The 114173-nt window shown below is 45.1% G+C and overlaps 1 protein-coding gene across 4 annotated transcripts; it reads right to left on the bottom strand.

The window, feature by feature from the left end:
- Positions 1-13353: 13353 nt before the first annotated feature.
- On the bottom strand, positions 13354-94759 carry ARFGEF2 (ARF guanine nucleotide exchange factor 2). 4 transcript variants are annotated; one of them, XM_020906206.2, is made up of 39 exons: positions 94448-94757; positions 81758-81788; positions 80637-80760; positions 72796-72942; positions 71654-71833; positions 71079-71310; positions 65729-65797; positions 63806-63957; positions 61425-61555; positions 59999-60233; positions 58840-58939; positions 57987-58126; positions 56717-56825; positions 55868-56036; positions 53780-53891; positions 53053-53258; positions 52136-52220; positions 51857-52028; positions 51093-51244; positions 49788-49916; positions 48628-48786; positions 45098-45245; positions 43866-43965; positions 41542-41582; positions 41271-41440; positions 37826-37977; positions 35831-36003; positions 33225-33385; positions 31512-31642; positions 31249-31378; positions 29869-30004; positions 29294-29432; positions 29131-29185; positions 27492-27606; positions 24728-24858; positions 21459-21627; positions 20165-20303; positions 17588-17705; positions 13354-17048 (listed from the first exon to the last, which is right to left on the bottom strand). In XM_020906206.2, exons 1-39 carry the CDS (start codon positions 94566-94568, stop codon positions 16872-16874), a joined length of 5340 nt encoding a protein of 1779 aa, XP_020761865.2. In that variant the 5' UTR covers positions 94569-94757; the 3' UTR covers positions 13354-16871. The 4 variants fall into 4 exon arrangements, with proteins under 4 accessions (XP_020761865.2, XP_070328840.1, XP_070328841.1 ...); XM_070472738.1 differs by lacking the exons at positions 13354-17048; positions 17588-17705; positions 24728-24858 and having other exon boundaries at positions 20233-20303; positions 94448-94759; XM_070472739.1 differs by lacking the exons at positions 71654-71833; positions 72796-72942; positions 80637-80760; positions 81758-81788; positions 94448-94757 and having other exon boundaries at positions 65662-65797; positions 71079-71168.
- Positions 94760-114173: the final 19414 nt, after the last annotated feature.

Genomic DNA, 114173 nt, shown 5'->3' with positions numbered 1-114173 from the left:
ACGTACTTACACTAAAAAACAAAAAAGAACAGTATCTATCTGAAATTCACATAGAACCGGGTGTCCAATATTTTATTTGGTGGCCCTGAAAAGTGAAAGTAAAGTCTCTCAGTCGTGTCCGACTCTTTGCGACCCCCATGGACTGTAGCCCACTAGGATCCTCGCCGTCCATGGGATTCTCCAGGCAAGAATACTGGAGTGGGTTGCCATTTCCTTCTCCAGGGGACCTTCCCAAACCAGGGATCAAACCCAGGTCTCCCACATTGCAGGCAGACGCTTTAACCTCTGAGCCACTAGGGAAGCCCTTGGTGGCCCTAGCTCCATAATATTTTCATCACAGCATTTATCACTCCTTGCAATTGTTTCTTTTTTTAATTGTCCCCTGACTGCATACCTAAGGACTCTGTTCAAACAAGGGCATTCTCTTATTTACAGCTGTACCCCAGCACCTAACACAAGGTAACTGTTCAATAAATATTTGCTGAATGTTGAATTAAATGCCATATATAAATAGGTGAAGTCCATTGCGAAAGGTGTACTTTATTAGAACACTGGTGGAAAAGATGTATTTCTACAATTGCAGCAATAGTACAAGCAATCATCTTGGTCATATTAGTCTGCTTTTCTGGACATTTTCCTCTAGTACAGGTGAGAGCAACCCTGATGACTTAACAGTTTTTCATCCCTGAAAGCCAATCAGGAAGGAAGCTGGCTGGTGTCTTGTGTCTGTCTAGCATGAGTACCAGGTTTTGTAGGAAGCCCCAGGCTTCCCAGGTGGTGCCAATGGTAAAGAACCCGCCTGCCAATGCTGGAGACTCAGGTTCAATCCCTGGGTCAGGAAGATCTCCTGGAGAAGGGCATGGCAACCCACTCCAGTATTCTTCCTAGAGAATCCCATGGTCAGAGGAGCCTGGTGGGCTACAGTCCATGGGGGTCACAAAGAGTCGGTCACAGCTGAGGAGACTTAGCACAGAAGCAGGAAGCCCACAGGCTGTGCCACTTTTATCATGTCTGTGGACGTGGCTCCGGCGGGGCCACCTCCCTTTGCCCTTAGCAGCCCGAGGAACCATGCAGTTGAGGGCCATGGAAAGGCTTCATGTCCTCCCTCTCCACTCCCCGTGGGGCCTGGGTGACCCAGGAAGATTCCCTGGAAATTCCCATCCTGCTCGCTGACCACATGCACACACTCTTAGGCTTGCTACAACTGCTGCTGTGTTGAAAACCAAAGAAAACAATTCAGCCATTTTCAGGAGCAGGAAGTCAGTATGCATGTAGTCTTCTTTCTTTCCAAATCCTGATAAAATAGTGTATATATATAATACATATATATATATATTATATATACTGTATGGAAAGACTTTCTGAAAGTGGAAGACACTTACATTTGATTTCGATTCAGAAAGGCATGGACACATCTGACTGTGCTTGGAAAACAAGTCTAAGTTTGGTTTTGTCTCACTTTTAAAAGTCCAGCTGAGATCCAGAAGAGTGTTGATATCTAAATTTGAGACAGGTCTGATTGCTTCTTACCTTTTATTTTATTGATTCTATTTTTAAGGTTGGCGTCTTTTTTCTTTTGGTGTGCTGCATGGCATGTGGGATCTTAGTTCCCCCACCAGGGACTGAACCTGTGCCCTCTGCAGTGGAAGAGGGGAGTCAACCACTGTGCCACCAGGGAAGTCTCTCCCACTTTTTTTTTTAATGAAGGCAACTTTCTTTCTTGGGCACATGGTGGAAAATTCACATGGTACAAACAGCCTTTGGTCTTTCACTACTTAGGACATTGTTGTTTAGTTGCTAAGTCATGTCCGACTCTTTTGCGACCCCATGGACTACAGTCCTCCGGGCTCCTCTGTCCATGGGATTTTCCTGACAAGAATACTGGAGTGAGTTGCCATTTCCTTCTCCAGGGGAGCTTCCTGACCCAGGGATGGAACCCGCATATCCTGCATTGCAGGTGAATTCTTTACCACTGAGGCACCAGGGAAGCCCAGGTATGATGTTCAGTTCAGTTCAGCCACTGAGTAGTGTCTGAATCTTTGCAACCCCATGGACTACAGCACGCCAGGCCTCCCTGTCCATCACCAACTCTCGGAGCTTGCTCAAACCCATGTCCTTTAAGTTGGTGATACCATCCAACCATCTCATCCTCTGTCATCCCCTTCTCCTCTTGCCTTCAATCTTTCCCAGCATCAGGGTCTTTTCCAGTGAGTCAGTTCTTCACATCAGGTGGCCAAAGTATTGGAGTTTCAGCTTCAACATCAGTCCTTCCAATGAACACCCAGGACTGATCTCCTTTAGGATGGACTGGTTGGATCTCCTTGCAGTCCAAGGGACTCTCAAGAGTCTTCTCCAACACCACAGTTCAAAAGCATCAATTCTTCAGTGCTCAGCTTTCTTTATAGTCCAACTGTCACATCCATACATGACTACTGGAAAAACCATAGCTTGAACTAGACCGACCTTTGTTGGCAAAGTCATGTGTCAGCTTTTTAATATGCTGTCTAGGTTGGTCATAGCTTTTCTTCCAAGGAGCAAGCATCTTTTAATTTCATGGCTGCATTCACCATCTGCAGTGATTTTGGAGCCCAGAAAAATAGTCAGCCAGTTTCCACTGTTTCCCATATATTTGCTATGAAGTGTTGGACCAGATGCCATGATCTTAGTTTTCTGAATGTTGAGTTTTAAGTCAACTTTTTCACTCTCCTTTTTCACTTTCATCAAGAGGCTCTTTAGTTCTTCTTTGTTTTCTGCCATAAGGATGGTATGATCTGCATAACTGAAGTTATTGATATCTCTCCCGGCAATCTTGATTCCAGCTTGTGCTTCATCCAGCCCAGCCTTTCTCATGATGTACTCTGAATAAAAGTTAAATGAGCAAGGTGACAACATACAGCCTTGACGTACTCCTTTTCCTATTTTGAACCAGTCTGTTGTTCCATGTCCAGTACTAACTGTTGTTTCCTGACCTGCAAACAGATTTCTCAAGAGGCAGGTCAGATGGTCTGATATTCTCATCTCTAAGAATTTTCCAGAGTTTGTTGTAGTCCACACAATCAAAGGCTTTGGCATAGTCAATAAAGCAAAGTAGATGTTTCTCCGGAACTCTCTTGCTTTTTCAATGATCCAATGGCTGTTTGCAATTTGATCTCTGGTTCCTCTACCTTTTCTAAATCCAGCTTGAACATCTGTAAGTTCACGGTTCACATACTGTTGAAGCCTGGCTTGGAGAATGTTGAGCATCACTTTACTAACGTGTGAGATGATTGTAATTGTGCGGTAGTTTGAGTATTCTTTGGCATTGCCTTTCTTTGGGATTGGAAAGAAAACTGACCTTTTACAGTCCTGTGGCCATGGTAGGACATTAGCTGCAGGTAATTTATTGAATATTTAAGTTCTTTATGTTCTTATTTTTAAAATATTCTTTATTAATGTTCTCTGAGAGGCATATGAGTCTCCTATCGTGATTCTGATTTTGTCATTGTTAAAGGGTACTTCAGTCAGCTTCTGATTTATATTTTGAAGCTATTAGGTCAATAAAGGGTTCCTACTGTTTCTTCTTGATGATGTTTATCATCTTATAATGTGAAAGAGTCCTCTTTGGCCCTTTCAAAGCTTTCCTCTTCCAATTCAATCTTGTCTGATATCAATACTGTTGGACCTGCTTTCTTTCTGTAACAATTTCCTGGGTCTTCTCCTCTCCCAGTTTTACTGAGATATAATGGACATACTTTCCAGCATCTCTTTATTGCCAGAATTCTTTCATCCTTTTGTATATCATACTAGTTAAGAGCATGAATTTGAGCCAGACTACCCAGGTTAAGACCCCAATGCCACCTGTGTAACACTGAGTAAGTTACTTATAACTTGGTTGCCTAATCTCTAAAATAAGGGTAATAATATGATTCTTCCTCTTAGGGTGGTTGTAAAGATAAAGAATGATATGTATGAAGAAATGATATGTATGAAGCCCATGAAAAAGCAACTGGGAAACAGTACCCGACAGTGTTAACTGTTACGACCATTTCTTATGACCAATTCAGTTCAATTCAGTTGCTCAGTTGTGTCCGACTCTTTGCGACCCCATGAACCGCAGCACGCCACGCCTCCCTGTCCATCACCAACTCCCAGAGTCCACCCAAATCCATGTCCATCGAGTCGGTGATGCCATCCAACTATCTCATCCTCTGTCGTCCCCTTCTGCTCCTGCCCTCAATCTTTCCCAGCATCAGGGTCTTTTCCAATGAGTCAGCTCTTTGCATCAGGTGGCCAGAGTATTGGAGTTTCAGCTTCAACATCAGTCCTTCCAATGAACACCCAGGACTGATCTCCTTTAGGATGGACTGGTTGGATCTCCTTGCAGTCCAAGGGACTCTCAAGAGTCTTCTCCAACACCACAGTTCAAAAGCACCAATTCTTCTGTGCTCAGCTTTCTTTATAGTCCAACTCTCACATCCATACATGACCACTGGAAAAACCATAGCCTTGACTAGATGGACCTTTGTTGGCAAAGTCATGTGTCAGCTTTTTAATATGCTGTCTAGGTTGGTCATAACTTTCCTTCCAAGGAGTAAGCATCTTTTAATTTCATGTCTGCAATCACCATCTGCGGTGATTTTGGATCCCAAAAAAATAGTCAGCCACTGTGTCCACTGTTTCCCCATCTATTTGATGTGAAGTGATGGGACCAGATGCCATGATCTTAGTTTTCTTAATGTTGAGCCTAAAGCCAACTTTTTCACTCTCCTCTTTCACTTTCATCAAGAGGCTCTTTAGTTCCTCACTTTCTGCCATAAAGGTGGTGTCATCTGCATATCTGAGGTTATTGATATTTCTCCCGGCAATCATGATTCTAGCTTGTGCCTCATCCAACCCAGCATTTCTCATGCTGTACTCTGCATATAAGTTAAATAAGCAGGGTGACAATATACAGCCTTGACGTACTCCTTTTCCTATTTTGAACCAGTCTGTTGTTCCATGTCCAGTTCTAACTGTTGCTTCCTGATCTGCATACAGGTTTCTCAAGAGGCAAGTCAGGTAGTCTGGTATTCCCACCTCTTTCAGAATTTTCCACAGTTTATTGCGATCAACACAGTCAAAGGCTTTGGCATACAAGCAGAAATAGATGTTTTTCTGGAACTCTCTTGCTTTTTTGATGATCCAATGGATGTTGGCAATTTGATCTCTGGTTCCTCTCCCTTTTCTAAAACCAGCTTGAACAACTGGAAGTTCACGGTTCATGTATTGCTGAAGCCTGGCTTGGAGAATTTTAAGCATTACTTTACTAGCGTGTGAGATGAGTGCAATTGTGCGGTAGTTTGAACATTCTTTGGCATTGCCTTTATTTGGGATTGGAATGAAAATGACCTTTTCCAGTCCTGTGGCCACTGCTGAGTTTTCCAAATTTGCTAGCATACTGAGTGCATACTTTCACAGTGTCATCTTTCAGGATTTGAAATAGCTCAACTGGAATTCCATGACCTTTGTAGTGATGCTTCCTAAGGCCCACTTGACTTTACATTCCAGGATGATTGGCTCTAGGTGAGTGATCACACCATCGTGATTATCTGGGTTGTGAAGATCTTTTTTGTACAGTTCTTCTGTGTATTCTTGCCACCTCTTCTTAATATCCTCTGCTTCTGTTAGGTCCATACCATTTCTGTCCTTTATTGAGCCCATCTTTGCATGAAATGTTCCCTTGGCATCTCTAATTTTCTTGAAGAGACCTCTAGCCTTTCCCATTCTATTGTTTTCCTCTATTTCTTTGCATTGACAGCTGAGGAAGGCCTTCTTATCTCTCCTTGCTATTCTTTGGAACTCTGCATTCAAATGGGAATATCTTTCCTTTTCTCCTTTGTTTTTTGCTTCCTATCTTTTCACAGATATTTATAAGGCCTCCTCAGACAGCCATTTTGCTTTTTTGCATTTCTTTTTCTTGGGGATGGTCTTGATTCCTGTCTCCTGTACAATGTCACAAACCTCCATCCATAGTTTATCAGGCACTCTGTCTATCAGATCTAGTCCCTTAAATCTATTTCTCACTTCCACTGTATAGTCATAAGGGATTTGATTTAGGTCATACCTGAATGGTCTAGTGGTTTTCTCCATTTTCTTCAACTTCAGTCTGAATTTGGCAATAAGGATTTCATGATCTGAGCCACAGTCAGCTTCCAGTCTTGTTTTTGCTGACTGTATAGAGCTTCTCCATCTTTGACTGCAAAGAATATAATCAATCTGATTTCGGTGTCGACCATCTATCTGGTGATGTCCATGTGTAGAGTCTTCTGTGTTGTTGGAAGAGGGTGTTTGCTATGACCAGTGCATTCTCTTGGCAGAACTCTATTAGCCTTTGCGCAGTTGAAGTATGTTTTTTTTTTTCAAATATCATACCACATGCCTTGGCATGCTGCAGTCCATGGGGTCGTGAAGAGTCCAACATGACTTGATGACTGAAAGACAACAGCAACCACATCCCTTATATGTGGAATCTAAAAAGAAATGATACAAATGAACTTACTTAGAAAATAGAGAGTCACAGATTTAGAAAATGAATTTTTGGTTGCCAGGGGTACGGTAGGGATATTAATAGTTAGGGAGTTTGGGAAGGTCATGTACACCCTGCTATATTCAAAACAGATACCATCAACAAGGACCTATTGTATAGCACAGGGAACTCTACTAGATGTTATATGGCAGCTTGGATGGGTGGGGGTTTGGGGGAGAATGGATACATACACATGTATGGCTGAGTCCCTTCACTGTTCACCTCAAACTATCACAACATTGTTAATCGGCTATACCCCAATACAAAATAAAGTTTAAAGTTTGAAAAAAAAGAGATGTTTTTTGATGTGGACCATTTTTTGTAGTATTTATGGAATTTATTACAATATTGCTTCTGTTTTATGTTTTGACTGAGAGGCATGTGGGATCTTAGTTTCCTGACCAGGGATTGAACCTGCACTCCCTGCATTGGAAGGTAAAGTCTTAACCACTGGATGCCAGGGAAGTCCCAGAGGAGTATTCTTGATGGCCTCCCATTGTCCCAGCCCTCAGTTTTTCTCGGGTGGTGCTGCTTTAGACCTGGGCAAGCCTTCGGACCCTTGTCTTGGCCCCTGTATTTTAGAGGGCTCCACACTGGCCCTCCTCCAACCACTCCCTGTCCACGGACCAAATGGCGGAGTTTCTGTGCTCACCCAGAACCTGTGCCATCCCTGTTCGGATCATGTTCCAGTCGCCCAGCACCCTGGAAGTCCCCACCCCTCGGCCCTGAGTCCTTCTCCAAGATCTGTAGAAATCTCTTGCCTGGGTCAGTTCTGAGAGCAAATGTACAGCCAATGGGAGCGCCCCAAAGCTGGAAGTGTGATGGAGGCAAATGAGTTTGCAGTGGGTTTGGAGGCTGAGTATCCACACACACGTTCAAAGCCCTGTGGTGCTGCCTGTGGCTTGAGGAGGCAGGGTGCAGGACACAGGCCAGTTCTCCCCGCGCTGCTCTGTTCTGGCATGGAACGCTGGGGAGCCTGAAAATGCAACCTTTGAACCAAGACTTGCAGGTACTGTGAAAGTATTTATCGAGGAAGGAGGGTCAGTTCAGTTCAGTTCATTTCTCAGTCATGTCCGACTCTTTGTGACTCCATGGACTGCAGCACGCCAGGCTTCCCTGCCCATCACCAACTCCCAGAGCCTACTCAAACTCCTGTCCATCTAGTCGGTGATGCCATCCAACCATCTCATCCTTGCTCGTCCCCTTCTCCTCCTGCCTTCAACCTTTCCCAGCATCAGGGAAGGAGGTTAGGATGAGTTTTATTCAAATGCTCATAGCTTGATATTTAACTTTGAAATATTTAGACTTACTGGATGCGTATAGTCAAAGCTATGGTTTTTCCAACAGTCATGTACAGATGTGAGTGTTGGACCATAAAGAAGGCTGATCGCCCAAGAATTGATGCTTTCAAACTGTGATGCTGGAGAAGACTCTTGAGAATCCCTTGGACAGCAAGGAGATCAAATCAGTCAATCTTAAAGGAAATCAACCCCAAATATTCATTGGAAAGACTGATGCTAAAGCTGAAGCTCCAATAATTTGGCCACCTAATGTGAAGAGCCGACTCATTGGAAAAGGAAAATACCCTGATGCTGGGAAACATGGAGGGCAATAGGGGGCAACAGAGGATGAGATGGTTGGCTGGCATCACCAACTCAATAGACATGAGTTTGAGCAAACTCCAGGAGAAAATGAAGGACAGGGAAGCCTGGCGTGTGGTGGTTCATGGGGTTGCGAAGAGTGGGAAACGACTTAGGGACAACTGTGGGTCCATGGCGGTTGCATTTCTGTCCCGGAGCCACCAGATGTCAGCAGTGGGCTCTGGTGGCCCTCTGGAACCAGCGCCCCAGTGAGCTATATCCATTTGTCTGCTCTCCAGCCCTGGGTTGGGAAGATCGCCTGGAGAAGGGAAAGGCTACCCTACCCACGCCAGTACTCTGGCCTGGAGAATTCCATGGACTGTACGGTCCATGGGGGTCGCAAAGAGTCGGACACGACTGAGTGACTTTCATGTCACTTTCCAGCGCATTAAACAGCCCTTCCCTTGTGTGAGATCCCTGCTCAGGGAGGGACTGAAGGGAACATCAAGGCTGCAGGTGGAGGGAATTCCCTGCTATGCAGTAAGGCCAAAAAAGAGGGAGGGGGGGAGATGCAGCGGAGGTGAGGGATGCAGACAGGAACTAGGGAGTCAAACAGGAGGTGAGCTTCTATTTTTTTCAAGAAGTTAGCTTTTGAGTTGGAATCCAGGAGGAGGAACTAGCCATGAAGCAGTCCAGAGAAAACACATCCAGGAAGGGAAATAACAGGAGCAAAGGCTCTGAGGTAGGAGCAAGTGTGGAACTCCAAATTAGTCACAAATTTGTGCGTTAAAAAAAAAAAGAAAGAAACAATTGAAGTATAGAGGCTTTCCTGGTGGCTCAGCTGGCAAAGAATCCACCTGCAATGTGGGAGACCAGGGTTCGATCCCTGGGTTGGGAAGATCCCCTGGAGAAGGGAATGACTACCCACTCCAGTACTCTGGCCTGGAGAATTCCACGGACTGTACTACAGTCCACGGAGTCACAAAGAGTTGGACACGACTGAGTGACTCTCACTTTCACTTTCACAGTTGATTTACAATGTAGTGTGAGTCTCACATGTACAGCAAAGTGATTCATGTATATATATATATATTTTTCAGATTCTTTTCCATTATAAGTAATTAAAAGATCCTGAATATAGTTCCATGTGCTATAGAGTAGGTCCTTGTTGTTTTGTTTTATATACAGTAGTGTATATCTGTTAATCCCAAACTCCTAAATTATCCCTTCTTCCCCTTTCCTTTCCCTTTTGATAACTGTTAAGTTTATTACTTCACTTGGTATGATAATCTCTAGGCTCATCCATGTTGCTGCAAATGGCATTATTTCTTTTTTTAATGGCTGAGTAATATTCCCGTGTGTGTGTCTGTGTGTGTGTGCGTGCCACACCTTCTTTACCCAGCTCCCCCAGGGGCTCATCTGGGGAAGAATCCATCTGCAGGAGACACCCAGGAGACCCAGGTTCAATCCCTGGATTGGGAAGAACTGGAGAAGGAAATGGCAACCTGCTCCAGTATGCTTGCTTGGGAAATCTCGTGGACAGGGGCACCTGGTGGGCTACAGTCCATGGGGTTGCAAAGAGTCGGACACGACTGAGTGATTAAACAACAAACAGCATACCACATCTTCTTTATCCATTCAACTGTTGATAGACACATAGGTTGCTTCCATGTCTTGGCTATTAGAGATTGTGCTGCTATCATCACTGGGGTGCAAGTATCTTCTCGAATTAGAATTTTTGTCTTTTCTGGATATATGCCCAGGAGTGGGACTGCTGGATCGTGTGGTAATTCTATCTTTAGTTTTTTAAAGGAACCTCCATATCATTCTCCACACCCTCTCCAGCATTTACAAACTGGTGACTTTTAAAGGTGTGCACTGAAGTGGAAAAATGAAGGCACAAACCATGAAGGCTTACTGGCCCAGCCTCGGCATCTGCTCGCTTCCTATTTTCTCTGCTAGTCGCTGTTTCTTTCCTTGACTTCTGAATGTCTGTGATGGTCAGGAAAGAGTCTGAGGGTCCAGCCCTACGAAGGCAGTGTAAGACATCTGACAACAGTGGTTTCTAACGCAGGCGTTTGTGATACCCAAGCGTTCAACTTACGCGCAGGGTCCTCGGCAAATAAGCCCCTGAGAGACCAGGACTGTGTTCTGTTGGTGCCCTGCTGGGCTTCCCACCTCGCCCCTCAGAACGGGCACAGAGGGTAGCGTGTGTGTGCTCTGAAGACGGAGTCTGGGCCAGAGTCCCAGCCCCGCCGCTTTCCTGCTGTGCGATCCAGCCTCACGCGGCCTGTGTCCTCATCTAATGCTGCCACCCTCTCAGGGTAGAAAGTTCACACAACAAATCCTTCTGTACAAAAAGTTCTTCCTTCCAGCTTCCATGATCTGACCACTGGCCTCTCCTACACAGCTTGGTTTTTTCAGAAACCCATGGACTCTGGAGAAGGAATTCAATGCCATTATTTAAGCCCAAATTTACTCAAGCTAAGAAGTTTTATTAGAACACATGAGTATTTCCTGGACATAACAAGATAAATTCTTTAAGCAAATCTGAATTAGGTTAAAGGAGAGGAAGCTATAGAAGCTTCATGTGAAGATTAGGAGTCTCTGGGAAACATGGAAATTGACTATTATATAAAATTATCCTCAAAAGCTCAGTCTTCAGTTGAATACCAGATAAGGTTGGCTTGTGTCTGGAAAGAGGCATTAAGAAAAAATACTAAAATCATTTTTTTCCAGAATCCTTACAGAGTCCTCATCACTTCTCCTCTTGCTGTCGGTATGCAACTGCATTTACTAAGCTGGACGTTCCTAAGATGTGACACAAATCACTAACCCAAGGACAATTTAGATTTCATTTTCTTGGGCTCCAAAATCACTGCAGATGGTGACTGCAGCTTGGAAGAAAAGCTATAACCAACCTAGACAGTGTATTAAAAAACAGAGACATCACTTTGCCAACAACGGTCCGCAGAGTCAAAGATATGGTTTTTCTAGTAGTAATGTATGGGTGTGAGAGTTGGACTATAAAGAAAGCTGAGCACCAAAGAATTGATGCTTTTGAACTGTGGTCTTGGAGGAGACTCTTCAGAATCCCTTGGACTGCAAGGAGATCAAACCAGTTAACCTTAAAGGAAATCAACCCCGAATACTCACTGGAATGACTGATCCTGAAGCTCTAATACTTTGGCCATCTGACATGAAGAGCTGTCTAATTGGAAAAGACCCTGATGTTGGGAAAGATTGAAGATGGAAGAAGGGGATGACAGAGGATGAGATGGTTGGGTGGCATCATCAACTCAGTGGACGAGAGTTTGAGCAAGCTCTGGCAGATAGGAAGGACAAGAAGTCTAGTGTATTGCAGTCCATGGGGTCACAAGGAGTCAGACACGACTTAGTGATTGAACAGCAACAAAACCTAGACAATGGGCATGTTACACAGGTTTGCAAAAATTCCAGGGAAGGCAACCACTCTGGTCCTCTGAAAAAGGAAATGTACTTTTGCCTAAAATGTGCACCAGTCTGTTAGGGTACAAAATGCAGTATAATGCTAAAATTACCTTTCAAAATGCTTAAATTAGTAACCTGAAATAAGCCAGTGACCTTAGCATGCCCTCCACATGGGGGCGAGCAAAAGAGACTTCAACGGGAAGGCCAAAACAAGCTGAAAGTATCTGCCACAGGGGGACTTTCAGGTCCTACAGTACAAGCTGAAGGAGCCTTGTTACTCAGAGGAAGTCACTTTAGTTCAGGGTATTTAAACCTTGGCACCACTGACACTACAGCCCCCACTCCAGACCCCAACTTGTGGGTCGGAGTGGGGGGCTGTTAAGCAGCATCCCTGGCCTCTACTCACTAGATACCAGGAGCATAGCCACCCCCACCCAAACGGGACAACCCAACACGTCTGCAGACATTACCAAGTGTTGGGGGCAGAACTGAAAACCACTGGTTGGCAGCAGGTTGAAAACCAGTGCTCTAGATAAAACTCAGGCAGTATCTGCTCTGAAGAGATGAAAGACTCTTCAGAAACCTTTTCCAAAAGAAAAGAAAGTGAAAAGTGAAAGTGAAGTCGCTCAGTCATGTCCAACCTGTAGCCTACGAGGTTCCTCTGTCCATGGAATTCTCCAGGCAACAATACTGGAGTGGGTTGCCATTTCCTTCTCCAGAGGATCTTCCTGACCCAGGGATCAAACCCGGGTATCCCACATTGCAAGCAGATGTGGGAGACAGAGGGGGAGCTCTTCCAAAAGGGCTTTGTTCTTCCCTGGAAGCATCTGAAATGTGGTACCAGAGAAAGATGTTTTATACCAATGAATTAATAAAGACAACCATGTGTTAAGTCAATTTCAGCAGTGGAATATTTTAATTACAGTCATGATTTACAACGTGAGATATTTCAGAATGGATTCTGCAGGGGAATTCCTTGGCGATCCAGTGGTTAAGACTCTGTGCTTTCATGGTAGAGGGTGTGGGTTTGCTCCCCGGCTGGGGAAATAAGATCCTGCATACAGTGAGGTGAAACCAGAAAAGAAAAACGGATTCTGCATTTGGAAGCAGGAAAGGCGAGCCTTCTAGATTGGCTCCCCGTGTGAACCTTAGGATGGCCGCCCACTCACGCCCAGTTGGCTTCCCTGGGAGTCCTCCTCTGCAGTCTTGCCCTCAATGCCAGCAAGAGGAGATTTCTCTCTTCTCTTGGAAACTAAGCCACAGGTCAAACTAATTAATGAGATGAAATCATCTTCTCATGATCTCATAACTGGATGTTTTCCCCTTTCATGAGGAGGGGGATGAAAGGGGAATTTTACTTAAAAAAATTAAAACTCACAATTAATATTTTCCCATTAATAATTATATGAGTTAAACATAAAGGCCACATTTTACCAACAACTGATATAAGTACAAGCATATATCTGCCACAAGAACAAACCCAAAACTTGATGTGCTCTGCTGGGCTTAGTCGTTCAGTCATGTCCGACTCTTTGCGACCCTGTGGACTCGCTGCAACCCACCAGGCTCCTCTGTCCATGGGGATTCTCCAGGCAGGAATACTGGAGTGGGTTGCCATGCCCTCCTCCAGGAGGATTTTCCCAACCTACGGATCGAACCCAGGTCTCCCGCATTGCAGGCAGATTCTTTACCAGTTGGGCTATCAGGGAAGCCCCATACATGATCAAGTCTGATATGCATAATGGCTTGATATACATTAATTACTACATTAAAAGCAGCTTTACTTTTTAAAACTTTATTGATTTACCACTTGATTAAAGCATGGAATATTTATTTTAACAGTATTATACATAATATTTTTACATAGAAAACTTTACATAGCATTTCATATTATATAATTCTGCTTATTCTTTCAAAAATGTATACATCCATTGGGCAAGGAATGCTTTTCATTAAATTACCAATATTAAATGCACTTAATCATCATGTATAGATTAAACCAAAGTAGCTATTAACTAATTTTTAGGCATTTTTAAGGAGGTAAAACATACATTTGCACATAAAGAAATATTGAGGCAAATATGCAAGATAAAATTTTTTAAAAATCAGAACACTGAGAAAAACTACACTTTTGATGAGTGTCTTTTTTTGAGAGCAAGGACTTCCACGTAGAGTCATTCTTTTAAATACTCAGCTTTGGTTTCTTTGTTTCCCAAAATACAAAGCTGCGGATCACAAACTCCAGGATTTCGCATGAGTTCAAGCTATGCCTACTTTTAACACAAAAATTAGAACAGAATTCAGAAAATGCAGTTGAGGATCCAGTTTCTATTTAAACCAACATCCATTTGCATCATAACAACAAACGTCTGAATGCGAAGGTCATACTTGCATTTATCAGCAGGTTCCTGTAATAACTATTCAGTGTATAGCCATAATCACAAAAGAATGATGAGAAATTTTAGTTTTTTTAGTTTCTTTCTTTGCATTTTGTACAAAAGTCACCTCTCAGAGGAAATGCTGTTTCCAGATATTATTAAACAATTCCCATTATGTATGTTCTTTGGTTGTACGTGAGGAGTGACAGGAAAAAGTTGCATTTGACTAAAGATGCATTATTAGAAATAAAATTTCCCATCCACCGTTTGTTGTTAAGATGCCAAAGCTGGTGATCTCCCTAAAGGACAACAAAGAAAAACAAAATTGCTCAAAGCAGCAGTATTGTAACAAACAGAAGTTTCTCTAGAGACCCAGCACAAATAATCAACACTTAAAGCAATTGAGAAAGAAATAAGGCCTTGGAAACGCGTTGCTCTCCTCCATAACCTTGTGAATGAATGGCCGCTGGCCCAGGGCTGCAGGGTCACCCCCTTCAAGGGTGTTTGCGGGTGGCATGCACCACGTTCACCGTGAGCTGGGATAGATTTATTCACAAAAGAGAATTTAGGCTGAATGGCTTATTACTGGAGGTAAGGGATTTTCATCTGTATGTCACGGTCCACTGACAAGAAAAAAAAAAATCACCCTAAATGGTTTAACATCCAGTTTTTAAAAGGTCCATGCTGGTACAATTCAAATGCCTCACTCAGAAAATCGCATCTCTTAAAAAACGCAGCTGAAAAGAAATTCAAACCTGAATGTTTCGGCAAGGAACAAAATGCACTTACACATTTCCTATGCTGTGAGCAGAGGGAGAAATGAAAGAGGCAGGAATACATGGGCAGAGTCTTGCCGTCCCATTCAGTGAAGAAAATGTCCCCTGAGACCCTCAGAGGGGAAGCAAACACCTCCACGCAGGGACGCAGCTGGACAGAAAATGTACAAGTGGGCCCGCGTGTGCCCCACTTACACCCTTAGTGCAGGCGTCGATGGGGACGGCCGACTTGCTGAGGCTGCGACGAACCACAGAATCAGCGAGGGAGTCAGTGTGTGGCTTCCACGCTGCAGGGTGAGGATGTAACGGAGTCCAGGACTAGCATGTCGTATGTGCTGACGTTTCACTCACAGTAAAACACTCTCCCCCTGCCCCTTCCTGCTGAGTGTCAGAGCCCCTCTTCTCATGGAAGTAAATAACGTAAAAATCTAAACATCTCTTTTTCTCTTTGGTACAGAAATTAAAACAGTTTTGGGGGGGGGGGGGGGGGAGTAGAGTACTGCTGGCCAAAACCAAACATTTCTCAAGGCTGGTAGAACACACACACAAAATGTGAGAAATCAGTCTCTTAGTAAACAAAAGCACCAGAAATCTTTCTCTGTAAAGAAAAACTATCTGATTTTTTTTTTTTTTAGATTAGGTTCCCAACTGACTAACTTCTAAGGCACCAGAGTTGACCTCAACACAACCCAGTTTATAGGACTACAGGGCGTCGGTGGCCGTCTGCATGTTTTAATACCTCTCTAACGGTTCTGACGCTGAGGGCTGCTCTTGGCGAGCAAAAGGTGGGGGCAGAGATGAAGCTTGTGTTCTTTCTCACCAACTCCGATCAAGTCAGCTCGCGAACCGACTGCTTGCAGGCCTTGGGCCGTATGCAGAGACTGCCCACTCCACAGCTGCACAATTCAGTTCTATGGCAGCTAAGAGTATTGCACCATCATCAACATCATAAGGACCCCAGAATCTGACCCTTCCAGAGAACTCAGCTCCTCGGCTCTAATGAACGGAAGCACTGAACATCTGCCACCTCCTGCCAAGGTCACAGTCAGCTGTGCTGGCCTCACAACGGCACATGTCTGCTCGGGTTCAACCTGCGACACGTGGCCGTGGAGGCTCGCAGGAGCCCCCTCCTCACGCAGAGTGCCCAGCACCCGCCCCCCATCTCTCTCTCTCTCTCTCTCTCTTTCAAGGGCTGGCCCAAGCTGGGGACTGTGCCAAGCAGAGATACTGTTGGTATGTTCACTATTCCGAGGTAAAAATAAAAGGTTTACTCAAATATAAATTAACTCTCTTAAATTACTACTTCATTTTTGTTGCTACTTCATATATTAGATGGACAATGTATTCTGGAAAATTTAATACCCCCTCCACAAATACTTCAAGGAAGACTAGTCATTTTCATTCAATTGTTTCCTTTTTCCTATAGACTTTTCCTCCCCAAGTTACTAAAACAGGGAGAGCCAGAAGCACTACATTTGTTTTTTAAACCTTGCAAGCTCTTAATTCTAACTTAATTACTAAGCTCTGCTTTCAGTCAAATCCTCAGTAATATCTCTTTTTAAAAAAATGCTTTAAAAATCACCCAGACATTAACAAAACAGGGGAAAAAGAACAAAGAACTCTTTTTTCCCTGTACCTTTCCCCAAACTATCCTAACTACAGTTGACTCACAACTGACAAAAACACTCAAACTTCTCTAGCACACTCAAACAACAAAAAACCCAGCGTATTTTAAGTGGCACTTAGCCGTTACAAGAAATTTTATTAACGTACTCTCTAGTAATCACGAACCTATACAGCTATGTTCAGTATTTTCAAGGAGAGTGGCTTCCTCTGACGGGAGTGAACAGCCAGTGGCGGGACTCTGCAGGATAGTGACGGCGAGTGCAATGACAGGTGACACGCAGTTCGATGGGAAACGAGGAATGACTGACGGAGATGAGACAGACTCCCCACCTACTGTGTCAACTGGGGCAACACCGCAACGCCCGAGTCCCAGGGCTCTGATGAAACCATCTTTACCCAGGCCACTCTAGCTTCAGGATGTCCACTTTCTGCAGTCTGACCCTTCCCGAGATGGGCCGGGCAGGGGCAGCATGGGGACAGTTCTGCAGAGAGGCAGCGGTGCCCACAGGGGCCAGGGCTACCAGACTGGTGACAGGCCCCCTGGGACTTGTGATGGCTCTTCTGGAATCCATATCTTATACACAACGCCTATCCTCAAGAAGAACTTCCGCAGAACGGCTCGGAGCTCAGGAATCAGGTCAAACTGCATAATTTCACACAGGTAGGGGTAGTACATGGAAGCATGTGCTTTAAACTTGAGATGGGAGAGAAGGAGAGAGAGAAAATTAGACGTGGAACTATTTTTCTGACCCTGGTTTTCTGAAAGTATTCATCTCACCCTGGAACTTCTAGCAAATAATATTGGCACCTTTTCCCTCACTGTTGGAAAGTAGGTGCAAAAAACTGCAAATTAATACTTCTTTTAGTTATATTTAATGCCAAACACAAACTGGGGACAGCTTTGCTACCAAAGTCAGTTTTCATTTCAGTAAATCAAGATTTCAGTTCTAATTCAGGCTTTCACAACCTCAACCCTCTCTTCCAACAAAGCAACAGTGAAAATCAGGTAGTTGTTTAACAGCAACCTGCCTTTCTCCACTGGGGTTCTTTGACAGAAAAAGCCCAATAACCTCAGACACCCATTGTCCATAATGAATCAACTTCTTGCCAATGCTCCTAGAATGGTGCTAGTTATGTAACCATCCTTGAAGAACGAGGGAAGTCATTACTTCAAAGTCTTGGTATAAAGCCAACCCAAACCCAAATTCTGGTGAAGACATTACTTGTTTATACCTTTTCGTCGTTTATTTTGAGGGTTTTTGTTAGAAGTAACAACAGGAGGCTTGTCCAGGCTTCCCGGTGGCTTTCAGAATTCACCGTGATGAAATAGGCCAGGGCCTCGGAGCACACACTGGAAGAACCAGTGGAGGGCAAGTGAGTCAGACGGAAGAGGAATGTCACACATTTCACTGGAGCGGAGAACGCTTTCATCTTTTTTTTAGACTTCTTATTTTGTATTGGGAGTATAACTGATTAACAATACTGTGGTATTAACAGCTTCAGGGGGACAGCAAAGGGCCTCAGCCATACATACACATGTATCCGTTCTCCCCCAAAGTCCCCTCGCCTCCAGGCTGCCGCATAACGCTGAGCAGAGTCCCCTGTGCTGGACAGCAGGCCCTTGCTGGTCATCCATTTTAAACACAGCAGAGTACACGTCCATCCCCAACTCCCTAACGATCCCTTTCCCCCACTCTCCCCATCGGCAACCACAGAGAGGACTCTCTAATCGTGCAGTGAGGATCCCACGAGCACCGTCTGGCTGGGCCATCTTGAGCACACCCCTGAGCTTCAGTTTGCTCAGCTATAAAATGGTAATAAACAGCTGCACCAAACCCGAGGGGCTGCTGTGATGATGAAACTAACAAGGACATTCAGCGTAAGGCCCGTGCAGGCCCGGCCGGGGGCTGGGGCTCGGTCAGGCAGGGTCTGCAACACAGCCAGCACGAGCGCCTGTCACCCACAGTTAACTGTGAACCCCCATTCTCTTCTCACACAACACACAACAGCTAGTTTTTAAAACATGTTGTGTTAAAAACTTAACACTTATGTATGTCCTTCAGAGAAACTGTATGAGACCATGTAGGTAGTTTCTCTTTTGGATTTGATGTTAAAGGAGCTGCTAGTGTCCCCTTTAATTAATGAATTCATTTTTCAGTTTATGACTTGTCATATATTCTCTTTGTAAGATGACTGAAAAGGGCAAAAAAATCACTGAAGAGAAAAAAATTCCCACAATCCCATCACTCTAAGGAACGTGTGTGCGTACTATGTCACTTTAGTCGTGTCCATCTCTCTGTGACCCCACTGACTGTAGCCCACCAGGCTCCTCTGTCCTTCGGGATTCTCCAGGCAGGAACACTGGAGTGGGTTGCCATGCCCTCCTCCAGGGGGTCTTCCCCAACCAGGGATGGAACCTGCGTCTCCTGCACTGCAGGTGGATTTCTTACGGCTGAGTCACCGGAGAAGCCCACTCTAAGGGACACATGACACTATTCTGGCATATTTCCTTCCAGGTATTTTTGGTGACTTTTAAAAAGCAATGCTTAAATATTACAAGTATATATGGCTTTACTTCCTGCTTTTTTGTGGTGAAACTTGTGTTATGAGCATGTTTCCACATCAAGGAAAAAAAAATTTTTTTAATTGTTTTTATTTTTTGGCCACACTGTGTGGCATACAGGATCTTAGTTCCCTGACCAGGGAGCAAATCTGTGCCCTTTGCATCGGAAGCTTGGAGTCTCATCTGCGCTGGACTGCCAGGGAAGTCCCAGAAAATCACTATTATTTTTTTTCCAGAAAATTATTTTTTAAACACTTAATTTACAAAATTTCATTTATTTTTTGGCTATGCTATGTGGCTTGCGAGATCTCAGTTCCCTCACCAAGGATCGAACCCAGGCCATGGCAGTGAAAGCCTGCAATCCTAACCACTAGGCCACCAGGGAATTTCCCCAAACTTCATTTTTAAATTCTAAATTCTGCCTAATATTCTATCATAGGATATACCATAATGTATATCCCATAATATACACTGATACACAGCTGATCTGCTTTAAATTTTTTCTCTTTATATCTGCAATGAACGTTCTGTGTAAAAATCGTGATTCCCTAACAGTGGAATTACTGAGTCAAAGAAAGATGGAATTCTTTAAGGCTCTTGAGATACATATACACACATATATACATATATATATAAAATGCCCTGTGATATCTAGGAAGATCCAGTGGTGCAGCAAGAGTTCGTGTCTTATCACATGGTTGTCAGCACTCCATGTTCATGTTTTCAAATCTTAAAGGAGTGAAAAGAGGCATAGACACAGCATGTTGCTCATAGGTGCCCAAGAAACTGGGTGGCAAAGATCTACTCCTCTGCAGAGGGCTCTCTCCATGGAATCCACTGCCTGCCCACTGCTCCATTTCTGCACCAAGTAAGTGGATCCTGGTGCCCACGTGACTCTAGTATGTTTCTCTTGGGAAGCAGGGATGGCGGGACGTTGGAGCTGACAGTGCTCTAGAGGGGACCTAGCCAGGACTAGGGCCTGATGATTCTGAGCTTCAGGGCACTTTCCCCTGCTGAGGTTTCTGTGCTTTAAGAAACGATACACGGAAGAAGTGAGGCCCTGTCCTCTTTAGGGCATTAAGAAAACGAATAGCAGAGCCACCCAACAGAAAAAACAAAAAGGAGAACAGTTTCTAGGGCAGTCAACATGTAGCTATTTTTCTTCTACTCTTTTCAAAGCACAGTACTGTCATAAAGCATTTGGTGTATTACAGATAAGAGATCTAATCAGAAATCATTCTTCTTACCTTAAAAGGCGCTGCTGAATTTCTTCCCAGGAATCCTTGCGGTTCTCATCGACATACATTCGAAACAGGATCCTCAAACAACAGGCCAGGCTGCTGGTTTCTTGCTTTAGAAGATTGGGTTTAGACTTGCCCTTAAAACCTAGGGATCAGATAGTCATGTAAACTGTGCATGCTCCCAGGGTAATGCTAAGAAATCATGTGGGAACCTAATATAGTTACTTTAGGAAATATCCAAACATCTCACATTAAAAAAAAAAATTATTATTTATTTGGCTGCACAGGATCTTAGTTGCAGCATGTGGGATCTAGTTCCCTGACCAGGGATGGAACCCAGGCCCCCTGCACTGGGAACATGGAGTCTTAGCCCCTGGACCACCAGCGAAGTCTCCATCTCACATTCTTAACAGGGCTCAACTGTGATGTTGAACAAAGGCAGCCCTGACATCGCACCCTCCGTATAGGACATACTTTGCTCTTTAACATCCTAAACTGTTCTCCATTCAGATTCTGCTCACTGGTGGGTGAAGCCATTCATTTCATTTTCTCAAGTGTATGGCTCTTTAAAATTCTAGCATGTTTCTGAGTTGTTAGATTTTTTTTCTCACAAAGCACATATAAGAACACATTTTCTTAAACAAAGCAATACCAATCAGCCACTGGGATGTGTAAAATACTCTAATAAGCAGAATTTTATTATTGGCAAAGATGTAAAACACCTAGATACGTTAAAGCTAAAAAGAAAAATGGCATTTTAAAATTATGGGCGAAAACAGGCATCTGGGGAGAAAATTAATGGTAACAATACACAAATTATAAAGTACCACTTTCATACAAAGTTCACAAGATGAGACTCCTACTGTCTTCACCCTACACAAACACACGTGTGTGTACACACACACACACCACTCACGTCCAGGACTTACATACTTACATATGGAGGTGGGAGAGAAAAACCCCTAAAAGCCCCAGAAAATGTACCAATGCGTCCGTTTCTCTATAGACTTCCACAGTTTGTACACCATCATATTTAACTCTACAATTATAACCTAATGTAAAATTTCCTGACTTGCTAGGCTAAACTCTAAACCAATTTGTTTTTCCATCAATACTGAGAATCTCCTGTGTGCCAGGCAACATTCCTGGTCCTGGGATGAAATTTGCCTTCTTTCTCCCTCAAGCGTGAAAACACCTGTTAAGTCATTCCAGCTGTGTGTACCAGACCAGTGACTTTCCAAAGATGGTTTAGGACGGTGACCAGGGCGACCACCTGTCCTATCTGTGTAGCCTGCCTTACCTGCTCGCCACAGGACAGTCCGCTGCTCGTAATTGGAGTTGAAGGCCTTTGAGAATGAATGGGACTCCTGCAAGCAGTCCAGGAGCTTGAAGAGGTGCTGGGATGACATGTGCTTGTACATGCCCTGGTCCTCCGTCTCGATGTGGATATCTGCGTCTAGCGTGTCTTGCTAGAGAGGGGAGGAGAACAGAGCTGAGTAAAGAAGACAGAATGGCTTTGGACACGCTGGTATCAGAGCTCTCCAGAAGTCCTCCTCTCTATAAGGCACTTCCTTCCTCAACAGCCTCAGCAGTTTTCCGCTCAGACTCTGCTCAATGGCTGGTGGAAGGAAGTGCTCAGCTCCTGCGCGACGGCAGGCTCTGCAGGCCAGAGTTTCCGTCGCTTCAGAACTGCCTTCACTGCATGAACACGAGCGTGTGTTTCTCCAATTATTTCATTACACGATTGCACTGTCCTTTTCTTATTTTATAAAGAAAGTGGAAAATGAGAAAATCAAACTGTAGTACCTGTGACAGAAGGGTTGAGTCTCAAAACATACTGAAAGAAATTTTGAGGCTTTCAAAGCTCACATGGCCATCTCATCTCAAGCTTCATCACGTGATCAATGAACTTTAGTAGGTTTGACAATTGTGTTTTTAAATGTGAAGGGAAAAACCATACAAATAGGTATTAAATGCTAGAAATTTTTATTGAACATGTTGCCTGAAATGTGGGACATAATTAGGGATTTTGTATTTGTTGAGACCTCAAGGAAAATGGACCACAACCCTCCCTATAAACCAGAGGTTACAAAAGGGCAGAGTTCGCAATACTCCTGAAATAAAGCTATAAATTCAGAGTAATCTCTATCAAAATTCCAGCTGACACCTTTGCAGGAATTGACAAGCTGATCCTAAAATTCACAGGTAAATGTTGTAAGTGACACAGAAGAACCAAAACACTCTTGGGAAAAAAAAAGAGGCATAAAGCTGGAAGACACATACTTCCCTATTTAAAAAAAACTTATTAAAAAAAACTAATCAAGACCGTGTGAAACTAGCATAAAGACAGACATACAGATCCAATGGAATATACTGAGAATCCAGGAATAAAACCTCATACTTATGATCAAGAGATTTCCAGCATGTATGTCAAAATAATTCAACAGGGAAAAAATAGTCTTTATAGTGAATGGTACTGGGATGAATGAATTACATGCAAAAGAATGAAAGTAGACTCCCTATCTCCCATCGTATACAAAAGTAAACTTAAAAAGTGGATCAAAGATCTAAATATAAGAGTTAAAACTGTAAAATTCTTAAAAGAAAATGTAGGCCTAAATCTCTGTGACCTTGAATTAGGCAATGCTTTTAGAAATAACTTTAAAAGTACAAGTAACTAGAGAAAAACAGTAGCTTGGACTTTTATCAAAATTAAAAACTTTTGTTCTTCAAAGGATACCACCAAGACATTGAAAAGATAATGCACAGAACAGTACAGATTGTATATCTATCTGCTAAGAGACTAGTATCTAGAAAATACAAAAACTCTTTCAATGATAAAAAGATAAACAATTCAACAAAAAGGATCTGAATAGGTGTTTCTCCAAAGATGAGAATAAATCCACAATGAGCTACTACTTTGCACCCACGAGGATGGCTATAATAATATTTTTTAATAGTAATTTAAATAAAACCAGCAACACAATGATAACCACTGGTGAGGAGGTGAAGACACTGGAATTGTCAAACACTGTTGGTGGGAATGGAGAACAGTCTAGCTGTTTTGGAAAACAGCCTGGCAATTCCTCAAAAAGGCAAACACAAAGCAACCATATCACCCAGCAATTCTACTCCTAGGTTTATACTCAAAGAGATTTAAAAATGTATGCGCACATTAAAATTTGTACAAAAATGTTCACAGCAGGATTATTCGTAACAGCCAGACTGGATACAACTCCAAAGTCCACCCGCTGATGAACAGATAAACAAACGTGGCACGGGCATGCACTAGAATGTCCCTCAGCCACAGACGAGAACAACGGAGTCAGGACACATGCCCCAACACGGTGAGCCTGGGAAGCACCAGCGAAGTGAAAGAAGCCAGACACAAAGGCTCACAAAACATGTGACTGGTAATAAGGTGTGATATCTGGGTTAGACAAACCCAGAGACAGAAAGGAGATCAGTGGTTGCCGAGGGCTGGGGCAAGAAGGGAATGGGGAGTGATGCTGATGGTTAGGGTCATTTTGCAATGATTAAAATGTTCTAGAATTAGTGGGGAGGTTTGCATAGCTTTCTGAATATACTCTTGGGGTCACAAAGAGTGGGACATGACTGAGCGACTTCACTTCACTTCGCATAGCTTTGTGAATATACTAAAACCACTGAACTGTATACTTAAATAATATAAACAAAAACCAAAAAAGGACAGCCTTTGTGCTGAATCTATCACACAGGTATAATTATAGTATTTAATAAACAAGAGATTTCCATTTTTCAGGGGGGTGTCTGCTGCACAGCTTTGGAGATCTTAGTTCCCTGACCAGGGACTGAACCTGCATCCTCAGTGTGTAAGCGCCAAGTCCTAGCCACTGGACTGCCAGGAACATCCCCCGAAATGTTGATTTCCGACTCTTCTTGAAAAACTGGAGAACTGTCACAGCTTCACCCACCTGACAGCAACTGAGCCCTGGAGCTGGGAGGTGGCGGGCTCGAGCTCAGCGGTCTCCCACTGCTCCCCCCAGCCTGCTGCCCCTTCGCACAGCATCTCCCAGGCCATGAAGCACCCAGGTCTGCAATCTGTGCTGGAAGGTGACTGTCCCGCTTTTGGACACTGAGTTCTGTTTCCAAGCATACTGTATATATAAAAGGTTGCATATACAAAACAAAAAGGTATACTTTCTGAAGGAAAAATTGGGACCTTTAGCCACATAACTTTTCCTTCTCAGTTACTTATGGGTTAACTGTGTATCAATGATAAGGAACAGGCCCTATGATTAACAACACATTTTTTTTGAAGCACCAAGGCAAGGGGTGGAATCTCAGCAGTAGAGTGCTGGTAAACTGGCTCTCTGGGAAAGGCTGATTTTTAGTGCTTGGTGATTTCTGTGGGGTAAACACTCCCATTACAGCCAATATTAAGTGACCAGTACTCTTTTTGCTGAACACAGGGCTGGGGGGAATGAGCGTGAGGGGCTCTTGTGGCCAACCCAAGGTGGCTCCAGCACATCACCACACCCGGGCAACCTCCCCACCGACAGGGATGCTCTTCTCCAGGCCCGCCCTCACCTGGGCGGCAACCATGTGCTCTGCGTCTTCCTTCTTGCTCGTAGCAGGGTAGAACACGATGTTGTCAATGGTCTGTATCAATTCCAACTGGACCACACACTTGATGAGGAGGCTGGCAAACAGTTTCTGATCTATATTAGATGATAAAGATTAACCCTAATAATGATTCAGCCAGTACTGAGTTCACTGAGCTCTTACTGTGTCCCAGCAGATCTTGATGCTGCGGCATAACAATGAATAAGCTGGACAAAAATCCCTGCCCCCCCATGGCAGAGATGGGACAGCAAACAAGCTATTTAAGTATAAGATACAGTATGTCACACAATGAGGACATAAGGTGGGGACTGGGAGGTGGAAGGGGTGCTGTCAAGGTGGGGTTGTGAGCTGGTCAGAAAAGGTTCTCTCTGAAAATGTGCTTTCTGAGCAAACACCTGAAGAGGTGAATGGGGTCAGTGACGCAGGTCCCATGTTCTCCAGCATGTTTCTCTGCTGCCCAAAGGGTCACTTCTACAGACTGGTTCTGGACTGTGCTCTGTCCACAAGAGGCTACAGGTTCCTGTGGTAGCTGGCCTTGCCAAAGGGCTGAATCTCAGCCGTGAGGGTTGGGGGGAGGGGTGCAGCTCGTATGAATTCTTAGCTCCTGGATCGCTGGATGCAGCAGCCACTGCCCACATTTCCTGCTTCTGTATCCCTCAGAATCTTGTCCTGCCTCCTTCAGTGGCTAGCTCTCTTTGATCAGTAAATAATTCTTTGTGAAGAATTTTCCCTGCTTAGATTATTGGTGTGGCTTCTGCCTATGGGCCAGACTCTGACTAATGTCTCAAATGTCTCATCTTCTTAATCCCTGGGCTCTGGGACAGTCCATGGCTGATCTGACTCCAATCCAAGTAGAGCTTCCTTTCCAACTTATTGTTAAAGAACCAGAATGTTGAAAGTATTAGATAAATGTTAACAGGGAGTTGGGTCATCTTCAAGCTTTTGAAAATGGCTATGAAATTGTACATATAAAGATTCTCCACACAGAATTAGTTTTAACTTAAAAAATATACAGTGGAATTGCAACAGATGTACACTTAACTTATACTTGTTCAATGACACCACCACCTTGGGCCAAAAATAAAAAGAAAGAAAGAAAACAATGCAAGTGTGTAAAGGATTATGCCTGCTCTATGCGCTGAGCTCACCCCTGAAAAGGAGGCTGAGATGGAAAACTGGGGGAAACAGTTCTGTTCCCTGCAGAAACGGCAGGGCCTCAAGTCCCAGGCATCTCTCAGAATGTAAGCATCTTGCTGCACCCAGTGGTTCCACTGAAAGAAACGTCCACTTGTTGCTTTATCTGGGGCTGATGAGGACTCAGCTCATCCTTTGCCTGGACCCTGGAGACACCCTGGCTGTACCACTGACAAGGAGGAGTGGCCTGCCATCTCCAAGGTGGCGCCTCTCGACTGAATTCCTAGGGTGGTTATTTTCTAACCTTCAAAAGATTATGGTGAACAGATAGGGCTTTTTCTAATGTGCTGCCTCAGAAGTTCATGCCAATGTGGACACCTACGGACTGGTGGGTTAAGAAGAGGGTGAAACCACTACGAAGAAAAATAATGTCAACTACAACTTTAAAAAAAGACCAGACTAACACCAGAAATGGTTCAATTTCTCAGTCAAAAGTGTCTGAATCCTGACTCTACCACATATTAGCAGGTCATGTCATCTAAGACCTAGTTCGTTCAAATGTAAAATGGTAACCCCTCAAAGGGCGAGGATAAGAATCACGTGAGACTATACATACATGGGACACATAATGCCTGGCTCACAGCAACTGGAAAACCTATTTTTTAAATGACAGACAGGAAAACACACCATAAGCAACATTAACGGATAAATCAGTAAAAGTAATTTGAAACTCATATCCAGCAAAGGGATCTCTAACACACAGAACCCCCTCACACCAATAAAAAGACCAACAATCAGTACAAAATGAGCAAAGATTACGAACAGATAGCTCATAGAAAAGAAAATAGAAATGGTTCTTAAACACAGGAAAAACTGCTCAGTTTCACTCATAAATAAAAAACTGCATATTAAGACTACTCAAAAGATATCAAGTATAACCTAGGTGTTTTCAAAGGTCACGTTAACAGGTGTAACCTTAATAGGCAGCAACCTGGAATTATCCATCAAAATAGCAAAGGCACTTCCCTTTTAACCTAACAATTCTGTTTCTGGGGATTTACTGTACAGATAAACTCACAAATAACACATGTATTATGCGATTCAATGCAGTGTTGTTTATAACAGAAAAAGACTAGGAATAACATAAATATCCACTGGTAGGAACCCAATTAAGCAAATAATAGCACAGCTACAGTGTGGGGCAACATACGATAGTATAAAAGAGTGTGAGAGCACTTCAGGTACGGATTTTGAATGATCCCTAAGTTACATTAAGAGACTAAAGAACAGTGAACGGTATTCTATAATGTGTATAAAAATGAGTGGAAGAGAATTCATACATAAACATAAACATGCATTAAATGCTTGTGTAGATGGACATGCATTTGCTTACTTATGAGTCTCAAGAAAGTACTCTAAGCAGCTGGTGATATGGGCTGCCACAGAGGAGGGGAGCGGCAGACTGAGGCCCGGGGGGAAGGCAGGCTCACAGCCTCTCCACCTCTCTGCACCTGCCGGATATTTGAATCATGTACACGTGTTACCTACTTAAAATAACAAACAAAAACAAAAACAGTAAGAAAAGGGGTCTTACTTGCATACGGTCTGGCTTTCCAGCCATCATCGGTCGGGTTAGAGAGTTGGCTCTGACCCCTCTCAGAGGCATTTTTATCAACACTGCTTAAAGACTGGCGGTCCAGATCCACATCCTGGAAGTTAACCAGAGAGAAACACAACGCTCACTCCTCCGTTCACAAGTCAGGACCTGGGCAGAGTGTGCCTGGTTTTAACATTGCTGGCCCAACTTGAATGTATAAGTGTCTTGCTGAGCTTGAAGTACAATGTAGCACTTTTCAGAGGCTGCATGGGAAAGATTATGAATTTCAACAATTTCTTTCTCCCATTAAAATTTTACATTTTCTGATTCCAACTTAGGTGGCATTTCTCTACATACTATGATTTCATGATGAGTGTGACAATGTTTAATGAGATTAAGTTCAAAAATAAATGAATACGTTAGGAGCTTTTTTTAAAGCTGACCGCAGAAAGTTAAACAGACAATGTTTACATACTGTGCTTTATTTTTATTTTTTTTTTATTTTTTTTTTTTTTTTTTTTTTGTGCTTTATTTTTAAATGGCTATATCCCAAAAGCCTTTCAAAATCTAATGCCTTCAATAGTTGTTTGGAAACAAACGTTAGTTAAGACTAAAGGTTTACCCTGTAAGCCACAGTATTCTAAAGGGACGCTTGAGTTAAAACTTCTTTATGGGGTCTTACACAAAAAATAAAAACTGCATTTCATTGGTGAAGAGAAAAGCATTCTTTTTAAGATTTCTTTTTTTGGATGTGGACCATTTTTTAGTCTCTTATTAAATTTGTTGTAATATTGCTTTCCGCTCTGGTTCTTTTTTTGGCCATGAGGCATGTGAGATCTTAGTTTTCTGGCCAGGGACTGAACCTACAGCTCCGGCATTAGAAAACAAAGTCTTAAACCACTGGACCACCAAGGAAGTCCCAGGAAAGCAATCTTTATGTAAGAGGGCAATAAATAATAATAATTATACCAAAGCAATATTTACAACAGTGAAAGGCCAGAGCTGACATGACAGTCCAACAAGAGAAAATCCATTAACTAAATCATAATAATGTGCAGCACAGAAAAGGCTGTCCTCAAAGACTATTTAAGAATACAGAAAAATGCCCACAATGGTATTAAGTAATACATTATGTATAAAGTGAGCCCAAATTGCAAATGTAGGTTGCATGTGCTCAGTCACAGAAACAAAATCTAGAAGTATTCTGTAGCTTTTATTGAGTGAAGTGACTTATTTTCTTAATACTTCTTTGTACTTTCAAAAGAATACATTAATGAATATATATAGTGTTTAGCTCTTATAGGGCTTCCCTGGTAGCTCAGATGGTAAAGAATTGGCCTGCAATGCAGAAGACCCAAGTCTGATCCCTGGGTCGGGAAGATTTCCTGGAGAAGGAAATGGCAACCCACTCCAGTATTCTTGCCTGGAAAATTCCACAGACAGAGAAGCCTGGTGGGCTACAGTTCATGAGCTTGCAAAGAGTTGGACATGACTGAGGACTAACACTTTCACTTTCAGCTCTTATAACCTTCTTTACCCACTTCCCATCAGAAAAGCCTAAACTCCTTAGGCTGCTTAACTTTTTACTATGGTATGTGATCAGAGAAAAGACAACTGAAAAAAAAAAAAATCCTACCAAATGTTTTTCTGCTGGGTCATCCTCCATTCCTACAGGTCTCCATGTCAGCAGACTTCAGGGAATGCAAGAGAAGGAAAATAATCAATGTGACGGGCAGCCTGGAGCTTTAAAACAACTACTGAACATAGAAATAAAGAGCAGTCATCACATTAACGCTTACACGTGGGGGATGGTTGTCTTGAAGATATCCAACATACAACTGCACGTTTCGGCCCAGACATCAGGACTGAACTTTTCTCCATTGGATATCACTAAGTTTTCTAAGCAATTTGTACCTGATCGAGCCAACTGCTCGTTATCTGCAAAATAAAACATCTATCATTAAACTTCAAATGCTGTTCTGATTCCAGCCTGATCACTGATGCTGCATATTGTGATGTGGGGAGACAATGCAACTGGCAGGCTAGCAGGCTTCTAATTGATGAAGCACTGCTAGGGATGGTATTAAAGTTTTTAGTGTTTAAGTAGGCTATAAAGAGGTAAAATTATTTTTTATACTTTTATTGTTAGGAATGGAAGAAGGTCAACATTTTGGTACTTAATTAATTGGCTCCTTGAATGAGAAATGCTGACTTGGAGGAGAAATTGTTTCTATGTTCTAATTTAATTAAAAAATATTCATTTTTACCAATTATAAATGCACTCTTCAGCCTTCACATTTCTATATGTTGAAAAAATTAATCTCTCCCTAAAGACTATGTCAAGAAAAACAATGCCTAGCTACATGAAGAGTACCTTGTTTTACACACCACTGCAACTGTGCAAATACATCAGAAAGAAGAACTTCATTCAAAGCTTCATAGAACTGGGTAAACACATCACAAATAGCATAAAGTGCATGATTGCAAGTTGTTGTCATCCACTCGGATTTCTGGAAAAAAAAATTAAAAGATAATGTTTAAAGGCCACTCTCCTTGTGGTGAGATGGGAGTGCTCACATATCACCAGCAAAATATTCTGAAATGAAATTTGGCAATAGGGGTCAACTGTCTTAAATGTGTACACATCCACTCATGCAGTTAACACTACTTCCAGGAATGAACCCTGAAGAAATAAAGATCTGTGGCTGAAGGTTTATGAATAAAGATGTTTACCACATGGGTATTTATCTACTGTAAACACAGACATAAACTAATGCTCGGTACTGTGGCAATTAAGTTGGGACCATCCATATGACAGAATTTAAACAGTCATTCAAAGTGATACTTCTGGGAACTCCCTGAAGGTCCAGTGGTTACAATTCTGCGCTTTCATTGCTGGGGCCCAGGTTCAATCCCTGGTCAGGGAACCAAGATCCTTGCAAGCTGTGTGGCACAGACAAAACAAAAATCAACCCCCCCCCCCCCGCCCCGAAAATGATACATCCAGAAGTTTTAGTTATGTTAATATACCTTACACAAAAATGTAAATATTGAAAATGATGTTGGACAGACAGGTTTTTCCAAAGATATACATGGCCAACAGATACATGACAAGGTGCTTAAAACCACTCATCATCAGAGAAATGCAAATCAAAGTCACAACGAGATAACACCTCGGGCCTGTCAGAATGGCCGTCATCAAAAAGACAAGAGATAACAGATGCTTGAGAGGATGTGAAGAAAAGGGAACCCTTGGGCGCTGTTGATGGAAATATACATTATGCAGCTGCTATGGAAAACAGTATGGAGGTTCCTCAAAAAATTAAAAATAGAACTACCGTATGATTCGAGAAATTCTACTTTGGGGTATATACCTACAGGAAATGAAAACATGATGCTGAAGAAACATATGCAACCTTTCATTCTCCCAACTCTTCAGAAGCTGACATGAACCGAACAGTAAGAGGCCCTCGAGGTGCCTGCTGCGCCGGCAGCTTGGTGCTCAAGGGCCGTGTGGGCACACAGCGGAGACTTATCCCCCCAGGCGTCCCCAGGTGGGAAGCTCCCCACACCACTTGATGACTGGGGGAAGAGGGCCAGGAAGGGTGACTTCCTTTTCAAAACACGCCCGAAACGGCTCGCTGTGTAAGACTTCTGTGGGCGGCGGATGCTGACGACGCAACCCTGGGCACAGACGAGGGCCAGAGCGGCTCTTCTCCCATCTCCCTGCGGCAGCGCCTTCGTCATCACCCACCTCTGACTGTTGCTCAGGGAGTTTCATGTTGTCAAAAATCCTGAACACGATTCTGAACAGGTCCTGCCACCAGTGCTTTTCAAAGGTGTGGCCATAGCTCTTCATGATCTCGAACATGACTGTGAGCCCTCTGGGGGAGACAAAGCCGGGCACGGAGGAGGGGGTGAGTGGGGGAAGAGGGAAGGGGCCGGGGGAGGCGGGGACTGAGACCCAGGCAGGGAGCGGGGAAGGGGCGCCTGGGAGGGAAGCCGGGATGCTATTACCTGGTCCGGACATCTAGCTTGCATCTGTTAATGATGCAGGAGAGCTCAAAGAGGATGGGGAACCAGCCTCGGACCCAGACTCTGTCACCAGGAGCCACGTTCATGTCGTCGCTTGTGTATTCCTGCAGCACCTATAATGAGACCATCCCTCAGAGGCAGACCCAGCAGGTGAAAGGAAGAAGTCTAAACAGAACTACAAGAAGATGAAAGCCCCTCATTTCCCCTCCTAAAAACCTCAGTTCAGCAAGGGTCTGTTGGGGAATCCTGCAGAGATGGAGACCAGTCTTTCCCAAAGGCATATGTGCAGCTTCTCCCTATGATCCTATGGACCTTTGTGGGTTTTAGAGTAAGTCGAGTGAGGCAGACCACAAGAATCCTGACGGCAGGAGGTGTTACATTAAGAAAAGCAATAAAGGTCAAATGGTGATAGCAAAATATCCAGGATGATTCAGTATCTCAGACCATTCCCAAATGTTACTCCCAAAGGGCAAGGGGGCGGCAGAGGATGAGATGATTAGATAGCATCACGGAGTCAATGGACATGAATTTGAGCAAATTCTGGTCGACAGTGGTGGACAGATGAGCCTGGTGTGCTTGCAGTCGCAAAGAGTCAGACACGGCTTGGGAACTGAACAAAAACTGTAATCTATTACTTAAAATAGGAGTGGCAGCAGCTACTATTGGCTAAGCACTTGAAATGGGCCGGGAGCTGTCAAGGTGTTTTAAATTAATTAACACTTCTCACAATTCCCTGAAGCAGGCAGAAATAATGGTCCCGCTTTGTAGATGAGTTAACTGAGGCATTAAGGCCCAAAGTCATGTGTGTAGGTGCTGGCCATCTTGACACAGTCCAGATGTGAAGCCCTATTTCCTCCGCAGCCCTTTGATCCTTAACCACTCTTGAAGAAGTGCGCTGTTGCAATGGAGTTTATCAACTCTGGTTATTTAACATTAGGCGATTTCTTCCTGTGCTTCAATTACTGCCCTTGTATAATGGGAATATAATTACCCCTCCTATAGGCCTGATGTGGGGGTTAAAGGAATCTACACACAGAACATGCCTCGAATGCTGCCTGACTTGTACTGAGTGCTCAACCAACAGTGGTTCTCATTGCCATCTCATCTCATTGAGCTGTTGCCGGAACGCGCTGTATCACCTTGGGGGCATGCACTTCTGTAAAGAATGCTCCTAAAGAGACCTGTACAGGCCGTTGGGTTAGTCGCGCTTGTTTTCACCCAAATGCAGTGTTTCGAGGCTGTCAGCTGAAGCACTTTAGGAAAGTGAGATGCAACAGAAAAACCCTCAGCATTTGTGGGAGAAAACAAAAGGTGATCTCTAAATGTGATTTCTTGGCTATATCACAGTGGCATAATGTAATTTCCTAAAAGAGAGGTTTGGTTTCTCTCAAATACAATGTCTAGCTTCTTCAGCTTTGCCAAAATTCACAGCTAAACTATTACCTTCTACAAAAACAATCTGTAGGATACTATATGAAAGTTCAGCCTAAATAGAATACTTTCACACATACAAAAGGACCAGAAAGGTAAAACCCCTGCATGCAATGGCAATATGTGGAAATAAACATCTAGTTTAGGGCAAGCACCCATTTGTAAGAGAGCAGCTGGAAAAGCTCTTTCCCAGGAAAGCAAGAGTTTCTGCCCACACCTTCTTCCCCGCCATGGCTCAAACGAGCGAGAAGAGGAACACTGTACCCGAGGTCTCTCGGAGACGTATTTCCCACAGAAGCGGATGAGCCGGATGGCTTCCATGCTCGTGTCGGGGAAAGCAGCGTTGCAGGCGAACTCTGATAAGCACTTCACAGCATCTTGAAAGGAATCGATGGCTGCAGGGAAATGGTGCTGGAAAATGGTTGCTGGGGGAACAAAGGCACATTTTAAAATAAGACCAGGATTTAGAAACGAGGATTAAACACACACACACACACACACACACACACACAGACACAGACACAGGAGATGATTACTTAAGTGAAAATCTACGGAAAGCATGTCAGTGGTCTCTGGAAGACAGGATTTCTGATGAAACTATTCAGGAACGAATGCACTGAGTACAACTAAGGCTAAACTGCACTGCTTCCTGAGCTCAAGCAATGAGGTAAAGGCCCAAATATTCATTCATTTAATGGACATTTACTGAGTGCCAACCACATGTAAAGTATGTAAAGCAACTATACTGCAATAAAAATTAATTAATAAAATATAAAATTATGGATAAGCTGGGGGAAAAAAAGCCCACAAAGTGTGGTTGTGGGCCCCAGGGACAGAGACAAGCAACTGAACTTCCCGCCTTCGCTCCAATGGGTAAGGAGGACAACAGTCACCTAGATCAGTAGACATGTAAAATAATCCCAGGTGGGGTGCTGGGTGAGGGGACAGAAGACAGGAAAGGCTGCTGGTGGCGGAAGGACTCTGGGAAGAGCTCCTTTCTGAGATGCGGCCCTAAAGAAGTGAGATAGGACTGCCAAGAGGAGACCAAGCTCCACCAGGATGACAAGATGTCCGTTTTAGGATGGAGTCAGCAGAACTGGGAGAGATATATAAACGTGGATGTATGTGAGGCTGGCCCAGAGGGTCTGCCTGACAGAAGCTGAACACTGAGGGAAGCGCCGGCCCCAGTTCTGTGACCCTGAGCACATCCCTTCATTCCCTGGCTGCTTCCGCCCTAAGATCACACCTACTGCTGCCTTGCTGGGACCTTGTGAAGACAAAGGGAGACAAGGAAGGTCAGTGAGCCAAAGCTGACAGGCAGTTTAGAAATTGAAAGTTTTCAAAATCTTACAAGTACCAAGAATATGAGTGACAAGAATTTTAAAAAATTTAAAAGACCTAAAAAAAAAAATCAAAGCTGACCCAATGTCTTACAATGTCCACAAACAGCAAGACCGGAAAACAGGCAGGCCCAGGGACTGAGGTCAGGGCAGGGTGCAGGGGCATGGCACCAGTTCCGGGCTGGGCTGCAGGTGGCAGTCCTCCTCCACCACCTCCCGGCTGGGTGACCTCAGACAAGCTCTCCTATCTATCTCACTTTCCTGTGTCTGTCTCCTCTCCAATAAAACAGGGGGAAATACTGGTATCCACATCAGTGGGTTCAAACAACCCCAGACCAAAACTATCCTGGAAAAAAAAATCTCTGAAAGTTCTAAAACACAAAACTTGAATTGCTGCATGCCGGCAACTAGGTACACAGCCTTATGTTGTATCATGTATTATGAGTAACCTACATATGATTAAAGGAAACAGGAGGATGTGCAATGGTTTGATGCTATTTCATCTTAGGGACTTGAGCATCCATGGATTTGGTACCTGAGGAGGGTCTTGGAACCAGTTTCTGACAGATATGAAGGGATGACTATGTAGTTAGTCCTTGTAACTCATGGTACTCGTGTTCTTCAAAGGTGCTGTGAGCAATGCATTAGCAAACACTGAACCATCACTCCTTGGCGGAATGGAGTTAGGTTCCTGTGAGCTATGCTCACAATCCTTTCATCAACCTATCAACACACAAACTTGCTTTGTGTGTATTCCTGTCTAAAGACAACTTACTTAAGACTATTTTGTTGGCTCACTGACACTGAACTTGCAGCCAACAGCAAGGCAGCTCATGCCTGAGCAAAGCTAAGACATGTATTTTCTCCATAAAGTACCACACAGATGTCCTGCCCTGAGGACACTGGCCAGCACATCAGCACTATGCTAGGGACTCATGTAAAAGTGGAGTCACAAACTAAGACAAGGATGCCAAAAACATGGGAGTTTTTTTTTTAACCACAGAAAGGATACTTATTTTTTATTTGGCTGTGCCACTCAGCACGCAGGATCTTAGTTTCCTGACCAGGGTCCAAACCCACGGGCCCTATGCTGGAAGTGCAGAATCTTAACCACTGGACCACCAGGGAAGGCCCCGCTTGTTTATTTACAGTAAAAAAGCTGAAATGTGAAGGCCTTGTTCAGTCTCAGCTGGGAACAGGCACCCTGGGCGACAAGCATTTTGCTGCTCTGTGTGTGTTCATGTCAGCAAGTGACCACCAAAAGGCCAGCAATTTTGGTTCTGGGGTTACATATAAATTTTGGTGAGTAGGTGAATTCACAAAAGTAGAGTCTGTGAATGAGGGTCGACTGTGCTTCCTTTCATGGCTAAGCACATGTTAAGAGCCCAGCATACCACGTGACACATGAGTACATCACAGTGTAGCTGAAACAAGGAAGCCCCTTTTGGGAGTAAACTAGACGGGAGTTAAGTGGTCACCCTCCTAGACTTGCATGTGGGGCATCAGTCAGGAGGGAATGGAGACACTCACTGACGATGTGGCCCGTAGTCTGGAAGGCCAGCTCCACGATGTTCCCGTCGTGATCCGAGGCCGCCTGGTGGAAGACGGCGAAGATGTTCTTCCAGCCTGAGCGGATGTTGGCCGCCTGGGAGTTCACCATCTGGGCAACGCAGCGGATCACCATGTCCCGGATGGTTGGAGACCTGAGGAAGGAGCAGGCAGCCATGTCATCTGCACTTTGGACGGTGGGAAGATAAACGATACGGCTCAATCCTTAGAAGCAGTACTTAAAAAAAACTTTCTTTAAGCATATAGTAGTCCAGATTCATTAAAAAGAAAAAAATTAGAGACAAAAAGAAAATAATAACAGGATAGTCAATGGGGCAGTTAGTTGCCTAGTCAGCGGTCATCCTCCCATCTCCTTAATAACAGAAATCTGATTTCACCTGGGCAGCCACATGCTTGATCTCAGGCAACCAGCATAAATAGTGTAAGCAAGGTGACAAAATTGTTTCATGTGCCAGATCCTCAATTTCCCAGTCTCCCTTGCAGCTAGGGAAGCCACATGATCTGTTCAGACCAATTAGATGTAAGAGAAAAATCTATGCGCATGGGAGGGGAGGGGTTTCTGGGAAGGTCCTGCTTTTGTCTTAAAAGGAATACACTTGTGAGGTGCTGCCCTCTTTCCTCTTGTTCCCATTCTGATGGTGGGCTCTGTCCCTTAAAATTACTCCCACTGTGAACACGGCATGATGTCTGGAGCTGAAGTCTCCATCCAGAAATCATGCAACAATAAGCTCAAGCAAGAAAAGCACCCTGTTTGAGGTCAAACAAGGGACAGAAAGAACCTGGTTCCTTGGCCGCAATGTGGGCTACGGGACCAGTGCTGGGACTGTCTGCCTCTGACTTGTTAAGCAAACAGTCCACAGCCTTGTGGTCAATTCTTCTGGCCCCAAACATTTAGAGTAACATACTCATAATTCTTCCATCCAGAGATAACCATTCCTAAAAGTGCATATCCTCTCAGATTTTTGGGCAGAGATATTTGTATATGGTAAATATATATACTTGGATGGGAATATACATACTTAACTTAAGACGAATATTTAAAATTATTACAAAATAAAACCTGAAGACAGAAGAAATGGTCCATTTCCTGAAGCAGCTGCAAGGTTCAACATGGTGTTTCCCTAGATACTTACAACAGATAAGAATGTATGTCTCTAAACACACCTCAGCTGACGGCCCCCACACAGGAGTGCTCCCCTTACCCTGACACTGTTTTTCAGAGTGGTTGTTACCACTGACTAAACATTTTGTGTTTATTTTATCTATCTTATTAGAATATAAACAGGAATTAAACATTTTTTATTATGGAGAATTTAATTTACATAAAAGAGAAGATGGGGTAATAAACACACATAGACCCATCACTTAGCTGCAATGATCACCAAATCAGGGCCAAACAAAGCAGGAACTTTTGCCTGTTTTCTGTATTGTTGTATGGTTGGCAGCAAGAATATTATGTAGTGGATGGCAGGCCTCAAAAAATATAGGCCGAGTGAGTGAATGAACAGAGTGACTACTTCAGAGGGACAGCTGTCCTGACCTCTCTTATCACCTCCCTGGGGCATAAATGCTGGGTCAGACAATTTCTCACCCTGTTCAAGGATACTTTGGCAGTGGCCCTTTCTCTGAATTTCCCTGGCACCAGCCCAGGTAAGGATGCATGACATATTTCTACTAGCTGCAGTGGTGTGATCTGCCCTCTGTAGAAGGTGAGGAAGAGATCTCAGTGGGATTTACTTAGAAAAAATAGGTGTGAAGCTCATTTCATCTGCTTCCACCAACGAGAGAGGAAAAAAGACCAACTGTGTGGTTATTTCAGCGCAAAATGCAAGTGAGCTCCGCAAGGACTGAGACTTCACCTGTCTACTACCTGGTACAAGATACTCAGACAGTTTGTTAGGAGACCTTTTTAGATCCCAGCAGGGGTCTAAGGGTCTTCCAGAATAATGCACATACCTGTTTTTCTTCATAATATGCTCAAAAGGCCTCAGAAAATCTTTCTGGAAACGAAAGTTGGCTAATTCTCCCTTCTCAAGGAACTTCATGGAGAGTTGCCTTAATGAGTCAACAGCAAAGATAGCCACATCCTCATTGGGGTTACAGCCAACCTAAGCAGGAACAGGAGGAGAGGTGAAGCAGGCTCAGTGGAACAACTGTGGATGTGGGGTTCTGAACCTCAAACATGGCAGCCCACCTCCAAAATAAATGCTCTCGGAAAATAGACCTCAGGAGGAAGAAAAAGGTCTTTCTTGGCTAGTACCTCTACAATTTAAAGTTTCACAACAAAATACATTAAACATGCTTTTAAAATATGCTCACTTTGTGTTTCTGTGTCACGTTTTGATAATTCATACACTATTTCAGATCTTTTCATCATTATTACATTTGCTACGATGATCTGTGATCAGTGATCTTTGATGTTACTATCTGCAAAAAGATTACAACTTGCTGAAGGCTCAGGTGATGGTTTACATTTTTTTAGCAATAAACTATTTTAAAATTAAGCTATGTACATTTTTTTATTATTATATAGTTAATAGACTACAGTATAGAGTAAGCATAACTTGTTTGAAAGTGTTATTCGCTCAGTCATGTCTGACTCTTTGCAAGCCCATGGACTGTAGCTTGCCAGGTTCCCGTCCATAGAATTCTCCAGGTGAGAATACTGGAGTGGGTAGCCATTCCTTTCTCCAGGGGATCTTCTCAACCCAGGGACTGAACCCAGGTCTCCTTCATTGCAGGAAGATTTTTTTACCATCTGAGCCACCAATCAAAAAGTTCACATGACTCACTTCACTGTGGTATTCACTTTACTGCTTTGGTCTGGAATTGAACCTGTAGCATCTCTGAGGTTAGCCTGTATATCGAATGGATTAAAAAAATAATTAGCTTTGATGAGGGTCTGGCTGAGGGTTGCTGATGGTCAAAGGTGCTGTTAACTGTATGTAATATTTTATAGTGTTCATGTAATGTTTTAAAACGTTCATGTAATGTTCATGTGATATTTTAAAATGTTCATGTCATGGTGATGTAATTAGAGACTAGTAACAATATTATTCCCTAGCTAAAAATCCCTGGTAGCTTCAGCAATACACTCTGCAGCTTTGCGCACCCCTGGACACACTTGTGCCCTAATCTGCAAGAGAAACACGTGACTGTCCCAGTGACTGCGGGAATCCCGAGAGCTCTACTCCACCACCCGCCTGTTCAAACCCAGGCTTCTCACGTGCCCCGGCTCCCATGGGAAACAGAACATCCTGTGGTGGTGGAAAGAGTGAAGAGCCCCAGACTGAGCAACTGAGCATGCCACAACCTTGCACTTCACAGCACTGATGAGCTGGAACGGGCATAAGTAATGAGGCTGACAAGCAGGAAATGTCTAACTACTCCCTGCCAGCCTAGGTCTCAAGCGTGTCACAGGCTTGGACAAGATACAAGGTGCAGTCATGCTAATGATTCACATTTTCTCTCTCAAACAAGTTCCTATCAATGATGTCCACTAGGAATTTATTGACCCAGAATGGTGGGAAAGATGGGCACCGAGTAGTTTGATTACTTTAGGTGACAATGTTACCCTTCACTCAACAGACATTTACTTTGGGTCATCTACAAGCTCTGGTGGCTCCCGCCTCACTGAGGGTTCAGAAAGGTCACTTCCAGAGAGGCTGGACACAGTGCACTGCCTGAGCCTTTACCATCAACTATTTTATCATGAGGCCTTCGCAGGTGGCTCAGTGGTAAAGAATCCGTCTGCTGATGCAGGAAAAGCAAGTTCAATCCCTGGGTTGGGAAGATCCCCTGGAGAGGGAAGTGGCAAACCACTGCAGTATTCTTGCCTGGAAAATCCCAGGATAGAGGAGCCTGGCAGGCTATAGTCCATGGGGTTGCAAAAGAACTGGGTATGACTTCGTGACTAAACAATTTTATCACAGAATGCAAGTGAGTTCCATGAGGGCAGGGACCTCATCTGTCTACTACTTGGTACAAGGCACTCAGCTAGTTTGGTAAACAGATGGTGTGCTCAGAAGTACCTCATTTAGAGCTGATAAGGAAGCAAAGTAACAACAAACTCTAATTAGCTGATGGGCCAAGTCAGAAGCAAGGCTGCATGTGGTAGTGCCTCCTTCCCAAAGTGGGGTCCCACGGCTGCCCGGGACAGCCAGCACTACGCCCAGTCTGCATGCAGAGACGTCACACTGAGAGCTGGCCACTGACCGCTGTGCGCTATTTACACTACGAAATCGGCAAACGCTACAAATGATTCACCACTGCTCAACTGTTTGTTCTAAATCCCAATGGCAGATTACTTCTTATGATTTTCTTCTATTCAATGTAGAGAGAACAGTTCTCTTTTGGATAAGCTGTCTTTTATTAACAGTATTTCTAAGCATCTGTGTTACAATTCTTTATCTCCAGGCCTGAGAAAACTGTTTTGAAATCATGAAATGCGTTTTGGTAGGAAACAGTATTATTAAGCTGTTGGTTTTTCCTTAAAAAGCAAATGACATTACAGATACATACATTTATGTATGTAATATATATTTTGATTTCATTTGTTCAGTACACACGTGCATGTGTCTGTATGTATACAATGAAACCTCTCATGGACAGCAATCTGGCTTTCTCTCCGTAGTTTTCAGTTTAGAACACAGAAGCCTCTGGCTTGTTTCTGGTTTAAATAAATGTTAAGTTTCCTCAAAAAGATTTCAGATGAGGGGTGGTGATAGAAGCCAGAATATAAGAAGCAGTGACATTTATAATGCAACTATAAGGAACGTAACTTAATCTTTGGTCATTCAGAAGGTGCTTCAGGATTTCACAATGCTTTCAAGCATCAATATGTTTGTCCAGTGATTGTAATGCTTTTTATGGTGTGAGCCTACATCCTGAATATGGGATATTAAAGTATTTTATACACAAATGGATTTTTAACTCATTCTCCATAAGTTCTATCAATATGTAAGTATGCTATCAGTTGTTCTTGACTCCACAGGGAAAGTGAATTTTGGCACCTAAACACTCAATCGCTTGTGTTTTGAATTTAGTCGCCTGCCTTTATAATGCAACTATAAGGAACGTAACTTAATCTTTGGTCATTCAGAAGGTGCTTCAGGATTTCACAATGCTTTCAAGCATCAATATGTTTGTCCAGTGATTGTAATGCTTTTTATGGTGTGAGCCTACATCCTGAATATGGGATATTAAAGTATTTTATACACAAATGGATTTTTAACTCATTCTCCATAAGTTCTATCAATATGTAAGTATGCTATCAGTTGTTCTTGACTCCACAGGGAAAGTGAATTTTGGCACCTAAACACTCAATCGCTTGTGTTTTGAATTTAGTCGCCTGCCTTTTCTTTGGACATCAATAGAGAGGTTGTTGAATCTGAAGAGTTACCTTATTGAAGTGATCTCCGATCACGTGCCATATTCGGGACCACTGCAGTCGGATCCGATTCATGTTGTAGTAAGAGATCTCCACGATCTTCTGCAAGCTGAACATGCGGGGATGGTGGGGGGAAGCCAGCTCGTCCATGGACACGGCACACAGCCAGCGGACAAAGTCAACTACAGGCCAGACCCAACAACACACGCGAGACCGCGTTAGTAATGGTCAGACAGTTATAACAGGAGGCTCTGCAGTTGTCACAGGTGAGTCACATACTTACCTATTGCATTTCCATCCAGCCTGGTAGAGCCAGTAAAAATTCTAGGAAGAAGATTCCAGATATAATAAAATAAAAATTAGATTTGAAAGATGAAGGTTCAATTTCAAACACTCAGAAAAGGCAAAAAGGACATTTCAGGTTTGGTACTTCCACTAAAATAAACTATGAGGCATCAGAGGCACAGAACTGGTCAACGAGGTGCACTGAGAGCAGAAATGCTTATACTGGTAGGAAGAGAAAAGCAACATCAAAAGGCCGGGGAAAGTCAAAATATGATAGTGTGGAACATGGCATTCCACGGCAGTGGGAATGCAAACTGAGGACCTTTAAAAAGTTGTTCCTCCATAAGAGCAACCAAAAAAACTGACAAAAATTTAACAAATTTTTCAGATCTGAACTCTGGAAATTACCAAAGGCTTGGGACAATATTTATTCAAGAAAAATGGCTGAATCTTTAGGCAGCATATAGTAGACCATGTTTATTTTAATCCATCCTGCCAATCTCTCTTTAGATTTAGATCCGAATAGGCTGAAAGTAAAAGTATGAAAAAAGTACCACATGCAAACAGTGAACAAAAAGAAAACAAGAGTAGCCGTACTGATATCAGACAATACAGACTTAAAACTGGAGTCATTACTAGAAACAAAGAGTACTTTACAATAATAAATGACTTAATATGTGAAGAAGACCCAATAACTGTACATATATGTTTACCAACAGAGGGGCGCTCTGGTGGCTCAGTGGTAAAGAGTCCCCCTGCAATGCAAGAGACCTGGTTTGATCCCTGGGCTGGAAATATCTCCTGGAGAAGGAAGTGGCAACCCACTCCAGTATTCGTCAGGAGAATGCTTATGGACAGAGGATGCTACAGCCCATGGGGTCTTGAAGAGTTGGACAGGACTTAGCAATGAACAAAAGAGCCCCAAAATCATGGGGGAAAAAGATATACTTGAAAGGGGAAAATAAAACAATTCAAACAATGTCCAGATTCAGCAGATCTACACAGGCAGGAAGTGTACTAGTGTTTACAGAACTGGGGAGTGACTTCTAAAAAATGTGGGGCTTCTTAATGGGATGACGAAAAAGCTCTGAAATCAGATGGCTGCACAACTCTGCATATACTAAAAACCACTGACTGTATGTACATTTTAGAAGAGTAAGTCTTAAGATATATGAATTATGTCTCAATTTAAGAAATGTAACAGCACACAGGTGCTAGACAAGCTTCTATTGTCCACCATCCGGCTAAGGCAGAGAAACAGGGGAGAGATGTGCAGTTAATAGTGGAACAAACATTTTGTTCTATTAGCCCAAACCTAAGAGGAAAAAGTGGGGAAAACTCAACAGAAGTGTGTCGCAGACAGTATTTCTATTGGAGAGAAGGAGAAAAGCAACAGGAGGAAGATGATCAAAACATGCTAACAAAGAGTTTAAAATATAAGAAAATTGTTCTGACAGCAATATAAATGATGTCACAAATTCTATACTGCTATTATCTGAAATTATTTATATTTAATGTATATGATCATTCATTGGCAATTTTCAGGAGTTTGTTGACTTTTAAGAAAATTCCTATTTTAAGCCCTAGTATGGAAACGGCAACCGACTCTAGTGTTCTTGCTTGGGAAATCCCATGGACGGGGAACCTGGTGGGCTACAGGCCAGGTGGATGCAAGAGAGCCGGACATGACTTAGCAAGTAAACAACAACATAATGAATATCTTTAAATGAGAATATCTGTATTTCTCCTGGATGCTTAGGTCAAGTTTTAAGTAAACAGAAACAACTGAAAGGCTGTGAAGAAAAAGAAATAGAAACGCCAACTTGGCCAACTCTCACTTATGGGTAGGCTTTAAATCCAACACTCTTTTCGAAATTTTTTAAAAAGTAACTTCCAAACTAAGGAAATATAAAACATTAGCACAAACAAAAACTCTTGTTTTTGACATAATTTGGTCAGAAAGTTAAAGCTTTAATTTTATTTATTGGCAGTGCTGCGTGGCTTGTGGGATTTTAGTTCCCCAAGTGGGGACTGAACCCAGACCCTAGGCAGGGAGGGCGTAGGGCCCCAACTGCTGGATTGCCAAGGAATTCCCCAAAATATAGTTTTTAAAAAGGTTATGGCAGCTCAAGATCAAACTCCAAATGAGTGTGAAGGTAATTGGCGGCTGTGGGCCACATGCGCTTTGACTCTTTCTGAGTTTGAGTGGTCTGGGGCGCCAACACAGCAGTCAGACAAATTAGGGCCCTTCACAGCCAGCGGCCACACGGAAGGCGCCAAGGCACTCAGTGGCCCAGCTTCAATGGAGAGCAAACTCGCTACCTGTCTACAGCCACCACCACGCTCTGAGAGCTGGTCTCGCCGACCGACTCCTGGAGGCTGGCCATCTGTCTCTTGTCCACTCCGCCGCTCACCAAATTACCTGAAACACAGCGCACGAAAGCAACAGTGCTTCTGAAACAGTCAAGTGAAGAGAACCAAGTATCCTGTGACATCAACGTGCACAGGCAAGAGACTGTGAGATTGGTTTGCAAGTGAAAAAAAAAAAACTACCCTCCAATGATGGCAGAATAAAACTAACTCAAGTTTTGGCATTTCTGCATTTAGAATGCGTTCTTATACAAGCTCTCTCTCCTCCTTCACCATCCATCTCCCTGTCCTAACAGTCGTCTGTGTTTTTTATAGCATTAAAAGTCCATGTTTAGGAAAACAGATTCAAGTTGATTGATACTAACTCAGAGCTCCCAGAACATGTAATGGTTTAAAACTGCTGAAGATCTGAGGCGTTCTCCAGGATTGCACTTCAGTCATTCTGACGTACACCCCGAGAAGCAGGTGCTGTTACCCTTCCCCGTGTTCGGAGTCTGTACTTTTAACTGAACTACTCCAACCAGCGCTACGTGGGACCTAGGAGCTTGCCCTCTGCATCGGACGGCCTGGGTTTGAAACTTACCTCTGCTACTTCCTCCAAACGGCACCTTGTTCGTAACATTTCACCCCTCGTGCCTCAGTCTTCTCATTTACAAGATGGGGATAATAGCCTCAATCTCACTGAGTTGTTACAAAGATTAAATGAATTAAAATATACAAACTGAGAGCTCAGAATGTGGCCTGGCACGTCTGCCCTTTTTTACTGTTGTTATTATATCACTGACAAGAGAGTCTCTCAGTTTAATGTATCACCAGAAATAATCCTACTTTCACAAGAATACCTATTAATATAAGCCTCCCAAATGAACAGGGCAGAGAGGTTGAATCTAGTCGAAATCTAAAGATATGCTCACCCACTCCTAGAACACCAGATGGCTTCCCACCCCCCAACATACTTATATGCACAAAAGAAAAGTAATGCACCCTGCTGATGTCGATAAAATTAGCATTTACTCGACAGTTTAATCACAGCTGAGAGAGCTGAGGCAGCACTTCCACCCCGTTAACAGACACCCCGTCAGCTGGCACGTGAGAACAGGTGATCCACGGCCCTGATGAGACAAGAGCTTCGTGCCGTGAACTGGTGACGCCGTGGCAGCCGGCTGGGGGGCCTGGTGCCTTACCGAGGCCGAGGCCCATGAACTCTTCTCCCGCCAGCGTGTGGCCCTTCAGGCTCCCTTCCCTCTCACGCCCGGAGCCAGACAGGTAGCGGGTCTTCACGCCGGTTCCTATCAGCTGAGCCAGCTCCAGCTGGCTGATGCACTTCAAGATCTGAGGACAGAGGGCATGAAGAGATGAGTTCCCGCCTCACCGGCCGAAAAGGGCAGTGCCTCTTGACTCAGTCATTACAGAGTTCTCTGAAACACGAGAGGGGGTCCTTTCAGGAGAGGATAACCTCTGAGAGACTCAGGCTGGCTTCCCTACTTCGGGCTAGGCAACCCCCTGAGTGTGGGTCTGGCAGACAGACCTCACTACTTTATTTTTTAAACTAATAAAAAGGGAAAGAGAAAATGAGCAAAAGAAAAATTGGTACAACAGAGTCAGGCGAGGTAGATGTCCGCTTATGCAAATTTAAATAAGCACTCCATAAAGACAAAGCATCCGATCAGAGTGGGGGATTCGTCGCCCTGCCGCTCGCCCTCCCCCCTCAGCCACCCCTGCCTCCCTCCCACTCCTCCCCTCAGAGCGACAGCCCACGACAGGATCGGCTGTTCCTCAGGCCTGAGCGTGTTACGTGCGCTCCGCCAACTTCTACTGCAGCAAAAACTGGCTGCTTGAAGCTTAAGGGGGGACAGCACATACGTCTCCAGGTAAACCCTTCCTGAGGAATTTCCATGGGGACTTCTGACTATGGCTGAGTTTCGCTTTCCATGGTGACCTTATAACCCAGTCCCAGAGTGTGGGACTCCACTATACCACGGAGCACTGCTGAGGATTTCCACTTAGAAACTGCCTTCCCCTTGACTAAGACAGGCACTTGAATCAACCAGAGAGTCCACATGGCATACTATTAAATTATTACTAGTAAACTGCTAATGACCTCCCTTTTCCAGAAGCTGGGATTTGTATGTCTGTAACGCCTGTGGCCAAGGATTCACTGACTCCAACATGATTTCTCAGAGTGTCTGAGCATCAGATTGGTGATGGATTTTTTGGCTGATTCATTTTTAACATCTCCAAATGCCGCTGTGCACTCGGCAACTGGCAGGGGCTCCACATTACTGTATCTCTCGGGTAAAAGAAAAAGAAAGTTCTAGGGGAGAGCGCAGCTATCTGCTGATTCACTAGTACACTGATTCCTCAGGAAACAGAAAATAACTTACTAATAAAGCACACAACTCAAAACAATGACAACCTACCCACCCCTCCCATGTTTTCTAACATGGAATACTTCAGAGTGGTGACAGAGAAAAGAACGAAGGGGTGAGAAATGACCGAGGTGTGTGCCACGATGATGATGGTGGTAACAGCTAAGAGCTACTGAGCTCCTGTACGTGCTAAGTCACTTCAGTCATGACCGACTCTCTGCGACCCTGGTGGACTGTAGCCCACCAGGCTCCTCTGTCCATGGGCTTCTCCTCAAGAATACTGGACTGGGCTGCCACTTCCTTCTCTTCTTGCCAAATTCAGTTCTAATCCATTTTCCACATGTTAATTCCTTTCCTTCTCACAACAACCCTCTGGAATTTGCACAGAGGAGGAAGATCAGGATCAAAGACTAAGTAACTTGCCACGTCCTACAGGCAGAAGAGGCAGACACCCAGACCAGCTGTCTGGCCCCGGGCCCTCCCGTGAACTGTGTGATGCCCGTGGCAGCAGGAGGCTGACAGCAATTTCCTTCCCAGGTCGTCACAGCCCCACTGCTCTCCACACCCGAGCCTCTGCTCTACTCTTACATAGTATTCCCTCTGAAACAAAAAGCAGTACCTTCAGGCGGGAGAGAAATTAGAAAGTATAACTGAAGGAAAAAGAAAAAATAAATCGTCTCCGTAATTCTATCACACAGAGAGGATGCTAACATGTTTACCTTTTCAAGTCTCATTTTCTGTGTATGCCTGGCATGAAGGATGATGCCACAGCATGTTTATATAGTGATTTTTAAATTTAATACACTGTGATCAAAGTATTAAAGACAGTCTTCAACAGCATCTTTATCGGTTTTTCTCTGAAGTTTCTTACAGAAAGAGGCTTCTCTCTGTATGTTCCCTTCCATCCCTCACCCCTCTACTATTTTTCTTCCAACTTATCTGTTGAAGAACCTGGTCATTTGCTGAGTCTGTCGTATCCCAGAGTTTGCAGGCTGTGTTCTCATGACACCATTTACCAAGCTCCTCCATCCCCTACTTTTCCTTTACATAAGCAGTGGAGGCTTGAACTGACTCAGGCTGGAGTTTGAGGAAAAAACATTTCTTAAGTGGTATCGTGTGTATCCATCCGGGAGCATGTAATGCTGGCTGTCACTCCTTTCAGAAACATTATCTTTTCTCTTTTAAAGGTTTTTTTCTGATGTGGACGGTTTTTAAAGTCTTCACTGAATCGTTACAATATTGCTTCTGCTTTGTATTTTGTTTTTTGGCCAAGAGGCACGTGGGATCCTGGCTCCCTGAGCAGAGGTCAAACCTACGCCCCCTGCATTGGAAGGTAAAGTCCTAACCACTGGATGCCAGGGAAGCCCCCTGAGCAACTTCATTTTAAATGTCCATATAACCTAAGGAGTGGTACTGCTGCTGCTGCTGCTAAGTCGCTTCAGTCGTGTCTGACTCTGTGAGACCCCATGAACGGAAGCCCACCAGGCTCCCCCGTCCCTGGGATTCTCCAGGCAAGAACACTGGAGTGGGTTGCCACTGCCTTCTCCAGTGCATGAAAGTGAAAAGTGAAAGTGAAGTCGCTCCGTTGTGCCCGACTCTTAGCGACCCCATGGACTGCAGCCCACCAGGCTCCCCCGTCCCTGGGATTTTCCAGGCGAGAGGACTGGAGTGGGGCGCCCCTGCCTTCTCTGAAGGAGTGGCACACCACACTTTTATTTTTAAAGATCACTCTCTCATTGATGGGACAGTCTAGGCTGTCCTTCATCTAATCTCTCCCTAGAACAACTAAAATTCCGATGCATGACCTTTCAATTTTCAAACACGTGTCTCTACACATGGTAATTTATTTCCTTAGATGAAACTCTTAGAACATGGTTTAGTTTAAAAAAAAAAGTGAACTGCTGGCAATCTTCTTCATGGCTCACATTAGATGCTGACCATGTCCTTTCTGCTACATTTGGGAGAGAAATCAGGCTCTGGGCTTTGTTTTAAATCCACTCCCTGCAGTAAGAGCTCTCAGGAGGGGCATGAGGACTTGGGGAAGAGGCGCTGATGTGGGAAGAAAGCAGCTACGACAGAGGGGTGCTCTGCACAGACACTGGCGATGGTGTTGGGGGCACCTGGCAAGGTGGCGGGTCTGAGGTATTTCCCTTGCCACAGCCCCAGGGAGGCTGACTTTCTGATACACGGGAAACACAGAGAGTAAGACAACACCCAGAGTTAAAGCGAGGCTTGACTGCCGAGGAACAGAGTCGACCCAAAAGAGACGGACTCTGAACTGAAGGAAAGCGGGGGCTCACCCTCACTGAGAAAAGGCGACCACCGGGCTGTCAAGAGACGCTCACCTCGTGCCAGGAGTTCCCGAGGTAGTTGCCATCAGTGTGAGCCACGGTGATGAGCGTCTTTATGGTGTCAATGTTCTTCTGCTTCATCTCCGTGATGCTGGAGCTGGCCGTCAGCAGGGAGAAGCGTGCAAGGGCCTGGACATAGGCATCTCGTTCCAGCTGCAAGGGAAGCAGAGAGGGGACGCTGAGATCCCGACCTGGGTGAGACGGGTTTCGCATCGGAGGGCTGGGCACTGGTTCCTCTGCTGCCTCCCGCGCGCGTGCGGACAGGTTCTGCGCACATTCACACACCTGGGCCACGCCAGGTACTCCACGCCTCTGCCCTCCCGCTGCCCAAACACCTCACTGCACGGCTGAGGACTAGCCTCTCCTCTGCCACTGACAGAGCCGTCTGCTGAACGCTAAGACTGTCGGGTAAACGCTGATTTCTACAACAGTCCTGCAGGCTGGTCTATTATCTCAAGTTCGCAAATGAGGAAATAAAGGGTGACTCAGGGAGGAGGTAGCTAGATCAACATTAGGCTAGAGAAGCAGCAGAGGCGAGGTGTGAAACCCAGACTGTCTACATCAAAGCCTAGGGTCTTGGTACAAAAGAAAACGTCTATCTGTAAGATACATGGGAACAGAAGACTGAGGTTTTTGAAATAGATGGGTACAAATTCTTAGCTATTTAGGATATATGAAACTGACAACTTCCTGATTTCATAAGAGTTTACAATTGTATTTTGCTTATTTGCTTGAATTTTTCAAGACACAAAAGATTTACAGACACATTCATTTTCCACTGAACTACTTATTTCTCCCAGAGAAGACCTGGAAATAAGGGAAATGAAAATAATAAGCTGGTTTTAAAAGGAAAAACACTATTTCCAGCACCAGGCACCTAGCCAGATGGATAGGAAGGCTGTTTTGTCAAGTCCAATTAAGTAGTTTGGACACCCACCTACCTTCAAAAAGGGTTTTTAATCCAAATTGCCAATTCTTCCCCCAATCAGGCCGTTGCCAGCACAAATCTGTCATCTTCCTCTCAGTGGGCATGAGTAAGGTGTCTGCTGAGAAGTTTTCAGCTAATTGAAAATATCTGATCGTCTGTAAATTTTGCCAAATCCTGAAGTACACAGCCCACCAGCCTCTCTGGAGCTGTGCTAACGTACACCCACCTGCATTCCAAAGATGCAGGCAATCCGGATCGCACACCGGATGCCTTCCAAACACAGCGAGGCCACCTCAGTGTCGTCACAGTTCTGCAGTCCGATGCTATAGGCTGCCAACAGCGGTGTCCACACCAGCTACCAAAGGAGGAAGGTTTGGAAAACGTCTGGAATCTCAGTGTGGAAAAGCACTTAGAGGCCACACCGTTAGTTACAAGCACAGCCAGTATGTCAAGTTCACGGCTACTCTGATTCATTCACAACACGAAATAAAAATTCCTCCTAAACCAGGGTCAAAGCCATCACTATAGCAAGCCATTTACTAAACGCACAGTTCTAAAGGAAGGGTGGCACGTATATGGCTACTATGCCACCACGTTTACCTGTACTCATGGCAGACATCACTGACCCATCAGAGATATCCCACTCCCGGCTCAGTCTAATTGGGCTGGAGAATCCTTTACACAGTGCAGCAGGCATCTACTGCCAATCAGAGGTTGGCATGCAAAGTAAAATCTATAGGCAACTTGGGTTCTATCAACTTAGCTTATTGAAAGCTTCCTGATTCATATTACTAAGAGTTTACTTTTCCTCTAACTTTCTTGTGAATACCCTGAAAATAAAAGCACACACAAATCTAGAAGTGATCAATAGGATACCAGCAGTTACTTTAAAAACTTAAGAGAAAACACGAGTGCTATATATTTAGAACATGTACCTTGTCGAGATATTTAAAAAACAAAGAACTTAGGATATTGTCTTTTTTGTTTGTTTTAGGCTGCACCAACTGGCATGTGGTGTCTTAGTTCCCCTACTGGGGACTGAACCCGTGCCCCCTGCAGTGGGAGCGTGAAGTCTCAACCACTGGACCACCAGGGAAGTCCCAAGGATATGTCTTTTACTTCTACCTAATGCCTTCTTATGGGCTAACCCTGAGGCCACTGAGATGAGATATCACAATAAAACTGTCTCTTTTACCTGAATAATTAATTCATTCAATCCCCCCAGCTGCGGGACCCATTTCACAGATGATGAACAGAGAGAGGCTAAATAACCTGATCCAAGTCCCAGAGCAACAAAGTGGCAAAGGCAGGGCTTAAACTAGATGCTCTGACTGTCGAGCCCATGCCGACGCATCCCCAGCAACACCACGGGGCTTCCAGGAAGGACCTGCGTTAGTTACTTCAGAAAGAAACACTAGACATGGCCTTTCCCCTCCCCAATCTCTTCACCATTATAAACTCGCTGGCGAGCTTCTGGCTGATCAACTCTAGAATCAGGTTCAGCCGTGTCTTAATTTCTCCGTACACTCACTTTGAACATTGGCCGGACGTGGTCCAAGTGGGTGGCGCTGGTAAACGGGGCTTTGGCGTGGCTCACGGCCTCCATCAGAGCCTTGGCTGTCTTAGCCATCTGCTCCATCTCCAGGTTGTAGAGCAGCCGGCGCTGCTTTTCACTAGCGACACCTGCGAAGAAGTGCGAGCGAACAGCGGCTGACACTCACCAAGTGCTTGCTCTGTTTCAAAAGGTTCACAACTGTTAATTCACAAATCCTCCTCACGAGGGCCACTTCCTGAGCCTGAAACAAGTGTCACTGCCATTTCACTGACGGGGAATGAGGCACAGAATCATTAAGTGACTTGCCCAGGGTCACATAGCTAACAAGCAGTGGAGCTGGGACCTGAATACAGACAGTGTGGCTAGAGAGCCTGCACTCTCAGTCGACACGCTGCTGCCTCACCAATGAGACTGACAGCTTCGCAGGGGTCCTAAGTAGGAGAAGTCTAATCAAGGTTGACACAATCACCACCGGTATTACAGCAAAATTTTAAGAAACATTTTTGGGGAGTAATTTAGCTCTCAGATTATTTTAAATTCCCTCTTGTAACTAATTACAAATCTAGTAAGAAGTTAAGTGATACTGTGAGAGTGTCAATGTAATCATAATAACTAATTTAATCACATTTCTTATTCAGATAGCTAGATATGCAAATTAAATCTAACACCAGGGAACTTAATCATGCATTCTGATACACCTGAACATTAGAACTGAGAAATAATTTGCCATTAGACCTTACTCTGCTTAGTAGATTTGGTGGCAATTGTGTGTTCTTTTGTTTCTTTCATCGCAATTTTCTTGCCTTCGATCTCTTCATAGATGCTTGAGAGATATTCTTCAGGCAGATCTTTACTATCATTGATACCCCGATTCATTTTAATATACTGTTCTTTTGTCATTTTATTTTTTACCTGAAATTAAAAAAAAAAAAATGAAGAATCCACTTAGGAGATATCAGTGGCCCAAATATAGTTACTTACTTAGCTATTGTAGTATTTAAGTCATTAAAATACGTTACCTGAGGGCTGTGCAAATCTGTAGTGAGCATAATAATTGAATATGCTAGGACATATGCAGTGTCAGCACTAGCAAACAAAGTTTGCCTAAAAAAAAAAAGAAGAGATTTCAGATGTGAGAACATGGACAGAGACAAGGCTGGGCGGTGGCAACAGGGATCAGGGAGACAAGCTTCCTGCAAAGCAGGCCGACTGCTCCCCAGACGCTTCCATCACCACTTAACGATAACTAATGACCCAGAGTCTAGAAAAACCTAGTTAAGAAAAAATGAGTAAATAATAAAAATAAATAAAATTTAAAAACAAAGACCAGAAGAGATGTGAACCAAAGAAAAGAAACTCACTTTTTTATATGCTAAACCTTTCATATCACGAAAGCAATGCTACTAGATCTTAATTCTTCCAAAAACTAAAAAGAAATAGTTAATATGAGATGACAGAGGGACTACATCACTACCATGGCAACCCTGTTACGTTAGTCAATTAGTTGTGTGTCTGACTCTTTGTGACCCTATGGACTGTAGCCTGCCAGGCTCCTCTGTCCATGGAATTTTCCAGGCAAGACTACTGGAGGGGGTAACCATTCCCTTCTCCATGGGATCTTCCTGCCCCAGGGATCAAACCCAGATCTCCTGCATTGCAGGCAAATTCTTTACCATCTAAGGCACAGGGAAGCCATAATACAATATATAAATGTATCAAATGTTGTAGACATTAAATTTACACAATGTTGTTAAAAAAAAAAAACAAAACCCACAAACAATGCCTCAGCACAGTGCCTGCTAATGCATAGTGAACAGACACCTCAGTGGCTAGGCACAGATTTAAAATGATTAAACTGAACCCCCAACCACAGTAAGATTGATGCTCTGAGGATGGCAAAAAGATGGTGTGGGAGAGACTTAAACACGGTGCTCACCCCTGGTTGCACTCTATGTATCTTGCAGCAAACTTTTCCATTAGCCGATCAATCTTCTGGGCTTCTCCAGGTAGGCGGAAACCTTCTAGAAATGTCCGCAGGGCTGAGACAAACTCCTTTTCACAGAAGTCAAGCTGGTCCACATAGGCATACATCACCTCCTTGTTGAACTTCATGCTTTCTCCCAGAAAATCACCTACTTGGGTCTGAAACATACACACTCACTCACACCTAAAAACTGCCAAATATGAACACCCAGTGAAAGACACTTCAAACAGGGGAAGCATAGTGTCCTGCCTCTAAATACCTAGGATGGGCCGGGCTGCTAGAAAAGCTGGGTCACTCCCTAAGCCTGGTCACCCACCCAACCATTCCAGGTTCAGTTGGTCCTGCCATGAAGGAAGGCACTGAAAAATGGAGGAATGATAAGACACACAACAGGGAGATGAGCTGCAGGTGAGCACCCAAAAGAACAATTTCTAGCAGTCAAGGGTCACTTAGCTCCTACACTGTCCCCCCAAATAAACAACCACCTGTCAGGCGGCTGGTTTATTCCCTATGAAGAACTTCTTGCAACACTAGCCAAAGTGATAAATAGGACCACTGTAAACAGGAGTGCAGACAATGGCACTGCACTCAGGAGTCGGCAAGTCTCTAGGTGAAAGCCAGTAAGGTCTTAGAGGCACAAAAAAGAACCCACAAGTATGTGCCCAGCCCCCTGTCTTACAGAATCCAGACGCTCCTCCTGGTGCAGGAATTGGGCAATGTCTTCCACCGATGTTCCCAGCATGCCCTGCTCCTGGAGATACTGGATCCCTCTCTTGGGTTTCTTGTTGAATCTGTTTCAAGAGATGGGACACAGGTTGCTGATTCCAAACTCTGGGGGATGGAAACTGCTGGCATTTGAGGCAAATTACAGTAACACCATGAACAAGTCATCCCATATCAGCTCGGAAAGTCCTGTGTGTCCTGGTAGCTTTTCTCAATTCCACCTTTAATTTCTGACCTAGCTCTAACAGAATCTGCTGGTTGTCACAAAAAATCCATTTTCTTCTTCTCTAACACTAATAAGACCTAGTTGTTTAGCTGGGCACACAACTATCTGGGATAAAATACACATTTCTCTGCCTCCCTTAGATAAAATATGGCAATGTGATAAAGTTCTGGCCAGTGAGAGATGAGAACTGGTGTGGGTACTTTTAGGAAGAATCCTGAAACAAAACTGACTGAGCTGCGGCTGGGGGGGATGGGCTGGTGGTATACGTTTTTTGCTCTTTTCCCTTCTTCCCCACAATACATGTGTGATGAGCAGAGCTCCTGCAGTCATTTTAAATCATGAGGCAATGGTAAAGACGAAAATTGTATTCAGGATAGTGAAGCAGAAAGACAAAAGCAGCCTGGGTTTCTGACATCCATAAGAGCCACTGAAACAGTCCTAGACTCTGTACTCTGGGATTTCCTTCAATGGCCCTTGAGTAGTTACTTCTGCATTTCCTATTAAAGGCAGGCAAATATAACTGCTATATAAATTCAACTTGTTATTCACCACGCCATGCACTGGGGACTGACCTTCATACAGAAGCACAAACTGTGGCAAGAGCTGTGAAGAAAGGCTATGTGGGGACAGAGGTGACCTTGGACCTGTCCAGAGAGTATGGTTACTGGGGGCCTCTTTGAGGAAGAGATGCTTTGTCAAGCCTGAAGGGTGAAAAAGACCCAAGAATATCCCAAGCAGAGGTGCAACGGCGCTAAATGCTGGAGATATTCAAGGGACCGAGATCCACAGAAGACCCGGGAGTACTGGATGAAGAGGTCAGAGGAGGAGGCTGGAGGCTGGAGAGGGCTGGGGGAGGACACAGGAGACCTACTAGAGTGCGTGCAGGAAGCGGGTGGCAAGGCTGCCGGAAGCTTCTAGACTCCTTTAGCTGCTGGGAGAGCACACTGGGGGATGCAAGGGATGGTGAGAGTAGAAATAATCACACCGAGGGGTGGCTAGAAATCCCGTCTGGGTTTTTCCCTCAGATGTTACAGAAAAACGCAAGAGAACTTTTTGGCCAATCCAATAAATGAGTACTGTAACATCAATTTTTAAAATAAACTGAGTTTACAAAATTGATTAACCATTCAAAAGTTGGACAGGATGTGAGAATATATTCATTTCTGTGCATAAAAGATGAAAGAAACCATGTTTACTCATGATTCTACGATGATGATGTGATTATACGGGAGAAGGTCCCGATTTTTCAGCCATGTAGAGCTTAAGTACAGAGAAGGCAATGGCACCCACTCCAGTCCTCTTGCCTGGAAAATCCCATGGATGGAGGAGCCTGGTGGGCTGCAGTCCACGGGGTTGCTAAGAGCTGGACACGACTGAAGTGACTTAGCAGCAGCAGCAGCAGAGCTTAAGTAAAGTGATGGCTACAAATTACTTTCAAGTGGTTCAGGGAAAAAAAAAAGATAAGACTAATAAGGCAAGAGTTAATTTTTCTGTATGCTGAAGTTTTTTATAATAGTTACCAATGGCGATTTCCTCTAGGTAATAACTTTATGAGTGATTTTAACATTCCTGCTTTATACTTTTCTGCATTTTCTAAACTGGTTAAATTTTTTAAATTAGGAAGAAAGACAAAAAAGACAAGCCATTAACCACACAAAGCTATCAGATTTCTCTCTCACACACTCATGTGTGCACTCAGCCCAACCTGATCGGGCCTGACCATAAGCACCAGTCCCGGTCGTCTGTAACAGGCATTTCATCTTCAGAAGTCAATGCCAGGTTCCCAAGAGACTCAGCTAGAGCAACAGCCACACTCACAGCTCAATGCCGTGTTCAATCATCTCCTTCTGTTGCTTGATGACCTCAAACTGCTCCGGGTCATCCTGGACGGTTGTCTGAGTCCCTGAGGACACTGTGGACTCCATGGACGTCACACTGCTCCGCCTCGCCAGGTCCCCCACCTCCTGGTCCATGGGCCTCTCCTGACCTGCGACGACATAAAAGCAAAGGAAACCAAATGAGCAGATGGGATGCAGGTGCGGCTGAGCTGAGGTCTGGCTGTGCGGTCCCGTTTCCCAGACCTGTAGCAATAAGCTTTGTGCTGTCAAGTTCATGAAAACCTTGATATCGCAGTTACTTTACTTAACAACTTGGTTGTGGAAGATAAGTTCATGCTAAAATTCACATGAAAGAATAAAAGTGCAAAAATGCACAAGACACAGAACATGTCCTAGCAGGTACTGGAACTCACTGTAGAACTCTAGGCATTTGAAAAGCACGGGACTGGTGAAGGAACACACAAATCAATAGAACAGAAAACTCACAAACAGTTATGCACACACAGAGATGTGATATACCATCAAGGTGGTACTTCAAATCAGCGAGGGAAAGAAAGACTACTAAAAAAAGCTGTAATAAATGGCTCTCTGTTTGGAAAAATGAAGTTAGAGCACAAATTCACACTATCTCCACCTCCCCCACCCAAATTCCAGATGGATTAAAAAGCAGAACCTTTAAAATACTTTAGGTATTTTCCAAACTGAAGTATTTTGCTAATTCTAAGACAACTATATCAGGATAGCTTTTTCCAAAAGTTTTGAGTAGCCTATTGTGAACGGTGGGTGGTGGCAGGTGGGAGGTGTGTATGTGAAGTGGGGGGTCTCTCACCCAGGCTGGTCTGGTGGTTGGGATTCACATACAGGTCTTTGCTCCACTCCACCATGCACTTGAGGATGGACACGAGGCATTCCAGGCCTTTCTTCCTGAGACTGAGCTCCTAAAGGACAAAAGTGACAAATACAGAGACTCAGCAGATAAATTAAGTGCAGATGTCTGGAGGGCTCTGGGAATTCTGTGACAATATGAGATAATCACTGACGTTTGGAGTTACTGACCCAAGGAAGAGGGAACAGGTGACGTAAACACTGAGGGCTCACTGCAAAAACCATGATCATCTTTTAAGGTGTTCATTACAAACTCCCTACCTGCAAAAATATGGCATGTGTACTTTCCTAAAGTGAAGAGTATTATTTGATTTTTAAAATGAAATTCTCATTCATTGCTTATATAAATTAAAACAACACCACCACCACAACCAACCAAACATTTAAAACACACTTTAAAAAAAGAGAGAGTCTTAACTAGTGACCCTGAAAAAAAAGAATCTTATCTTATGTAGCAGATGAATGACTGTGGACACCATCATGCCCTGAATACCCAAAAAAGCATTCCATCTTAAGGCTTACTCTGCAGGTAAATAAAAATACCTTTTTTTTTTTTTTTTTTTAAAGTAGCACTTCTCAACTAAAAAGCTGAATGTGAAAGTGAGTTGCAGATCATCTTTTAAAAACTGCAAACATTTTAGACTCAAAATAGCATCTAAGATGGTCTGGATCTCCCTGGGCAATCTAACGACAACTATAGACCTTTGTTGAAGAAAAATTCCCATATACCAAAACTCTATGTGTAGCTCACAGACCTTCCAACCAATTTCTTGAGACCTCAGGTTAAAAACCCTATTGTCTTTGTAGGGAGGGGATAGTGAGGGGATCTAGTAAGAAGCAATCTCCTTTGCCTTTACTCTAGCCTGGGATCCTGTGTTCATACAATCTATAGAAAGGTGACAGAGTGAACACGCTTCCTACAGGTCTCAGCTCAAGTGTCACTTTCTCAGGGAGATGACCCTGACCACCCCACCCTCACCTCCAACAGCCCTTCTCTGTCATCCCTGCTTTATTCTTCCCTGCAGCTTACTTCCTCTTGTATGCTTTTAGGTGTCAGGACCGCAGCAATTGTGCACATGGACGTGTTTGTCTGTGTTCTGTTCACCGCTGTATCCCCAGAACCAAGGACAGTGCCTAGCACATGGTGGTGCTCTACAAACGGTTACTGAAATGAATGAACTGTAAACATAAATGAACATTCTCAGTGGTTTTACCTGCAGAGGTGTCATTCCCAGCTCGTGTCCACTTCTTCCCTGAGCGATTTTGGATAAATCGTTTACGAGGCGCTCAAAAATGTTAGCAGCATTTAAATCACAGTCGTAGTTGACATAAATATCTACAACACACTGGGCATCTTGGAAAACAACACACGGATGTTAGAAATTCTGACTGAACACAGAGAACAGCTATGTTTCCTTATTAAACGAGATTCCTTGGTCAAAAAGTTATCCCAGTGAATTAGTAACTCAGGCTGGACACACCTCAGTCAGGAAATGTGTGACGGAAGGACTAGAAATGCAGGAGGCTCTCCTTCTAGGCCTGCCCTGGCACTCACTGAAATCTCAGGCTGCTCACTCAAACTCTCACAGCTTACTTTCCTCATCAAAAAGGGAGAACAACTGCCTCATCCAATTCTTAAAGCCATCTAACGTTGATGAGGTTACTTTGATGACAAATAGATGCTCAGTTTATAGTCACACAATTGGGTGGTGTAGAGGGAAATGCAAATTTACTTTAGCACCCAATCAGGAGTTAGGACACTCATACCCGGGACTCTGTGACTTATAAGCATGTTCAGCTTGTAGTACAGTGACAAGTGCCCTCGTTCTCCAGGATTAGGAGGTTTCCCAGGACATGGGATTTTCCGTGCTACGATCAGAAAGTCCTGGGCAAACCAGTCTGGCCATTAGGTGAGCAGCAGCCTTTAAGGGAATGATTTCTTCAGCACTTCGTTACAATGCTAAAAGGAGGGGATCAAGGTCTTCATCTGGACTGTGGAGAATGAAAGCCTCACAGGTGTTTCTGGGCAAGTCAAAAGGATGAGCCCCCCCCTCCAGGAGAAAGTACCTGCGCAGATCCTTGTCAGGGTCTGAATGACCATCCACCTGTGCTCAAAAGAGCTTGTCGATGTTTCTAAAATGTTCAGGAAAATCTCTTTGAAAAAGACCTGTATGGCAAGAAGAAGATAAAGACAGTTTAAACTAGGGCTCAAAACCCCTGAAGCCTTTAAGAGCAGGCAGAGTCTATGAGTAAAGCAAGGAGGGAGGCCAGGGGTGTGTGTGGGTGGGAGGGTGTGGGTGTGGGTGTGTGTGCAGGTGGCTGCCCAGCACAGAACACCGGCCCTGGTGGGAAGTGAGGAGGGCAGAACCACAGTGAACACGGCCCCATCAGAGCGAGCAGTTGCTCCAGAGAAAAAGCCTAAGAGTTGCCACGTGGAGAGGCAGAACTGGGATTGTGGGTTTTTGAGAGGAAATCAGAAATATGGATTTTCATGGAGCATTGGGTTTCCCGATTTTAAAAAAAAAATGTATTTCTTTCTTTCTTTGGCTACTCCAAGTCTTAGTTGCAGCACTTGGGATCTTTCGTTGCAGCATTTGAACTCCTAGTTACGGCACGTGTGATCTAGGTCCCTGACCAGGGATGGAACCCAGGCGCCCCCTGCATTGGGAGTTCGGAGTCTTAGCCACTGAATCACCAGGGAAGTCCCTGACTTCTCAGTCTGGATACTAATTCAAGTTATTTCAAACAGTTTATAGGCTAAACAAACATGTCTGGGGGACTGAGCCCAACAAAAGACCACACAATTTAAACCTTTGGTTAAAATAAAAGGTATACAAGATCTGGGGCTTCCCAGGAGGCGCAGTGGTAAAGAATCTGCCTGTCAGTGCAAGACATGTGGGTTTGATCCCTGGGTTGGGTAGTTCCCCTGGAGTAGGAAAATGGCAACCCACTCCAGTATTCTTGCCTGGAAGATTCCATGGACAGAGGAGCCTGGCGGGCTACAGCCCATGGGGTCATAGAGTTGAACATGACTGAGTGAGCACACATATGTGATTTGGGGGCAGTAACTTTTTATGAAAAGGAATTCTCTTGCTCAGTAAGTTCTCTGGGGTGCCAGCAAGGAGACTGTGTAATTTCCACCAGTATTTAACACAGCATATAAAAGTGTCATCCAACTTAAAAAAAAAACAAACCCCAAACAAGTCAATTTGGAGTCCATATATACCTCTATTTGCATCTTCAGGTGCATTTTAAAGTTTGAAAGAAGAGTAAGAAAAATAGCGAGAGAGAGCTCAAAGACATCAGGCACTGAAGAGACGCCGTTCTTGGACAACGCCACACAGAGGTATTGCTTGATTGCGTTGATGAACATCTCATGAGTCCTGAAGACCGGGCCGGCGTTCTGCAACACGGACAGGAGGAGCTGCAGGGAGACCACCTTGGAGCGCAGCTCGTGGGACCTGGTGAAGGAAACGGAAAACAAGGGCAGCGCTGAGAGGTAAAATTTCAGAAAGGACGTTTCTTAAGAAGGTCTCACTCCTCTTATCAGTGAGAGGATTTTTCTGAGAAGCCGGGGAGTCAAGAATCAGCAACAGCACCTCAAATGTCAAGAGAAGGAGGGCAGCTGGCATGAGGTGGGTTCTTAGAACCCTCAGGCCTTGGGAGAATGAGCGCTGCCAACTGTTGTTTCTCTCTCCCACTCATAAAGCAGGAAATACAGCAGGAGCAAAATAAGTGCAACCAATTCTGGAAAGCTGGTTCTGCAACTAATCTAATAGAACCAATTACTTCACATCTATCATGTGAGACTAAACTGTCTGTCCCGCTCTATGTTTAGAGACAGCGAGAACAGGGCTCTTCATCCACCTGCCTCAGGCTCCCATCCCTGCCCACAGGGATGGAAAGAAAGGGAAACCTTCATGAGTCTCTCCCCTAATGGTCATCATATTCTCAACAGAAGAGGACTGTTATTATCAACTAGTAATAATGACAGTAACAGTGACTATAAACTATCATCAAGTACTGGGCCCTGTGCTCAGGATGTCATTCTATCATTTTAGGTAAATGATCCTGTGAGTTGATTTCCCATATTCCTATTTTCCAGATGAGGTTCAGTAGCTCCTACGGCCATGAAGGTGGTCTCAAGTGAGCCAGGGCTGAAGGCAGCTCCCCGTGGCTCCAAAACTTCTGCTGTGACACCCCACAGCACTACCTTCCTTGTGGTACATCCTTCACTCTAAAGGTCTGGCTTCTCTGGGTTGAATCTGGGGCATAAATCTGTATCCACAAAAACAGAAGTTTCCATTCAGGGCAAGAAATTAAGGTTCTGTATGCATCCAGGTGGGGGACTCTCACCTTCAGAAGATTAAATTCATCAGTCAGGAGAAAGAGGGTGAATATTCAACCGAACAACTTTTTTTAGTATATAAACCAAGGAAAGCAAAATTGGGCCCAATAATCTTGGTTGGTGGGCACACAATCTATGATGAGAGGACTGTGGGACCTTGATGAGCCTGAAAACATTGTAAAACCATCCTGTAAATTGCTGCATTTACACCAACCAGGGTACAAGGCAGTGGGGTTTCTTGGCGCCCCTAAGATCCTCCTGGATCATCAGGATTATAGACGGCCAAGAACTGCTGTCAGCTCACTTTGGATCTGGGGGGCCTTCGCCAAGGGGTTTCATGGACAGCTTGCACAGGGAGCGAAACACCAGGAAGGCATCCTTCTGCAGAATGTGGGAGAACCTGGCGGCCACTGGATGTCCTTGAGCATCCGACTCCTAAGATTAGAACAAAGATGAGAAAAATCAAAGTGTCCAAACAAAAGGATGACTCTTTTCAAAAATAAGAAATGTAATTATCTCATGAAAATGTAAATTATTTATTCACTGGGGGAGGTGAAGGATGTGGGGGAGGAAACAATATGTCAAAACAGGAGCTTCTGGGGGAGTTGTCACGGCAATTCTAAAACTTCCTTCCTTGTTCTTCAAAAAGTGGGTGTGAGTGGTTTAAAATGATAAATGAGCAAAGGTTAAATCATAAAAAACCCAAAACGAATACAGATAATTATATTCGTCTGGGTAAAAAAGATATTCCTAAGAATACTGTTGGGTTTCTCAGGTGGCTCAGTAATAAAGAATCTGCCTGCCAACGCAGGAGACATGGATTCCATCCTTCGGTCTGGAAGGTCCCCTGGAGAAGGAAATGGCAATCCACTCCAGTGTTCTTGTCTGGGAAATCCCAAGGACTGAGGAGCCTGGTGGGCTACAGTCCATGAGGTCACAAAAGAATAAGATCTATCTACAAGGATGTTCACTGTAGAACTGTCTCCTGTGATTAAACTGAAATAATCAAAAAACCTAATAGGGAACTGGTTAAATAGATTATGGTAATCCATGATAGAATGTCACACGGCCATTAAAAAATTAGTCAGACATATATATACTACTGATGTGAAAAGATGTCCATAAAAAGTGTTGAGGGAACAAAGCAAGCTGCAGTCTAATATGTGAACAAACACCACGTGTGAATTCACACACACACCTATACACGTGCATTCCTTTTAGAAGAATTCCCTCCTGGAGTAGAGCTGTTTTGCCGGGTGGTGTCAGCTTCCACTGCACAGCAAGGCGCATCAGCCATACATGTACATACACCCCCTCTCTTGGATTCCCCTCCCACTGAGGTGCCCACAGAGCCCTGTGCTATCCAGTAGGTTCTCACTGTTACCTAACTTCATACACAAATCAATAGTGTATACACGTCAACCCCTATCTCCCAAATCACCCCCCCACCGGTGCCTTAATGGGGATGACAGAACCCCAAGGGGACCGCTACAGACTGGATGTCTGTGAGCCCCTCACTGAATTTCTTATGTCAAAACCTACTCCCTAATGCGATGGAATTCGGAGATGGGCCTTTGGCAGTGAGTAGGTCTTGAGGTGGAGCCTTCACGGATGGGACTACCGCCCTTATTGAATAGGCCTCAGAGAGCTCCCTTGCCTCTTCTGCCAGGACAGAGTAAGAAGACGGCTGTCCATGAACCAGGAAACAGGCTCTCACCAAACACTGAAACTGTCAATATCTTGACCTTGAGCTTCCTGGTCTCCAGAACTGTGAGAAATAACATTTCTGTTGTTTATAAGGTACCCAGTATACAGTATTCTATTACAGCAGCCTAAACAGACTAAGACAGGGCAACTGGTTCAGGGTGGGTGGAGTAGGGAATAGTTGTAGAGAAAATCTTATTATTTTCATGTATAAAGTGGATAGACATACAGTACACAAACAGGTACCTAGTTTATCAGTAACTAAAATTCCATGAAACAGGGTGATGAATAGGAAAAAGAAATCCATAAAAAGCCTCCTGTGTGTGTGTGTGATCATTTGAACGGCTGAGACACACGGGAAAAGGTAGGGACTGAGTGAGTTCAGGAGGTAAGTTCAGATCATATTTCTTCCTGTTTTGAATGTTTATATATAGCATTTTCAATAGAACAACAAAGCCATCTAAGGAAATATCATAGCAGACACACTTAAGGGTGCCTGAAAGGATGCTCATAATGTGCCTTAAATCTGAAAAGCAGGTTACAAAACAGCATGTATATCATGTTATTACATTCAAGTGGTTTAAACATGGGAGGGAGAGAAAAATCTACAGTGTAAGGAAAACCTTAACAAATGTTATCTCTGGGTTAGATTATGGATGACTTCTTCTTCCTTATTTTCCCTTCTCTATATTTCCCTTCTTCTTTCTATAATCAATGTATACCATTTTGAGAGAAAAGAAATAGGGCAAGAAATGTTAAGTTTTTAAAAGTTCTGAATAAATAGGGTTTAACAACGCTACATACCACCAGCATTAACTAGCATGTTCCAAGAACACACAGAATATCAGGACAGGATGGTGTGTCTAAATAGCTGAACAGGGCTTACTGGTTTTCACTGGCTTTTTCTGACAGAGATACAATTACGCATCTTACAGAAAAGTAAACATCGAAACAAGTCTGATGGGAAGATCACCGACGCACCAGGTTATCTGCTGACGACAAGGACTGCCTGTCGTCCGCTATCCCGTTGGTCTGGGAGTTTTCATCAGCTGCGGGGGGCGCGGCACGTTCCTGGCACTCCAGTTCACTCAGGACCCTCTCGGGCTCCGTCAGCCCATGCTTTTGTGCTGCTTCTTAAAATATAATGCACAAATCATCATCAAGTCAGTACTTACCCTAAAAGATAGACTGACACCAAGAAGTTGGTTTTTTTTTAAGGTTTTTTTTGGTGTGGACCATTTTTAAAGTCTTTATTAAATTCATTCCAACATCGTTTCTGGCCATAAGGCATGTGGGATTTTAGCTCCCTGACCAGGGATCGAATCTGCACCTCCTGCATTAGGAGCATGCTGTCTTAACCAGAGAAGTCCCAAGAAGTTACTCACATAACCTTCAGGCTACTGCTTTTTCCCTTTCTGGCTTTATGTGTCTGTTACCCACAGCCCCACTCCCAGGTCACTTTACACTGTAGTCTGTGTCAATGGTACCTCCAGAAATGTGCAATGTCACAGCCTGGTCCACCCCTATCTACTTCTGAAGATAATTAGAAGCAGCTAAACAGAAATGCACAGAATGGGTTACCAATGCAGGGGTTAGAGAACACAAGTCCCATAAATGAAGGGAGGCTGATGCTACAGAAACCTTAGTCACAGGAGGAAAAAAATAAAGGAGATCTGCGCTTCCTGGCAGCCATGTGGAAAAGGAAAAGACACAGAATTAAATGGATTCCATCATTTAATCAAAGAAAGCATATCTGAAGACTAGCAGAACAGGTAAACTCTATAAGAAATTTACCATGTAGACTGTATTAATATGTTTAAGGGACACCAAACAATTCAGTAGCACAATCTTTAAAAATAGTTTCTGAACCACATTCAACAAATATTTATCAGGTGCCTACTATACGCCAAGCTCTAGGCTGGGCTGGGGGATACAGTATGAGCAAGACAGACAAGGTTCACCATGTAAGGACTTCATATATTCATATATTGGCCCCAGGAAAGAAAAATCTAAAGGCATGAAATAAAATTATTTTATTTTTAAAGACATTTCTACAAAGAGTTAAACCAACAATGAAATCTGTGACTATAGTTTGGGGGTACCTTAAATTAATAAAAGGACAGGGCTTTGAGCGGTCAAAACTCTTTGACCTTGACCCTCACTTGTAAAGAGATACATTTTAAAAGTCAGGACTTAGTATACATGTGTGCACAAAGATAAATCACTGAAACATGTTTCATGGAACAGTGCTTAACACTACTACATGCGAGACATTCAGTTTGTACCTGTTTTTGTTTTATTCTCTCCCATTTAAAAACACGGATTACAAACCACTAATTGACTTCCCAACTCGTTAATGGCTTACTGACCCTGAAGCTCAGTGTTCAGCACATGACCACTAACCTAAGAGTTGGGGTAAAAACAAAAGGAAAAATCATCTAACAGTCATTCTGAGCTACACAAGGCTAATTCCACTGAAACTACACCAAAACCTGAGGTAGTTATGAATGAAATCGAACAAAACCAACAGAGCTTCTCTGCCTCTGATACCTGCTGACATGGGGACTGTCCCCTGGACACGTTACTGTCCAGGTGGGAAACGTCACCACCTCAGGGCTCCCCACCCACTCCTGGGGAAACCTGGCTCTGCAGGGCGTGGACCTCTGCGTCTCCGGTGGCGCACCCAACTCTAACACTGGCAGACTGTGCGTCCTGAACCCAACCCAAGGGAGAGGGAAACCCATCACGAGTCACAGGTGACTTCCAAACACTGGATTAAAGAGGGGCCGACCCAGTTTCCGTGGGTGTGCAGGGGGCGGTGGCCATGGTGCACTCACCACTAACGCCCCTGGCTGAGGACTTGCGTGAAGGAGTGGGAGGAGAGGCCGGGCGCTGGGTCCTCACCTTTAACCGCAGACGCGACCACATCTTCTAAGATCTCCTTCACCACCTCCTGGGCTCCGTCTTCAGTCCCTACACACACACCAAATACACAAACGCAAACACACGTGTGTGGGCATTTCCAAGGCAAGTGAAGTCAGGTGGAGATTAAGTCAGGGCTCTCCAGAGTCACAGGCTGAAGCAAGAGTGCAAACAAGCCCTCCTCTCCAAAGCCAAATCTGACCACGTCCCAGGAAATTTGGAAGCTTGGGGGCAGCAGCTGCTGTGACTTGGCTTTCCCTCAGTGGAACTCCGAGACCCCAAGGTCTCTCTCACTCCTCCTTCCTGAGTCACAGCTGCCGGCCCAGGGCCCCCTCCACCACGCCCGGGCTGCAGGCAGCAGCTGGGTATTATCCATCTGTGGCTTCCGACAGAACGAAAGGGGCAGCGTCATCTCGCCCCTTCACCTCACGTACCCAGAGCCTTGGTAAACGGTGTGCCTTTGGCTGCTTCCTTTTTCCCACAGTGTAAACCCAGAACTCAGCATGAGATTTCTCATGTGATAGTTGAGAACAGTAACTGTTTAAGCGGAAAAGGCTCGCTACCAGTTGTTTTGGTAGAAAACTAGTTCTGGGAGAATCAGTAAACAAGCACTCAACTAGTCTTCTGGAAGTAAATATTAAGGGCCATGATGTTAAAGAAAACCAAAATAACCCTTTAAATTCTTCTTTAACAACAATTTTCCAATCAGGCCATGATTTTCTGCCTTTGGTCCTGGAGAAGCAACAAGAAGTGTTTTCTTTTCCATCGGGCATTTATCCCAAGTGAAAGAAAAATGCTGCCCCACACATCAGATCAGTAAACAAAGGATGCTGCAGCCATCAAACCACTGCAGACACCCTCTGCGGTAGGCCATGAGGGAGCTCATGGTGGAGACGAAGGTCATGGAGCCCTCAGCCACCCCGCAATGGGCACGCCCAGAGGGGACGCAGGGTAGGAACACACAGTGGACCGGAGCCAGAGAGCTGAGACACACATCAAAGGAGTGACCTCAGTGAGCCCAGACTCACATGCCAGCCTGCATGCTGGAAAGAACTAAACTCATGGGGCTGATAAATCTGGTTTTCAGGGCAGAAGGCAGGAGTTCGAGGCTTGGGTCAGGGAGGTCCCCGGAGAAGGAATGGCAGTCCACTCCAGTGTCCTTGCCTGGGCAATCCCGTGGACAGAGGAGCCTGGCGGGCTGTAGTCCACAGGGTTGCAGAAGAGTCGGGCACAACTGAGCGAGCAAACAACAGCAAATGCCTTCTTAGAGGGCAAGAAGAACTTGAATGGAGGTTAGAAAAGCCCTCAGTCACAGGCAAAATCTTCTAAACCTGTTTCTTCATCTAAATAAGACGATTCAGTCTAGATCAGCGTTACCTATGAAGGAGGAAACAGAACAGGCTCTATCTTGAAAGCAGGACTCCATCTTGGGCTGGACTGTGGACTTTGAGCTCTATGCCCAGTATCTATGGAAATGACATACCAACTGGAAAACCAGGTCCCCAGATATATGCCCAGTATCTATGGAAATGACAGACCAACTGGAAAACCAGGTCCCCAGAAGGAAGAGCCCCAGGGCTCTCCACCGCCTAAAGGAATACCCTAGTTATCTGTGTAACCAAATAGAATCATACATTCTATTATGCTTATTGGGGTATGACCACAAGCCTATTATCAATAATAATCGCCCACTTGCCTAGGCTTAAGGCATATGAATCATGGGTTAACTTTGATCGTATCTTTGTTTTTCCTTTGTTCAGACTAGTTTCAGAGAACCTTATACACTTAGGGTATATAAGGTTTTCACAAAAACTGGTCGGGGTCCTTGGCCAAGAGCAGACTCTGCCTTGGGCCCACAGGTGTAATAAACTGCATTCCACTATCTGCACTGTCCTTCTGAGTGAGTTTGTTTCCCGGAACGCGTGGCTACAACACCTATACTTCAGTCATTTTCACACAACCTTCATAATCTTTGCCATTTCATGCACCACTTATTACATATAGATACATTAACAGTGCTCTTTAACTCACGTAAGCAATAATTGATATTCACAAAACAAAGGCTTCAAACACTAATCACACTTTCTTAATGCATGCCACAACAAATGTATAAGTATTAAAAACCATTCACCTATGAGCCATCTAAAATCATCTCGTCTAGACCATGATTTGGTCAACACGTGTCTCATGTGTCTAGGTATTTCTAAGTTCCTTTCTAGTTCCAACATTCTCTGATGCTATGATCTAACAGAATTGTGATGACAAGGTCTAATCTCTACTAAACATTCCAAAGTCCCCTGTACACAATCAACACCCAAGAATTAGCAGCTTGATGAATATGTTTCATCAGAGGAGCTGCAGGCTTGGTATGTTGTTGGGCTGTTTTTCTCTTAATGAATGGGATGCAAGACAAAAAGAGTGAGTGAAGACATCTGTGAGCACACTGGTAACTGTGTACCTACAATACTACATAACACATTAGCTGTGCATGTGTGTCAATGCTTGAGTCTAATGCTGGGAGTTAAAAAGTAAGAATCTTAAAAATAAAAAGAAAACAGGAAGTGACTGTTCTTGCGTACAGGTTTCTTCTGGGTGTGATAAAAATTCTCTAAAATGGATTGTGGTGATTGTTGTTCAACTGTGTCAACAAACTACAAAGAACTGAACTGTATGTTTTAAACAGGTGAATTTACAGAACTGAATTTCAATAAACCTGTTTTCAAAATAACTGACAAGAACAGCTGGGTCTTTGGAGGGCTGTGAATGGACAAATGGGGTGAGGTCCCCAGGGAACCCTGTTGGCCACGCCTTAAGGTTCGCAGAAACTAGCATGTTGCAGGCTCGAAGATCTCATTTTGTGAATTTACAAAGAGCAATCTGATCTACTTCTTACCCAGGCTGATAAGACTGACAGATTATCAGTTTATCAACCTGGGGTAAAAACTGCCAAGGGGAGGAAGACCCTCTGGTTTGCTGCTGAGTTGTCATCCACACAAATTCCACCGGCAGGCACATTATCTCAGGAAGGCCCGGGAGGGTTCCCAGTGAAGTAGGGCAACGTGTGTGGAGCACCCAGGTGGCAAGGACCACACCTGGCTCAGTGACTGCCTGGGGCCAGTCCACGGGAGGGAACCAAGAGGAGCGCTGGACAGGTCATCTTGGTCACAGAGGCACTGGAGGCCCCGGGGGCCTCGGCAGCCTGAACTCAAGCCCAGGGTGCTGTGTCTGTTGGCCAGCAAGCTCTGCCATCTGCCTCTCAGGCTCCCCTTCCTCCCAGGTGCCTCATCTGGTTCTCCTGAAGGCCACGTTCTTTCTTCAGAGCCACATCTGGACAACTGGAGACCTGTCCCTCTTAAGGGCGATGGTGCACCTCCACTCTGAACTACCACTTGCAAGTTTGTGGTCTGATTCCTACAGGCACTCTGATGCCCACAATCTTGGGAGAAGCCTCATGGGGTGTATTATGCCTTGTGGCAACAAAATCCACAGCAATATGCTAAGTGTAAGGCATTCTGTGTTAGAGCAGAATTTTAGGTTCCTGGGTTTCTGTAAAACCATATTCTAGAAATCATATCCCCACCCCCCCACCCCCGCCAACTCCATTCAGTAAAAAAGGTATTTACAGAGTATGTGTATTAGGCACCAGACCAGGTGTTGGGAATATTGTGGTGAACAGGGTGGCCGATGCCTTAGACCAGGAACAAGTGAACACAAAGTCTTCAGTCATCTGCAGCAGTGATCAGTGCCATGAGGAAAATAAGAGAGGGTGACGGGACAGAGTGATGGGGAGTTTCAGAGAGGGGATCAGTTAGAAACGAGACCTGAAGACAAAGGCGGGGTAAGGAAGGGACGTAGGTGCCAAGATACCAAGAGCAAGCACTGCTTTTCAAGAAGCAGAGCCACCACCTGCACGTCCTGTAACAAACGGGGAGGAAGCGGAGGAAGGGGCGGGGCTGGGGGCAGGACACACAGGGCCTGGATGGCGTGGAGATGGGGCAGGATGGGAAATCACCAGAGGGAGGTCCTGATCTAATCCATGCTTTTAAAAGATCACTTTGGCTGCTGAGTGGAAAATGGGCTGCCGTGGAAGCACTTTCATGTGGCTTAGGAAGACCCGCTTCTTCATCTGCACGGTTACGCTCACTACAGTGTGTTTAAATATTAATATCTGTTGATTGGTCACAGTCTGATAAAGGTTCCAGTAAAAACCTGCCTGCTCCTTGCTCTGAGAGTTAATAAGGCAAAGATGAACAGAGATACAGAAGGTGAGTCAGGACTTCTTGAACACCTTCCAAGACACGTGACACTGAGCAGCCCACAGTGCTCACCCAAGCCACGCATGGTTCTCCGGGGCACCTTTCTCTCTGATCCTTGCCCTGGGAGAAGTGATACAGAACAACATTCCAGCAACAACAATGGGTCTCTTCCTACCCATGCCAAGCTCTGGTAAATTACAGAGGAACAAAAAACTGCTCAAGTATGGGCTCTGGTAGCGAACATACCGCCAACAGACCTCACTGCCAATAATGGGGCAGAAGAAGATATAAAGGCGGGTCAGATACTTTGTTGTAGAAGCATCAGCTAGAGTGAAAAATTATTTGGCAGCAATCACTTGAGAGTAAAGTATATTCTTATAAAATTTTAGAATTTAGGATTTTGTTTGCACAAATTGCACAGCGAAAGAGAGGTAAATATTAAAAAATAATCTTATGTGACAACCCAATTCAAAAATTTCATGCCTAATGTTTTATTTACTTCAAGACTATCATCAGGTGTGGAAGGTCGCTTTCATTTAAAAAAAGCAAACACAACCACGTAGTGGTGTACTTGGTCTCAGAAGACAGAGTCGTGTATCTGTTCCTCTGTGAATCCACCCCCCAGCTTCTGGCTCCTTTCTAAGACGTCCATAAACAGTGACTAACTGCCTGTAGGTGGGCAGAGAGCCTGTGTATGTGTGACAGATGATGTCCGTATCCTCCTCTGGCAGGTGAAACAGACATTAAATGCTTGACCACCCAAATGATTACCTCCTGGGAGACGAGCACTCCAAAGTGAACCCACGGCACTACAGTTGACATCAAATAGCAGTAGCTAGATATATTCCAGGAACAACCCCCCCCCCCCCCACCAAAAAGAAAACCAAAGACACTCACAACTAACAACAGGATCTGAGACACTCTACCTCTTGGGTTGTGTTTCGTAAGAGAAAAGCAAAGGGGAAGTCAAGGGGGAGGCCCAGAAATAGAAGAGCTACCGGAGGTTTCCTGCCATGACGCCAGACCACTCCTTCAGCAGCCCCCTGACGAAGATGGGGGCGGTGCAGGGGCCGTACCTGAGCACGATAGGCCTCCCTCTCTGGGGGCGTGTCCATTCTCTGCAATCGCCGCAGAACCACTCCCGGCGTGCTCGCCATTGCTCAAATCTGCCTTTTCAGGAGTCGCTGGTTTGCTCTGTGCCTGGCTCTGCTTCAAACGATTGAACTTTGGGGACACTGCTGCAGCTTGGATCACAGGGGACTGGGGTTTCGAATGGATTGGTTTTTCCAATTCTCTGGCCTCCTGCAACTGAAAGGCAACGAAAAAAGGATTCAGTCTAAAAGGATCCAGCGTTTTGATAAGGAACAGAAAAAAAAGCCAGCCTGTTGCATAAAGAATATCCAAACAGAAGGACAGAATTTAAAAAAGGAAATCAATTCCTTCAACAAACTCACAGCAAATCTGGAATGCAAATTTCAAAACCCATCGAGATTCTCTCTCTGCTTTTTAAAGCAAGGGCAGAAACAGAGTGCGGAGAATTCAGAGGAAGAAGGGATTGATGACAGGGTGCTCAGACGCTTCGCCAGGCACGGAGGCCACACAGCACGGGATGGTGGCCCACCCGCAGCAGCTGGTAACTGCTGCCACTCACCACTTGGTTTTCCATGCGGGCGAAAATGACATTCAGCATCTGAGTCAGGGTAGCCTTGGCGGTGGTTTGATTGATGAGATTTTTGCTGGCCAAATAGATATTGTAACATGTCCTGACCGTCTGCAGGATAGTGCCCTCATGAATTTCAATGTGTGGGGATGTGACCGCAGTGAGAAGAGCCTGAAACAAAAATCCAAAACTTTGATCTTCGGGAGCGCCCACTGCCCATCCTCTCATAGCCCAACTTTTCTACGAGGTTTGCCTTTGTTTTTATTTGGTCTGGTTTAAGAAGATGGCTCTGTGAGCTAAACTGGATCATTAGTACCAAGAGCCAAGTCCCTGCTGCTCCAAGTTCAAAAAAGTTTAAACACACTTATTAACTCCATAGAACCCACGTTATGTGAAGTGACTGAACTGTGTTCAAGCATGCTCTCTACCAGCTTACTTTTTAAAAAGCCAAAAAAACAGACACTTCTCTCAGGAGGGAAAACGCTCCAACCTGATCTCACATACGTCGATCACAAAATATACACGTTTAGATGGAGGTGCAGGGTGGGGTGGGGGGATCAGCTTCCCAGTTCCCTGGTGGATTTTCAAGGGAGCTTGAAGTAGGGTGCAGCTAGCACGGAACTGTCCCTCACAAAGCTACCATGTCCAGAACTTAGGATTTGAAACGTTGACCACATCTATCCTGACTGGTTCTGACAAGCAGACGGGACCATCCCACGCCAAACCATTCCTGGCAGCAGAAATGGAAAGGATGATGGGAAGGGAGGACAAAGGGACAGAGGCAAACCAGTGATAAAAGCATCAGCACAGGACCTGCTAAGAAATGGCAGTCCAGGAATCCAGAAATTGAAGAGGAGAGAGTAGAGGATTTCAAGTCAATCTAATTCACAAGCAATTTATGTGATTATTAGCGGAACTATTTACTTTGAAAACACACCTGTTTCTGCTCTTCTGTTTTGGTCCACGCTAATCAGTTCTGACACTTAACAAAAGATCTAAGTGATGCTTACATATTTCTGCTCTAGCTCAGTGCCTCCTGAGACAACTAACACATGGTAAATCAGAAATTCAAATTCCCAAAGGGGATGAGTTGTCTCATTTAAAATCCAGACTAGACAGGCAGACAGAAATACCTTAATGATTTGTAACTGAACTCCTTCATCGGTCTGAGGGCCTTGAAAACAGTTGCAAATGGTTTCCACGATCCTGTCAATCAACCGCTTGCCGGGGGCGCCACTGTCAGGGGCGTTGCCGGTGATGTGCCCATAAGCGATGAGTTTCTAAACACAGAAAGCACAGATGTGAGAAGTTTCTGCCTGGCTAAGGCTGAGGCCATCCACAGCAGTTAAGAGGCAGGTGGTAGGCTTGGCCTTTAACTTCCGGTTCCCAGAGATCCCTCTGCTCCCCCTGGGTGCGGGGGGAATGGTCACCCCAAAAGCACATTATCTGGGCTGACTCCTGATGACAGAAGAGCCCATGATGCTGAGAGTGGCCGGGGGAAAAGGCATGTGCAGAATGGCCCCAGTGCACAACCACTTCTGTGGAAGATGGAGGAGTTAGGGACTTCCCTGGTGGTCCAGTGGTTAAGACTCCTGGCTCCTAACACAGCACGGGGCCTGGGTTCGATCCCTGCTTGGGGAACTAGATCCCATACGCTGCAACTAAGACCCGGCACAGCCAAATAAATTAAAAAAAAAAAAAAGGAGGAATTAAAAACTATATATAACAGAGACAGAAGTTGTTAGCAACTACCTAGAGCTGGGGGATTCCAGGGAAATAGGAAGTGACGGCAAAAATGGGCAAATATGGGGCTTCTTTCCGAGGATAAAGATGGTCTCTAATATGGCTGCACAACTCCGTCAATATAGGAAAGTCACGGAATTGTATACCTCAGACAGGTGAACTGTATGCACCTGAACCATATCTCAAGCTGTTAAAAAAACCTTCCACCCCACCCACCACCAAAAGGCAAGATGCATAAAAACTAATGATAACAAGTTTTGCTTGAGCTTAGGGGAAACTAAGCAGCTGTGAGCAGGAGCAGGACTAAGACATTCTGTGGCTCAGGCTTTCGTTCTTTCTGAATGGTGAATCACGCCCGTGCATTTTCCATTCCAAAAATTAAAGTAAAAGCCCTCAATGAATTCTGCACTGACGCTATCAAACTGTGTGTCACCCATGCTGCTGCAGAGACGAGGCTGTCCGGGCTGTGCCCTCGGGGTCAGGTGATGGATCGGTTTGGACACGGGCCAGCTCCCTCCTGACCTGGATTTCGTCAGGGACAATCTGAGAGCTGGAAGGGAACTCAAAGGTCAGGATGGTTTCAAAGCCAGGTTGATATTCAGCATCAGAGAGCGAGCCTGTGACAGATAAGAGATTCCTGGACCTCAATGCAGACGTGCTCGACCAGGTTGGTCAGGTAGAACCCAGGAAACAATGTTTTTCTCCCCGTCCAGGTTGTCCTGATGGCTGACTGAATAAAAAGAACCACTCATCTGCTATAGCCCCTCTGGGGTCCATGAACTCTAAGGCACCCTCTGCTTCCAGCAACTTAGTAAAGACTCTAACAGATGCTGCTCTGTTCTTTATCCTTTTGGTTTCTGGCCTGTCACATTCTTGATCTGCCTGCCTGGAGTGACACAGCTCACGAGGCGATCACAGGGCCGCGGCCCCTGAGACACGCAGACATGCCCCCCGCCAAGTCCTCACGCTACTTCTCATTGGCTTTTCCTCATTATTAGCCTCGAAAGCACCGCTGTTCAACACACAGGAAGAAAGACTGGTTGAGAGAGAGAGGCTGCGAGCAGAAATATGACACTGCTGGACCGAGGGAGCAGGAGAGGCCTGCACACACCGTGGGGCTGAGGATCAAGCCCGGGGAGCTCAGATGGAGGCAGGGAGCTGCTCCAGTGTGGTTTTGGTTTTTATTTATTCCTGGCCCTGTCAGCCCACGTGGGATCTCATGCTCCTGATCAGGGATCCAACCTGCACCCCATGCTACGGAGTGCAGGGTCGTAACCACTGGCTGCCAGGGAGGCCCCTCGTGTGTTTCTGAAGAACAAGTCCAGATGCCCTTTGTCTCATTCCCTCTCTTCACTGCTCCACAGGCTGGCTTCCTGTGAGGGCAGCGCTGCGGTTGTTATTGTTCAGCTGCTAAGTCATATCTGACTCGTTTGTGACCCCATGGACCGTAACCTGCCAGGCTCCTCTGCCGATGTGATTTCCCTGGCAAGAAAGCTGGGGCGGGTTGCCATCTCCTTCTCCCAGGCTCTTCTCGATCCAGGATCGAACCCACGGCTGCTGTGTCTCCAGCACCATCAGGTGGATGAACCATCTGGGAAGTCTCAGGAGGAGGAGGAGTAAATGCAATGGCAGCGTGTCATTTACCAGGGGTGCCCTCTACTTGCATGGGGTGTTTAACAGACATTAAAACCAATGTTGTAAAAAGCAGGCCACAGCAAAACCTACACAAGTACAAACGGTATATGATATCATTTCCAGCTACTGTGGCTGAGTTGAAGAGTTGGAATGGAGACTATGTGACCTGCAAAAAGCCTAAATATTTAGCATGCAGTCCTCTACAGGAAAATGGTATCATAGATGGTATGATTTATGTTTAGAAAAAAAAGAATTAAACATCAAAACAGGCAACTGGGCCTGGGGCCAGTGGTCTAAGGGACTTCAGCCTTATCTATACAGTTCTAAAAGAAATTTCTAACAGAGAATATAGTCATGTACAACATATATTATTACACATTGATTTTAAAATAAGCATTAAAACAAACAACTTCTTTTAGAAATAAAAGCTAAAAGATAATGCTTGTGATACGAACCAGGTAGCTTAGACCAGTGGTTTCCCACAGCTTTATGTAGAAAGAAAATATTAGAACTCTATTTCTTCTTTTTATCGTACTCTTTCAAAGGTCTATTTTTGTATGGTTTATAATGTATGTACTGTAATAACAGTAGCACGTGTATATAATCTTATAATTGAAGAAATACTGTGAGAGAATATTCTCAAAAATAATTTCTGTGGTTGGTCTATGCCCAGAAAAACCTGGAGATCACTAACTAGTTTAGACAAGACTGAACTAGTTCTCTCTCCCCCAGGTCCTGGCCTTAGGGTATCGTGTAGAGACCAGGTGCGGAAGGAAAGGATCTTTATTATTTGGGAGAAGTGAGAACAAGGGAAGGCTTCTCCGGGGGGGAAAGGGAATGCTGAGCTCTGTACTTGTAGCAAACCAAACCCAAAGCATCTCTGCTACCCCCTCAACTTTCCAGGCTAAAAAAGGGACGCCTTAAAACGCCCAGGGCACAATACGGATGCACCCACAGCTGGCTTCAACCCTGACCAAACCAACCTTTCCTCCTGAACAATGGCCCTCCACTTCCAAGGCAGAAGACACCTCGCCCACACCCAGAAAAGCCAGTTGAACAGGCTGCGCAAGGACAAACCCCAAGAGGAAATCATTTTTTTTCATTCAGTATTCCAGGGAGCACCTAGCCACTTTTTAATGTCATAAAAAGGACAACACATTTTGTATACTAAGCAAAGAAATCCTGGTGTACCTACTACATCACAGAGAACTTCCAGTGTAAAAAAGAGCTAACGCCAAAAGCATCAAGACAGGTACTGTAACTCAAGTTGCTGAAGCAAAGCAGGATGTCAGCGTTTCCACCAGAAATCATACTCGCATGTACACTGAGTTTCAGAAAAAAGACCATTTCTAGGAAAACACAGACTATAATGAAAGAGGCCAGAAGTACAGGCTAATAGCGAAGAGTGGAGGTCAGCAACCTTTTTCTGTAGAGGACCACCGGCTAAACATTCAGGCTTTGCAGGTCATACAGTCTCCGTTCCAACTCTTCAACTCAGCTGTAGTAGATAGAAAGCAGCTAACAAAAGGGCCCAGCTGTTGTTATGAACTGAATGCTTGTGTCTCCCCAACTGAAGTCCTAACCCTCCATGTGATGGTAGTCAGAGGGTCTTGTGGAGGTGATTAAATCTGGATGAGGCCATGAGAGTGGGGTCCTCATGATGGGATTGATGCCCAATGAGAAGAGACTTCCCTGGTGGTCAGTGGTTAACAATCTGCCTTGCGATGCAGGGTACATAGGTTTGATCTGTGGTCAGGGTACTAAGATCCCACATGCTGTGGAGCAACCTAGCCTGCATGTCACAACTACCGAGCCCACACTCTGGAGCCTGTGAGCCACAACTAGAGCCTACACACTGGCACCAAAGATGCTACACGACACAACCAAGACCCAGCGTGCTGAAACTAAGACCCAGTGCAGTCAAATAAACGTCAAAAAGAAGAGACCAGACTCCTGGCTCGCTCTGTCTGCCACCTGAGGACACAGTGACAACCTGCCATCTACAAACCAGGACGAGGGCTCACCAGGAACTCAACCAGCTGGCCCCTTGTCATGGCCCCTCAACCTCCAGAAACCTGAGGGAAATAAATGTCTCTTGTCTGTATTATTCTGCTACATCAGTCTAAACAGATTAAGGCAGCCATGTTCCAATAGAACTTTTATTCACCAAAGCAGGATGCAGACCAGATTTGCACAGACTGGTTCCAAATAGGAAAAGGAGTATGTCAAGACTGTATATTGTCACCCTGCTTATTTAACTTATATGCAGAGTACATCATGAGAAACCTTGGGCTGGATGAAGCACAAGCTGTAATCAAGATTGCTGGTAGAAATATCAATAACCTCAGACACACAGATGACACCACCCTTATGGCAGAAACAGAAGAAGAACTAAAGAGCCTCTTGATGAAAGTGAAAGAGGAGAGTGAAAAAGTAGGCTTAAAACTCAACATTCAGAAAACTAAGATCACGGCATCCGGTCCCATCACTTCATGGAAAATAGATGGGGAAACAGTGGTTGACTTTATTTTTGGGGGCTCCAAAATCACTGCAGATGGTGATTGCAGCCATGAAATTAAAAGGCGCTTACTCCTCGGAAGAAAAGCTATGACTAACCCAGACAGCATACGAAAAAGCAGAGACAGTACTTTGCCAACAAAGGTCCATCTAGTCAAGGCTATGGTTTTTCCAGTAGTTATATATGGATGTGAGAGTTGGACTATAAGAAAGCTGAGTGCCGAAGAATTGATACTTTTGAACTGTGGTGTTGGAGAAGACGCTTGAGAGTCCCTGGGACAGCAAGGAGATCCAACCAGTCCATCCTAGAAGAAATCAGTCCTGAATATTCATTGGAAGGACTGATGCTGAAGCTGAAACTCCAGTAGTTTGGCCACCTGATGCAAAGAGCTGACTCATTGGAAAAGACCCTGATGCTGGGAAAGATTGAAGGCGGGAGGAGAAGGGGACGACAGAGGATGAGATGGTTGGATGGAATCACCAACTCAATGGACAGGAGTTGGAGTAAACTCCGGGAGTTGGTAACGGACAGAGGCCTGGTAGTGCTGCGGTTCATGGGGTCACAAAGAGTCGGGCACGACTGAGCAATTGAACTGACTGAACTGATCATTTAAGGACCCCTGATTAAAAACACAGGCTTGGAGTAAACAAGTCCTAGATGCCCACCCAATCCCATCACGCCTGGCTGGAGGAACTTGGCAGGGCTGGACACTTTATTCTCTAAGCCTCAGTTTCATTCATTCAAAAATGAGGATAAGGGTAAGAAGCTCAGACAGTTGTTGGGAAGATTAAACACAAAGATGGGGATAAAGCTCTTAGCATGGGGCCCAGCACAGGCTGAGTGCTCAAGACGTTAGCTGTTGTTTAGCATCAATAATGGTAACTATCGGCACCAGCTTCCAAACTAAACCTTAATATGAGGACAAAACAATGAAAATTAAACTTAAGCCAAATTTTCCTCAGAAAATGTTCAGAGCAACAAATATTTTGGGCTAGAAGTAGGATTTGGGCCTGGCATTTGAAAATTCTTGGCTGATGACATGCTTCACACAGGACAATCTGTACAGAATTATATTGAATGAGAAAATGGCTTTTCATTTGGAAGAGCTGCTTCTGTGAAGAAACTGTCATCAATTTTTAAGTACAGCTATAGCAAAGAAGAGAGATTAATAGAGTAAATATTAGACTAGAGATGCCAAAAGTGTGGCATGCCCATCGCCACTTGGCAGCCCTGTGTCTCAGCAGACATAACCAGTCACTTGTGGCACATTCTCAAGAAATCCAGATGAGGCTCCAGGTAATTTTTCAACGCAGCTTCTAAGCAATCATAATACAGAACCTATTCCCTATTCCTGCTCTGGAAAGTACTAGTAAACTGTGTACTGCTCCACTGTATTTTTAAAAAATTTATCAAGCTCTTTTCATTGCTGTAGGTTCCCACTGGGGTTAAAAATAAATGTTTCTTGGGGGAATCAAAGCTCTAGGAGCAGACCTCAGGAAAAATTCAAGAATGCTCGACTAAACATTAAGAAACCCGAGCTGTAGCACTGTTTCTGTCCCTCACTATCTGCGCGCCCCTAGACAAGTCGCCCTAACTTCTGCACGGCTGCTTCTTCACCGGTCTAAAGGAATTTATAACAAGGCTACATGGGGTCCTAAATACAGTCAGTCTCATTATTCATGGATTTGCACTTGTGAATGCTCCCATTTACTAAAATGTAAGTTCCAAATCAATACCTGGGATACTAACATGGTCATTTGTGGACACCCACAGTGCAGAGAAAAATTTGAATCACTTGAAGGTCAAGTTCCCAACTGAGGTCAAACAAGGAGCTGCCCTGCCGCCTTGTTTCAGCTCTCTCACTGTAAGCAGTAACTTTTCTGTGATCTATTTAGTGCCATGGTGTTCACATTTTTGTCCTTTTTGTTAGTGATTTCACCATTTAAAATGGCCCACATACACAGAGCTGAGTGCTATCTTACTGTGGCCAAGAACAAGAAGGCAGGGATGTGCCCTAAAGAGAAAGGATGTGTGATCAGCTTTGTTCAGGCATGTGTCACAGTGCTACTGACCATGAGCTCAAGGCTAATGAATCAACAATGTAGTTTGTTGTAAATAAGGTGTCTTTAAACAGAAACATGAGCTTCCCTGAGGGCTGAGTGGTAAAGAATCCACCTGCCAATGCAGGAGACCCAAGAGACGCGGGTTCAATCCTTGGGTCAGGAAGATCCCCTGGAGGAGGAAATGGCAACTCACTCCAGTATTCTTGCCTGGGAAATTCCATGAACAGAGGAGCCTTGAGAGCTACAGTCCACAAGGTCACAGAGTCGAACACAACTGAGTACGCAAGCATGCAAATAGAAACCCACAAAGAATAAGGTTGTATGTTCATCACCTGATGAACAGGTGACTGGAGAGGCTTGCAGGAACCTAGTCCTGTAGTTCGTCCAGGAACAACGCTTTAGGACTTGTTAATTCTGTGCTCATAGCAACTTTATAGACCATCACCACAAATAACTCGAGTCGATTCTCTCTCTCTACTTGATGAGTATTAATGCCATCAATAAAGAAGCTGCATAAAACACCTTCTGTGCCTGCATATGTACCAATAATTCAATCAATGCTAGAAAACATTTAGGAAAACACACACAAGAGAGATCAACAAAATACTTCTAGGAATCAAATTCCTTTTTTAGGTAAAGAGATCAGACCTCTCATTCTTCCCTCCCTGACTGTAATATAAAGAATGAGGTGAAACGCTCCTCCATCCACCAACTCAGAGCATTGTTGAGTACCAGGGGTGGTGAGCACAGGTCCTGTGGCAGTGGGCCCCAACCTTTTTGGCAGCAGGGACCGGTTTCATGGAGGACACTTCTTCCATGGACTGGGGAGTGGGGAGGATGGTTTCAGAACGATTCGAGCGCATTATGTTTATTGTGCACTTTGCTCTAGTCTCCTGTCGCTGCTGATCTGACAGGAGGGGCCGGTCCATGGCCTGGAGGCTGGGGACTCCTGGGATAAAGGACCACCTGTAGCCTGCGAGAACACCCTGCACACCACCAAGGTGAAATACAGTACCTGCAAGCAGTCGAGGGACGTGCTGACCACCCGGGGGGACCTGGACTGGCAAGCTAGCTCAAATGGAAGGAAATACTTGTCAGCTTCAATGAAGTTTGCCTTTGGTGGCGCCGCAGCACCAAGCCTAGGAGAAAAGCAGGAGAGGGCCAGAGGGGAAATGAGAAAAAAAGCTTGCTTCTGCTACTCCCCCTGCCCCCACCACTTGCAATCATTTAATTAAAAGTGCCTGCAAACTACATCTGGGGGGCTAGACAGCGAGGAGTTTAAAGACACGCATTAGGGGAAAAAAAACACCAAGGCACCACGCGCAGAAAACAAGGTCTCTGACGACAGGCTGTCTAATTAGCAACCTGGATGTGGATCCTGGATGCCACGTCAGAGCTGCATTTCTGAAGGGGGGACTCCGGCTTCATTACTCTGAGGATTAGGGGCCGCCCTGTAACAGCACAAGCCGTCCTCCTGCCTGAGGAAGCCCGACCTACAGGAGTCAGGGTCTAGCCTCCTCTGTCAAGTGAAGGTGGTTGCTGGTGTTAAGTCGCTGACTCGTGTCCAACTCTTGGGAGCCCATGGACTGTAGCCCACCAGGCTCCTCTGTCCATGGAATTCTCCAGGCAGGAATACTGGAGTGGGTTGCCGTGCCCTCCTCCAGGGGATCTTCCTGCATATCCTATGTTAGCAGGTGGATTCTTTACCACTGAGCCACCAGGGAAGCCCCAGAGGAGAGGGCAAGGAAGGTCAAGTTAGAGCTGTTGGACCTTCCTGTGGGGCTGCCCCGGTGGTTGAGGGGTAAAGAATCTGCCCACAACGCAGGAGACCGGGGTTCAATCCTTGGGTTGGATTGGATCCTACAGTCCATGGGGCCGCAGAGAGTCGGGCGCAACTTAGTACACACATGCACACAGCCTCTCCTCTAATATGCAGTTGTTAGCCAGTAATCTCTTAGCCTGGCGTCAGTGTGGACAGATACAGAGTCCTGCCACGTGTCCACCACTGGCTGGGGGAGTGTGCCCCCCCCAACCCGGGGCCAGAGACAGGAGAGACACGCAGAGAAAGACGTTCCCATGGCCACCGCCAATTCCTGTCACACTGCACTTCAGCCAGGAGAAGCTGCCCAGGCTTACCTCTGCTTCTCTATTTCTGCTTTAATTTCATCTGGTGGGGAAGAAAGAAAGGCATGTTAGGAGCAGGTAATGTGTATATAAAAGAAAACAAACACAACAAAATACTGAAAGCTGTCTAAGTAAGGAGATGATGATCTTTCTTTCCCACATTTTCTATGGTAAGTATATATACTTTTGCTTTAGCATTTAAAAAAATTGTGGTAAATATGCTAACACAAAATTTACATTAACTATTTTTAAGTACAGCTCATCAGCATTAAGGGCATTTCTATTGTGCTAATGTATATAATTTTAATTTATATATATAATTTCTACAAGTTAAAATTATTTTATGAATCTTTACTATGGAGGGTATATCAACTACATGGTTATGGATATAGTGTCAACACTCAGCAATCATGATCTCAAAGAGAGAGTCTTATTTCTAGGAGGACACGATTTTGTGCCACTGAAACAAGAACATCCTATCTAAACACGCTGGTTTCCCCCACATCCACTTAGTCAAATGCATTCCTATGTGGTGCGCTTGCAGACTCATGGTATTATCAAAGCAGGCCAGTGAAGCCGGTCTACCTGAATTCCATGTATTCAGATAACCTCCAAAAGGCCAGCCTTCTTTATACAATCTCTTATGAGCCAGTGGTCTAGACACTGCATTAGTTATCCTAGCAACCCCAGAACACAGTGCTGGGAGTGACAAATTTCCTCTCCCTGGACAGCTCTATTCTAGACTGACTTTTAGGAAGTGAAAACCAAGTAACTGAACTTTACAAGGGGTGGCAATTTTAACCTCCGAGCCAACCTTTCAATGTCCTCTTTTTACACCCATAAGAAAGCAGAAGAGAAACATGTGGATGATTAATATCAAAGATCTCGCTCAAGGACCAGAAGGCCTGTGACAGACTGGGCCTGCCCACAGAGCTCCGTGGTGTGGTTCCTGCCCCTCCAGGACCAGAATCCATGAAGGGGCAGCTTTGGCCTCCTCCAGCTGAGGCCTCAGGCTGCGGCAGTGGCCAGGGAAATTCAGCCCAGGAGGCCAGAGGCCAAGCTTTCAGCTTGCAGAAATCAACATGACACAGCCTGGTGAGGTGAAAGGCAAGAAATGGGTTGGCAATTCTGGCAGAACTAGGTTCTGGCATGGATCTCTCTCAGCTGAATGACACCAGGTGGGTTATTAAACCTCCCTGAATCTTGATGTCCTACTCTAAAAAAACGAGCATGATAAAAAGCAGCTCCATATGCTCCAAAGACTGTAACAGGGCAGGTGGGTGTGGGTAACTTTTGAGAAACCCCGTGTTCATGGCTCAGGCAGTGACAAGCATACACAGGTGGTCAATAAATGTCAGCTCTCTGGCTCTTAAGACAGGAGTCAGTAAAGTGCAGTCTCTACTGCCATCAGTGAACTGCAGAGAGCCAAGGGAAAGAAGACAATTAGAGAACACAAGTCACGGAAACAGCTGACATTCACAGGGGCATGGACCCGTCTGGTCCTCCTTACACCTCCGGGAGACAAGAGACTCATCTCCTCACCATGTGCAGGTGGGGCATCTGGGCCCAGAGAGGTGAAGTCAACTGCCCACGGTCACAGCCAGGAAGCGCCACTGCGGGACTCACAGCCCGGCTGTCTGCTCCAGAGACGGAGGGAGGGGGGAAGGGGAAGAGCAGATGGCGGGCACACCTGCTCTGGTTTATTGCCCCATGTTTTAATAGGCCCTGCTCTCCCAACTGCCAACTGGGCAATTAGTAGCAATAAATAAGCAGGCTGGAAAGGAGGGAGACCTGAGCGGGGTGTGGCAGCTGCAGCTGCAAGGCCACGGTGTCTTCCTGGGAAATGCTTTCTGGGCATCACTGTCCTGTACGAACCCCTCGGGTCACACCTCCTGGTTCATCGATGACTCTGGCACCAGCTCCCCTTCTGCTCTGCTCCCAGGCGAGGTCCAACAATGACCATGACCAACCTCAACGACACCATCGCTGGTCAACTCCACCAAGGTTCCACAACATCCCTTGGAACCTTCACGTCCCCTCCTACATCCGATCGGCTATACCCCTCCCCCTCCCACTATGTAAATCCACAAGGCCCTCAGTCCCTGGCCCTCCCCACAAGCCAGCCCAGAGGGGCTGGTCACACTCTGAATCTTGTCCCTGTTTGGAACTTCCAGCTCTTGCCTGAACCTGCCCACCTCCTGTCCTTCCAGTTGATCTACTAACTGCCCCCAATAGGACCCTTCTTTGGCCGGTCAAATTTGACTAGGCCAACTTGTCAGCTTTCCCTTTCTTCATTTTTCCAGGACAGATCCCATTAGCAGGTTTGTAATTTGTTGCTATTATTTTTCAGTTGCTAACTCGTGTCCAACGCTTTGTGACCCCATAAGACTGCAGCATGCCAGGCTTTCCTGTCCTTCACTGTCTCCCAGAGTTTGCTCACACTCATGTCCATTGAGTGGGTGATGCCATCCAACCATCACATCCTCTGTTGCCCCCTTCTCCTCCTGCCCGCCATCTTTTCCAGCATCAGGGTCTTTTCCTATGAGTTGGATCTTTGCATCAGGTGACCAGAGTATTGGAGCTTTAGCATCAGTCCTTCCAATGAATATTCAAGGATGATTTCCTTTAGGATTGACTGTTCCTCTCCTTGCCAAACAATAGGCTTGACTTGCTCTCTGACCTTTAGTGTTAACTTCTGGCCAAATCCCAAGCTTGTATGACCATCCCCTTCTGACCAGTCTCCACCCAATGACAGACCTCTGACAGCAGGGAAAGCGGGCAGGTCACTAAAGGCCCCAACCACCAACCACAGCAATACCTAGACAGTGCTGGTTAAGCCCACCCTCTCTACCTCTCCAGAGACTACTGCGCATCACGTTCTCTCCTCAAATACCCTCTCCCTCTTGATGTCACCATTCCTCTTTACCCACAACCAATGAAACAGCCAACTTCATGCAAAAATTAAAAGCCACAAGGAGACTCCTTCAACTTCCTGTGAGCCAATACATAAACTGACCAGCCCGCACTCTCCCCTGCTGGAAAACAGTTAGCGTCAAGTCCCTCCACCTTTGCAGTGTCCAATCCCTGCCGCCTTCTGAGGAACTATTTAAATCTGACCACTTTTCACCACGGGGGACCACTCCCATTACGCCAGGCCAAGCTGTCACCATCTCCTGCCTGGACCAAGAGCCTCTTTCTTAACTGGTCTCATGCCTTCAACTCTCACTGTTCCTCATTGTCCAGAGCGTTCTCTACACAGCAGCCAGAGGGATTTCCTTAAAATATAAATCAGATTATTTCTGCTCAAAACAGATTATCCATAACCATTATAATGTAAATTGGATAACATCTGCACCTTTGCGCAGAACTCCACTGGCTTCTCACCTCACACAGAGTAAAACTCACAGTCCTGATCTTGGCCTCCAAGCCTCTGAAAGATCTGAGCCCCTGTGATTCCCCCCTCTGACCTCACCTCCCACCACCCCACCTCGGCTCACTCACAGCCAGTTCCTGCTCCAGGGCCTTCGCGCCAGCTCCTCCAGCCTTCTGGAACGCCCTCCCGCCCCCAGACATCCACAGGCTCACTCATCCATTCTCTCAGATGATTGTTCAATGTCACCTCTTCCCTCGTTACCTGAAACTGCCACCCGACCCCTCCTTGTGGTTCTACACTACCTCACCTGCCCTATTTTTTCACTTATCAATTTTTCTAGTCTTTCGCCACATTATTTACCACTTGTGACATACTCTGTTTCACTTATACTCTGACTTCCCCAGCAGAACATAAACTCTGTGACAACAGAGCCTTTGGTCTGTTCTGGTCACTGTGGAATACCCAGCATCTAAGAATTCCTAGGCACAGAGCAGGCGCTCAGTTTGTTGAATGAATAAACTGTCCTTTTTCTGAGTTAACCTCTCCCTCAACTGGCTCCCTTCCCAATGATGTTTAAACAAGCTCAAGTCTCTTCTACCTTCAAACAAAGATAAAAATAAAGCCAAGAACCCCTCCATGACCCACATCTCCCTCTTCACACCCCAAGGCAAGCCCTGGGGAAGAGTCGTCTCCGGTCCCTCACCTCCCACGCCTGCCCCAGCCCACTGAAGTCTGGCTTTCACCTTCGCTGTGTCGCCAGCACAGCTCCAGCTCAGGTCGCCCATGACTCACAGGGCTCCAAAGCTGATGGGCAGTGTTCCAGGTGCTGTCTGATGACCTCTCCACAGAGACTGACCTTACTGACCTCCCCTCACAGACATCTTCTCGATTTAAGGGCTTCTCTGGTGGCGCTAGTGGTAAAGAATCCACCTGCAATGCAGGAGACGTGGAGACGAAAGCTTGATCCCTGGGTCGAGATGATCCCTTGGACAAGGAAATGTATCCTTGCTGGGAAAACCCCATGGACAGAGGAGGCTGGGGGGCTGCAGCTCACGGGATCACAAAGACACGACTGAGCAAGAGTGAGCACACCACACGCCTGGCCTCGTAAGCACGCGCTCCCATTGGCTCATTGGCTTTCTGCTTCCCGCCCCCTCTCTCCTCCGTCTCCTGGGCAGACTCAGCCTCCTCTGCCCAGCCAGGCGGGCCGGGGCTCCTCGGGCCCAGGCTCTCCTGCCTTTCCTTCTCTGCAACACTCAGCTCTTCCTCAGAGGCATCTGCAGCCTTCCTGCCCCTTCAATTCCCACCGGGCTCGGATGACTCCCCAGTCCTCATTTCCGGGGCAGGCCTGCCTTAGGAACATGAAGCTCGTACGTTCATCTGATATCCAAGCCCCAACTCAGACCAAGCTCCTCCACCCACCTCTCTCCAGATGGTCTTCCAGCCATCCTAAGGAACTGCACCACCATCCACCCAGTTGGGTGAGTCAGACACGTAAGAGTCAGCCTTACTGATCCACATCCTGAGTTCTTACCCAATCCAACATCAGGTTTTCTTGGCTTTACCTTCAAACCGCCGGGGAATACCTTCATTCTACTCTGTGTCTACCATCACGACTAAGTCTGGGTGGCCAGCATTTCTGCCCTGGATGATGATAACTCCCGAGTGATGATGGACCTCCCTAGTGGTCCCCGGGCATTCCCTCCAGGTTTCCTCAAAGATATTCTGAACATAATGGCTCAAGTGATCTTTCCAAAATACTAACGTCTTTATCCACTTCTTCCCTGTTTAGAACTCTGCGGTATTATCTCACTGTATTGGTCTAAAAATCAGACTCCTCAACACAACCTCCAAGGTCTTGTATGCTGGGGCCCTGGACTACCTCTCCTACCTTATCTCCAAACCCTCTCCCCCTTCATCTGCCATGCCCCAGTCACACAGTGGCCTCCTTTAGTTATTTTTTTTTAATTAATATTATTAAAATGTAAAAACACCCCAAACTTTTTAAGGTAACTGTAGAATCACAGGGAGCTGTATCTTCTAGTTTTCCTGAACGGTCATACTCCTCTCTGCCACAGGGCCGTTGCCTATGCTCTTCTGCCCCTGCTGCCAAAGTGCCTCTCACCCTAACCTGCTTAACGTTTGTCATTCAGCCCTCAAGACTTCCTCAGGGAAACTCCCCCTCATCCCTTGTCCACTTCGCTTGTGGGATCAGGTTTTTCTCCTTCACAGGACTTGTCACGTTACTGGTATGAAAACGTGATCACTTGAACAGACCCCTCCTTCCCCATTAACTCCAAGTTCCATGAGAATGGGGTCTTTGCTTTCTTTGTGTCCTGACAGCAGGTATGACACCCAAATAAGTATCTTCTAAAACTCTGGTTCAGTCAAAAGACAAAAGGACTGTATAGAGAACAAGAACACACTAACCATTCTTTAGGAATGAGGAAAATTTTAAGACTTTTAGGACCTGGCATAAGAAGGCTGTTCTACAAGCCTAGAAAACCCAATGAAATACCTAATAAAAAAGCCCAAAGACTCATTTACAACCAAGACAGTAATCTCAAAGAAGCTTCTTACAGAAAGACTCCAGGAATGAACTAGTAAACATTTGAGTATTTTCTAAGATAACCTTGCTGGAAAGAAAGTCAAGTATTTTCCTGGCAGGCCCCCTAAGCCTGGTGAAAATGGTAAGAATTAAACACAGTTCTGAGCTATTTATATGAGAGACTCCATGTACTTGCTGATTAAGTACACGTTTTCACAACTTTGTGCTTTTCCATAAAGAATGATCTTACTGTTTTCCCCCAGCACCGCTTACAGAGTCTCCCCTGAGATTTACAAGTACAGGGCAGAGCTCTAAACTCTTCCAACCACTTGCCTTGCTGGTGTTAAAATGTCAGAGACCAGCAAAGATGTCCATAAACCAACTAATAAGGGAGGCAGAGAAGAACAAGCATTCAGTTCCTTCTCCTTAAAATAAAACCACCAATGTCTCTGAACTTTAGTAGGTCATTTGTTAGGTCCCAGATACTGTTGTCAGTTATTTATTGTGTTAGTTCATGCAAACCTTTACAATAATCCTGTGACATGGGTATTATCACCTTTCTCATCCCAGGAAACCAAGGCTCCCAGAAGCTAAATTATCAGTTCAGGACCACAAGACTAATCAATATGCAAAGTTTCAAACACAGCTGCCAATGAATTTTCTGCCAATCCAAAAAATAAATCCTTTTCAATAATCAAAATCCAATTTTTAGTGCTGCTTCTAGACAGAGGACCTCCTCCTGCAAAACAATCATAAAGCTTTTCAACAAAAAGTAATGTCAGTTAAAAAAAGAGTCCTACTATTTCTCAAAATTTTTATAATCCATAGCACTCATAAACAAATGTCTAATCAAAACACCAGACTTTGCTAACATTAAAGTTTTATTCTGTATTCCAACTGAAAGCCTTACTTTATGATAAGGGATATTTTTGATATTTTTCAAATTTTGCACTTATATGCCTTCTAAGGGTGAGAACAGTTACTTTGAACACATCAAAGTTAGAGGAACAACAACAGTGTACAGGGAAAAAGGCAACTTACCATGTTATATGGTCATGTGAATGCTCAATGTTTTTGTTTATTAATATGCAACTAAAATTTACGACCCCCTGTAGAAGGAAATGTGGCTTCCCAGGTGGTGCTAGTGGTAGAGAATCTGTCTGCCAGTGTAGGAGACGTTAAGAGATGCAGGTTCGATCCCTAGGTCAGGAAGATCCCCTGGAGAAGGAAATGGCAACCCACTCCAGTACTCTTGCCTGGGGAATCCCACGGACAGAGGAGCCTGGCTTTGCTACCCTGCTGGGGTCAGAAAGAGTCGGACATGATTTAGCAACTGAATGAATGAATGAAAATTTATGAATGTACTTCCTTAACTGGCTTCTTCCTAATGGCATTTAAATAAGTTTGAGTTTTTCTATCTTTAAAAAAAAAGAATAAACCAGAGCACTCCTGTGATCCACACTTCCCTCCTCCCTTCACAGCAAAACCAGTCTTTGGGAAAGGGCTGTGTGCTGCTCACCTCCCACTCACACCTCAGCCTACTCTGGTCTGGTTTTCACCCACATCATGCCAACAAAACAGCGCAAGCTAAGATCACCAATGATCCACATGTTTCTAAACCCTGTATATTAAACAGAGCTGCAAGTCTAAAACTGGACTTTATGATTTATATGTCAGCTGCATGTTGTAGTTGTTGCCCACCTGGCTGGGCAGATGTGGGCAAGTTGCCCTTGAGCCTTGGTTTCCCTTTGCCTGCTGTATCCAAAGATGGACATCAATCACATGTCACAACTCCAGAGTGAGTAAGAAGGAATTTACTGCTGATAAAGAGACAGAGGTCATAAATCAGAAAGATTTAATATTGCAAATGAAGCTTATGGGAAACCAGCTCTTTACTCTCATTTTCTTCCTTTTAGTCCCGAAATTAAACCAAATACATATGTAGTGAAAAGATTCAGAGAAAAAGCTGTGATCTTTTTGATTACAGGCTTTCAAATACTACATCTCAAAATTCAATTCAACCGTATTAAAAAAATATGGTCTCTTTACTTATTGAAACATTACCAGACCGTCACTGCATAGAAACTTCGCCTCAACATAATGAATGTTGAAGGCCCCACTGAGCACCTCACACAGGCTGAGAGCTTCCTTATGGAGAAGCAGTGGTGCTGGTGGTCACCGTGGGCTCCAGAGCCACGCTGCCAGCATTCACAGCCTGGCTCCGCGGCTTTCTGGTTGAGTTAGTTGGCCGAGTTATTTAGGCCTCAATAAGGATAATAATAGTAAGAACTAAACTGCATGTAAAGCACATGGCACTGTGCCTGGAACACAGAAATGCCTAGTACATGGTTGATATCACATAGTTATTATATAACATGTATTTTTAAAAAGTCACTCACTTGACTGGGTGATAATGATGCATCAATGTTAGGTTCATCACTATAAAAACGTCCAGCTACGGTGAGGGATGTCGGTAATAGCATGTGTGTCCGGGGGGGGGGGGGGGGGCGGATATGGGAATTCCTTGTACCTCCCGGGCAGTTTTGCTGTGAACCTAAAACTGCTCCAAGACTAAAGTCACTTAATTTCATACGAAAAACACAGGTATGTTTAATGACAGCTGACAGTTACAGAGCACTCAGCCCTTACATGGCCCTTTGTGGGTTAATGATGAAATAAGACACTGCATCTCTTATACATGAAGAATAATGTTAGAACAATTCGGTTCAAGTTTTGGAGATTTCAAAATCTTCCCACACCATTTAAAAACACTCAGAGTATCTTGTCAAGTCTCTAAACTTTATAGTTTTTTTAAAAATTGATTTTTAATTGGAGGGTAATTGCTTTATAACGTGTTGGTTTCTGCCGTGCAATGTGAATTGCCCGTAAGGATACACATATCCCTTCCCTCTCGAGCCTCCCATCTCCTATCCCATCCCTTTAGGTCGTCACAGCACCAGGCTGAGCTCCCTGATATACTGCAGCTTTCCACTAGCTTCTATTTTACATGTGGCAGTGTATACATTTCAATGCTATTCTTTCACAGTTCATCCTACCATCTCCTTCCCCCACTGTGTCCACAAATCCATTCTATTAGTCTCTAATTCTGCCCTGCAAATAGGTTCATCAGTACCATTTTTCTGGGTTCTATCATAGGGTTTAAGACCAGAAATATAAAAAGATCATGGGAAAGAATAACTTTCAAGTAAGGCAGTTGTGAAAGGAAGGTTTAAAAATGTGGTTATATGCTCCAACTGGAGGGCTGAAAGGTTTGAGATTATTAACATATATCAAAACTTCATTATGAAAGTAAAGAGCAACAGCATCCCTGAGGTGATGAATACTCTCACAGGCTCTTTTGATTTCTCAATAAAGGTTGGAAGGCCACGATTTTCTAACTGGGCAGACCCTACCTATGCATTTGGCCTTTACTGAAGATGAATGCTATTCAGTTGCTAAGTCATGTCCAACTCTTTGTGACCCCATGGACTCCAGCATGCCAGGCTCCCTTGTCCTTTACTATCTCCTGGAGCTTGCTCAAACTCACGTCCATTGAGTCAGTGTTGCCATCTAACCATCTCCTCTATAGTTCCCTTCTCCTCCTGCTCTCAATCGTTCCCAGCATCAGAGTCTTTTCCAATGAGTCGGCCCTTTGCTTGAATCCCTGAGATTACTCCAAACCTATTCATCCTGATCATCACTGCTTTCACAAGGAACAATTCCTGTCTTCACTGAGCTAGGCAAGTTATTACTCTAATAAACACAGCCTTTTAGTCATGTAATTACATTCTTATTTATTGCATCTACAAACCAAGTAGAGCAATAAGTCATTCCTGAATGAAGAACCAACCTAAGTTAAGAACATCAAGCCAGGTGCTTACAGTGTCTGTGGTTTGTCACAACTTCAAATAATAAAGATATACAGCACAGGAAGCCTATATAGTGAACCTACTGCATGCTGAGTGTTGTGCACATGTCAGTTAACTTCATCTTTATAAAAGCCCCATCAGGAAGGTGTAACATCTGTCCAAGATCACAAAGATAGCAACTGGAAGGCAAGGCATTTGAAGCCAGGCAGGTGAGTCCAGAGAACACACTCCAAACCCCTACACCACACAGCCCCTGCATCCCCTGTTCCCTCCCAATACGCCACAACTGCTGGAAGGTCACAGAAGCTGTTTCCAGGAACAGCTCCTACTGGTCAACATTTCAACTTTGAGTGGTCACTTACAGCTCCTCTTATCAAAACGATAGGTAATCTCTAAAACACTCGCCGCGCTGCAACGCTTCTTGTACACAGCAGCGTTTCAGCCACTTTTCGGGCTCATGCTCAGTCACATCCGACTCTCTGCAACTCCACAGCCTGCAGCCCGCCAGGCTCGTCCGTCCATGGGATTTTCCAGGCAACAATATTGGAGTGGGGTGCCATTTCCTGCTCCGGACAGGGACTGAACCTGCATCTCCTGCACTGGTAGGTGAATTCTTTTACTGCCGAGCCACCTGGGAAGCCCCCTTCAGCTATTTTTATTGGACACAAAACTAGGCCTTGAGATGCAGAGTGAAAAATCACCAGATACTTCGCTATATGCTTTTTTCTGCAGTCCTTTATTACTTAACAGCAATGACACACGAGTACTGTCTTTTAAAAAAAAAAAAAAGGCCAGTTTAACTCAACACTTTACACAGATTACTTTATAATAATTACTCAATTTGATGATGAGCTACCATGACAATCAACTATTCGATTAACCTGTGTCAATTACTTTATAGGCTATTTTTTTTCTTAAATAACATTATATGGGATATTTTATTTAACTCATCTATATTATTTGACAAGAAAAATATTTTTAATGGAGAATTTCTATTTTCAGTACAGGCTATTTCTTACAATTCACTACCAAAATACTGAATGTGCATTCCACAATTTGGGTTGGAAAAATCTGAAGTTCTCAACAAAGATATTATCTAAAAATATCTAAAAAGCTCCCAATGTTAAGGCTCTTTTTATAACCCATGTTATATATAACCCATGTAGGTTCCAACAAAGTGATATATGATTTGGTGAAATTTTGATGTTAAGTTTTCTGAAGGGTAAATGAAAACTTTGCCAAATAACTATTTTCAAACTTATGCAACAATTCACTTAAAGTAACAGAGGATAGAACGCAGACAGATTTCAAAGTGGAGTTTTAAGTATCCGGCTTTCGTCTAACTGCTTTGTAGGGTTTATCCTGCATTCCTGATAAAACAGTATCCAACAGTTAGCCTTGGTTTTCTGAATTTAAAAAAGCTTTACAAATCTAAATCTCAGTGAGTTCCTTCAATTGATCCTGAATTTCTCAGGACTAGCAGCTGTTCCCAGATTATCTCAGTAACAACCACCTTTGTTATCAATAGTTCTTGATCCTTGAGGGTGTCTCAGACCCACAAAAGCTAGGGCCTTCCTCCCAGAAAAATAACTGCAAAGCTCACAAAACCATTCCTAGAGAAGACTCCCAGAGTACCTTGCACCAAATGAAGGGAGAAAGATGATGGTAACCTCAAACCTCAAAAGGTGACAACGAAAATCAAACTTTCCATTTACTCAGTCACTTGTTAGGAAAACAGATCTTTTTACAGATTCCAAAGCAAAGGCATTGGGACGGCGAATTAATATGAGAGCCGACTCTGGTCAAATGTACTGATCCTCACCTCCTCTCCTCTCCTGAAATTCCACGTGGCTGATACTTCCCGACTTTCAATACTTGGCTCAAATGTCCCCTCCTCAGAAAGGACTACTTTCTTGACCATGCTGTCTCAGGCCCTCTTTATTACATTTTGCTCGTTAACAAAAAATTTTACAAAAGTAATTACAAAAAAAATTACTAGTACAGAAGTATGTATTAGTATTCAAAAATGTCTCATTAATCTTTAAATTTACTTATTTCGTCTCCTCTATTAGACTATAAGCTCTGTTAGGGCAAATACCTTGTCTGTCTTCTTCCCCACTGTATCTTCAGTGCCTGGTACACAGTGGGCATTTGATAAATATTTGCTGAATGACAGAAACTAAAAGATAGGATGTTGACAATGGAATCAACCACTAAGGTTTTAACTAGGGATGAGTAAGACTTCTCCCTGCCGCTCAGTCATCTGTGGGTCCCTTCAAGTCAGCACCATCTACGGTGTGTCAAGCACTGTTGGGGATCCTGCGGTGAATAAAACAAGTATCTCTGCCCTCACAGACCCTCTGAGAACGAGTAGATCTCGTGCACACTACAATACCTGGGAGGTGCAGGATAACCCTCCCTATATTCCCTCCTGGAGGGAGTTATGGGCGATACCCAAATGAAAGAAAAACCATCACCACTTGGGCACTTACAAAGCAGGCCTCAGTTTTCCCTAAACCAGCTGGGCGGCTCTTCCCACCTGCCCAGCTCACAAGGGACAACTCCAACCAGCAGAACCCACGTAAAGAAAAACTTAAGAGCAACAGCTGCTGTTTGTGAGGATGACGAGGGAACGAACCAGGAAATGGGACGGCAGGGAGTCGTGGCGAGAACCCAGGGCTGGCAGGCTGGAGAGCCGGCCCTGGCTGTCACCAACTTGCTGGGTGACCTTGGGCCAGTCCCGAGCTGCCAGAGCACCAGGTCCACCCCCCCGGATATAATAAGGAGGCCGGGCGGGTGGGCCTTGGGGTCGCGGTGGGAAAGTGGCGCCCAGGAGGCCGGGCTGAGGCCGGCTTGGGTAACGGCCGGCATGGGGAGGCCGGCGCGGGGCCGGGCCGGGGCGGCTCACCCACCGAGCGCCACCTGGCAGGCCCTGCGCAGCTGGGAGTGCTGGGGCCGCTTCACCTCCTTGTCGGCTAGGATCTTCTCCAGGGCCCGGGACACGAACATGCTCTTGGTCTGGCTCTCCTGCATGGCCCCGGCCCAGCGGGGGCTGGCAGCCCCGCGGGCGGACTGCGCGAGCGGGCGGGCGAGCGAGGCTGCGGGCCCGGCGTCCCCGCCTGCACCAGCCGCGTCCGTCCTCGCCACCCAGTCAGGAAGCGACGCCGCGGCCCCACGGCGCCGCCATGTTGGAGCGCGTCACGTGACCACGTGACCGGCGGAGCAGCGACGGCGTCCGTCGACCCCGTGACCTCGGGGGCGGGGGCCTGTGGCCGGGGGCGTGGCCTGCGGCTTGGGCGGGGCCTGTAGCAGGGGGCGGGGCCAGGTGGGCGAGGGTGGGGGGAAAGGTTGCAGAGAGAGTAGAAATGGGCGGAGGCGGGGAGCACGTGAAGGACCAGAAAAGAGGTGACAGGGAGGAGGGGAGGTGACGGAGGTGTGAGGAGAAAGGGGCAACGAGGAGCGTGGGGATGGGGGGTGACCTGGTGGCAGATGAAGGAGAGAGAGGGAACTGGAGAGGGAGGAAGAGGGCAGAGAAGACTGGATAAAAGGGCGAGAGGGGAAAGAGGCGAGGCGAGGGAGAGGGAGAGAGTATGGGGAGGAAGCTGGCAAGGGAGAGGTGATGGAGTCAGGGGGAGTGAGGAGGAACAGAGGGAGCTGGACCAGCAGGTCAGGAAAGGGAGGAGGTGGGCGGGAAGAAGTGAGCGGCCGCGGGGAGAGGGGGAGAGAGCAGGGCGGTGGGGGAAAGGCGGGGAAGAGGGGCGTGAGGAGCGAGGGAGGCGGCGCGGGGCAGAAATGCTGTGGGAGGGAGCGGGAGGGGAGGACGCGAGAAAACTGGCCGGGACGGGGAGAGAGCAAGGGAAGGCGGGGTGAGGCGTGGGGCGAAAGGGCAGGTGAAGGGAAGGCTGAAGCAGAAAGAGCGTTTGGAAGGAGGTGTGTTTATGCACACTCTCCAAACGGGATTTCCCCACCCCAGTGGCAAGACACGCGCCTTGCACGCGCGCAGCCCTCCTGCCCCCGGAGCAGAGCCGACTCCTGGCCTTCAGTCCAGGTGCTGCGTCCCTGCACGGTGGTGTCAGGGAGGACCACCCTGAGTGCACCTCCCCCTGGAGTGTATCCATCTAGTTCCGTAAATCCTTGGTTCTTCCCAGTTCTGTGTCTCAGGTGGGGGGTGGGGTGTGTTGGAGGGGGCACTTGGGGGCATCAGTCAGGGGAAGAAGCCAGAGATGGCCAGTGTCACAGGCCTGCCAGGGAGGGTAGGAGACAGATATTCTAGCCCACTCTCTCCCACAGCCACTGATGTCACACCATCGGTGATCTGCACTGGACCCTCCCTTGAGCTTCCCCTAAGCGGGGGCTGTGGTGCTTCTGGGCTCATGCAAGAGCAGGGTCTTCTGTGGAATCTTCTAAACTTCTGACACAGACGTGCTCAGATGCTCAGGTGTCAGCTCCAACATCTCAAGGAGGCCCTGTCTCCCTCCAGCACTTTCGGACATTTTTCACTAGTTGACTTCCTTGTCTGACTAGGGTACAGGCCACAGCAGGGCAGGCTACATCTCCAGGGCCTGGCCTGGAGCCAGGTTGCAGGTTTCATGGCCATAAGTTCCACTGCCATCTCAAGACATGTCGGCTCCTCAGGTCAAGAAGTAGAGTCTGTACAGGATGGATAAAAAACAGGGTCCTACTGTTTAGCACAGGGAACTATTTTCAATATCCTGTGATGAACCATAATGGAAAGAATATATACATGTATGACTGTATCACTTTGCTGTATAGCTGAAATTAACACAACATTGTAAATCAACTGTACTTCAATAATTTTTTTTTAAGACTTTCTGGAACAGAGTCAAGTTTAAAATGAATAAGTACTATCTTAAAAAAAAAGTCTGTTTCTCTGCCGCCTTGGATTAGTCTCGTGACTTACCTTGACCAATGAATGTGGTGGAAGTGAGGCTGTGCTCTTCCAGAACCTAGGCATCATGAGGTCTTCAGATGGATGTGTAGAAGCGTCTGGAAGAAAGAGCCCGTGGAGAGAGAGGCTCGTTGTCCCAGCGCTCCTGACTGAGTGCAGCCCCAGCTGACTCACCAGCCAAATTCAACAGCTTGAGAAACCCTGGTGAGACCAATAGAGAAACTGCCCAGCTAACCCACAGATTCCAGGGGAACAATGAATGATGGTTATTGTAAGCCGCTACGTGTTGAGATAGCTTGTTACACAGTAGTACCTACATCACTGAGATACTCCTCAATCCTCATGTGCTGAATGAATTAGTGAGTGAATGAACGTGCGAAAATCAGAAGAATGCAGTGCAATCCACAGAATGACAGGTGTTTTGAGCCCCCCCGTGTGGACAAGGTCAGGCCACATCATTCCCCGGCTGACAGCCCTGCAGTGACTCCCTATCACTCCTGGAATTGAGTCTAAGTATCTCAGTGTGGCTGCCTTCTCAGGCCTCATCTCTCTCCCCCTTTCTTCCTCGTCAGAACTCTCAGCCACACTGTGTCCCTTGCTGTTCCCATCCGGAGCTTGGCTTATGCACCTCTGTTCCTCTCAAGCAGTGCTTCTCCGTGAGGCAGTACCGCCCTCAGGGGAGTTTTTGGAACTTTGTGGAGAAAGTATTTTTGTTGTCATGATAGGGAAGCTGGATTGTTCGTCTGCATCCTGCAGAGAACTGGACAAGCCAAGATAGCAAAGAATAACGCATTATCTCATGTGGCTGGACTAGACACTTCTGGAATTGAAAAACCTATAATGAAGTGAACCTAGAACCTACATCTGCTCTACCTACAAACACAAAGCATTTTTAGTATGGTTTTAATGGATATTGAATTTTCCAGGAATGCAACTGTGATCGTAATTCAAGGGAACACTGTACTTTATCTGGAACATGACCAAATACTGTTCACCGTTTCAAAACCACATCACCAACATTGAAGTCAACTATCATATTTGAGTTGCCAAATGGCACCCTGGCATCTGGAGCTGTCATAATCCAGGGGGTTCGACTTTTAGGTTCCAGCAGCTGACTGCTTTATTTTGTCTCTTAGTGTAATTGTGCCTGAACATTTATACCTTGAAATAAAATCTTCAAATTACACATTGCTTTCCTTTTGTTTCATCTTTATTAGGTCATTATCTTTTCTAAGAAATTATGTGTGTGGGAAGATTTCATTATCTATGAATTTCATGTCAGAATAGTTAACGGAGGTAGAGTTCCCATCTGTGCACGGGGAGACGTGGTCTGTCCTGTTCACATCTCTGCCCGGAGCACACAGGAAGTGTTCGATAACTACGGGACAAATGAATGAAGGACGCGGTGGAGGGGGCTGGACTGGGAGCCACAGAACTTAGTCATTTAATCAGCAAGTTATGGGGGAGGTGGGGTAACTTCTGTGTTTCTATGGCGTAATAATCATCCCCAAAGACATCCACCTCTTAATCCCTAGTGAATAGACTATGTTAGAAGGTCAAAGGGACTTGACAGATGTGATAAAATTAGGAGCTTTTTTTTAAGTTAAACGTTTTGAGATGAGGAAATTATCCTGGATGATCTTGTTGATCAGGATCTCAGTGTAATCAGGAGCCCTCAGTAGGGGGACACAGAAGGGTCGGAGTCAGCAGGAGATGTGTTGTTGGAAGCAGAGGTCATAGTGATTGTGGGGCCACAAGCCAAAGAACACAAGCCTCTAGAAGCTGCGAAAGTCAAGAAACAAGTGCCCCGAGTGCCTGCTCAAGGAACACCACCCTGCTGATCCATTTCACCCTTCTGACCTCCCAAACCCTGAGAGAATACATTTGCGTTGCTTTAAGCCACTAAGTCTATGGTCATCTGTTACAGCCGTTACATCTGAATTTCAGCTAAACAAGCAATCCTGTTTTTAGTATAAATAGGTCCCATGCAATAATTGGGACATAGTTGTATTTTGTTGTATTCGTTGTCTACCTGAACTCTAAACTTAACCAGGCACGTTGCATTTTGCCTAACCATCTTCCTCCCAGCTCCCTTTGTCCAGTAGCCGTGTTGGACCAATGAGGCACCCTTTGGGATAGGAGTTTTTCTCAGCAGAGCGACAAGAGAGAAGGCGCCTGGGTCCCTGATGTTCTGGAGAGTCATGCCAATTCTGGGGTGCCATGCTGGTTCTGGGGTGCTAACTTTTACATGAGATAGAAATAAGCACCTTTTCTTCTCAGTTCCCTATCTGCCGCAGCTGAGTCTAGTCCTGATGGATAAAGTTGGCAGCCCACGCCGTCTGCTTTGACTCCCGCTCTTCCTCTGAGTAATGTCTCGACTTGGTAACAAGTACCAGTCATTTAAGGCCCTTGGGGCTGTGCCTGCCGTCGGCCTTTCCAGCTGCCAGTCTGGTTTCTTCCCATGATACACAGCCTCTTTATAAACCCAGACGTCCTGGGTGTTCCGCCCCCCGCTCCCACAGTGCCCTTGTGTGTCACTACTCCCCTGGAAACAAATTTATTTTCCATGTTTACTTTAAGGCAAAGCCCCAGCGCAGCCTCCTCGATGCCTGTCAGCAGGCTGGGGAGGGGGTTCAAGGCAGAAGCACCGTTTGGTTGGGGGCCTCATATTTAGGAAAACCTCAAAGGTAGATTTTCAAGATTCTCTGGTACTCTCTCCAAAGGAGGTTATGTATACAGCAATTGTATTCTGTTTTTTTTTTTTAGTTATTTGGCCGTGCCCCGAGGCATGTGGGATCCTTGTTCCCTGAGCAGGGATCAGACTTGCACTCCCTGTATTGGAAGCATGGAGTCTCAGCCACTAGGCCACCAGGGAAGCCCTGTTCTCCTTGTTTGTGTCCGTGTGCCCAGCTGCACTAAAACCGTGTCAACTTGCCCCGTGGAAATATTTAAGACACCACAGTTGTGGGGTTTTGTTGTTTGTTTGTCCCTGGATCTTGGCTTGGGCTCCCTGAGAAGAGGACCCCAAGACAAGGATTCCAGTGTGTTCGGGAGGTGATCCCAGGATACAGCAGCAGAGCAGTGATGATGGAGCCCATACAGGTGTGCTATCAAGCCCCTTAGCACTGAGCGCATCTGGGGCTCCATCCCACGAGGCAATTCTGGGAGCCAGGTAGGCATGCTGCAGAGTTATCCCAGCCTTGGGATGGGAGAGCCAGGGTGTCCATGCACATACTTCGCACCCATCATTACCTAAAGGCTGCTTCTAGGGGCATCAGCTCTGACACTGTGTCCTGCACATGAGCCCCAGGGCTTATGGGAAGCAGGCTTTTGCAGTGGAGGTGATTACTCGGGGCAAGCGGCTGGGGCACTGACAGTGTTGGCTACACGCTGTATTGGTATTTGTTTTGTTTTTAAATACACCCGCCTCTTGGCCTGAGTGCTCTCTGTGGACGCAGATGTGTGCTTGGCTGAGCCTGGGACAGACCAGTAGAGCCAGTGGGTTGACACGCTGGAGAGAGTTACCCAACAGTGAACAGACGGCTCTGGCCGCACACACAGTCGTGGCTTCCTTCCCTCCCCTGTCTCACTTCCCCTCTCTCCTACTGATACTTCCCAAATAAACCATGTGTATCCGAATCCTTATCTCAGAATGAGTGAGCTCTTGGAGAACCCAGCTGTGGTAGACAGACTGGTAACTCTCTAAAGATACCCACCCACATGCTGATCTCCAGAACCTGTGCCTGTTACCTTATGTGGCCAAAGGGACTTTGCAGATGGGAATAAACTGAGTTTTGTTTTTTTTTAGTTTATATTGCAGTAGAGTTGTAACTCTGTCTTCTAACAGTATGGGCTTCTCTAGTGGCTCAGTGGTAAAGAACCCACATGCCAGTACAGGAGATTTGGGTTTGGTCCCTGAATTGGGAAGATCCCCTGGAGAAGGAAATGGCAACCCACTCCAGTATTCTTGCCTGGGAAATCCCATGGACCCCGTGGACTGGCAGGCTACAGTCCATGGGGTTGCAAAAGAGTCGGACACGACTTAGCGACTAAACAACAAGTAGTTGATTAACAATATTGTGTTAGGTCGACTTCTGTGGCTGTCCAGTGATTAAGACTCTGCACTTCCAATGCAGGGGGTGGAGGTTCGATCCCTGGTCAGGGAACTAGAATTCCACATGCTGTGAGGTATGGCAAAAAAAAAAAAAAGTGTTAGTTTCAGGTGTATAAGCTGAGGATCTTGAGATGGGAAGACTATTCTGGATTGTCTGTGTGGGCTGAATATAATCACAAGAGTCCTCATAAAGGAAAGAGGGGGTCGAAAGAGTCAGAGTCACAGCCAGAGAAGGGAGAGGTGATGACTGAAACCGAGGTCAGAGTTATGCCCTTGCTGGCTTTGAAGATAAAAGAGGCCCACAAGCCAAGGGATGCGGGCTGCCTCTAGAATGTTTATGCAAGAAGACAGATTCTCCCCTAGAGACTCCAGAAAGGGTCACAGCCCTGTTGACACCTTGAATTTGGCCCAGTGAGACCCATTTCAGACTTCTGGACTCCAGAACTGTAAGGTAGTCAGTTTCTGGTATTATAAGCCACTAGGTTTGTGACAGTTTGTTACAGCAGTCAGAAGAAACTAATATCTAGACAGGGAGTGTATCAGACAAGGTTCTCAACTGTGAACAATAGTACTCATGCTAGATAGTTTAAGCAGAAAAGGGTTTTGTTAAAATATATCAAAAAGCTGGGACTTCCCTGGCACTTAAGTGGCTAAGACTCTACGCTTCCCCTACAGGGGGCACGGGTTCAATCCCCTGTCTGGGCGCTAAGATCCTGCATGCTGCACTGTGCAGCCTAAAACATGAAAGAGAAAGTTTGAGTCACTCAGTCACGTCCAACTCTTTGCGGCTTCACGGACTGTCACCTGCCAGGCTCCTCTGTCCATGGGATTCTTCAGGCAAGAATACTGGAGTGGGTAGCTATTCTCTTCTCCAGGGGATCTTCCTGACCCAGGGATCAAACCTGGGTCTCCTGCATTGCAAGCAGATTCTTCACTGTCTGAGCCATCAAGGAAGCCCAAAACATTAAAAATAAAATAAATCAAGAAGCTGATCAAACTCTGGGAGGGCCAGAAAATCAGGTTTGGAGGCTCTGCAACCAGAGGCAATGTCCACATTTCATTCCTGGGCGACCCCAGAAAGATCCCCCGCCATCACCCTGGGATACAGGCTCCATGGACAAGGCTGGGAACGGGGTGCCATTTCCACAACCCCCACTTCTGCAAACTGCAGGCCTCTGCTACTCTTCTCGGATGGATTTAGGTACACCTTCTTCACGGCACTCACCTCCAAACTGAAGGCTGATGTGGGTGTGACTGATTAACAAAACCAAGCCACATGACGCACAGGAGGCTGGAGGTCAGTTTCTTCATCAGTAAAACTGGAATAGTAGCAGTGCCAGCCCTGTGGGTTTGTGTGAAGATGAGTCAGTGTATATAAAGCACCCAGCTCACTAGCTTGCACGTAGTAGGGGCTCTGTATTTGTTCTCACTCAAAGGGCCAATTTTTAACTTTCTCAGTAGATACCCACTGGGTGAAGAACAGTTTGAAGCTCAGGATGGGACATAAAAGAGGAGAAGGCAAGGTCTCCGGGATCTTATATTATCTTCTACTATCATCGGGGTGGAAAATAAGACCGGGTCAAGGGTGAAACAACATAGGAAATAAAATATTATGGACATAGGCGGATCCATAGATACAGAGTATAGATTAAGGGTTTTCAGGCACTGGGGAGAGACAGGGTGAGAAATAACTGCTGAATGTATACAGAGTTTCTTCAGAGGGCGATGAAAATGTTCTGATATTAGATTGTGCTAATGGTTGAGCAAGTCTGTGAGTACACTAAAAACCAATGTCTACCTGAGGTGGGTAAATTGTATAATATATGAATTAAAGTTCAACAAAGCTGTTTTAAAAGTTAAGAAAATACACTGGAAAAATAACAATGTAGAAATAAGAGCGATAACAGTACACATAGTACTTCCCCCAGGTCACACTGTTCTAAATGCTTTGCTTAAATTAGCTCAACGCTACCCTAGGAGACAGGGTCGAAAAGTGCAGGACATGACTGAGCAACTGAGCATGCACACCCCAGGAGATATGCGTGGTAATAGTACCTCCTTTATGCAGAAGAGAAAACTGAGGCTTTGTGAGGTTTCTTGTCCAAGGTCACACAAAGGTTCGCATGAGCGCTAGGGTTTGAATCCAGGCTGCCAGGCTCCCAGAGCTGAGCTCATCATCTCTACAGGGCGCTGTTTTAAGATGTGGCAACTTAGTAGAGTGACTAGGCAGGAGTTTGAGAGAGCCACAGAGGAGGGACCGAGGAAGCTTTAGTCTAATCTAGGCAGAGAGGACAGCGACCAACATTTCCTTCTGCCCATCACCCTATGTTTCTCTCACTCTGTTCCAGCCACTGGGGACACCTCAGCAAACAAAATGCCCAAGTCCTTACCCTCATTGAGCTTAATTTCTTTTTTTTTTTTTTAGCTTAATTTCTTAAAAAAAAAAAAATTTATTTGGCTGCACCAGGTCTTAGTTACAGCACATGGGATCTTTAGTGCAACATGCAAACTCTTAGCTGTGGAATGTGGAATCTCATTCCCTGACCGAGGATAGAACCTGGGCCCCCTGCATTGGGAGCATGGAGTCTTAGCCACTGGACCACCAGTGGCATCCCTATTGAGCTTAATTTCTAATGTGGAGAAGCAGATAACAAACATGTAAACTAATGTGGTGGATGTTGGAAGCCTTATCTGTATCATACTTTAAATTTTTACCAAGAACTAGTTGTTGTGGCAGGTTTAAAATAGAGCCACAAATTCTTTGAGACGCCTCCCATTGAGAGGTGAGATCTATGTCCCAACCCTTGAAACTGGGTGGACTGTTGAGGCGGTGATCAACTAATAGAGTAGGACAGAAGTGATGCTGTGTGTTTTTGAGGCTAAATCATAAACATTGGTTCGGTCTCCACTCAGCTCACGGGAACACTTGTGTGTGAGCCCTGAGTTGCCGTGTAACCAGGCACGCTGCCCTTGTCCACCATGCTGTGAGGAAGCCCAGCAGCCCACAAGCAGGGCCCAGGTGGGGGGAGGGAGACACTGCCCCCCCAGCCCCCCCAGCTGCTCTGGCTCCCCTGTCCCAGCCCCAGTCATTGTACTCATTGTCCATCCAGTCACAGAAGAAATCTCCATCCAAAACTGCCCAAACCACATTCTTGCTGAATTCCTGACCCGCAGAAACAGTGAGAGGTACTGATGATTAAGTCACTACGGTTTTTGGTGGTGTTGTTGGAAAATTAAAATAATCTTTAAAGCCACTAAGGTTTGAGGTGATTTGTTATGCAGTGCAGTAACCAGAACAGTTATTTAATTAAAAAAATTAATTTGACGACAAAGGAAATGATCACCCTGCTAGAATGGGTCCAAAGAGGAAAGCTTCTGCTGTATTCTAGCTGACAGGGGAAGGAAGGTGGCCTGGACCAGAGCAGGAGAGGTGATGAAAAACAGGAAGTTTCAAGACCAGTTTAGAAAAAAGGTAAATGATCAGGGCCTCAGGATCTATCCAAATGTGAGGATGAGGGAAGGTAGAATGTCTGGAACCACGCCCAGGTTTCTTATTTGGGGAACCAGACAGGTGGTGAGGTCATTTACCAAGCCAGGGAACACTGGAAGGGGTGTCTTCAGAAAGAAAAGTGTGTTATAGACTCCAGCCCCAAACTTCCCCTTTCCAATGGGCATTTCTCTTAACCCTGGAGATAGAAAGAGCAGGGCTGTGCGTGCACCCTGCGTCGTGTCCGATTCTTTGCGATCCCCTGGACTGTAGCCCACCAGGTTTCCCTGCCCGTGGGATTTTCCTGGCAAGAGCATTGGAGTGGGTTGCCATTTCCGTATCCAGGGGAATTTTCCCAACCCAGGGATCGAATGTCTCTTATGTCTCCTGCATCCAAAGGCTGGTTCTTTAGCGGCTGAAACACTAACCTTTCCCTTTCTCATAAAAGGCAAAGACCCTCCACCCCTCCATCTTAAACTTTTACAGAATCTGTATCTTGGCCATCAGAGGGCGCCAATGTTCAGGCAGTTCGGATAGACGCCACCTGGATCTATTTTACTCTCTGCAGGGGAAAAAAAAAAAAAAGAAAAGGAGGGAAAAAGGTTTTGGCTTCCTCCTCCTGCCTTAAAATCATTCTCCTGAGCTACCTTGGCACCCGGAGAACCTCTAATAGTTATGTCATGTGTGAGTGCATACCAGCTTATTTTATTGCCCAGAGCTAATCAGAAAAAAATCTCCCTCACCACAATTTCCCTTGAGCCCATCTTACAAAGTCTGGGGACTTTTCCTTTTTTATTTTCATTGCCAGTCTTGTGCAAAAATCAATCAAGGTTTTGGTACACTGACACCCCTGCTTTATACTCCCTGTGACTCCCGTCCCGCGTCTTTGACCTTCTCTTTTCTTGCCTGTTCTCATTTCTGCGTTTCCAGCAGGGAGCTCTGGGACTAACTAGAAAGGTAAGAGGATAATTCCTTCCCACCGTGAGTTCAGCTATAACTGCCCTGTATGTCCCCTGAATTCTCCAAGGGGCTTTAGGAGTGGGGGTTGCGGGGTCCCAGTCTTATGCAGCCCAGCCCTCTGAAGTCTACTGTCCCAGGTACCTTGTGGTCCCTCGTGATGGTGCGAGAACCCCACCTGTCTCCTGACCCCGCCGGGGACTGCTGATCCCCTCGCACTCCTGCCCAGGATGAGGGGTGGGCAGGCAGTTAAAGGCTAGTTTCTAAGCTGGATCCTGTCAGAGGTGATGGCTTTCAGAGTGTCTGGGGCCCAGGAGGAGAGCGGACCGATCCCTCCCCTTGCTTTCATGAATGCCCCAACTGGAAGAGATTATTTGGCAATAGAATCTCTGCTCCTAAACAGTACCAAGACTCTAGGAACTGTAGATTCTCTCTGGTCTGGGAAAAATTACCTCCCAGACTTATGGGCACGTAGAATTCATCCCAGCGCACTCAGATCTCTTCTCCCCACCTGGTTTTCCCCACAGTCAGAACTGATTTGTGTCTCTGGGTTCTCTTATTACTTGTGCCTCAAGGATTAAAGCAATTATCCTATTTTTTTTTCTTCTTGGAACCTGAAGCTCCTTAAGGCAAGAACCACTTTTTATGCATATCAGAATTAGAGCTGGGGTACCTAACATCCCCCTAACTATACACACACACACACACACACACACACACACACACACACACACACACAACCTGGCTAGACAATGAGGAAGGTTTTGGGTTTGTTTTTGGTTTTGTTTTTTATTTTAACCAATTCATGGTATTTTGGGGGAAACAACAATGTAGGGAAATTTTTATAAACAGCTGCTGTTTATTCTAATATTTTAATCTTCTCCCCTGTTTAAGGGGTAGTGGTGGTTAAAATGTTCTTTGTGAAATAATGTGAAAATAACTCTTTAATTTTCTTTTATATTGAAATCTTTACTTAGCAATATAAAAAAGAGACCATCTTGTGTAGATCACCAAATCACGTGTTTTGTGGAAATATGACATTTGTGGAAATGCCATCTGATTCCAGACAGCCCTGTGCCTAACTCAAGAAAAAGAGGAGAAAAAGCCGCTGGGGTACTACTCACAACCTTTTCCACGTTTATTCGGGCCTTTCTCACTTCTGTAAACATCCACATTCATGCTAACAACAGCATTGGAGTCCTGGATCAAACTGTGCCTGAAATCAGGACATCCTCTGGACTTTTCAGTTATATAAGCTAGAAAGTTCCCTTTTGCTGCTTAAACCATTTTGGGTTGGGTTTTTGGTCGCTTATAATCAAGAGTCCTAACACATTTATCAAGCACCTTTATTCTTGTATTCAGGAGATACATTCCAAGTATTGCCAAGAGTTCATCATTCTGATCTAGCAGCATGGGAGGAAACCAAATCCTGTGGGTAGAGTCCAATCAGAGAAGAGTCCAATCAGAGAAGCAGAAGCACCTCAAATATTCAAACTGAGGGGCGACAATGCAGGAAATTGGTTATGTGGGTGACGGAAGAACTGGAAAGCCTAATGGGGTTTATTAAGCAGCCCAGTTATTAACCATGGTAGGAAGAGGCTGCCCCCTTGTAAAGGACGAGCAAAGACAGTTGGTAGTCATGATTCCACCCCTGGATCGGGAAGATCCCCTGGAGCAGGAAATGGCAACTCACTCCAGTATTCTTGCCTGGGAAATCCCATGGACCGAGGAGCGTGGTGGGCTACAGTCCACAGGCTTGCAAGGAGCTGGACGTGACAGCACGCGTGCACACGCACACAGTTAGAGCCTGGGCCGCCTGGTGGAAGCTCGGACAGGCAGCAGGAGCCAGGACCCGAGGGGAGGGCCTAAGTGGCAGGAACTGGAACCACGGAGGAGACACAGCAGCTGCTGGAGCTGCTGCTGGAGGAAGGGAGAGGAGGGAAGATGCCTGAATCTTCCCTTCCTTTCACCCTCCAGTCTCCACCTAGTGCCTCCCGTTTGGCAGAATTCACCCACAAACCAGTGGGGGTGTGTACCTACAATACCTACCTGAGTCCTGGCACATGACAGGCCTTTGGGAGATGTTGGTTGAATTTGAAGAAAAGAGAGAAGTCTGTAGTTTCTTGGTGGGGACAGTGAGGATAATGAGAGAGTGAGACAGAGGATGGGCTTGAGGTTTAGATGAGCTGATTTAACGTCAAGCATTAGCACAGACATTGGCATATAGTAAGTGTGCAATAAACACATTATAATAACCACAATCTGTCCCACCGCTGCACAAGGCAGATGTTAACACGTTATTCTCCCAGTTTCACTGGTAGGCTTAAATCTTTTTGGAGCAGTGGTTCACAACTGGGGATGGCTTTGCTGCTTGGAGCATACTAGGTTGGCACAGTGGGGTGGGAGTGCTACTGGCATCTGGGGGGAAGAGGCCAGGGATGTTACTAATCCCTCATTGTTCAGGACAGTACCCACAACAGAGCAGGATCTGGAGAGAACCCCACGGACCCCCCGCAGCTGCAACAGGACCCAGGGTGTGTTTCCTTTTCCCCCTCAAGTCCCTCTCTTCCCCTCCCCCAAAGCCTGACACTGCTTTCAATTCCCCATTGGTTTCTGGGAAGCATTTCTTCCTGTTTATAAAATTTCATCTAAGTGGCTTGGGCTCCAAAATCACTGTGGACGGTGACTGCAGCCATGAAACTAAAATACACTTGCTTCTTGGAAGGAAAGCTATGACAAACCTAGATAGCATCTTAAAAAGCAGAGGCATCACTTTGCCAACAAAGGTCCATATTGTCAAAACTATGATTTTTCCTGTAGTCATGTATGAATGTGAGAGTTGGACTATAAAGGAAGCTGAGTGCCGAAGAACTAATGTTTTTGAACTGTGGCCTTGGAGAAGACTCCTGAGAGTCCCTTGGACTGCAAGGAGATCGAACCAGTCCATCCTAAAAGAGATCAGTCCTGGGTGTTCACTGGAAAGTCTGATGAAGCTCTAATACTTTGGCCATCTGATGCGAAGAGATAACTCATTGGAAAGACCCTGATGCTGGGAAAGATTGAAGGCAAAAGGAGAAGGGGGTGGCAGAGAGTGAGATGGTTAGATAGCATCCCTGACTCAAGGGACATGAATCTGAGCAAACTCTGGGAGACGGTGAAGGACAGGGAAGCATGGCGTGCTGCAGTCCGTGGGGTCGCAAAGAGTCAGACATGACTTAATGAGAGCAACAACCACAGTCTTAAGTGGCTCAGCTCACCCAGGTAGGCATTCTGTGGGGAGCTCTTCAGGTGCTTTCTCCCTTAATCGGTAGGACAAAGCCCATGAGGCCAGTGCTATTCCCTGCCCTTCACAGATGGAGAGATGGAGGCTTACAGAGGATGAGTGAATTTCCACATAGCTAGGAAGTGCTGAGCTCCTGAGTTTGAACCCAGGGCCATGTGATCGCAGAGCCTGGAACTGACTCCATCTAGCCAAGGACTCCTCCAATGTCTCTTGGACACTTCTAGACAAGGCGATCCAACCAACAGGACCCAACCCCATCTCCAAGAGCCAAATGACAGTGCAGCCCGCCTGGGGGCTTAGACACTGGAGGGGCTGCACAATTGGTTTCACATGTACCAGCCAGAGCCAGAAGAGTGTGGATGGATTGGGTCCAGAGGGAGATAACGTGAGATTGCCTATGAACGACCTCACCATTTGTGAGTGTTTTCCTGTGATTTAACACCTTGGCATTTCCCCAGGAGAAGAATGATACTCATATGCTCCCAGGAAGGCAGCTTGAAAAATAAAGGGGTTGTGGTAGAAATGCCGAAACTGCCCCAGAAGACCATGAAGGAAGGGAGCCAAGACCCAGAAAGGCAGGTTTGTAAGAGTGAAAAAACCCCCTCCTGCGAGTCTGTTCTGCAGAAGGGCGCAGGGACTGCTCCATTCCCAAGCCCGAGAAGGATCTGCTGATGCAGGGCTCAGGGGAGCTGGCCCCTGTAGATCAAGGCTGGTGATAGAGATGCTGCCGCAGACCTGGGCTCCCCCGTAGGTGTGGGATTGCTGGACATATCACAGTTTTTTTAATTATTATTTTTAAATTTTTTGGCTGTGCTGGGTCTTCGTTGCTGTGCTCAGGCTTTCTCTAGTTGTGGTAAGCAGGGGCTACTCCCTGTTCATGTGGCGCATGTGGGTTCAGTTCTTGGGGTGGACAGGCTCAGTTGCCCTGAGGCATGTGAGATCTTCCCAGACCAGGGATTGAACCTGTGTCCCCTAGAGTGGAAACTCAGAGTCTTAACCCCTGGACCACCAGGAAAGTCCTTACTTTTTATAAAAATATCTGCTTTCTTCTTAAAGAACATTTAGGCTGTTTCCAATTTATTGCTGCTACAAGCAAAGTCTCAAGAAGTCTCAATAAACATCCTTGTACACGTGGGCATGTTTTTCTCTGGAGTATAAAAACTGGAACAGCTCAGCCAGAGGGTGTGTACAATTTTAATTTAGTAGATATGCCAAATTTCCCTCCAAAGAGGTTGCTATCAGTTTATAATTCCATGTTCTTACACTCTTGCCAACACTTGATAACATCAGTTTCCAAGCGTGTGTTTCATAACTAGTGAGATTGAAGTTTTTCGTATATTTGTTGATCATCTGTTTTACCTCTTCCGTGAATTGCCTGTTTCTCTCCTTTGCTTGCTGTTGCCTTGGATCATTCGTCCTTTAAAAAAATTAATGTGTAGAAGTTCTTTTTTAAAAAGATATTTTATTTTTTTATATCAAAGTACAGTTGATTTACAACATTGTATTAGTTTCAGGTGTACAACCTAATGATTCAGTATTTTTATAGATGATATTCTAATTAAAGTTATCATAAAATATCTGTATATTCTCTGTGCTGTACACTCATCCTTATATCTTATTTATTTTACCTTCCCCTGTCTTGCATTTGTAGGAGTTCTTGACATATTTTGGGCCCTAATCCTATGCTCGGATAAGCCACAGATATTTTCTCCCATCCTGTCCCTTGCTTTTCGACTTTGTTTCTTATTTTTCTTCTTGTTGAGCTGATAGATATTTATAAAACTTTTCACAGCAAGTCACCAAAAGAGTTAGCAATTCCCCAAAAGAAATAACAACAATGGCAAAGGTGTGATGAATGCTTCCTCTATGCAAAACAAGGCTGGGGCCAGGTAGGTTGAAGCAAGCCAGTCAAGATACAAGGAGGTGCCGAAAAAACTCTGTGATGGGGAGAAATGATATTTATAATGCAATATTTATAAAAATCAAAATGAATACCAAAAAATCTACCACGAACAAAATACTAACATTTTCTGTAAGGACAGGATCAGAAACAGCGCCATGCTGCACCCTGATGGAGCCTGGGACAAGAGGCAAAGTCTATAGTACTTTGTTGTTTCTATTGTTTAGTTGCTAAGTCGTGTCTAACTCTTTTGCAACCCCATGGACTGTAGCCTGCCAGGCTCCTCTGTTCATGGAATTTCCGTGGGATTTCCTAGGCAAGAATTCTGGAATTGCCATTTCCTTCTCCAGGGGGCTCTTCCCAACCTAGGGATCAAACCCACGTCTCCTACATGGGCAGGTGGATTCCTTTCCACTGAGGAAGGTTTGTAAGGGTGAAGTCCCCTATAGTACAGCTCCTCTCTATTTAAAATGTTGGCTATTTTAATCCGGGGCTTCCCAGGTGGCCCAGTGGTAAAGAATCCACCTGCCAGTACAGCAGTTGCAGGAAGACCTGAGTTCGATCCCTGGGTCAGGAAGATTCCCTGGAGAAGGAAATGGCAACCCACTCCAGTATTCTTGCCTGGAGAATCCTGTGGACAGAGGAACCTAGCAGGCTGTATCCCATGGGGTTGCAGTGAGTTGGACATGACTGAGCACACATATATACACACACACATTTTTGTCTATCATGAGCTTTTTACATTCATTTGATTTTTTTAAAATATGGCATTACAAATATTATTTATCTTAATCACCAAGTTTTTTGGTGCCCCTTAAATTTTTCACCAAAGCAAGTTCCTCACTAGTCTCACCCTGGTCCCAGCCTAGGTTCCAAGCACTCTTCTAGGTTCTTACATGCATTAATTCACTTAATTCTCATAAGAATGCTAAGAAAGATGGGGAAATTGAGGCACAGGGGAATACTTTAACTTGATCATGCTCATGTGGCTTCTTTTCCATCAGCAAGTAGATTCTAAAATTCATGTGGAAATGCAAAATATCCAGAATTGCTGAAATAACCTTGTAAAAGAACAAAGTTGGAGGACCCACAATTCCCGAATTCTAAACTTAATACAAAGCTACAGTAATCAAGAAAATGTGGTTTCAGCATAAAGCCAGATGTAGATCAATGAAACAGACCAAAAGAGTAGAAGTAAATCCCTTAGTTGTTTTTTGACAAGGATGCCAAGATAATTCAACAGGGGATAATCTTTCAATAAAAGGTGCTGGGACCAGTCAATATCCACATCCAAAAAATAAATTTGGATCCCTTCCTCACATTATACACAAAGAATAATTCAAAATGGATCACAGACTTAAAGGCAAGAACTAAAACTACAAAATTCTTAGAAGAAAACGTCAGAGCAAATCTTTGTGACCCTGAGTTAAGCATAGCCTTCTTAGATCTAACACCAAAAAAAGCACAAGGGACTTAGGAAGAAAAATAGATAAATTGGACTTAATCAAAATTTAAAACTCTTCTGCTTCAAAGATCACCATAAAGAAAGTGAAAGGAGCTACAGAATGGTAGAAAGTATCTGAAAATCATGTATGTGATAAAGGGTTTGTAACCAGACTATATTTTTAAAAACCACCTACAGTCTAACAATTACAAAAAACAATAAACCAACTGAAGAGTGGGCAAAGCATTTTAACTGACATTTCTCCAAAGAAGATATACAAATGGTAAATAAACACATTAAAAGATGGTCAATGTCACTAATCATTAGGCAAATCAAAGCCAGAAGACACTATGTCATGCCTACCCAGTGTGACTAAAATAAAAAAATAGACCATAATAAGTGTTGGTAAGGCTATGGAGGAGCTGGAACTAGTATACATTAGTGGTGGGGATGTAAAATGATGTAGCCACTTAGGAAAATAGCAGTTCTTTAAAATGTTAAATATAGACTTATCACTTAACCTAGTCATTCCACTCTGAGGTATATAAACAAGAGATATGAAAATATATATTTGCACAAAAACTTGTACATAAAAGCTAATATCTTCATTATTCACAGTAGCCACAAATTGAAAGGAACTAAAATATCCATCGACATTTTAGCCAATGATTGGATAAACAAAATGTGGAATTTCAATAACATGGAATACTCTTTGACTGTAAAAAGGTATGAAATATGGATATATGTCATGACATGGATGAACCTTGAATACATTTTGCTAAGTGAAAGAAGCTAGTCACACTTGGGAAAAATGATATTGTATGATTCCATTTATACGAAATATACAAGCTAAGCAAATACATGGAATGAGGAAGTAGACAACTGGTTTTTGTCTAGGACTGGGTATAGGGGGAGGGGTTGGGGGAGGAGAGTGGAGTGTGACTTCTCATAAGTAGGGGATCTCTTTTGTGGGGTGATGAAAATATTCTAAAATTAGTTGTGCTGATGGTTGTATAACTCTGTGAGGAACCAGTGAACTGTACGTTTTAAAAGCATGAATAGTACAAGAGGTGAATTACATCTCAATAAAGTTGGTAAAAAAGTAAGTTGATAAAGAAAGTAGATATAAAGGCCCAAAAATATGAGAGAATAGTGATGAGAGAAACTGTCAATTAAGTTTAAAGCAAGTTTATTAAAAGGAACATTTAAAAAACAATTGTTGGAAAGGATTCATTGCAGAGTTTAAATCTTTTTTTATTATGGAAAAACTTTAAATATACACCAAATCAAAGGGAAACATAAAACACACGCCCGTGTGTCCATCACCAGTCCAGCAATTTTCAACTCATGGCCCATCTGCTTTGAGCTCTTCTCCCACTCACTCCCTTGTCTTGAGTTTTTGAAGCAAATCCCAGAATCGTGTTGTTCCTTTATTGCAGGAATATTGTTAAGGATGTTACCCACCATGTCACATGTCTTCCTCCTGAAGACCTATAGGGGAGACTTTCTTTTTAACCTCTATGTTTGGAAAAGGTGAGTTTTTTTGTTCATTTGTTAGTTTGGCTGTGAAGCATGAGGGATTTTATTTCCCTGACCAGGGAAATGAAGCCCAGTTCTCAGTCACGAGACCATGGAGTCCTAACCACTGGACCATCAGGAAATTCTGTTGTTTTTTTTTTTCTTCTAAGCAGTGGATTTGCTTTCAGATATATGTATATGTGTGTGTGTGTGTGTGTTTTAGTCACTCAGTCGTGTCCAACTCTTTGTGACCCCATGGACTGTAGCCTGCCAGGCTCCTCTGTCCATGGGATTCTCCAGGCAAGAATACTGGAGTGGGTTGCCATGCCCTACTCCAGGGGATCCACCCGACCTAGGGATCAAACCTGCGTCTCTTGCATTGCAGGCTTCTTTACCATCTGAGCCCCCAGGGAAGTCCGTGTGTGTGTGTGTGTGTGTGTGTGTGTGTGTGTGTACTCTCTAATTGTGGTGCACGGGCTTCTCATTGTGGTGGCTTCTCTTGGTGCAGAGTGCGGGCTCTAGGACGCTTGAAGACAATCTGACCACCAAATACCTGAAACATCTTGGCAGTAGGCAGTTCTGTGTACCAGCTCAACTCCTAGCTTTCTTCCCTTTTCTGACCTGTGGCAGAGATTCCTAGGGGCCTACCTGTTATCCATTATCCCTCTTTCTTGGCAACCAAGCCCTAATTTTATTTGAGGTGGCAGCATGCACAGTTAAGAGACTTCAATTCTCAGTTTCCTGTGCAGCTAGGGTTAAATGCTGACCAGTGATAGATAAATAGAAGTTTGGGGCTGGAACTTCCAAGAAGCTCCTTAGAGAAAGCTGGGATGGCAAGGTTTTCTCCCTTCTGGCTTCCTGTTGCCTAAAATGTGGTTGTAATGGCTCTAGGTCCTATAGGCAGCTCAAACCATGAGAAATGACCTTGAGGATGGAAACCACATTCTAAGGATAATGGAAGAAGATGCTAGAAGGAACCTGTATCCTCAATTATTGTGGATCTGTCACAGCAGTTCTGGACCTCCT

This window comes from Odocoileus virginianus, chromosome 9, assembly GCF_023699985.2.
Source record: "Odocoileus virginianus isolate 20LAN1187 ecotype Illinois chromosome 9, Ovbor_1.2, whole genome shotgun sequence".
Taxonomy (NCBI): domain Eukaryota; kingdom Metazoa; phylum Chordata; class Mammalia; order Artiodactyla; family Cervidae; genus Odocoileus; species Odocoileus virginianus.
The sequence above is the reverse complement of the archived record's forward strand: the minus strand, read 5'-3'. Positions and strand labels throughout refer to the sequence as shown.

Bases quoted from the DNA above. Each gene is read 5' to 3' on its own strand.
- ARFGEF2 (XM_020906206.2), bottom strand. From the start codon at position 94,568: ATGCAGGAGAGCCAGACCAAGAGCATGTTCGTGTCCCGGGCCCTGGAG. The intron at 65,798-71,078 runs GTACGGCCCCTG...GTGTGTGTGTAG, and splicing joins GGGAGGCCTATCGTGCTCAG to GGACTGAAGACGGAGCCCAG. The intron at 60,234-61,424 runs GTGAGCTGACAG...TTCCTTCACCAG, and splicing joins GAAGGCCCCCCAGATCCAAA to GTCCCACGAGCTGCGCTCCA.